Source organism: Vanellus vanellus (genome assembly GCF_965231255.1).
Source record: "Vanellus vanellus genome assembly, chromosome: 22".
In the NCBI taxonomy this organism is placed as follows: domain Eukaryota; kingdom Metazoa; phylum Chordata; class Aves; order Charadriiformes; family Charadriidae; genus Vanellus; species Vanellus vanellus.
In genome coordinates, this window is record NC_138927.1 from 7,088,611 (window position 1) to 7,215,872 (window position 127,262).

At 51.9% G+C, this 127,262-nt stretch overlaps 7 protein-coding genes and 1 long non-coding RNA gene across 12 annotated transcripts in view; 1 reads left to right on the forward strand and 7 right to left on the reverse strand.

The window, feature by feature from the left end:
* Window positions 1-5,083, reverse strand: part of DLGAP3 (DLG associated protein 3) — a gene marked incomplete at both ends in the record, with an annotated part of 6,769 nt that extends 1,686 nt beyond the window's left edge. Inside the window, 7 exons of the mRNA XM_082494008.1 lie at window positions 1-220; window positions 879-964; window positions 1,092-1,432; window positions 1,908-2,142; window positions 2,281-2,395; window positions 2,844-3,049; window positions 4,064-5,083. The exon at window positions 1-220 is cut by the window's left edge and continues 205 nt beyond it. Of these exons, the coding sequence (XP_082350134.1) occupies window positions 1-220; window positions 879-964; window positions 1,092-1,432; window positions 1,908-2,142; window positions 2,281-2,395; window positions 2,844-3,049; window positions 4,064-5,083 (2,223 nt within the window). The remainder of the gene's footprint in view (window positions 221-878; window positions 965-1,091; window positions 1,433-1,907; window positions 2,143-2,280; window positions 2,396-2,843; window positions 3,050-4,063) is intronic.
* Window positions 5,084-26,846: 21,763 nt separating this feature from the next.
* Window positions 26,847-27,851, reverse strand: LOC309680443 (platelet-activating factor receptor-like; the record flags this gene model as incomplete). The annotated part of the gene is made up of 1 exon (XM_082494059.1): window positions 26,847-27,851. The coding sequence occupies one exon, from the start codon at window positions 27,849-27,851 to the stop codon at window positions 26,847-26,849; it is 1,005 nt and encodes a 334-aa protein (XP_082350185.1).
* A 1,902-nt stretch (window positions 27,852-29,753) lies between these two features.
* Window positions 29,754-31,338, reverse strand: TMEM35B (transmembrane protein 35B). 2 transcript variants are annotated; one of them, XM_082494123.1, is made up of 3 exons: window positions 31,223-31,338; window positions 30,316-30,496; window positions 29,754-30,108 (listed from the first exon to the last, which is right to left on the reverse strand). In XM_082494123.1, the coding sequence occupies exons 1-3, from the start codon at window positions 31,328-31,330 to the stop codon at window positions 30,008-30,010; spliced, it is 390 nt and encodes a 129-aa protein (XP_082350249.1). In that variant the 5' UTR covers window positions 31,331-31,338; the 3' UTR covers window positions 29,754-30,007. The 2 variants fall into 2 exon arrangements, with proteins under 2 accessions (XP_082350249.1, XP_082350248.1); XM_082494122.1 differs by having other exon boundaries at window positions 29,754-30,224.
* A 3,382-nt stretch (window positions 31,339-34,720) lies between these two features.
* Window positions 34,721-49,844, reverse strand: SFPQ (splicing factor proline and glutamine rich). Of its 3 annotated transcripts, XR_014269941.1 has the most exons (12): window positions 49,097-49,844; window positions 48,549-48,737; window positions 48,153-48,454; window positions 47,941-48,036; window positions 46,400-46,596; window positions 46,028-46,112; window positions 45,617-45,734; window positions 45,346-45,394; window positions 45,145-45,266; window positions 36,087-36,131; window positions 35,719-35,793; window positions 34,721-34,801 (listed from the first exon to the last, which is right to left on the reverse strand). XR_014269941.1 is itself a non-coding variant. In XM_082493984.1 (11 exons), the coding sequence occupies exons 1-10, from the start codon at window positions 49,742-49,744 to the stop codon at window positions 36,111-36,113; spliced, it is 1,827 nt and encodes a 608-aa protein (XP_082350110.1). In that variant the 5' UTR covers window positions 49,745-49,844; the 3' UTR covers window positions 34,721-35,793; window positions 36,087-36,110. The 3 variants fall into 3 exon arrangements, 2 of the variants coding, with proteins under 2 accessions (XP_082350110.1, XP_082350109.1); XM_082493984.1 differs by having other exon boundaries at window positions 34,721-35,793; XM_082493983.1 differs by lacking the exons at window positions 34,721-34,801; window positions 35,719-35,793; window positions 36,087-36,131 and adding an exon at window positions 40,363-42,493.
* A 12,645-nt stretch (window positions 49,845-62,489) lies between these two features.
* On the forward strand, window positions 62,490-105,061 carry ZMYM4 (zinc finger MYM-type containing 4; the record flags this gene model as incomplete). Its single annotated transcript, XM_082494183.1, is given in 30 exon segments — window positions 62,490-62,531; window positions 74,742-74,784; window positions 75,191-75,724; window positions 77,301-77,368; window positions 77,961-78,131; window positions 80,952-81,030; window positions 81,469-81,721; window positions 83,538-83,712; window positions 83,829-84,041; window positions 85,348-85,498; window positions 86,162-86,277; window positions 86,408-86,680; window positions 87,183-87,333; window positions 87,608-87,780; window positions 88,151-88,301; window positions 89,932-90,072; window positions 90,366-90,403; window positions 91,614-91,758; window positions 92,770-92,888; window positions 93,229-93,400; window positions 94,457-94,510; window positions 94,636-94,815; window positions 95,334-95,428; window positions 96,001-96,206; window positions 96,208-96,257; window positions 97,891-98,042; window positions 99,384-99,495; window positions 100,836-101,084; window positions 101,685-101,814; window positions 103,253-105,061. Coding segments are annotated over 30 exon segments (4,644 nt in total). The 3' UTR covers window positions 103,461-105,061.
* Window positions 105,062-110,970: 5,909 nt separating this feature from the next.
* Window positions 110,971-113,869, reverse strand: LOC309680526 (uncharacterized protein; the record flags this gene model as incomplete). The annotated part of the gene is made up of 6 exons (XM_082494168.1): window positions 110,971-111,254; window positions 111,666-111,827; window positions 112,256-112,306; window positions 112,786-112,851; window positions 113,139-113,402; window positions 113,743-113,869. The coding sequence occupies 6 exons, from the start codon at window positions 113,867-113,869 to the stop codon at window positions 111,166-111,168; spliced, it is 759 nt and encodes a 252-aa protein (XP_082350294.1). The 3' UTR covers window positions 110,971-111,165.
* Window positions 113,870-114,233: 364 nt separating this feature from the next.
* On the reverse strand, window positions 114,234-117,168 carry LOC309680674 (uncharacterized protein; the record flags this gene model as incomplete). The annotated part of the gene is made up of 5 exons (XM_082494353.1): window positions 114,234-114,849; window positions 115,013-115,174; window positions 116,193-116,231; window positions 116,539-116,604; window positions 116,892-117,168. Coding segments are annotated over 5 exons (627 nt in total), but the record flags the coding sequence as incomplete, so codon positions are not given.
* A 233-nt stretch (window positions 117,169-117,401) lies between these two features.
* LOC309680675 lies at window positions 117,402-118,979 on the reverse strand. Of its 2 annotated transcripts, none has more exons than XR_014269969.1 (2): window positions 118,097-118,979; window positions 117,402-117,685 (listed from the first exon to the last, which is right to left on the reverse strand). It is a non-coding gene; the product is annotated as an uncharacterized lncRNA (long non-coding RNA). The 2 variants fall into 2 exon arrangements; XR_014269970.1 differs by having other exon boundaries at window positions 118,078-118,107.
* Window positions 118,980-127,262: the final 8,283 nt, after the last annotated feature.

Below are 127,262 nucleotides of genomic sequence, written 5' to 3' on the forward strand. Positions count from 1 at the left end.
CTGATAGTCCTCCCGGTACGCCCACTGCCCCTGCGTGTGCACCGTCTTGTACACCGCGTACTGCCGGCCGGACTCGGGCTCTGAGGAGTGCCGCTGGAAGGGGCGCCCAAACTGCAGGGCTTTGTCCTCGGTGGCCACAGCCAGGCCGGTGAAGCCCTCCAGCTCCAGGTCCGCCTGCACGCCTGCCGTCACGCTGTTGGAGCGCTTGAAGCGTGCTCGCCTGCAGAGAGGGAGAGCGCATGGGGACCGGGGACCGTGGCGGGCAGGGGCAGGGTGAGGGATGCCCGCAGGCAGGATGGGGCTGGGGATGCCGGTCTGGATTTTGGAGCATTCGGGGCCGCGGGGACAGCCCTGAGCAGCCGCAACCTGCCGGTCCCTCATTCCCTCTGCTCTTAGCCCGTTTCCATGGCTACCAGCGCTGGACCGAGGATGGAGAGGAGCGTGCACCGGGGCTGCGTGGGCACGTTGCCGGAGCTCCTCTCCTGCAGGCTGTGCAGGTCCCAGCACGCAGCGCTCCCACCCCGGTCAAAACGACATGTTTAGCTGCAGAAAAGCCCAAAGGTTTCATCTGTGCCGGGGCCGGGATCAAAGCGCAGGGCTGGGCGCTGGCGGAGGAGAGCCCAGCACAGGGCGGGAGCGGGGGAGCCCCTTCCCCGGGCAGTCCGCTTGCAGCAGCGAGGTGCGAGGGCAAAGGGAAGGCAGACCCTGCCCCAGGTGGGGGCATCTGGCCTGGGATGGGGATGGTGCTGAGCTCTGGGGGCCTCAGCCAGCGGAGAGAGGGAGAAGATGCTGCAGGGCAGCTCAGGGAGCGCCAGGGGAACCCAATCCCCCAGCGCAGCGAGCGTGACAGGTCTCAGCCCAGCCCGGCCACGCCGTACCTTTTGTCCTCCTCCACCTGCACCCCGATGGAATGGAACTCCCTCTGGCTCCGGCTCTCCGTATCCGAGTCAGAGATGGCCTCAACCTGCCGAGGGGCAGAGGGAGAGCGCTGGAGGGTGGCCCCAAGATGCAGCATGGCGGCTCAGCATCGCCCGCGCTACTGGGGCAGGCTCAGAGCCGGCTCGGAGCCCGCAGGGAGGAGCGAAGCCCACCTGGACGCCAATGGAGGGGCGCCACTTGCGCTGCCGAGCCAAGCTCCTCAGCTCCTCCCGGCCGGGGATGGCCTTGATGATGAGTGTGGAGGGCTTCGGAGCGCCGCGGGGCTGGACCGGGGGCAGGTCGAGGGTCACAGTCGTCACCTTGGAGCTCTCCAAGCTCTCGGCTGAGTTGCAACGGGCCGCGGTGTCTTTGGACCAGGCGGGGCTGCGGGCGACCTCGCCGGGCAGGTAGCTGTCATGGGTGGACTCGGTGCTGCTCTGCGCCGTGACGGAGATGAGGGGTTTGGCTTTGGTTCCTGGAGGGATGGGAGGTGGAGCTTTTCTGTAACTGAAGGCTGTTGTGGGAGAGGCGCAGGATGAAAAGGCGCGTGAAAACACAGACACTTGCTCATTTCCCGCCGCGAACGGGGGCCCCGGGGGAACAGGGGTTTGCACCTCGGCTGCCCGAGATCCAGGCTGGAGCTCAGAGGGGCTCTTTGGCCAATTCAGCCCCAGAAAGAGACTGGAAACCACCCCAGACCCACGCCGCCCACACTGCTGCAGCACCCAGCGAGGGGCAGAGATGGGGAAACAAGCAGGGGGAAAGAAATGGAGGGAGGGAGGGAACGGCGGACGGGTGCTGGGGGCACAGAGCAGCCCTCTGGCCAGGGACGAGCCACCGGCAGGATGCTCTTGTCCTGTGCCGGGGGCTGCACGGGGCCGGGGGCAGGGCAGGGGCAGCACGGCCCTTGGTGGGTGCCTGGGCAAGCAGGCAGGGAGACGCAGGGGTCCCTCGCGCGGCCAAGCTCCCCCCACCCCCCGGGGACTCACAGGTGCTGGGCTTCAGGATGCTGCTGGTGATGGGCGGCCCGGCGGGGGCCGACATGGAGAAGAGCGAGAGGCAGTCGTCGTCCTGGGAGCAGCCCGCCTGGATGGCCCGCAGGTAGCTGTGGCTCCGCATGCGGAAGCAGCCGGGCAGGTCCAGCGCCTCCACAGCCTGCGACTCCACCTCGCCGAAAACCGACTCGCAGACGGCCTCAAACTGGTGGTTGAGCTCATCGTTGATCTGGGGAGAGCGGTGGGTGAGGCTGGGGGCAGCAAGATGGAGCCGAGGACGAGCGGGGCAGGAGATGCTCAGAGGAGCATCCGCCACCCCCTACCCTGCTCCAACCTGCCCCACGGCACCCGTGACATGGGAGCCTACCTGGCCGGTGGTGAAGGAACGCCCGTAGCCCTGTCCCCGCGGGAGCATTCGCGGTGGCGTGCAGCAGCTGGGACAGTTACAGATATATGAATCAGAATAGTGCCTACTTGCAAACCTAATGAGAGACAGTGGGAATAGAAGGGATCACACCAAAAGCAACACATTCAAGCAGAGCATTCGGAAACGCAGCCGCAGCGATGCTCCCACCGGCCACTACCGCTGTCCCCACTCCTAACTGCCCCAAAACACCATCCTGGGGGTACAGACCTGTCCCCCAGTGGTGGAGGACCACTGGAGGGGTACGCAGCAGGGCCAGGGACGAGGAGCCAGCCTGTCACCCACCAGGACTGGGTCACATCACAGTCTTCTCCTTTTGTACACGCCTCTCCTCCCCAACCTTTGCTCATAGCTGCAGCAGCAGGTCCCGTCCCCCCCCAAAGCCCAGCGCAGCCACGTCCCCCCTGGTGCCCGCCAAGGGCAGCTACAGCTCCCAGGGAGCCCCAGCCCACAGCGCCGCTGCCGCCCGCGGGGCCGAGACAGGGCTGGAAGGCGACAGCCCTTACTTGGTCCTGGCCTGGTCGGCGCTGGAGGAGCGGCGGTAGCTGTCTCGCCGCGTGGCCGCCCTGGGCAACACTTTGGCGCTGGCCTCCGAGTCGGCGCTGTCCTCATCGCCCATGGCCTTGATGTAGCTGCCGCTGCGCATCCGCCGGCAGGGGATCTCCCCGTCCTTGCCCACCGCTGGGTACCCGCTCCACTCGTCCTGCGGCACCTGGGGCAGGAGGCAAGCGTGGGAGGACGCAGTGGCCGGGGTCCCGCGGCCGGGACGCGGAGCCGAGCCCTGTGGCTGCCATGTGGCACATGCCAGCCGCAGCCAGGCGTGCGCGCACGGCCCAAACCCTGGTGTGCATGCGGCGCCATGGCTCCCCTGCCCTCCCCACGGCACCCCGGGGCTGCAGGGACAGACCCTGGGGGCCCTGACCCCCCTGGGAAAGACCCTAAATCATTGAGAGCTGACTCCTAACAGCCGCAGCTCCCCGTGCCCCGTGCAGAGCCGTTCCCAAAACACGGGGCAGCGCAGCCGCTCCCACCTCGCAGCCCCCCCGGCAGGCACCGCTGGGCCAAATCCCACCCATGCCAGCGCGGCCGCCCGGCTGACGTAGCGGCTGCCAGTCCCACCACGCGCCACTGACGCCGGCACCACGGGGTCCTTACTGAGCGGTGGCGGTGGGACGGCGTCCCCCGGGCCCCATGGGGAGGGCGGCGGGGCTGTCACTCTGCCCCGATGCCCCTGCTGGTGGCAGAGTGGGGGCCCGGCCACCCCCCGCCCCCCGCCAGCACGGCATTACCGCTGCCTGTCTCCTTCCCCCGGGAAAGGGAGAGAAGAGTTAATTAGTTTTTAATTGGAAGGGGGGTGACCTAGAAGGGTCGGTGATGTGGCAGGCTATGGCACCCGGCCAGGCACCAGCGGGATAAAAGCCGTGAGGAGGGAGCAGGCGCGGGGCCACCGGCAGCCCAGAGCCAACAGAGCTGGTCTGACCCCAAATCCAGCGGGCGCCGGGGCAGGAGGCGGCAGATGGGGCTTCGCACTGCCGGCGAGGGGACAGCGGGGACCGGCGTGGGATACCGGGGACAGGGTGCAAGCATTGGGGACGTGGAGCGGAGCTGGAGCATCTCCGCGCCGCCCCGGGCTGCCGGGATGGAGGGTGTCAGCCCCGGCTCGCCCCACAGCATCGCCGGCTGCAGTCCCCGAGGTGGCAGCCCCCCGCCCTGCCTGGCCCCTCACCTGCAGGTACTGGTACGCTCGGTCTTTGGCCTTTGCCTCCTGCAGCATCAAGGTCTTCTCGGTGCCGCCGGCGCTGGGGTAGGCTTCGCGGGCCTGGCTGACGGTCATGGTGTGCCAGGCACTCCTCTTGAGCGTCTGGCCGTCCAGAGACATGGACATGCCGGCACAGGCCAGGCATTTTCCTTCCCCGCCGCCCTTTAGACTCTTCAAGGTCAAGTCTCTGAAGGCACTTTCGGGAGCGTCCACGCAGTACTGGGTGCCCTGGTCGGCGGCGTGCCGGCCGGACACCATGTAGCTGCTGTCGCTGTCCAGGTTGTCGTCGGAGCTCCACCAGCCCATCATCTTGGACCGGTGCCGGGAGTCCACCTTGCGGTCCTTGCTCTTGCTGCGCTTGCCATGGCGGGACTGGTGGTGGTGATGGTGGTGGTGGTGGTGGTGGTGGTGGTAGCCGTCCCCGCGGCCGTCCATCTTGGTGCCGTTATAGTCCCGCTTGGCCGGCGCCTCCAGGGAGTGGGACTTGGCGAAGAGCTTCTGGACGGAGTGGACGAGGTGGCGGATGCGACTGGGGCTCTCGCTGCGGGGCTCGGCGCCGCCGGCCCGCGGGTACTGCAGCGTGTGGAAGCCGTCGTGGTGCAGCGGCAGCTGCTTCTCGAACTGGTCCAGCAGCGTGGGGGGCAGGCGGTTGATCTTGCTGGCGGGGTGGGCGGTCGCCATGCATTCGTCGCAGGAGTCGTAGGGCTGCTGCGCGTGGTGCATCCTCGGGAAGGTGCTGCTGGCGCTGGCGGAGGGCGGCTCGCTCAGGGGCCCGCCCGGGCACTCACTGGCCGCACCAGGGCTCCGCACCGGGCAGTAGGGATGCTCCAAGGAACACGGCTCGCTGGGGCTGAGGAGGTACGGCGGCCGGCCCTCGGGACCGTGCTGGATGTAGTCGGCGGGATGCTCGCAGTCCTCTGGGATGCAGCGGCAGCGGTGGCCGGAGGAGGGTTGTGCCTGGCTACGCTCCCCATGGTAGCCCTTCATGGTGTCAGCACCCTCCCCGTAGCCTCGGCATCCTGCAGGGTTGTCCCTGCGGGCTCACCTGTGGGGACAGGGACAGGCATGGCGTCACGCTCCCCTCCGTGCCCTCCTGCTAGCAAAACGTTGGGGCCATCCCACAGGAACCGACAGGGTGGTGGGAAGCTCCCAGGGCAGGATTCGGCCCCAGCTGAGACCCTGCGAAGCCAGGCTGGGGTGCCAGAAACATGGTTCCCCACGGGATAAGGGGGGCACGTCACCGGGGCTGGGCACCCAGGGTCCCCCCGTCTCGGCTGCTCGGAGAGGGCAGCAGAAGGGTGGAACGGGAAGGAGAAGGCGCCGCCGGCAGCGATGCAGGCAGCGCAGGGCCTGCAGACGGCGAGGGAGGACACGCTGCCATCATCACAAACTTGTTTTCTTCTCCGACACCAAATATTATGAAGTGTTTCTCCATTAGGAAAACGGTTCTGGCTGAGTTTTTCAGCCGTTGCGATTCACAGAGCCGCTAATGAGCTGCCGCGGGGCGCGGGGGGGCCGCGCTCTGATGTCTCCATCCAGCCCATCCTCCTCACGCAGCCCCGGCCGCCGCGCCCAGCCACGGATGGAGACCCACGAGTGGCCATCCCACCCTCCCACTGCCCCCCACAGCCCCACCGGCCCCCACGGGCGGAGAGCCAGGGAGCGGAGGCGGCTGCGCTGCGTGCGGGGCAGCCCCAGGTGGATGCAGGAGGACGGACGGCATCGAGCCGGGCTGAGCCCCGCGCCGGCTGCCGGGACGCCGGAGCAGTGGGGCTGCGCACACCCGCAGAGGTTTGTCTTCCTTACGGTCCCTCAAAGGCTCTGCCTTTGGTATGACTGTAAATGAGGAAATCACTTATTCTCCAGTGTAGCTTGGCTAATTAACAGGCATCATTAATGCTCCTGTTATCATACTTAGGCAGGGTGCTGCCGGCAGCCCGTCTCCAAGACTGTCTGCAGGGAAAGGTGACCGTGGGACGGTCCCCGCGGTACACGGGGTCCGATGGACCGATGGGGATTGGAAACGAGGGATGCCGGGAGGATGCGGGGGGACGGAGGCACCGCGTGCCTGAGGAGCGCCGGGAGCGGAGTGGGGCTGGAGGCCCCCGAGGGGCGCGGGGGCGGGCGGCAAGGCGAGCGTCGGCGGCGAGCAGCAGACGGGGCCGCGGCAGCGCCCGGGGAACGCGTCTGCCCTAATAAGCTGCCGCCGCCTTCCCGGTTTCAAGGGTGGATGGCTCCGTCCTGTGCCTCTGCCCCCGCCCTCGCAATCGGGCTCCTGCTCTAACGAGGCTCCCTAATTGCCGCATCTGAACCGAAGGATGCTGCAGCCTGTTACAAAAAGAAATGCCTCTCCCCTCCCGGGAGAGCTGCTAAGAGGAGCGAGCACAGCAGTGTGGGAAGGGGCTGCCTCCGCTGCCCCGGGACCGAGCTGGCCGTCAGCAGCAGGACGGATGGACAGATGGACAGACAGGCTCCCAGCCCCAGCTCTGCCTCTACGGGCTGAGCTATCATCTCCTGCTCGGGGAGGGAAGCTCTCAGCTGATCCAAATATTGCCGCAGCGGCAGGAAGAAGGAGTCAAAATAGCTGAGCAGCCCGTCACCACCAGCCCGGCGGGCTTTTGTGCTCAGCTGGTGGAGGAATTAAACAAAGCTGGGCTCCGCCGCCGCACCGGCGAGGCAGCGCCGCAGCTCTCCCGCAGCCGCAGGCAGTGACGGGACAGTGGGATGGGACAGAGGACGGGGACACACCATGGCAGAGGATGGGGACACGCCATGGCAGAGGATGGGGACACGCCATGGTGAAGGATGCCAGGTCCCGGCCAGCACCGGCTCGCTGAAGCCACGCAGGCGCCTGCGCCCCGGCCAGGGACCAGCCAATCCCCCCCACGGGCACCCTGGGGATGCGGAAGGGGTCGGGAGAGATCCTGTAGGTCCCAGCACAGGCAGCGTGGCCGAGGGTCCCCGTCCCCATGTCCCGGCGGGGATGGCCACACGCAGAGGGCAGGAGAAGTCGCCGAGCCCACTCCTCTGCCCGGTCCGGGGTGGGCAGCGCAGGCAGGAGGCTGCCGTGCGGGGCGGGGGGAGCCGGCCGGAGCGCGGCTCAGGGGCAGACGGCTGCGGCCGAGAGCCGGAGCTGTGTCGCGCTGACGGCAGTCACACCGCGCAGCCCTCGGGAAGGAGGGGATTTGCGACACCGAACCGCAGACTCAAAAAAGGGGGGAAAAACCCAGCCCGGCTGAATTTTGTGCCATTTAACACCAGGGTAATTACCACCAGTGGGAACCTACCGCCCACACAATTATGTGCTAGGATAAACTGGAAGAGCATAATTACCATTACAAATAACACACTTCTTGCCTTTATTGCATCCGAAGCCTGGAGAAACTCCCACCAGCAATTCCCCACCCTGCCACCTTCCCTCTGACGCCTGCTCCCGCCACGTCTCTCCCCGCCGCGAGGGTCAGCACAGGGAGGAGAGGGGCCCATACCCCCCCCCAGCGCTGAGGACCACACCAAAATTCAGCCCCCTCACTTAATTTTCCTTAGGGGAGCTTGGCAGAGGTGGTTCTGTTTCCTGGCAAACCGCCCTGGCACGGGGCAAAGCTGGGCTTTCCTAAATTCCCAGGTCAAACCCCAAGAGCCAGGGTCGACGGCCCCGCGCCCAGGGGGTCCTGGCCCCCCACCCTTCCCAAGCAGCCCCCTCCACGGGCAGCACGCGCCGGTGTCCCGGCAAAGCCCGTCGGTGGCACTTACCGCCCGGCGCTCAGGGGGATGCTGTCCTCATGGCCCCGGCGGCGGCGGCTCCTCCACGCTGGGTCTCCCGGGGGCAGCAGGCTCTGGGGGAGCGACACGAGGGGGATGAAGCCCAGGGAGGAAAAGCAAGGGTGTTCCTCCCCAAAAACAGCCTGACCCCCGCTCCCCGTGTATTTTTTTAGCAGCTCAGCCTTCCCTCCTCCCCCGAGGCCACCCCGCAGGCAGCGCTGCCTGCACCGGCAGCGACGGGAACGGCTCCGCACGGCCGCAGACACGTGTTTCGCCCAGCTTAGCCCCAAAACCATCCCCAGCCCCATCCTCTTATGCAATTCCCTGCCAGCGGGCGCCGGAGCCGGCCCAGCGGCCACCTTGCCATTGACTTTGATTTGCTCTGGATCCGGCCATATGCTCCACAAAGCCTCCTCCCGCCACCCCGGCTTTCCGGCGGGAGCAAAGGGATTTTTTCCCGGCCGCCGGCCCGGCAGAGGCGCGAGCTCGGCCCGTTCCGCTTTGCAAATTAGCGCGAGGTTTTGCCAGCACGGGTCCTGCTGGGGATCTTTATGGCTGGGGATGAAAGCAGGAGAGAACAAACACGCAGCGTGAGCGCCCGGCACCGCGCGCAAGCTGGAGCCTGGGAAAAAAAAAAAAAAAAAAGTGGTCTTCCCACTTAGGAGCTGAGCAAATTTGATCTACAGTCGTCGGAAGAAAATAAATATGGAATACCGCCAGGTCGTTTTCACCGCGCTTTTAATCTATTTACTTTTTCCCAACTCATTGTAAGCGAGAAGGATTGTGGAAAGCAAACATTTTATTTTATTACTAATTGCTCTGTTATTTTATTAGGCTGTATTAGTAAAATTTACTCAGCCTGGGGAAAAAAAAAAAAAAAGAGGGGCTTAGTAAGAGATCACCTAATTTAGTACATAATTCTGCACCGAGTCATTATTTTCTTAAAAGGTGAATTAGCTGAAAGCAGCTCACTGATGGTTCATTGGCTGTGTCAGGCAGGGAAGAGAGTGTCGTTAGGGAGAGGTTTGTCACCCCGATAGGTAAGGGCTGGGAGGGGGAAGGGGAAGGGGAAGGGGAAGGGGAAGGGGAAGGGGAAGGGGAAGGGGAAGGGGAAGGGGAAGGGGAAGGGGAAGGGGAAGGGGAAGGGGAAGGGGAAGGGGAAGGGGAAGGGGAAGGGGAAGGGGAAGGGGAAGGGAAAGGGGAAGGGGAAGGGGAGCGCGCAGGATGCAAAGATCGCAGCAAACATGCTCAATGCAATCAGGAAATCAAATCTGGTAACGCAAGAAAGCCGAGCGGGCAGCGGGCGGGCGCTGGGCAGCGAGGGGCAGAACCAACCGGCCGCCACTGTAAATAAGGGATGAGGTGAGATTTTTAAAAAGTCATGAAGGACAAATACCAGCTGAAGAATTGCAAATGTGAGCGGAGTGTTTACCGAGGCCGCCGAGAGCGGCCGGCAGCATCATGCTGCCCGGCACGGCCGGCCGGCACCCTGCCGGAGCTGGGCTGGGCTGGGGGGCACTGGCACCCCGATGCCGGGGGGCGGCTCCCCTGGCTCAGCCCTGCCCCGGCACGTCCCTCCTCGCCAAACACGGGCACTTCCCGGGCACCAAACCCAGGGCTCGAGCCCAGTGCTGCCACCCCACTCCACACGGGGGGAGGCTGAGGAAAGGCCATTCGACGGGAGGGGCAGGCTATTAAGCACATGATTAATTTTGGCACCGGCCCCGGCTGCCTGACAGCTCCTTCTCCAGGGCTGTGGGGAGAGCGAGCGCGAGAGGTGCTGCCTCTGCTGATGCAGCGGTTGGTGGGATGAAAAATCCTGCAATGCAGCACTGCTTCTTAATGAGCCATTTGTCTTTGAGTCTTCTTGACTCATTACCATGCCGGGAGAGGGATGGGAGTTGCCCCAAGTCCCCATCTGAGCAATTACTCCTGGAGCAGAGCGAGGAAACACGGCCACGACGTGCCCCAGCTGCCAGGGATCCCGGCACCGCCGCCAGCACCGGGTCTCCCCGCCGCAACGCAGGTGACTACCGCCGCCGCTGCCGCAGGGGGAGCGGGACCCCCCGCCCCGCACAGCGCACACAGCTCAGCATCACCTGCCCGGACACCCTGGTCCCCGAGAGCTTATTTCCCCAGGGCAAGAGCCACGGTCCTGTGCCGGGGCGTGCGAGGGAGCCGGAGCATCCCGGAGCTGCCAGGGCAAAGCCAGCGGAGAAGGGAGCCTGGTGCTCCATCCCTGCAAAGCCCCAACCCGGATCTTGGCGGAAGAGCCACTTCTTCAAAAGCCCTCTACAAGTGGGGAGCGGCCGGGGCCGGCAGCCAGCGCCCCCCCAGAGGTTGGCTGAGGAGCAAAGAGGTGGCAGAGGGAAGGGACCGCGCCAGCAGCGGCAGCGGCAGGGCTGGCAGGGGTGAGCGGCCCCAAGGCACAGGCGCCTCCGCCCCCCTCAGCCCCACAGCGATGCCCGTCCTGCCCACGGGAGCCGGGACACGGCACACGGAGAGCCGAGTACCGCAGGTGGGACCCCATGGCCAGAGCGGCAGGAGCAGCGCCGACTGAGTGAGGAGACCACCCTGGAGGGACCCCCCAGGCCAGGCAGGGCTCCAGGGACCCCAGCCCATGCCAGCTGGTGCGGGGTTCATGGGCGCTGCGCCGCACGGATGAGCACCCATCACTGGTTATGCCCACGGACAGCTTCCCTCCCACGGACGCACTCGACATCTGCCCGCAGTGCCTGGGGCCGGCAGCAGCCGGCACGCTCCCCGGTGCCACTCCAGCGCTTGGTGGAAAGGGGGAACGTGCAGGTGACCCCGGGGAGCCCGGCGGGATGGAGAGCTGACACGAGAGCAATGCGCCCAATGTTCACCCGCAGCAAAGGGAAGGGATGAGCAGGGGCAGCCCCCCACGCCGCGCTCACCCTGGGGGCTCTGCCCACGTCCCCACCAGGCACCTTCCTCCGGCGCACAGCAGAGCCCCAGGCGGGCGGTGGGCTCCGGGGATCCCCCAAGAGTCAGACCTACCCCCATCGGAGGACCCTTTCCAGGCGTCTGGGGGCCATGGCAGCCCTTCCGGCACTGCCGGCTGTGCCAGGGCCCCCGCCTGGCAGCAGTGCCGGGTGAACCCTGTTTTCCCCCACAGCCCCATTTCACCCTCCCCACCCGCTCCGCTGGCAGGACGGGCCGTGCTGCCGGGGCTTAAAAAGCCACTTATCTCCCCGGCCACCCGGTGTAATGACTTAAGCCGGGGATCACTCCAAAGCTGCTTTGGCGAGCTCGGGGCAGCACGGCGTTAGCACTGAGCGCGGCAGCAACCGCGATCTCTGGCCATGCCCTGTCCGTCCCCACCGAGCCCCCAGAGGGGGGTGGCCCTTCCATCCCCAGCTCCGCTCCCGCCGGGCGCTTGGCCATGCCAGGGCTCTCACCTGCCATTGGCGTTCCTCCGCACCCTGCTTTCCCCGGCACACAGCACCCTCCGCTCCAACCCCAAAGAACACCCACCCCAACCAGTTGCCCTCGCAACACCGTCCCGTCCCATGGCTCTTCCCGCAGCGGCGCCGCAGGGGCCAGCGTTTCCAGCGAGCAGGACCTGGAAACGGTGAGGAAGCAGAGCCCTTGGTCCCCGCGCCAGCAGGGATGCTCCAGGGCACCGTGCCCTGTTCCTGGGCTGCATCCCGCCCCCGGGGTCCCTCGGGGCCAGGGCTGGGATAGGCACAGTGAGCCCGGGGCACGGCGCAGCCCAGCTCGCCAGTGGAGAACCCAAACTGCCGCTTTAATGGATGGGCTTAATTTGCAAAGCTGATGAAAACCTAAATATTTAAATACATAATTCTGCACAATGCTCTTAGCGAGGGCAGAGCGGGGGGGGGGGATCGGTGGCTAGTGAGCTGGGGGCAGGGAGGGGATGGGGAGCGCTCTGGTGGGACCACGTCGGTCACCCGGGCACTGGCATCCCCATGACACACAGCGTGGGGGTGGCGCACACCCTCGCCCCCGCAGCAGGCAGCGCAGGCAGGACGGGTGCCGTGGGGTGGGTGCTCTGCCGTGGGCACCAGAATCCCGCTCTGCCACCACCCTCCGAAGCATCCCATGGAGAGACGTGGGGAAAGGGGAGCACGGTCCGAGCTGGGGAGCTGCAAAGGGTGGCGGGACGGGCCCCCGCGGAGATTACAACACCGATATTCCTGCTACAAGAGCTTAGAGATAAAAGAGATTTACAGGATTTACCAGCAATACAAATTGAATATTTAATTTTAGCTGCAGGGGAGGAGCGGGGCTCGGCCCCGGGGGCACGTGGAGGTGTGCGGGCGGTGGGCCCAGGGGCCGCCCGGGGAGGCAGCTCCAGCTCTCAGGGCAAAACCGATGGCAGGGCTGTCACCGGGGGCCAGGGGTCCTGGCAGCACCATGCTGGTGCGACTGGGCACTCTCTGCCCAACCTGCCCCTAATCCCACCAGCCGCTCGCCGGCTGCCAACTGCGCGGCACAGCCTCTGCTGCCACATGGGAGCTCCCGCGGGACCATCCCTGGATGAACCACGTGCGTGGTCCCAGCGCCAGGGATGCTCCGGGGGGGGGTGGGGGGGGCCTGGTCCCCACACACTGCCCATGGGCCAGACCGGAGCCAGCGCTTGGCTGCTGCCCGCTTCACCATGCTCCCCCCCGACCAGAGGAGGGTGTCCACAACAGGGCTGTCCCTGGACGAGGCTGTTTGCCAGCCAGGGCATGGACCATGCCAGGGAACAGCGCTGGGGGCAGTGGGAAGGGACGGCAGAGCTGAGCACCCTCCGGGACGGGGTGGAGAAACCCCAAAGGGAACCCAGCCACCTCCTGCAAGGCCATAGCAGGGGTAGGGGCCAAGCAGCGAGAGCCCCCCCACCAGTGACAGGGCTGCCAGCTGGCCCCGAGCCCCAGCACGGGGGTCCCCATGGTGCCACCGAGGCGAGTGCCCATCCTGAGTCGCCGCGCAGCGCCGGCGCGGGTGCTGCTGTGGGGCGGGCTGGGGGAGGACAGCGGAAGATGAATGAGGGAGTCGGGAGGCTAATGGCATTGTCTGGAAAGTAGGTCGTGTGCTGAGCAAAAAGATATTTATATCAAAGCTCGTTCCCCTGCAGAAGCTCCCGAGCCGGGCGCAGGCAGCACCACGAGCCCATGGCCACGGCCACGGCACCCCATGTCCCCACAGGACCCCGTGCCCGGCCCCACACCCCGCTCTGCCCATCCCGGGTACCCGCATCCCGCCGGCCCCAGGGCTGCCCCGGCTGCACCGCTCGTGGGGCGGCAGTGCCGGAGGTGAACATATCCCGATGGAGCGGGAGTCGCAGCAGCTCTTTGCCTTTTGCTGACCTGGCTGCACCGGGCGATGAATGGCATCAGGTTATTTTTATTTTATTGTAACCTTTGCCAAGGTGTAATATTCCCACGGATGCTCCCCGGATGGGCACAGCCAGCCTGCACCAGGACGGTCACAGTGGGTCCTGCTCAGCCCAGCCCTGTGCCAGCCACAGCACCGTGTCCCCTGTCCCCGCATCCAGCCCTGGTGTCAGTCCCTGCCATGCTCCTCGCAGCCTGCATCACCCCTGTCCTGAGCTTCAGCCAGGCCTCAGCCTTGTTGCAAACCTCAGCCACCTCCTGTCCCGCTGGAGGAAGACCTGTGCTCCAGATCCCCTCCCATACACCTCCAACCTTCCCAGAAAAGCCAAGAAATCGTCTCGGTGAGCCCAGATGGAGGTGGTGTCTGCCAAGAGGTTTTGCCCCCACCGGCCATGCTGCCCCAAAGGCTGTGGACACAACCCAGCCCGCAGCTGCGCGGCCGTCCAGCCCCGCTCTCCTGTCCCCATCCCGCACCCGGGCAGCCTTGGACCCTGCACGGGAGCAGGTTCGTTTCCCGTAATAGCTGTGTCGGCTGAATTTACAGCCTCGCTCCGAGTTATTAATAATAATGGCCTCACTCTTAAGTAGGGCTTTTCATCTGCCTCAGAGCCCTTTCCAGAGGACGACTGCAGCATTATCACCATTTTATTCTCATTTCAGTGGGCAGGAGAGTGAGACGGGGAAGGGACGGCCGTGCCTGCGGCCGAGCCGGGGTGTGCACCGTACGGCCCCGCGGGAAACCCGGCCCCGAAAACCCCCGGGGAGGCTGGAACGCCCTGGCCAAGTGGGAGGCAGCCACCGTGCTCGTGCCAGCCGCGCTGCAGTGATTTACACCGGCGGTGAGCCCGGGCCCCACCATGCCGATAAATCCCCTTCAGGCAGCAATAAACCAGCATCACCGCATCGGTAATCCGCAGCGCTCCCACCGCGGTGAAAAATCGAGGGGCAAGGTACTACCGCCGCCGCTCACAGGCTTGTGCCGATAAATCCCAGTCCTGTGTCAGCAGAAGCGCAGGGAGGTCTCCGGAGTGGAAATCCCCCACCCCGGCGGAGCTGCAGCCGGAGGGGTGGGTGCCACCGCGCACCCATGGGAGATGCCAGCGAGAGAGACCCCGGTACAGGGCACCGGCCTGGGGACAGCCCCAGCACACAGGATGCACAGCAGCCACATGGGACCAGGGACATCCCCAAACCGCCCCCCGCGCGTCCCCCGGCAATGCCCACCCGCCCCAGGCAGCACCGACATCTCCGCGCCGCGCGCCGCAGCGGGGCTCTATCGGCAGATTTATTTCCCTGTAAAAGCACTTTGATCTGAAGTTATTTTTTGTTTACTAGCAACAAGGTATTGTAAATACATCTTTGCTGATAATTATAGAGTCTGGGCGCACACCTTAATCTCCATAAAATATCAGATGCTACAATTTGCCTGATTTAATGAGATTGGAGGCTGATAAGCCGCTGAGGTAAGCTGTAAACTTGGGGAGGGGGGGAAATGATTGCAAATGTGCTAAAACGCCTTCGTCCTCCTCCTCATCCTCCTGCCGCTGCCACGTGCCCACCCCGGGAGCCCGTCCCCAGCCCTGCAGCCCCCTGCCCCGCTCCCGGGGTGGGCCCGAGCTGCGCCGCAGCAGCTTCACGCAGGGATGGGCATTTAGGGCAAACGGAGCTTTTTATACAATTTACCTCATTAAAACTCCACGAGCTGAGAGCAGCACCGAGGCCTCACCGAGCTGCCCGCGGGGCTGCAGCCGGGGGCTCCGCCTCGGCACACTCTGCACCCCGCGGTCCCCCGTGCCGCGCTGTGCCGGGGAGGGCAGGCAGCACGGCACCGCGGCCCCGGTGCCAGGCGGGGGTGCGGGCAGGTTCCTGGGCACACGCTCCCGTGCCGGCAGCACGCGTGGCCGTGTGCCAGCGGAGGTGCGAGGACAGGGTCCCGAGGGGGTGCGGGGCACGGCTGCGCTGCCGGGGGAGGTGTGCATGCTGGCACCCCGTGCTGTGCAGGGATACACGCGTGTGCATGCATGCCCATGCGTGTCGCCCGCACGTGTGCAGCCCTGCCTGGCACCACCGGCCAAGGACAAGCTGGGGGCCGGGGGGGTCTGTGCCAGAGGGAGCTGCACAGCCATCGCCACCCGCCTGCGCGTGCACGGCCGTAGCATTGCCATGTCCCTCCCCAGACACGGGGGTCTGCATGTCCCGGGTGTCCGGGGCAGGGGTACCCCTCCCGCATCGATGGGGGGGGCCCTTCTTGGGAAGCAGGATGCTCCTCCCAGTAATGAGCACCACCGTTTCCACAGCAACCTTAAAGGCCTACAGCTGCCGCCTCGCTAACGAACCTGCGCTGATGGAGTTCCCGAGGGACACCAAGCCCCGTCCCCCTGTCCATCACCCCGGCCTCAGACCAAGGCACCCTCTCCCCCCAACCCATCTCCTCCAGGTGGTGCCTGGGCTCACCCACAGCCCCCCACCCCCTCCCCACACCGAGAAACCCCCAAAAAAGCAGAGCCCTCGCACCAAGCGGGATGGGCACCCCCGAACCATCCCTGCTTCCGCCCGGATGGGCACGAGGAGCCAGCGGTGACCTACAAACGTCAGGCTGACAGGTTAATTAATTTCTCTCTTCCTCAGGCCATTATCAGATGGAATAAGATGTCACCTGAGACTGTTAATTGGGCTAATTATTCCAGTTTCAGATTTTAAATAATTAGTTACTGTTGTCTCCAGCCTTACTTCCACAGTTTTCTAAAAAGGTCAGGTGGTTCCCAGCTCCTGAAACCTGCGAGACAGGGCAGAGGGGCTGCGGTGGGGACCCAAGTGCATGGAGCCCCCCACGCCAGCTGGGGACACTGGGGACAGCGCGGTCCCCACCAGCACCACAGTGGGAACCCACCTCATGCTCACACTGGAGCTGGCAGGAGAGGAACATCCTCTGCCTCGATGGCAACAGAAGGAAACCAGGAGAGAGGAGGGGAGATGAAAGCGGAACGTGAAGGATGGGGGGCTGGGAGGAGCCCTCCTCAGCCCCCTCCTCCCTCCCTACACCAAAACGGTGACACCAGCATCAGGCCGAGCTCCCCCTGCCAGGCCGAGCCACAGCAACCCCCCCAGCAGCACCCAGGTCCCCCCCAGGTACCTAATTCCTCCTCATTTGAGGTTAGACTCCCCAAGGGGAAAATCTCAGCCCGGCATTTTCAGCAAATGTGCCTTCCCCACGGGGTTTCCCGGCAGCTCGGCATGGAGACACGCACCGTTAGTGCAGGACACTGGGCAGGAGAGCAGGCACATGGGCAGCACCCGCCCTGCAAAGGGTCACAGTGGCCAAAGTGATATCTGGTGTCTGTGGGGTCCCTGCCGGGACCACCCGCTGCCCCATCCAGGGCATCCACAGAGCGGCGGGTGCCTGCCTGGGTGGCACACACGGGGCAGAGGGACAAAGCAGAGCGCGCTCAGCCCCCAGCCTCATCCTCTCAAGGAACACCGTGCTTTCTCACAGCCTCATCCCCCGCTATTAATAGCCTTCACTAGCCTCCTCGGGAGCCATTTGCATATTTGATTGCAACTCCAAGGCGGGGCAGGGCCCTTCAATCAGCCGCTCCTGCAGCCTCATTTGCATGGTTTGACATTTTGTGCTGGGAGCACTGACACTGGCACCGTGGTTGGGGACACAGCTCCAGGGGCAGAGGCAGGCGCAGTGTCCCCAGCCAGCAGTGCTACCCCAGGCACGCCGCATTGGCCACCCTGTGCCCACCCGGGTGCACCGAGCAGAGCCGGCAGCACCTTTCCATTCTGCCCCAAACCCGGCAGGGCGTGATGGAGACTTGGTAGCCCGTGTCCCCAGGTGGCCTGCTCTGCCCTGCCCTGCTCTCCAGCCCAACTCACGGTGCCCAGTCCCCGTCCAACCTGTGCAGCGGGGCAATCAGCAGTGCCTGGCGGCAGGCAGGCCGTGCCCAGCCCAGGAGGCAGGGTGTGTGGTGGCCACAGCCGCGGATTGGTTGCCCGTCCCGCCAGCCCTGTCTGGAGCTGCCGCACATCAAAGGCCAGGGGCAGGCCGGGATGTCCCCAGGGGAGTGGGGGGACCCCGAGCCCCAGTGCGCCCATCGCACCCCAGGGGTGACCGAGGGGTCGGGACACGCTGCCCGTTGTCCCGTTCGGCCACGTGGAGGAGGGGGATCAGCACCGCGGACAGCGCCCGCCTGCCGCCACCAGGGCCACCACGGCCACCGCCACGGCCACCACCATGGACACTATGGCCACCACTGCCACTGTGGCCACCACGGCCACCAGCGCCACCACGCCACCCAGCAGCACCCGCCGCAGACAGCCGCCCCGCAGCCCCAGACCAGGGACGCGCCAGGAGACGGCAGGAGGAGCCGGGCGGTTCCAGGGCCCCGGGCAGACACAGCCATGGGCCGTGTCCCAGGATGCCCTCGCTTCCCCCCCCGGCTCTTGGCATCACTTGGCAGGAAAAAACAACCCGAGGTGAGGCGTGGGACTGAGCCTGAGGATGGCGGGGATCAGGTGAGGGCTCTGCTACTTCCCGCCCTCCTGCCTCAGTTTCCCCTCCAAGAAAACACACTGGAGAATAGAGGTTCGCCTTGTGGAGAGGCAAGGTGGTGGGGGAAAACCATGGAGAGGTACGGAGGGACCCGACTGCCACCATGACTGTGCCAAGGAGCGAACCAAAGACAGGCAGGGCGCGAAGCACAGATGTTGGCACAGGCTGTGCCGCTCACTGGTAGCAGGGCCGTCTGGCAGTCAGGCAGAGCCGGGGCTCCCCACCTCCACCCATGGGCCAACACACCAACACTGCACAGGGGAAGGCTGGCACACACGGAGGTGCAGCCCTGCCCCACTCCCCGCGCTGCTGGGACACCCTCAGCATGGCTGCCCATGAGCCAAGAGCAACGGCGTCTCACTTCCCTCATCCCGACCCCGCGCTGGGACCACCGTGTCCCCAGGGCTGAGCGTACCGTGTCCCCAGGGGTGAGCTCAGCACAGGCACAGCCTCCAGCCCACGCTGCCCCGATGCATGCAGCCCCCGGCCCCAGCAGACGCAGCGCCCGGCCCCAGCCCAGTGCAGGGGGCTGCAGGGACAGGGAGGGGAGACCTCGGGGCTGGGAGCTCCCCATCCCGGCCGGGAGAGCTTCAAGGCTGTGCTGAAGCTTGTCTGGGCGAGGGCTGGCCGGGAGCCATACGCTGCACACCGAGACAAGGAGGTGGCTGCCAGGGAGGAGGACTCGGCCAGGAAAGGGTTAGGAGCGGCTCCGCGGGGGTGTGGGCTGCCTGGGGGGCTCCCGCTCCGCCCGGGCTTGGGGGGACTCAGCTGCCCCCTCTCAAGCGCATCCGCTGCACTGGCACCGCTGGGCACGACACGGGGCTCACCCAGGAGAGGGGGTCTGCAAGGTGTGGACCCCCCCCCACAGAGCCAGACCCACTCCCCTCCCACCCGGCAGCCCCTTCTCCGGACCCCCCCCCATCACCCCACTCACCCTCCCGCTGCCGCTAAGCCATGAAGTTGCCCGTCTGGACTCGGGATGACGGAAGCGGCGTGGCGGCTGGATTCGCTCTCTTCCTGCCAAATCCCTGCGGGCTGCCCATGCCGCGGCCAGGCCACGCGCAGCGAGCGTCCCCCGGGGGGGTCACGGCCACCCACAGCTACCCGCGGCGGTGGCGGCCACGCTCCCGCTGCCCAGGCCAACACCACCGGCACCTTCCAGTCGGTGAGAGGCGGTGGCGGAGCCGGCGCCCCCGTGCGCTTGAGACACACCCACGCGCGCTCCCCGGCGCGTTCAGCCACCCCCGCGCACAGCCACGCACCCCCGGGAAGGGGCTGCCCACGCCAGCAGCCCACGCGCTGCACCGCACGCACCGCCCCGCTGCATCGCTGTGCGCGGACAGACAGAAACGCAGCCCCGCACGGACAGACGGACAGACAGCCCCATACACCCAGACAGACACACAGCCCCACACGCCTGGATGGACACATGGCCGCTCCGCACCACTGCATCCCCGTGCACCTGGACGGCCCCGCGCACCCGGCTTCTCCCGCACCGCTGCAGTGCTGTGCACCCCACAACCCCCACTGCTCCCACCCCACGGCATCCCACCGCCCCCCCCGCCCGCCCACCCACTCCTCGGCACCCCGCAGGCACCTGTGCACAGCCCTCGCCCCCACCAGCCCCCCGCACACCCACACCCCCGACACCCACTGGCACCCACCGCAGGGTTGTCCCCATTCCACCCACCCAGAGAGGGCCCGGGGGGGCCCGGAGCAGACTCATGTCGTGACATGAAACGCTGAGACTGTCCCTTGGCTCAGCAGCACCGATGGCACAGACGGCACCAACCCAGTGTGCATCAACCGCCATGGGGTCTCCCCCCGACCCGCCGGCTGGGGACACCGACCCGGCGGAGCTGCACCACCACAACAGGGACAGCCACATCCAAGACACACAGTGCATCCCCCAGTACTGACCAGTTCACCATCCCCAAAACGAGGGGCCTGGGACCCCCAGTCCCACCACAGCACCTCCAGTCCCTTGAGGAGACGGGGGCTGCCCCGGGCTGAGGCCGCAGCGCTGGGGATGGGACACTGGCGGGTCCCCCACCGGGCACCGCGTCGGGATTCGGTACCTTCAGCTTTCGCAGTCCTCTCGCTCCGAAGCGGCACCCCCACACGCCCACGGACAGGCTGTTCTCCCGCTCTGCTCTGCCCACCAAAAACTTCAGCTAATTCCCAGCCCAAACGGCTCCCGGCCCCGCCGGGGAAGAGGGCCAGGCAGGCAGCGAGGCTCCTACCACCGCCTGCCGCCCGAAGCTGCCGGTTTAGGGCCAAACAGACCCTCAGCGAAACACCGAGCGCTGGCAACCACGCCGCAAACATCTGCTCTTCCAACGGCATCATGATTCACAGGCTATTAATTGGGGCTTGGCAGCGCTGGGAAGTGTTTGCATCCCCTGGCTTCGCTCAGAGCCACAACTCGCTGCCGACGAGGTCCGGGTGCCGGGGAAGGAGCCAAACCCAGCGATGCACCGGCCGCAGCGGAGCTGTGTCAGGATGGGCACGTGGGGCACGGTGCCCAGCTCCCGCACCAGCCACCCGGCCCCGCAGGAGCTACGCAGAATGAGCCCCAGGAAAACAGCAGCAGAGGCGCTCCGTGCGTGCCAGGAGCAGCCGGCCCTGCCGGCACAGCACCGCCGCGCCACGCGGCAGCCCCAGCTCCTGCCGGCCCTGGCTTTGGCTCCCACCCGGCAAGCGCGTGGCAGGGTCTGTGGGTGCTGGTGATGCTCGTGCAAGTGCCCAGCTCCAAACAGCGCTGTGTTTCTTGTAGGGTCTCCCGGCTGCCTCCACATGTGGCACTGAGCCACTCGCTCCCCGGGGCACCGGCATTGCCGGCCACCGCGGCATCAGCAGGAACCACAGAGCAGCACCCTGCTCGGGCAGCACCAGACAAAGGCTGCGAGAAGCCTCCTCCAACGACAGCCAAGAGAAATCTGAATTCGGGAGCTGATTAGAAACCATGTCATGGCTCCTTCCCGCTCCAGCATTTGGGGAGGAGTGAGCTGGGGAGGGGGACGTGGGAAATCTAATTAGGATTGAGGGCAGGTTGTGGAGGCGCTGGCACGGGAGCTGCAGGAGCACAGCTGCTCGAGGGAGGGGGACACCGGGTGCCCGCAGCACCCCCAGCCCCGTGGAAACGGGGGAGTACAAATTAATTCTCCTTAATCTGATGGGCACTTGCTCTGATGCCACGTGCCGCTGCCGTGGCTGGCAGAGAGCAGCCCGGCCTGCCCACAGCTCCGCTTGCGTGCCCATGGCGGCCGTGCCCCTTCTGTCCCCCCGCGGCCGGCGCGGTATGGCCCCAGGGCGCTGGGCAGAGCAGCAGGGGGAGAAGGGGCTCCATCCTGCCCGGCGGAGGGGAGGCAAGCACAGGGTGCTGCGCCGGGAATCTGGCCCCCTCCCTCATCCCGGGGTGCCCCCCCCTGTGCTGCCGCTCGCTGAGGAACCAGTTTTCACGGGGCCATCAAGATGGCCACAATCCCAAGGCCATGGAGCACTTCAGCAGCGCAGGTTTCACCCCCAGCTCTTGGGGACGGCAGAGCCCCGAGGCCACGATGAAGGGCACTACACAGGGCTGGCGGCACTGGGCACTGCCCTGCACCTCCCCGTCCCCTTGCCTTCCGCTGGCACCCGCCGTGCCCCGTGCCACCTGCACCACGGGGATGTCCTCCCCCCGGGACGAAGGCAGGCAGCCACCTCCAACCACCCCATCACCAGGATGTCCCCCAGGACACATCCAACCGCGTGCCCCCCGGCCACCAGCCCTCCCCGCGAGTCCCCCCCGGCTGCCGGCACATCTCGCCTGCTATTCTTAGCTCTCTGGCGCTGCGCTCTCCCGGCAATGGCACCGTATATTACTATTATTGCTGGCTGCCAACGTCTTGAAACAGGCAGCCAGGATCGTGGTGGGGCTTCCACACCCCTGGTGACCTGTCATTTGGTCCCTGCCGGGACCTGGTCTTCAACAGGCTATTTCGGGAAATCCAATTTGATGGGCAGAAGGAGCACAAGCCACACATCCAGCTCCTGAGCCGGATCCAGGCTCCTCATGTCACTTCTCAGATCCAGATTTTAGCTTCGCCCGTGATGGCAATAAGGGCCAAGAGTCACCTTTGGCTCCAGATCCAAATTTCTGGCTGGGTGGGATCCAGGGTTTCGGATCAGCTTGTCAGAGAGACACAAGCGTCTGCAAAACCTGGATCTGGAGCCCCGGCCCCAGCAGCAGCAGCACCGCCGGGGCACGAGACCCCAGCGCGGGGCCGGATTGTGCCCCCACGGGTGGGCAGACCCATGGAGACCTACGCACCAGTTGTGGGCACCCACTTCGTGCTCTCCTGCACAGACACTGCGTCCCACAGGTCCCAGCACGGCTCTGCCCTGAGCTCACGATGGGGAGGCTGAAGGAAGCGCCCCCCAGGGCCCCCCAGCCTGGGCTCCCCACCGCCCTCCGCTCCCTCCCCGCACCTTGCCCAGGCTGCTGGGGGCCAGGCCCGGCAGGAGGGCTGGGTGATGCTCCTCCAGCCCACGCAGCACAAGCCCTGGCACTCAGGAGGGAGATTTGGGCACCGAGGGCTCAGCACCAACTAGCCCAGGCTGGATGGGGACACCACGGTTGTGTCACCCCGCTCCCCGCAGCAGGGATGCCCGGAGCCGGTCCCGGTGCCCAGGCTCGGTGGGGTAACAGTGCCCAAGGCAGCCCCAAACACGGCTCCCACCTGCGCCATCCCCGCGCCGATGCTCTCGCCGCCCCCGCAGGCAGGAGGGGCCCCTCCAGCTCAGATGCTCCACAGTCACTTTGATGGCTATTTTTTCCCTCTCGGCCCTGCCAGCACTTGAACAAATGCTTTGAAAGGGCTGATGTGCCTCCTTCCAGCCTCCCGAGCATGGCCATGCCCATCTCCCAGTGGCCGCCTGCCCGCTCCATCTCCCAGCAGACGGGGTCCTCAAGGGCCGGGAGCCACGGATGCGTGCGGGAGGACACTGGGAGCACGGAGATGAGGAACTGAGATAGACGGGAAACGACATCCATTTCCTAAAGGAGAATCTGCACTGCTGGCTGATCCTGACTCAATTTACACCGAGGGAGGCCGCCTGCTCCCAGCCCAGACTCCTGTGGGGACAACTGGCACCCAACAACCCTTCTCTGTCCGCTCCTGCCCGCTCGGGGATTCGTGCCTGGCCCGGGGAGCTGGCTGGGACCCGCTGCGGGCAGTGCTGCCCTGCGCCCCACGAGGGAGGTGACGTGCAGGGTTGGATGTCACGGGATGGAGAGAGAGGAGCAGTCTCAGCGCCAACTTGCTCTGCAGGTTTGGCACAGGCTGGAGGGACCAGACTGGCTCCTCCACCAAAACCCAACCGTCCGGGAGAAGGAAGGCGATGAGAGGAGAGAGACACCCAGACCCAGGCCCCCGGAAAGCTCTCCTTGCCTGCCAGGCTGGGTTGTACCACGCAGCCTGGATGCGCGGTGACAGCCACCGCTCGGCTTGTGCTCTGTGCCAGCTCCCAGCACCCGCTGGCAGCCCCGGCCCCGCACCGGCCCGGCTGGGACGCAGCTCCCGCACCAACCCTCCCTGCCCCACAGCCTCGCAGGCGGGCGAGAGGAGAGACCACCGGGCTGGGGAGGGGTCCTGGGTCTGCCCAACGCTGGCCCGAGCCCTCCGCAGCAGGAGAGCGCCCCGGGTGGGTGGCATCGCCTTCCGGGGCTGCGAGCCCCCTCCCCAGCGCCTCACGCACCAGCAGATGGGGGATGCCCGCGCCCCTTCTCCCGCACCCGCCGGGGGATGCCGGCATGCCGCGCTGCCTGAGCTCAGCACCGCGCTGCCGCTGAGATGCCCCCAGCCATTTTGCCGGCTCCCCCCCAACACCCGCTCGGCGGCGATGGATGGGTGACACATCCCGTCCCCCCGGGGCCTGTCCCGCACGGCCCCGACGCCCCGTCGGGGGCATCCCCTCCCCGCACCCCACCCACCCCCCCCGGCGATCCCGCGGGACCGAGGCCTCTCCCCCCCCCCCCGCCCGGCGATGCCCCTACGGCACCGTCCCCGCCGCCCCCCGCCGCTCTTACCCCGCTCCCGCCGCCTACATCCTCCGGCCGCTGCCGGGCGGTTCCCCGACGGCGCGGCCCGGCTGCTCCCGGCCCGGTTGGTACCGGCGCGGTTCGGTTGGGTTCGGTTGATCCCGGCTCGGTCGGTGCCGGCGCGGCCCGCGCGTGGGAGCGCGGCGGGCGGCAGCATGCGAGTGGCGGCGGCCCCGCAGTGCAGCGCGGATGGGCGCGGAGCGGTGCGGTGCGGTGCGGTGCGGAGCGGAGCGGAGCGGTGCGGAGCGGAGCGGGGCGGGGCCGCCGCCGCCGCCGCCGCCGCGGTGCAGGCAAGACACGGCGGTGGATTTTCCCCGGGAGTCAGAACGGGCGGCGGCGGCGCAAGATGGCTCCGATGCGGCTCTGCCGCCGCCTCCCGGCGCCCCGGGACCCCCGGTCCCCAGCGCGGCGGGGGGGGGGCTACGGGGGGAAGCGGGGGGTGCCACGCGTGGGGCCGCGGAGCTGCCGCCGGCGGGACAGGCGGCGTGGGCTCTGCCCCGCAGTGCTGGGCGGGCACCGGGCCGGGTGGTACCCACCCGTGGGCATCCTCCGGGGGCATCCCGGGGGCACCCCGCGACGGGGCACCCCGGGGTGGTGGGGACACCCTGGGACCCGTCACCCACCCCTTCCCGTGCCCACGCTCCTACCTGGGAGGTGTCGGGGTACCGGGACAGCCCCGGGATGGATGCAGCCCCCAGATGGACGCAGCCCCCGGGGGCCCAGCCTCCCACCCCTGCGGTAGACCGGGGGCAACCAGCTGCCGCCCCCCCGCCGAGCCCCTCGCACCGGGCTGTGTAATTCACTAATAATAATAATTACGGCATTGGCGGGTTAGAAGTGCAGCGGAACAATAACCTGGTTAACGCCTCACTGCGCGCGGCGGCGGGAGCCACACCGCGGCACGTGCCGGGCCCTGGCACCCCGCCGGCCCCGAAGCCGCCCACCATGCTGCGCAGGGGCCCCTGCCCCACGCATGGGGGGACACAGCCCGGGCAGGTGCCCGGAGTGGGTTTTGAAGCAGCCACGTCCTGGCGTTTTGTGTCCCCATCCCAGCGCTGTGGTCCTTAGCCAGGCTGGCTGTCCCCAGCGGTCACCCCATCAGTCACCCAGTGGGACAGCCGGGACTGGAGGACATGAGTGTTTCCCCGAGTCGGCACAGGGCAGTGGCACAGCAGCACGCTGTGGGGCCAGCGAGGCCGGATTCAGGCCCTGCTCCCAGCGCTGCGGCTCTGCAAAGCCACCCCCATCTCGGGACGCTCTGCTCACCAGCCCCCATGGCCCCCATCACTGTCCCCCCCACCAAACAGTCCCCTCCCCCAGACACCCTGCCAGGCCAGAGCTGGGGCGGGGGTTGGGGCTGCCCCCACCCATGGCATGCAGAGACCCCCCCCCAAAAGTCCTGCTGCCCCCGGGGGAGCGATGCCCGGCCCCAGCCCTCGCCCAGCCCCGCAGCGCCCTCATTGCAACCAGCGTGGCTGCTGCTGCTGCTGCACGCGGGGAGCGGAGCTCTGCCCACCTCCCTGAGCAGTTACATAAAAGGATTAAGATTTAATATGAACTTCAAAAGGGGAACAAGTGGGTGGTCAAGGACGGCAGGGCCGGGGCCGGGTGCGGAGCAGAGACACCCTTGGCCATGCCCCGGTTGTGCCAAGATGCGGCACCGTTGGCACGCAGACACCAGCTCCGTCCAGCCCAGCCCGTGGGCACGGCTGCATGGAGCCAGAGCAAAGCACGCGGGCACCGCGGGCACCCCAGCGTCCCGTGAGCCCATGCTGCGGTAACTGTGCCGGGGTCTCCCTGAGTCACGAAGGTGCATGGAGACCCCCAGGGCCTCCCCTCGCCCCGCAGCTTCACCTGCCTGCTTTAGTGACCCATGGCCAACAGGCACAGCATCACCCACCCGCCCCGCTGCCCGGCTGCCACCCTGCCCGAGCCGTGCCGGTGGTCGCCCAGGCTGCCCCCCTCCTCCTGCCCAAAGCCTCCGGCTTCCTTCCCAGGCACCGGGTGGGTTGGAGCGTACTGGAGAGCAGCCCTGTGCTGGAGGGTGAGACCCCCTGGTTGGGGGGCAGCTGATGCACCCTGGACCCTCTGTCCCCCACCACCAGCCCACCCTGCCCCTGCGTGCCCCAGAGCTGTGCAGTGCCCACCGGTCGCATCCGTGCAGCGCCGGGAGAGGGGCTGCGGTGGCGGCAGGAACCAGCCAGGGCTGGGAAAACACCATCTTCCACCCACGCAGCCGCCCACGGCCCTGCGCCGGCTCCGCCACCCCCGCCGCGCACCGGGACTCGCCGGGAAGGTGGGCGGCAGGCGTGGGGCTGGGGGCTGCTGCGCTGCACTGCGCCCACCACGGCCACCCACCCGTGGGCAAGCGATGGGGCAGGGGGGAGCGGGGCCCAGCAGCCCCCCAGCGGTGCAGGCTCCGGGGCTGGGGGGCCGGGGGGGGGCTGCCCCATGGCGCAGGAGCGGCTGGCGCTGCTGGGTGTGCGGCACAGGCACGTGCCGGCAAAGAGACTGGGGAAGCCTTTGGCTCGTTCATTTTTAATCCTGGCCGAGAGCAGGCGGGATTCGAGCACGCTGCAAGACGGGACCGGCCACGGGACCCCAAACAGCCCCCCCCCGGGCAGCCCGGCTCGTGCCACGGATGTCTTTGATCACGTATGTCCCTGCGGGATGGAGACCCCCAGGAGGGGACAGCAACCCCTGGGCATCCCTCCCGGTCCTGTCTCACCACAGCCCACCACAGCTCAGCCCCCCCGCCAGGCGAGCCGCCCCCCCAGTGCCTGCCCACGCCGAGGGCAGGAGCCCTGCGCGAATGCAACCCACGGGCCCGTGAGCGCGTGGGGGTGCACAGAGATGGGAGGGGGGTGCACAAAGCCAGAGCCCCCCCCATGCTGCTCCCCATCACTATCCCGGCTCCAGGGACCCCATCCCACCAGGACCAGGGCAGCGGAGCAGCCGGGGGGCAGGACCCCTGTGCCCACCCCGCTATGAGGAGGCAAAGGAGGACACGCAGACGCTGGGCACAGGCCCGGCGGGGGCCGGCGGCGAGAGCAGGAGGCACCGGCCGATCTTGCGCAGGGTCTGTCCCAGGTCGGCGCGGAAGCGCCGGATGGAGAAGCAGTAGACGAGGGGGTCGAGGCAGCTGTTGAGGCTGAGCAGCGCCACGCTCAGCGTGTGCAGCACGTCCAGGGTGGCGGGGGGCCCGCAGAGCGGCATGGGGGGCCGGCTGCCCACCCAGGGGGCCAGAGTGAGGTGGTAAGGGGCCACGCAGACCATGAAGACCAGCAGCATCCCCAGCACCATGGCGCGTGCCTGCTGCCTGTGGGAGCCCGGCGAGGCGGCCGTGGGCACCGAGAGCGCCCGGGCAATGGAGGCGTAGGTGCCCAACACCACCAGGAAGGCGACGGCGAAGAAGCCCACCATGGCGTAGGCGTACGCCCGCTGCCGGCCGTGCTGCTCGAAGCAGGTGGTGGCCCCAGCACGGGCAGGGAAGGTCTGCCGGGTGGCCAGGGTGGGCACGGCGCAGCCCAGCCCCAGCAGCCAGGCCAGGGCGCAGGCCAGCGCGGCCCCCCGGCGCCCCGTCAGCGGCAGCTCCCGCCGCGCCGCCCGCACCGCGCAGTACCGGTTGAAGCTGATGAGTGCCATGAAGGTGATGGCACTGTAGGTTGCCAGGTAGTAGGCGGCCCCAGCCAGGCGGCAAGCGGCCTCCGAGAGCAGCCAGTCCCCCCCGGCCAGGTAGTAGGGGATCCAGAGGGGCAGGGTGAGGTTGAAGAGGATGTCGGCCAGCGTGAGGTTGATGAGGTAGATGCGGATGGCCTTCCTCACCTTGCCACTCTGCAGGAAGACCAGCAAGGCCACCAGGTTGCCCGGCAGCCCCACGCACAGCACCAGGCAGTAGATGGCGGGCACCAGCACGAACTGCACCGGGTCACTGGGCACGCACTCACCGGGGCGCCCCGCCGGCAGCGGCCCCGGCACCGAGCTGTTCATCCCGAGCTCCTGCAAAGATGGGTGGACAGTCAGCGGCACAGCCCCAAAGACAGCCCTCAGGGGACAGGGGAGGGACAATGACCACGACAGGACCTCTCTCCGGCTGGCACCTGCGGCAGCTGCTGGGCACTGGGGGCAGAGCCCCCCCGCGGGGATGCCATCCTCTGCCGGAGAGGCTCAGCCTTCAACGGCTCCTCGCGGGAGACGAGGGGCTGTGGGGACCCCCCCCAGCCCAAGCCCGGCCACGTCCACCCGTGGGGAAGTCACCCAGTGGCTCAGCGTGCACCGGAGTGGAAAGGCGCTGGCGCAGGGAGGGGGTACGAGCACAGGGCCAGCAGCCCCCCATGCTCCCCAGCCCTGCGCAAGGCGGGTTTGCCACCCTGCTGTGTGCCGGTCCCGGCCATGGAAACCCCCGCTGTGCCGCAGTAGCTGTATCGCAGGGCTTCAGCTATTTCACCTCCCATCACCGCCTGCCCACACCTTGCCGGTGGCACTGGCTCACCAGTGGGTGTTTTCCAGCACAGCACGGTTGTATTCGGCACGCGCAGCACCCAGCACCGCGCCGAGGCACAGAGGGCACGAGCTGCTGAGCCCGGGGGGGGGGGTTCAGGGCTCATCCCAGTGGGTTTCAGCTGTTCTGCAGAGCCAGTGCAGACCCCCAAGGAACCCCCATCTCCCTCAGTGGTCCCCCTTTCCTTCCCCACCCCTGTTTGCACAGGGGATGCTCCATCTCACCCACACCGAGCCGCTTACTTACCCCAGCGGGCCGGACCGGCTGCGTCCCCTCCGGCTGCTCCCCGCTGTCTGCTCCAGCCCCGCTGGGGAAGGCTTTAAGCGCTGGGGGGAGGCAGGGGCTGCCTGAAACCGCCCCCCGCCATCCCAAGCCCCCGCGGGGGTTAGTGCCTGCGGGACGGCAGCTGGAGCGGGGAGAGCACCTGTGTGTGTATGTAACGGGGGATTCCCGCTGGAGCCACGCTAAGACCCCCTACGCCGGCTGACGGGGCTGGGGACACGCGGGGGTGGCCGGCTGTGCTGCTGCTGGCGTGGCCGGCCCCCCTGTGTGCCCCCAGCCCCATCCAGGACCATTTCCCAGGGCCCTTTTCCCACCCACGCCGGGATGAAAGCAGTGGAGGGTCAAGTTTCCGCAGCCGGCAGCTGGGGGAAAAGGGGGATGCCCCGAAAGGGATCAAAGCTGGAATCTGCGTCGTCCTGGCTCTTAGCGGTTTTGTTCACTTCAAAGCTGGATTTAGGGGGAGCAGCACCCCGGGTGTCCCCCGTCCCCCCACCCCCAAGCTCTGTGAGCGTTCGACTCGCTGCTGTGTGTGGTCCTGCAATTTGTGGATGCTCCTTTGGGACATCAAAGGTGCCACCCCAAGGTGGTTCATGTCCCGCTGGGGGTACGGGGGTGTTGTACCCCCCCTGCTCATCCCGAGATGGCCAGTCTCCCCCCACAGCCATCCCAGCCACCTTGCTGGAGAAGCACCGGGTTCAAAATTGAGCTGGGGGTTCATCCATGGGGTTGGCCATGCCCAACTGGGGTGGCAGAGGGGTCCCTGTGGGTGCGGGACCCCACTGGAGCAAGATCCCCAAAAAGCATGTGCCTGCCCACGCACAGGGTTTGGGGGGGTCCTGCTGCCGCTGTCACCCCCTGGATGTGCAGCAAGTGGCCTGACACATTGCTGGGTGGCTCCGGGTGGCCGGGTGGCTCCCGGCCCCGTGCGCGCTCTCCCTGCCGGCTGTCTGCCTCCGCGCCAGCTGCCGCCAGCTCCCGCCTGTCCCCCGTCCTTGTCCCCAGGCGCTGCTCCAGGGGACCAGGGCCTCCAGCCCCAGGACATGCCCTCAGCCCCCACAGCTCAGCGGGGGGGAGGGCACAGAAATAAACAGGGGAGGCAAAATGTGAAAAACAAGAGGCTTTATTCCAAAATACGAGAGCCTCCAGCAGAGCAGAGCCAACCCCAGCCCGGCGTGGCCGAACGGCGGGAAGAGCCGGCCACCTTGTGCCAGTTTAACAACGAAGCTGCCGGAGTGGTGGCAGCGCCACGGTGGGGCTACGGCCACCGTCCCACAGCACCAGCCCGGGTCCCCCAGCGTGGGGACAACCAGCACCAGCGTCCACAGCAGCGGCAGGAGAGGACATACCGTGCACCAGCAGCAAGTTATCTCGCAGGATGCGGTGCCGTCCCCGAAAATATCATAGGGTGTTGCTTCCCACTGGCTGAGCCATCTGTCCTGCTGCCTCCGGTCACTCGAACTTGGGCTTGGGGGGGGACGCGTACCCGCGGATGTTGAGCAGCAGGAGGAGGCCGAGGCAGAGGGTGGCGGGGGCGCACATGGCCAGCGGCTCCCGCAGCACCAGCAGCGTGTAGATGGCGCCTGGGTGAGGAGCAGAGCGTGGGAATGGGGATCCTGGCCCCAGGGTCCCCCGAGACCCCACACAGGGTGGTGGGCGCCCGCTCGCTCTCACCGATCATGATGACACTGAGGACGAAGTTGCTGATCTTCTGCAGGAGCTGTGGCCCGAACGCCAGCAGCAGCCCGGCCACCACCTCCATCCAGCCCACCACCTCCAGGTACCAGCCCGGCTCCGGCACGAACCCAAAATCCTTCAGGGGAAAGACCTCGGCAAAGCGCACGAACTGCAACTTCTGGGAAAGGCGGGAGGGGAGCGGAGCTGCCCTGAGCCCAGAGCTGGGGGGCACAGCCCCTCCGGTGGGGTCTGCTCCGCTCAGCCCTGCGCCCCGACGGGCTCAGCCCCTTCCCCGGAGAGGCTCTGCCCTGCATCCCATGGGGCTCAGCCTGGCTCACCCCGAAGGGCTCAGCCCTGCACCCCAGCACCCCAACCCGCTCCATCCCCCTCTCTCAAGGGCTCAGCCCCGCACCCCAACCTGCTCATCCCCCCGAAGGATCAGCCCTGCACCCCAGCACCCGATGGGTTCAGCCTCTTCCCCAGAAAGGCTCTGCTCCACACCCCAATCTGTTCAACCCCCCCGAAAAGCTCAGCCCTGCACCCCAAATTACTCAGCCCATCGCCCCTGCACCCCAACCTACTCTTCCCCCCTCCAGAGGCTCAGCTCTGCACCCCAGCATCCTGACGGGTTCAGCCTTTTCCCCCAAAAGGCTCTGCCCCTCACCCCCAAGAGCTCAGCCCAGCACCCCAAATGCTAATCCCCCCCCCAAGGGCTCAGCCCCGCACCCCAAAGTACTCAGCTCAGCACCCCAACCCGCTCATCCCCCTCTCTCGAGGTCTCAGCCCCGCACCCCAACGTGCTCATCCCCCCCAGGGGCTCAGCCCCGCACCGCCGGGGCTCGGTCCTGCCCCCCCGAAGCGGCGCAGCGCCCGCCGCCCCCCCGCGCCCCGCAGCCCCGCTCACCATGTGCCGGTGCAGGTCGGCCGAGAGCTGCTCCGAGAGCTTCGCGGCGCCCGTGAGCAGGAAGAAGAGCCCGAGCAGGACGCGGAGGGCGGTGAACGCCGCCGCCATGGCGGGGACGGGCGGGGACGGGGACGGGGGCGGGAGCGGGCGGGGGGGGACGGGTCGGCTCAGCCCAGCGCGGATCGGGTCCGCTCCGGGCCCCGTAGCCCCGTCCTGGCCGGGGCAGGCAGCGGCAGGCAGCGGCAGGCAGGGGCAGGGCCCCCCCCTAGCCGTGGGGTGCTGCCGGGACAAGGGGTGCTGAGATCCGCAGCTCCCCCCCCCCCCCCAAAGGGCTGTGATCCCCCCCCCGGGCAACACCATCCTCCCACGAAACCAGAGCTGGGTGAAAAAAAAAAAAAAAAAGGTGGGAGAAACCCCAAAATGCCACAGTTGTGGGTGCCATAAGTGGGTCGAGGTCGGTGCCAGCACCCACGAAGGGCCGGTGGCTGTGGGTGGCCATGGGGCCGTAGCGACCATGGGGCTGCGGTGACCATGGGGCTGGCAGCGGCACGGGCAGTGCTGCAGCGTCAAGCAGCGCACTGGCAAACGAGGCAGCCGCAGCGAGGGCTTTCCCCCCCGAGACCAGGGAGCCCCAGCCTGGGTTGGGGTGCGGGAGGGGGCTGCCACCCTCCCCGGGGCCTGCGTCATCGCCTGCGCCAGCACCGCTCACTGCGCGGCCCGCGCCGAGGCTCCCGGGAAAGGCAGCCCTGGATTGGCGAGAGTCAGGGCCCAGGGGAGCCACAAGGCACTGACGTTTTTGTAATTCAAGTGGATTTTTTTTTATTTTTTTTTTTAATGCAAATAAATCATGAAATAGCACGAACCGTTGCTCTAGGCACCGGGGCGGGGGCCACCACGACCCCGGACCAGCACTGACCCCAGCGCAGCCGTGGCCCCGCGCTGCCGCTTTGCCAGGGCTGCGGTGGTTGCTCAGCTTTACGGGGGGGCTGGCAGCAGTGGCGGCACTATTTTTACTCCCGGCAGCGCGTCACTCCCCGGCGCTGCGCGGAGAGCCGCTGCCAGCGCAGCTCAGGAGCTGCTCGCCGTGATTTGGAGCTTCTCCCTGCTCCAGCTCATGGGATGAGAAACAGCAACAGGCCGGGGCCAGCTCCAGCGTTCCCTGTCCCAGAAAAGCTCTTGGGGGGAAAAAAGGATTAAAAAAAAATAAAACAAACCAAAACCCCCCCCAAAAAAAAACACAAACAAAAAAAAAGGGCAAACCTGTCCTGACCAGCGGATTGCAGCAGCTCAGCACCCTCACGCCTGCGGCGCGGGGTTGTGGTTTCCCTGTGCCCGCATCACCACAGGAAGCACTTGTCACCGCTGCTGCAGGCCAGGGGGACACCCACCCCCAGAAACTCTCTTCTTTTGCCTCAAAAAGCAGTGGCTCCTTCCTGCAGTAGCGGGGCTTGGCCCCCACCGCCAGGCAGAGCCTGCTCACCGCCAGGACAGAGGTTGGTTGTTTTTTTTTTTGTGCAAACATTGCAAAACCGTTTCACCCAGGTGGCCAGCACCAACCCCAGCACCACCGACAGACACCAGGTCACTGTCCTGCCCACGGGTCACACCACCCACACCATGCCAGAGTCCCAGCACAGCACCACGGCCCAAAGCCCCCCATGGCAAAAGGACACGATGGCAGATAAACATCTGCCACCTGGCTGGGACCGAGCTCTAACATCATCCATGTGGTACCTTATACCCGCTCACAGCCTCTGATTATTTTTTATTTTTTTTTTTTTTAATTACAGGAGCTACTTAGAGTAACAAAACATTTGGCAGAAGCAGGTGATCACCTTTACCATCCAGAGGACAACAAGCTGCTGGTGCTCAACCTCCATGCCACCCACCAGGAGAGAACAGCCACCAGCGACGCAGAAATGGGGGGGCTTTTTGCCATCCTCCCTTCCAACACAGGCAGCAAACCCCGGGTTGTTACAGAGGGAGTTGCAGGAGGGGCAGTTCAGCACTTTGAATGCTGGAATCGTGTTCAGGCTGGAACAGTTTCACACAGGAAGCAGCTAATGCCTCAACAGTGGAAAAGAAATTAGGACAAGTTACTGGAAAATAACTGGAAAATAAAAAAGGCCACGTGAGCCTGCAGTAACTGTGTAGACAGACACCGCAACCCAGCCCCTCGCAGTGCGGCTGCTGGGGAACCACAAAACCTCTTCTCGCTGAAGCCTTCTCAGGATCTGGACAATAACCTCAAGAATTCAAATCAGAGTGAAGTACCTCAGATTATCCTGTACCCATCACTTGATTGCAAAGACTGAAAAGCAGCACTCAGACGCTTTTAATGCGGCAGCAACTTCCTCCCCAGGCTGCCAGGGACGGGGCAGGCACAGCCCTGTCCAACCACCCCCACCACGCTGGGGACCATCGGGGCTGCTCATCTGAGCTTACTGCTATAAACAATGGTCAACACCCACCATGTGGCTACAGCGGTTCTGACCAACATCCCTCTGTTTTGTTAAGGAAGTAAACAAAGAGCATTTAAGACAAAGCTATTCCTGGCTGGGATGTAAAGCACAGGTGAGTTATGTTGCAGCCCAGCACTGACCCTGCACCACTGGATGCATCTCAAGGATTTCATACAACTTTCTACATTAAATCTAACTTATTTTCATCTTTCTAGTCAGGCAGGGCAGTTCCCAGACAATTGTTCATGACTTCACACTGCTGTAGGCAAAAACCTTGTTCCAACACAGCTGTATGAACAGAGCCTACCACTGGTGTATTTTAACACATTAAATACCCAGTAGTTTAAACAAAGGATTATATTTAATAAATGACAGCAGGAACTACATATGTGCAGCACAGTACAGCTGTCCAAAGAATCAAATAAAGCCATATGAACCACTGTCATTTGTGCTATAAGAACTAAACCCAGCACTTCTTTGGCTCCTAAAGAACTTAAAACTTTGGCATCTCAGGTTTAATTACTACAGTCATCACCAGGAAAACTACTAAAAAAAAACCCCATGCAACGTAAACATTTAGAATTCTATGATCTAAAAATACAGCAGGACACAGGACTCCAGATGGGGGAAGGAATGGGTGATGCTTCCAGAAATACTTAAGGTGCCTTAGATGCAAGTGGAATTTATAAAAAACAGCCGTAAGCCAGTCACTTCACAAACGCGCCAACGGCTGCCCACTGGTGAGGGACACAGCCTGAGAACTGCAGCTTTGGGACCTCAAGGGGAAGCCCATGGCACAGTCCCAGCAGGGAGATACACTGTATTAGGTATTTGTGAGTGTATTGGTTACGAGTGGTTTTCTTTCACATGCTGGTCCGGCACAGAGCAGGACCCAATGACCCATCTCACTGCAGCGCGGTCTGTGTCCCCTCCTACAACCCCAACATGGGCAGTGCTTCTGGAATTCATCCCTAGCACACTCCACCAAACAGATTGCTTACCCATCAAATAGACCCTGGAATAAAACAAGAAGTCATTTATAAAAAAATTAAATATTTTATTTTTCAGAACTGTACGTTCCTGGCTCCTCTTCACTGCATTCAGACTTCATCTTCTTCTGCAAGTGCAAAGCAGGCAGTTAGCAACATTATTAAAAACACCAGCAGAAATCACACAGAATGACACGGAAAGGGAACCAGCGCATCCCAACAGGCCACACACCTGTCCAATGCTCTCTGGGATGCTGAATTCTCATGTCAGACAAGATTAAATGAACAGCATTCACACTTTCACCTACTTCATAAATTTCAAGGATCTGAATGGCTTTGTGCTTTACTACCCCAGAAACAGCAGCAGAGGTCACAAATCACACGATTCAACAGGGATTCACCAACTGGATCTCACCGGCTCCACATCTTACAAGTTCAGTTGTGGCATATCTAAGCTGTTACTTACCCATCACACGTGAGTTAAGGTACTTTGCATGTTGCTCCTCACACAAGATTTTAAATATCTGAAGTTCCCCCTTGCAGTTTTAGTGGTAAATTAGAGGGAAAATGTCATTAATTCCAGCTCTGCAAGTCAGTTTATTTCCCTAAATCACTATCTGCTTGTGCTCTTGTATTTGCCAATTCATCTTCCAGGTTATTTTGAAAGTTCAATACTCATTAAAGTATTTCAGAAAAGTAGCTTCTTAACAGCTTTTAGTTAGATGAACTTTTGAGAAGCAACTGCTCTATTGTTCTCCTTTCTCCTCGCTGACAATCACCCACCCCATTCACTGGAGCCCGAATGTAGAAGTGGTTATTTCTTGTTTGACCACCTATAGCATTCAAAGGACAGAGTTTATTTGATGCCGTGGGGCTGAAAAGCCTCAAACAATGGTTATATCTTGGCTCTAGAAAAGAAAGATTCAGAAATTTTATATCAAATTGAGATGAATCAAGGGCAAGTTTCAGGCAGGAACTACACAATACATCACAGGGCAACAGGCTGCTGAGCTCTTACAGCAATATAAGGACACCAACGACTCACTTGCTCACTTGTTATCTTGGTCCCTCCACATATCACCCGGCATCGTGCTGGACGTGCTCATGCTCAGCTCCTGAACTGGAAAAAACAATATTCAGAAGTTATACTCACAATGATTTTGACATCTTTTTTACAGACCCACATCTACAAAGCTATTTATAATCACTGCTGCCAAGATATCAAGCCCAGACGGTGTCTGGGTGCTTAACCCCACTGCTTGTCAGCAGTTACTACGTTTTACCCTTTGCGCATTTCAGGTACACCGATTTCTCGATGTTCACTAAGTCAAAGGTACTCAATGACTGAACATTGAGTGTCCAGAAGCCTTTATTATTTCACCCATTCAGAACAAGACCAGAAGTCATGCTTACTTCCCATGGATGAGCACTCCGGCTTCACTCAGCTTTCATCTTCACCTAAAGGATAACAACTGAAGTTATTAGAGTAACACACAGAAAATTCTGACCATTTCAAAACTAACTTAAAAATAAGGTTTTAAGATACACGGACTGATTAGTTATGAGGGGAAATTTACAAATTATTCCAAAATATTATGTGGAAGAATAAGGGGCAGAAATAGGCTAGCCTAAATGCTTGTAAAGAGATGAAGGAATATGCAGGTAGTTGACTGAAGAACTGCACCTCGTCTGAGCACAAACCGTAAATCACCAGTCTGAGTACAATGAAGTTTGATTGCAGCCAGAGGTATACTATCCCTTATGTGAAGGCATTAACAGTTTTGTCAAGCTACTTCAACTATTTTATCCTAGTCTGTCTCCTGTAATAATGCCCTCTTTCTTCCCCTTCATGAAGCAGTGCCGTGTCCCCGGACTCCTAGCAGCCCTCAGGTTCAATAGTCCTAGAAGTGCTTCAGAAGCCAAAGGAAGACACCAGAGGTTAACATTGTCAGTCAACTGCTTTTATGCTCAGCAACAGATTCTCCCCTTCTGAAGACCCACCCTTTTACTATAGCTAAGTTGAGGGCAAACTGCGATGGTCAGCAGCTAGGGATGTACGAGGTTTCTGTGCACACCTCTAGTTGGGAGACAAATCACACCATGGTCACAATGTGATCTGACCAGGCAGGGCGAAGTTCAAGTTTAGTCTCAAACCCACCACCTGGGTTTTATCATGGCCCTCAGGAACAGAAGTATAGTATGCACGTTTTGTTTTCTATGTCATAGCAACAAACACCATGCATAAGGGATACTATATCTTTGTGCATCCATTTAACAACTCCAGATTCACTTATAGCCACACTCCTCCCAACCCTCCCCAGTTAGGTCTTCAGTACTGGTGTTCAGAAGCAACATTTATAGAGATGGGGTATTCACAGACCACTGCGGGATTGCACAGCCAAGTCCTAACGTGTCAATCATTATCTAGCAGCAATGACAGAGGTGGGAGAAGGCCAATCCTCCCTTTTTTTCCTTTTCCAGTAAGCAACTATTTAACAGCCCCACTAGCTGGTATGGAGAGAAAAAAATCTGAAGCTAATTAGCTGATTCCAAACTTACTAATAGTGGAAGAAGCCAAGTAATTACCCAGAACAGCATACTTTTTATGCATCCTTTCCAACATGCTTAGCCTTATTTAACATAATGGAACAGAACACTGGCCTTCCTGATCATGTCACTGCAGCTGGCAATGATTAACAGAGACATGCAACCCCATTACTGCTCAAGTCCTAAAACTACTCACAGGCCTCAGTGTTTAGCTATGGGGAAAACTGCAAGCAAATCAACACTTTGTATGCTTATGTTACAGTAAAGCCCCCATACACGCTATGCTGTGCTCTCTCCTGACAGCACCAGTACGTGGATCTGAGGGCCTAGCAGGTACGCATATGTATTCTGACACCACACTTCTGAGCTTCAGATAAGCTTTTGAGAAAAAGTGTATTTCACACACAGATAAAACCAAGATGAAACACAATGCAAGCACTTTAATGCCATTTCTTGTACCCACTTGTTACAGGCTGACTTAGAGCAAACATGACTATTTGCTTATCAGTTAGCTACCACACCAAGTTTCATTACTGCACAGTCAGAGCTGGTATGAGACCCATGGTTCAGTCACGAATTGCTTGCTCCAAGAGTGTCAAAAACCTGCTAGTTCAAGTATGTAGAACAAGGCAGATGTGCCGATAACCCCTCCATGGCATTCCTGCTGGTCAAGTCAAGCATCCAGAGCACACCGGAGAAACTAGTCAGATCTCAGCACTGGTTTAAAGATTAACAATTCGGTTTTGCTACATGACAGTATGCATACTGCCATCAGTTTTGCTACTAAATTCTAGTCACAGGTAAGAGTAAGCCATCACGAAAAGCCAAACTGACGGTGACAAGTGGTGTCACTGCTTGACTAGCTAGAGTTCGGTTACACTCACTGTGGTGTAACCAAAGACCTGTTATTATGATAATAAAGTGCAACTGCTACTTCAAGGTTTCAACAAGAACATGAAAAGATAGCTACAGCAGAGGGCAAGGCTGTCCAGCAGGTCCCCTGTTCACCAGCAAGAGTCTTGCCTGGAAAGTAACACAGAAGGGTTCAAATGTGACAATAATACCAGAAACAAGTATGCAAAGCAGAACTTTGCAGAACAAGCAGGAAAACACATTACAACACCTCTGAAATAAACTGAACATCAGACAAGAGCTAGATCATGTGCTTGAAACAAGGGACCTTGAAATTCAGGTTCAAGAGCCAATGCAAAAGAGCTGGAGATCAGCATGTCTGCATGTCTGGAAACGTAAGCACGTTAGTCCTGAAACACTACATTCAGTATTTCCAGTGATGAAGAGTTTAGAATTACATCCCCAAGACTGATGAAAAATGAAGTTGAGCATCACACTACCAAGATGAGTCTACGAGGCAGAAATACAGAATCTCATCACTGTCAATTAAAGGCAGAGGAATGTATTATGCTTGTCAATCAAAGGTTAAAATAAAGACAACTGAAATGTCCAATAAGCTCTGTGAAACTACTCACGGGGATACTCATTAAAGCACTCATTTGTACGTCCTCAAAAATATTCCAATTCAGTCTCAAAGCTGACTGCATTAGCAAGTGACTATCACGGAGTGCACACAAGGCTAGAGCAGCGATTACTAACGCATTTCCTACTGAGCCAAGACTCTACAAAGGGATGCGCTGCAGATGGGCCATTTGGTCCCTACAGAAAGTTTAAGCAGTAGTCCTTTTCTAGGCACTCACGGCACCTAGTTGACTAGGTTAAGTGAGTTTGAGATCGCATTCCCTCTTCCCCACAGAGCTCATCTAAGAGTATCTTCATTACATTGGAACTAAGAAAAATCCACACAAGCCGAGTCGTAAGTACAAAGGAATCGGGTCTGAAAATACTTATCTAAGAATCACAGCAAGTTGCTTATTGACTCTGAACAAGACAAAGCTTAAAACCGAAAACCACGCAGCTTTGATGCAAGCTTAACATACAGGTATGAAGAGTGCTGCACTGTAATTCCACAGTCAGAAGTGTGATGTCAGAATACCCACAGTATAAGATTACATAGAAAGTCACCAAGTTATATTATATTGCTTGTTACCTACCTGTACGCAGTCGGCAATGAGAATCTTGGAGCAAGCAGGAATACTACATCCGGGTCCTAATGTCCATTGCCATTTGTGGTACTACGTTCCTCACAGTTATGAACTGCAGAAATGCTGGCTAAGTGCAGTTATGTAGCAGGCCACTAGTTTAAGTGTAAATTGCAGTCTCAAACTCCAGCAAAAACTTGCTGCCACAGTAAATGGTTGCCAAGGAGAAGCCAAGAATTTTTCTACCACAAAAATACCACAAAATCTCAAAAGCAGTTGCAGTTTCTCATCAGCTGTATAAATGATTAGTGTAATGTGTCTACACCAGAAGATAAGATTATTCTGTATTCATTTCTGAGAAAGCGTGAAGATATATGTATAGCGATACCAGTTTCTACATCCTACAGTTTTTAGAAATCTAAGTGTCAAAATGGGCTCAATTTTGATAAAGCAAGCTAAATTGCAACAGCCAATGTCCTGCAAGTCCAGTACAAAAATGTGTTCTGTGATCCAGACCATCCAAAACCAGGTCTGACCAACAAAGCACTTTTCTAAGTGGTTTTAAAGATTCAAATATATATAAATCTGATTTTATGAAAAAAAGTCCAAAACCTCATAGGAACAGATCAAAGGAACGTAACTTTCTCACCTCCCACATTTATCAACTTTATCAGATTTTGAAGTTGACATGTTTGCCAGCTTTTAAGACACCACCTTTAAAAAGTCTTGAAAAGAAGTTGGCTAGTTAATTGTATGCCTGTTTAATACATGCAACTCAAAGCAGAACTTATTTTACAAATTCTGCTTATGCAGCTACAACAAAGCTAGATTTAACCAAAAACTTTCATGTGTTTTGAAAACTGCCAAATCTTTCAATTTATTTACTAAATCATGGTTTTGCAACTCAGCTATTTTTAATACCTAGCAACAGTAGCTTACGTACAAAACAGGGGTACCAAAAGACCACCTCTGTAAGGTACAAGGACATCAGCATCCTTCACTCTTCCAAGTTACAGAACTACAAAAGAACATACTTTAGGATATGCACCAGCATCTCTTTAATAAAGAATGACATGTCATCTGAAAAATAAACTGAAAAAATTAATTTAATGTTTACGTTCAGAATTCCCCATCTCAGACACCTTCAGCTTTTGCGGGTGTCCCATGAACACCCTCCAGAAAACATATGCATTATTTAATACTACTTCAACAAGGCAATTACATCGGTACTGCTGATTTTTAAACTAAGTGTCCAATACAAGTACTCCCACATACTTGGCCTGCAGTTTAGGAACTGCCAATTCGGAATTTCCTGAAGAGCAATTCATTGTTGTAGCATATTATCAACCCCCAAACTTTTCTGGGAAAATAAGAAGCATTCACTAAACAAGCTGAGTCGCTATTTAGTGCGCTTAATATTCAAAGTCGGTGTTACTTTGATACCTGGTATCAGCATTTCACAACATGCTATTTTTTTCATTTAAGGTGTAACAGCACTTAGACCACTTCAAGAGGGATCATCTGCACTCTAAAATACTGCAATCTGACACTAAAGTTTTAACCACAGAGAAAATTTAGCATAGAATTTAGAATTAGCCAATGCTCAGCACAACGAATGGAAAGATCTTTGGAAGATTAAAGCTCCTCACAGAATGCTCGGTGGTTGGGGAATCCTGTGAAGTACAGCCAAACTAAGCTCACCTACTTTGTGCCAAGCAGGTTGATGTATCCTGCAGTAACACCAAGGTATTTTGCACTGGGAAGTCATGTTCCCAGCTTATCTGGTACAATGTAAAAATAAGCAAAGCAACTACCTTATCAATGAGTCCAGAATGCTTTGAGATTCTTCTGGGGCTTAATAAAATGAGCAGCAAGCTAACGAATTCATCAAGTCTTCTACAAAAGAACCTTAAAGGCAGTTTATTTGTACTATGTAGTATTAACTATTAAACTCCAGATTCAGATACTACTTTTGATGCATTATCTCCAAACATCAATAATAAAAGAGCGATAACCATCATGCAAGCAAGCCAATTTCTGTATTTTACATACAGGTTTTTAGGATTTGCCCACCAGCTACACGACTGAAGAATAGTTCCTGCAGTCCCCATTATACAAATAATTGTATTCTGAACTATGCAGATCAGTCCACTCAATTAGCATGAGGACATAAACAAGTTACCCTTAATCACTCAAGTAACACTTCTGGTCTTTTTGCCAAGCAATTTCAGGTAAGTATACAATACGGAGCAAGGCCAGATCCTGTAATCTCAGACAGCTTAAGAGCATATAAATATCACATTAACAATCCTTTAGTTAGGAAGTCAGCCAATACAAGTAATTCGCTGAATTTATTTTAAAATAACCATTGCTACTCTTCTGCTTAAAGCCTTTAAAAGATTCCAAGCAGTAACCGCCAAGGTGGTAAGTGCTACCATCCCACCACCCATTATCTGTAGCTAAAATATGAAATTTGTTACATACTGCACTGCTTGCAGTGTAGCTTTAATTACTGTATTTTACAGCACTTACAAGATTTCCATTTGCTTTCTTACTGCAGCACAATTAATGCTCAAAAAAACTGCACCTACTGGAAAGTTAGGCTACTATTTGACCCAATCTTTAGCTAGAGGCATTACAGGAAGAGATTTCACTCTTCACTGCAGTTCCACACCCTGGTCTAGTTTGACCTCTACTCAAGACTCTTGGTTTACTGCAGAAGGTGTGGTATTTAGCCTCGTACGTTTAACCACGAATGGCAAGAAGAGTTACTACATTTAGTTTTCTATTTATTTGAAGCACAGTAAAAAAAAGTTGGTACACTTTGGGAATTCAGTGGCACAAGGTACACTGCCATCAAGTTAGGGACGTTATACATCAAAAAAAACAGCTAAATTTGTTTTGAAACACTGCATTACATAATTAAATTGTATTCGCCCAAACAGACCACTTACAAATATTAGGTCAGTAAGTTTCTAACATCCATAAAAACGTAGCTTTCTTACTAAAATGCAAGAATTAAAAAGTTGGTGTCTAAACAAGACAGACAAAAACAAACTGGAATGAAACTACAGGTCACATCTAAAATCGGGGCTTTTTGTTTGGGCCTTCATATTCTTCTCTCCCTCTACCATATCCTGTTGGTGTTCCAGGCCCCATTCCTCTAGGGCCCTGGCCACCCACAGGCCCCGCACCTCCCTGCCCAAAGCGTTCAGGACGCTATTGGAAGAGAATTAACAGTTCATTATATGTAGTTGATGTCCATGTGTGTTAAGTATATATTTTTAGAAGGTTCCGCAGTCAAGGTTCGTCGATACAATCACCATTGAGCCGATCCACAGGTACCGGGAACATAGAAAGGAAAAAAGGGTAATTTAAAAATTAGTTTATTGTAATACATGCCTTGAGGTATGTTCCCACTTGATGCATTCTCATACATCTGTTACAAAGAACAGATCCTCCCTGCAGTGCTAGAAATGTAAGCATTAGTGCAGATGTGAATTAACAACTTTTCCAAATGAGCTCTAGCAATTTTCAACCAAGTTAATGCAAATAGCTTGCAAACTTCTCACCTTTAGCGCAGTAAAAGCTTAGATCACATCACTGTCATTTCCAAATAAGCCTAGCCAGAGAATAAATCTTCAGTTCACTAAGTATGAGCTGACATTCCTAAAATGTCATTGTAAACAGAATGCCTACTCACCAGTTAATGGCATGTGCTGCAATAGAGACCATGTGCTTTTCAAGATGGGGTTAAGACTACGGTCTGCTGACTAAACTGCAGAGGCCTTAGGCAGTAACCAAAACTGATTGTGAGCACTACTGGATTGCAAGAAGAAAAAAAAAAATGTGAAAAAAGCTAATGACCAGTGATTTACCTAACCAACGCAATTGCTCGATCAAAAGACTTGCATTTGTTAAAATTCCCACGTATTCGAGAACTGCTGCTGTATAATATGCAAAACGTGTTCAAAGAACTACAATTAATTCAGTGTTTCCAGTTAGAACTATGCACAAAGGGTCAATATCTCCCTTCCCACCCCACCTTCACCACAAGCTCTTGGAAAATTCACAACTTCACAGCGTTGAAAGGTTTCACACCAAGATGTAAAAGCTAGATTACCCTGCAATAAAGCAGAGACTTCAGGTATTTTTACTAGTACCACTAGCTGCATGTATTTCATTCAGTTACTGTACCAGTAGGTGTGATCAGCATTCAATCTGGAGAACTGACAAATTATAAAGTCAAAGATAGTTTAAACTTTCATTTCAAGCAAGTTTTCCACTACCGAGTAACAGAACAATGGTAGGTTGTTTGTTACAAAAAGGTATCTGCAACAGAAAATTCACACTTCAAGTTCTTGACTTCTGAAAGTTAGTTTCAATCCTTCCGAGAAGGGAATTTCAGAAAGATTACCTAGGTTCTTTCCACCTAATTCATGGCAGCTTAAGCTTATCTCCAATTCTGTTTAAAAGATATAAGCCCAGTAACTGTGACAGCACTGTGTGGCAGAGATTCCTATCCTAAGAAACTCAAGACAGTTAAACCATCTTACTGTCACACCTTTTGACCATGTCACATTTTCAAGTATAACACAAGTTCAGCATGCACCTGTACCATGATTTTCAGGAGAAAAATGTAAACAGCATTCACCACAGACTGCCTAACTGCTCACAGGAAACTTAGGAACTGCTTAAGTATCAGCAGATTATATATATACATTAAGGCCAACGGCACTGTCTACTGAATCAATGATGCTCTGCAAAGTTATCACTCCAGAGATATGGTTCCCCCCCCCCCCCCCCCAAAAAAAAAACCAGAAGATACCTGACAAGCTACTATGGTAGCTCACCACATTAAGCCAGAGGCCTGAACCCACCCAAAAATCATTTACTTCAGCTTATGATACAGAGTGTACACCCCTTCAGGAGGGTGAAAGCACACTAATATTGCCACCTAAGCCAACATAGATTTCCATCCTACCCATTAAGCATTTGTTTAATCTACATCCGTATTGCTTCAGTGTGGTAACACCAAGCAGGCTCAATGCCCATTCACACATATAGTGTGCCAAAAATAGTACAGTTTGGAAACATACCTCGGAACATGAGATATGCCATAGCTTTAACAAACTCTACCTACATAGTCATGCCCAACACGGGAAAACAAGAACAGGCTGTTATTCCTATTTGAGATAGGAATCACAAAATGGCTACAGTCAAGGATCACTGGAATATGGTTAAGCTAAAAAACAGCATTTCTGCTCTTTATGGCAAACATCAGCATACAGAGTAAGTGATATGCTGTTTACCATTGATTATTTAAACTAATCTGCTGCTTGAATAGACATAAGCGCAGATTTTTGAATTAACAGCATACCCATACCAACATGCATCAATCCTAACTAGGCTTGGAAGGGCCAAAATAAATGCAACGTTCCACACTGGAAAGGAGAACAAGTCTCTCTTGTCCATAAATACAGAATGTCAAATTACCGAAAAGCTACTACACACGTATTTCCATTATGAAATTTGTCAGATTCTCTAGAATTTATAAAAAAAATCCTTCCAAGCCTAACAGTGACGCACAATTTCCCAAGTCCACTAAAGTCAGAGTTAATTGCAAATATGCTTAACAGCACATTTGAATTTACTTACAAAGAACTTCCGACTGTGTAAGCTACCATAACAGTTGAGAACTAATCTAGTACTACATACTGCCACACTAGTCTTCATGTTAAATACCTGACAAGAAAGTCAGCAATTAACAATGAAATTTACACAACCATCCGAACACTGGTAGAGAACTCAATTCCCAACCACAGCATTTCCCTCTCGTGCTAAACTAAAGCCACCACAGGATACATTACCATGTCACTTCCCATCATAGAACCACTCATGGCTGCTTGGCCAACTCCTGGATTAGCTTCATAACCTATGCCGCCACCACCTCCAAGAGGTGGAAATTTCTGGGCTGCAGAAGCATAAGGATCTAAGAAAGAGAAATATATAATCATATTCTGACAATTTCTAATTTAACTGCATAAAGTAATTATTTAAAAATTCTTTACCTCCCATGTTCATTGTGGTGGCACCACCCATTCTCATGTCTCTCTCCCGCTGCATAGAAGAAACAACTTTTAGCACAGATAATCAACTACTGAAATCCGTACCTTTCAGGAGATAAAGCACATGTACCGCCAACTACTACTATTGCACCTACACAAAGACATTGCATTATCTAACCTAAAGGAAGCAAAATGCATCAATCTCGAAAATACATCAAAAAAAAACAAGTCCTGAACATGGTAATGTATCCACAAACATTGTTATTTCACTTACGGGATCCATGTAACCCATTCTACTATAATTCTCTTCCCTCTGTCTTCTCATTTGTTCTTCCATCTCCCGCTGACGTATCATCATTTCCTCTTCCCGTCTGCGACGCTCCTCCTCCTGCCTGATCATCCCAAAGCAGACTGTTAAACCTCAGCACTAACATGTACAACACTTCTTATGAACATCACTTGCATGAACAATTTAAAAGGCACCAAATGAATACATTTAAGCAAAAAAAAAAAAACTCTATGATGCTCAAATACTACAGGAAAAACTTACACTGCAGTTCAATTTCTCATGCACAAACTGAAGCGGCAATGGTGTTTCTTGAAAAATAAAAACTTTCATATATGAGTCATTTTGAAAAAAACACCAAATATAACACTGTAAAAATCCCATGAAAACCAAACCAACCTCAGTTGAATTTCCTTGCGTTTCTGCATTTCTTGATTATGGAGTTCTTCCATACGTCTCAGTTCTTCCTGGCGCCTCATAAGGTCTGCAGAAACAAAGCCTGTCAGCAGCTATTTCACAAACTCATGCCAGGTTTAATCATGTCAGATTTGAATTAGATCAACCTTATGTGCACTATGGCAGACAGCTACCTTCTGAGGGTCACTATTCTTAACAATACTTCATTTAAATAAAAAAACTACCAGTTGCTCTTTAAGCCTGAAATTCTCAAGTTAGCAGCAGGAAGCATGAATTTATTCACTAAATCATTAAACAGCCATATATTTAAGCTAGCATTTAAAGCAAAACGATAAGGAATTCAGAGCCAATTACCTTGACGCAAGAGGTTTGCCTGATGCTCATGATAAGCATCTTCCATCTCACTTTCAAGTTTGTCCTTGGCATCTTTCATGTTTTTTGCCACTTGCTCTCTCTGCTGTTTTTCCATCTCATCTAAAGACTTCCACCTCTGGGAATATTCAAATTCAAAACTGCCAGGCTGAGCAAAACGGGGAGGAGTCTCTCTTTCCCTGCAGAAAGGAAGATGCTCATTCAGACAGGGTAAACCTGGAAACTGAAGGTCAATAAAAGATCACAAGCAGAATAGAAGAATTACCAGGGAACATCAAAGAAGCCCTGAAAATAACTACCTCACAACTATGCGATAGAAAACTTGCTGTAACAAAATGCTGATAACAGTACAGCATTTTACACACTTAAAGAGCAGCATTTAATATAAATAAATTCTATGACTACCATAGCAAATATGGAGACTCCTGTACCATCACATCCAAGCAAATCTTCCCACTTACAGTTCTACTGCACGTTTATCTTGTTCTTAACTTCTTCTTTAGACATTCCACTGGCAACTGCCAGGTGCAAAATCCTCAAACAAGACAGGCCTTTGCCCAAGTAGGTACAGCTGCTCAAAACAACAGTGTATGGAGAGATGGACTTTTTCAGTGCCAACCTATCCAAGGCAAGTAATAATCTTTCACTTTAACTTAGTTTTCAAAATGCCCGAGGGCCAACACAGTTTTTGTCATATAAAGCAACTGGAGTCTGAGTCAGTAATTAATGGAACAAAACTAGAAAAGTTCAAAAGCTTTTCATACATTAACAATGTAAAGTATTTCAACATTTTAGTAACACTATACTAATCTATGCTGTTTTCAAAGACACTGCCTCTAAAATTTATAGTTTTTGATCAAAGCAAGTAGTTTTGAACACTTTCTCACACAAACAAGACTGACTGGATCTACCCCTGTATTTCCTTTCGTGATCTGGCAAAATACAACATTTCTACAAGCAGATTTAATATACAGATCCTAACTTAAAACTGCTACTTAGGAAAAGACTCCTACAGGCTCTTATCTACCCTTTTATGCCTAGTGGTCAGCTTCATAAGGTAAATCCATAGGCAATTAGTTTTTATTAATCATGGAATGAGTTAAAGTTTTACTTAATTTTGCATTTCATACCATATCCGTTTGTAAATTTCTTATGGGATCATCAACATGAAACACACCTGAAGTGAGATGACAAGTCTCAACAACAAGATGAGCAAGCAGTTGAAGTCTGATTTTCAAGAGTTTCTACATATACCAAAAATATCCGTTATTGGGCTGCTATTTAGGCATTACTGTTTCCTTAAGATATAAATTGCTTGTGTAATGCTTAGTGAATATACTGAACAAATCAGTATGTTACATCTTCTAAAGACAAACTACTGCCAAAAAAAAACCCCAAGAACTGAATGTACTAATAAAAATTCAAAGCCTGTTTCTGAAACATTACTCCACCTCCTTCAGAGTCTGGGACAACACAACATACATCATATCAAGATACTCCTTATACCAAAAGATAGTGCCTACTTTTGATACATCGGATTCTTCTGAGCAAGCTTTTCTGGAAGACCATCTTCATCATCCAGTTGTTCCAACGGTTCCACAATAACTGGCCTAGGGGTACTGAACAAAAAAAAAAATACCCATTTTAGTCTTCCATGAGAATCTCCATTCCAAAGAACTATAAGCTGACAATTTTATTCAGCTTAAAACTAGAAATCGTAAGCAGCAAAACTTACGTTGTCAACAAAAACACTCCTTCAGTACACCGTTCAAATGCTTTTCTTGCAGCTGGCTTCGATGCAAATTCAACAATGCCTTTTCCTGTTGATCTACCTCTATCATCTACAATCACAACAGCCCTTTCCACTGGACCGAACTGGGAAAAAGCTTCCTCCAGCAACTCGTTGGACACATAGGGTGAAAGATTACGCACTGAAAGAGCAGCAGCATGTGTGGCAAACCGAACACGAAGCTGTCGACCCCTCATGGGGGTATCATCCAGTTCTGCCTTCGCAATTTCTGCAAGAGCTCTGGATTCCTGAGGAAAGTTTAAGATCCAGTTTTAGAAAACCAAGTTGTAAATTACCATTTCGTAAGAGTTAAATGGATGGATGTACAATATGAAAGCCTACCAATTTAATGAATCCAAAGCCTTTCCCCTTGTTGATAAAAACCTCTCCTGGCTCCCCATATTTGGCAAACAGTCTTTTAAAGTCTTCGTCTGTTATATCAGCAGGCAAATTCCCAACAAACAAGCGGCAACGCTGAGTATAGGTCTTCTCCCCGGGTCGCCTCAGAAGAGAGAGGTTTGCTTTAAATCCCTACAAAAAAGCAGACCAGTTCGAGCCATCGCCGCCTGCACACACACACACCACGCTTTGGCCTTCTCCCGCCAAGAAGCCCCGAGCGCCTCCAGGGCACCGCAACCGAATACAACCCCACGCTGCCACAGACCCCCTCAAAGCTGCACCCGGGAGCGGCCTAGACGCCATGGGAACACGCACATCATGCTTAGGGTGCCCGCAGCCCGCCTCCGCCGTCCCTCTCGGTTCGCCCTCGCCCCGGCCGCCCCCCCGCCCCCGCGCTCCTCCCCTCAAGATGGCGGCGCGGGCGCGCGGAGCCTCCGTGCCCGGCCGCCGCCATCTTGTGGCTCTGGGAGGGGGAGGGGGCCGTGACTCACCTCGTCCGAGAGCTTCTCACCGCCGCCGCCGGCCGAGCCCTGCTGCGAGGAGAGGCTCTGCTGTGCCTGGTGCTGCTGCCCGCGACCCCTCGGCTCTCCGCCCGGCCCGCCGCGGTGCCCCGGCCCGCCTTTGTGCGGCCCGCCGGGCCCCTGCTGGGGGCCGCCCGGTCCCTTGGGCCCGCCGCCGGGCGACTGTCCTTGTCCTTTCTTAGGGCCACCGGCCGGAGTGGGGCTGGGGCTCGGCTTGGGCTGCGGCTGCCCTCCCGGGCCGGAGGGAGCCGAAGAAGGCGCCGACACCGGGGGCGGCTGCTGCGGCGGCTGCCCCGCGGGCAGCGCGGACGGCGGAGGCGCTCCCGGGCCGGCCTGGCTGCCGGCAGGCCCCGCCGTGGTGGAGGCGGCCGAAGAGGAGGAAGAAGGCGGAGCAGAGGTTGAGGCGGGTGGCTTCGGAGGCTCGGGCTTCGGGCCTCCACCCGGCGGACCGCCCGGGCCCTGCGGGCCGCCCCCCATGGGGCCGCGATTCTGGCCCATGCCCATGCCGGGCGGCGGAGAGCGGAAATCGTGGTTGGGGCCGCCGCGGCCACCGCCGCCGCCGCGCCGGTGAAAGCCACCTCCGCCGCCGCCACGGCTACGGAACCGATCCCGCGACATGGTGGTGGTGGTGGTGGAGAGAGGAGGAGAGGTGCTCCGGCCGCGACTGCTGCTCCTCAGAGCCCGCTGCTCAAAATGGCGGCGAGCTGAAAGGCCTCGCCGCCGCCTTTGTCCGCCCCTAATATAGTTTCCCCGCCCCCGGAAGCCTCCCCCTCCTCCCCACTAGCCAACCACCGGCATCGGCGGCAGCGACCGATAGATGGAGTCACCAATAGCATGCCCCTATTCCGCTAACTCTTTGATCTCATTGGTAAGCAACCTGCCCTCCGTCGATTGGCTCGTTTGACCGCCGACTTTCGCACAGGATGATCCGTTAACCTCCTGTGTGTTGATTGGGCAGTTTGATCGGCGGGAGGCGAAGCCACGAAAGAAACGCGGCTTGCGATTGGCTGTCTGGGGAGTCAATCGGGCTGGAGCCCGCCGGCCCGGGGCAGCTCAGCTTTGCGCTAGGCCGCGGTCCGGCCCGGCGGCGCTTGCCGACCGGCGGCTTCGGGAGGCCGCTGGCCCGCGGAGGGAGCAGGGCCGCGGGGCCTTCATGGCGTTTCCTCTGTCAAATAAATATATTTTCAAGTAAATATAGTTGGCTACTTTCAGCCCGGCCTGAAAGCCTTCACTGCTACTTTGAAAGCAAATTTCATATAAAACCAATCCTATTTATTCATTTCAGGGAAGCACCAAAAGTGAACTCTGAGCTGAGAACAACAATCCACAATGCCCAAGCTCCGGGTAAGCACAGGATACAGCTGTGTGCTCCTTCTGCTTCGTTGGCCAGAAAATGGAGGTGAATTCCCCAAAATGTAAAACAGTAGAAAAATTAAGCTGCTGTAAAAATTCATAGTGGTTACAGCCACCGTATTCCACATTCTAAAACAGAAACCAAGCTGAAAGTACTTCCCGTCTATTGAAATCACTGGTTTCAGCGGCGTTGTGTGGAGACGTGCTCATGTGAGAAGGACAGCACCTCTCTCTGCCCTCCCCTCGGGAGGGTTTCCATCCATCGCGCTCCTGAGCTCCCACTGATGTTTCACATTCAGTTTCGGGTCTGAAGAACCAAACCCCACGTGAAACCCAAGCGAGAGCCACTTTTGCTTCATTTGCACGGAAACTGTAACTGTTGCGATAAAATATTATCACTCGATCTCACAAGTATCTGTGGAGCCATGGGAAAAGGCGGACTTCATTCTTAATTAAATTAATTTCCCCGTGGCTCTAGATCTTTTGAAATAAAAAATTGCTATAGATCGATCTTTTCCCCAAATCAGCACTGCGCTGGCTGTACGACCTCGACCACTTCCAAGCGCAGCAGAATGGAAGCCCCAAGTTGTTGTAAAATGGATTCTCCCAGAGACGCCAGTCCCTCTCTGCGAGCAGTAAATGTTTCCACCACGAGGTGTCTCAGAGGTTAAAGCGCTGGAAGAGGAAATTTGGGACTGGGTCTTACGGCACACAACCCACTGGCCTCACCTGGGTGTCACACCTGGGGATGGCTGTTCGGGAAACACAAAAAATAATGAGTGTAAAAGGGTTGTTTTCGCCTTTGCTGGGTCCTAAGTATAACTGAACTGTATTAATTCTTAGCATCCTTTGAAAGAAATAGAAAGTATAATTCTGCTCCCAGTCCTGCATAAATCTGAACAACTTAACTGAAGCCCAGGAAGTACTTTGGAATTTCCATGTATCTAGCGGAGGCCAGGATACAATTACACCATTTGTAACTGCAATATGAGTATTTATCCTGGGCTTGAAGTCAAAGAAACATCAATGTGGCTATGAGGACTTGAAATAAAGATGATGTCTGGTAACAACCACCTATTTTGTAAATATTCACACTAGGCAGCTGCTGTTCTCATACAAAAACAAACACCGAGGAAGAACCCTCCAGATGTTCTCCCCGTATGTCCCACTGCACACCAACGTTGTGTCTGAGGCTGGAAACGCCTCATGACAACTGCGATAACTCTTGAAGCAGCTCTTCATACTTCATATTGATCTGGTTATTGGGATGGTCAATGCCTCCATAATGTTAGTTTAGTTTAATGGGGGCTGTTGGGAGAAGCAAAAAAGGAGAGAGAACTCAAGACCCTTCCCTGCCCCTAAATACTAATACCTACTTAAAAGACAACACTGGTGTTATGACTTCTGAAGATTTTTCATACTATACAACCAAACTACAAAAGTGAATGGAGCCATGGTAAGAAGCAGTCCATGACTGGAGAGAAAAAGACCTGTAGCAGGCCTTAGAGGAGTATTTGAAAGAGGGAATCGGGCTGACACTGAGGTGTCTGAAGTTACGAATGTCTCAGCTGCCGTGGAGCGCAGGGTAATCTTCAGGTAAGAAAGGCATGGATCACACCAGGTGGTTGATTTAGATCATTTTTCCCTAAACTGTTTCCTTCTCCTATAAATATAAACAAAAGACTGACAAGAAGAAATCTGCATTATCTCTATAGCATTAATTGCAGATCGCAGGAGGAAAGAGCTGCATGTGTCCAACCTGCTAATTAAGAATAATTACCCCATGAGGTTCTGTAAGTGTCCCATGTACAAACAGTAAAATTGCTGGAGTCACAGTAATGTGTACCACTGCTAATGAAGCAATTAAACGTTCTGAGGAGCTGCTGTATCTGCATTCCCGGGGCATTCCCGGGGCATTTTTGACCTAGAGGGAAACAGTTTAATGGCTGTTTGCACAAATTCAAGTATGTCATTGAACCAGAGATGCTCAGGAATTTTAAAAATCAGGCAAGAAAAAGAGGAGTGGACAGGGAGCTGAGAGCAGCGAGGCATGCCAAAGGTGCCGGCTAGTGTCCTTACCCTGCTGCAGGCTCTGCTAGTCCGGTCTGCGGTGCCCTGGGATAAACCTGGCTGGAACAGCAGGGATTTCGGCAGAACGGCTTCATGATTCCAGGGCTCAATGAGTAACAGCGTCACCTTTTATAGAATAAAGGAGGAAGTAAAATGCCTACAGCAACATCTGGTACAAAAAGCTGAGAGGCAGGATGAAAGGAGTGGCTAATAGCTGCTGCAACGGTTATTCAGCCGCACAGCAGAGCTCTCGGCAACTTTCCTATGGCACTTGATGAGAGTTCTCCTCTCCCTCCTGCACTGTTTTCATTCCCTCCTCAAGTACTGATTAAATCTGCTCTCCAAGAAGTTTTTCCTGTATACCATGACAAATATGCCTGTAGGCCATTTTTTAACTCATATGAGTGAAAGTAATGCAGGGTCAGATAGATTACAGTCATAGTCAAATGCAGAGACTGAAAGAAAGGACGGAGCGGTTGATTGTCTTTGCACAGTAATATTATTGAATTCAGTGGATATAATCTTGATTCCTAGTGGAATAAGAGAGATCCAAATCAGGCTCAAGAGTCTACTAAAAAGGTAATATTGGATCTGCAGGGAAGTCTGCTATCTGAACACAACTGACACCAAAAGTTCACAGTTCTGCTGGAAACCGCGTTCTCTCAATCTGAGAGGGTTGAAGTTTGGGATTTTCCATTTCTAATTTCTCTGAACTAAATTAAGTTACTGAAATGTCTTGAGTAGCAGTAGTTTTGAGTCCTCTATCAAAATCCAAACTAGTATCAAAGTCACGTAAGAGCAAAACAAGGTCTTCTGTGAAAGAAAGGTTCAGCAGACCAGTTAAGGAGGTGCAACAGGAAACCTCCCCAGTCATGTCCCCTTCTCTTTTCCCTTTCCCTTTTCTCCCTACCCTTCCCATGATGGGCAACAAGGTCACAAGGGGGATCTCTAGCCTGTTCACAATTACTTTGCACTGCTTAGCAGATCCAAGAACATTGCTTTACTCCTCAGTGTCTTTTCTGACACTGCTTTGTGTTCTTGTGTTTGTGAGGGAGAGCTTGGTTGGTGAGACTGGATGAGCAAAACAAGCACTGGGCCTGAAAAAAGAATTGTTGGAATTGTTGAAACCAAGAAGGAAATGTTATACACCGCTCTTATAACCCAAGAAGTGCAACTACTTATCTTTCATACTCATGCAGTTCCCACTGCCATTGTATCTGACCATTTAATCCCCTTTAACATGTTTAACTTCATACCCTGGCTTAAAAATAGACAGCTCCAAGATCGGGAAGTCCTGTGACATGTCCAAGATCACAGAATCCATAGAGAGGTGAGAAGAGGAATCTGGTGTCTTGAGCACTGGAACAACTGGTCTTTCTTTCCCTCCCCTGGCTGCCTGTTTTCTCCTCTCTCAGCAGTAGCTGTGTTCCGCCAGTGGGCAGTGATGCTCGTACACACTGTGCGTGTCTGCTGCAGGCACAGTTGAGCATGCCAAGTCTGCCTTCCAAGAGGCTCCAAGAGCCCATCGCTTCCAATGAAGTCAATTGGAGCTAAGGATGCTTACTGGCTTGCCGAAGCGCTCAGCACAGTTGAACGACAAAGCCATCAATCTATACATTTCCTTGGGCTGCTGAGAGAAACAAGATATGCATAACTAAAACTTATCCTGCTGCCCTACAGTTAACAGCTTCCACTTCTTCTATTAAGAGAATTTAAAATTATGTCACTGGCAATAAATATGTGACAAGAATGGGAGGCAGCTGTTAAGGAGAATCCTGTTCTTCATTCTTATAGACGAGACAAGTGCTCAACAGAAAATGGATACCTCAGCTCTGCAAAAAGACCAGCAGTTCTGAACTGCATGTCTGGTTAATGTTTGGCTATGTGAAGAATGTAAGTGGGGCAGAAAAAGTGAGTAGACTCACAATGCTGAATTTCATCAGAGTGCCATGAATTTCTTAAAAATTTGAAGACCAGCAATGTCTTCTCTATGTATTATTTTTAATCCACTGTTACTTCCGAAACATAAAGCCATATTGTTATGGTTTGAGAAACCCGTAACAATTTATTGTCGTTTAGACAATCACTCTATCACATGATGACCCCTCCCAACTCGGGAAGGGGAACTGGGGAAAAAACAAGGAAATCCGGGGGTTGAAATATAAACCGATTTAATAGAATAAGATTTGATAATTAAGATTAATAGCACAAAAGAACCAGTATTGATCCTGATGCCAATACCGAATATGCAAAGATTATACTCAGCCCATTCTACCTGTAGGAAGCTGTGCACTCCCAGCAGTGGACAGCAAATGTCGGACTCTGCGAGCGCTGCAGCTTTGGGAAGAAGAGAAGGGCTCAAAGGTCTGGCACCGGGGCAAGAAGTTCTCAGGATGGCAGCCATCATAGGAGAGAGAGCACTTTGCAGCAAACTTTCCAATTTATATTGAATGTGACGTTCATGGTATGAAATAACCCTGTTGGCAGCTTGGGTCAAGTGCCCGGGGTCTTGCTCCTCCTCATCCCTGCACCTGGCGCATCCGAAAACACTGAGACCTTGAAACCCACGCACCATAGCTGGCTATAAAGTAAGTATTTTCATAAATTCAGACACTAGAATCTCCTAAAAGTGCATGTCCTGGTTTGAGGTAAAAAAGAACCAAGTTTGTTCAGTAACTTCGCTTCTTAGCGGGGCCTCTCTAACTACTGAAATTAACAGCGTACTGTGCAGTCAGTGTTCACTCTCTCAGAGAGATCAGACCAATGGTTACAGCTGATGCCCGGGCGTGGGATGCAGAGAGGCTCTGCTTATACTCATTGCTATAACCCCCACGGCCAAACAACTTTGTTATTTGCCCCGTTGGAGCGTCAGAAGCGGAAAAGCATAGTGGGGTCCCACCTGCGGGGAGGAGCGGACAGGACAGGTGACCCCAAACTGCCCAACGGGGTATTCCATCCCATCTGCCTCATGCTCAGTATAAAAGCTGAGGGATCAAAGGGTCAGCGCTCTTCCTTCAATGGCCGACGTCTGAGGAGGACTCTATTCGTTTGCCTGCGATCCCAATCCTGAATCCAGATCTGGAATCCAGTTCCTGTCCATCACTGAGTCCAGCCTGGGACTGCCCCAGTGCCAGCCGGTGTCGTGACTGTCATCTCAGGAGCTTGATAAGGTTTTGTATATATTTTTCATTATTTCTTTTTTATTTTATTATTAATGTTTCATTAAAGTAGCTTAGTTCCTTCTAAACTCATAAGTCTCTTTTTTCCTCCTCTGCCTCTCTCTTTGAAGAGGGGTAGAGGGGAGCATCTGTCGGTCCCATCTGGGGTCCCCCAGGTCCCCAGTAGCCAATCTGGCCTGAACCACGACAGTGCAGTCTTCTCAAGTATTAGAAGAGAAATTAGTTCTGTGTCACTCAAACCAGGACACACACAAAAGGGGGAACACTGGAAACATACAGGAGATAACCATAAGAAAATTAGAAAAACTTTTTTTCCGTAACATGAAAATGGTAGAAGTATTCAAATAAACAGTTTTATTCTGCATTTGGAAAAAGTGCATTTGGAAAGTCACAGCATGACATTCAGGATGATGTTATAAAGCAGGAACCAGAGTTTGTAAGTGGGCACTCCTGCAGTTCCCTTCTCCCTCTGAATTCTGTGCTTCTGCCATAGCCTTTTTCACAATAGATCACCCAGTACAAAAAATAAGCTTCAAAAGTACAGACAATTTTTAAGGCTATGGAGTAAAAAAGATTGAGAGTCACTGACACGGAGTGGTATCAGCTGTTTATAATACAGAATTAGATGTAAAAGTCTAGGTGCCACATTAGCACATGCTGGTCACTATCTGTTTAAATATTTCATGAAGGATGCAATTAAGTTCCTTCATCACTGTTGACGCTGTGTTTTTAGAAATCCAATGTACTTATCATCATCTATGTTCTGGGCTTATTTTTGCATTTCCACAGGGTTGCACAATGACAATGAATGAAAACAATTTCCTTTGTATCTATAACCAGATTCACTTTGGGGATCTGAGAACTGCCATATTTGGTGCGCAAAAACTGATGTCTGGCATGTTTGGAAACAAAAGCCTGTGTTATTTAGACTTTAAAAGAAGATGCAGAATAGATTTATAATTATTGTAATTAGAATAAAAGCATGATTGCACTGAACTTAAATCCTGGTCCAAATTTCATATACACCCACAAATCCATCCAAATAGAAATTAACTTCATAATTAATACTGGATCATTCCCACTACAAAAAGACACTATTAATTATTGATGACGCTTGTATTTCTTCCCAGCTGTTTGCATCTTTTCACCCTCCCGTTCACGGACTGCTGTGGATAATGCAGCATGCACAAACCCTCAGAGATGTGTGACTACTCCGCTCTCGTCCTGCCTGCACGCAGGAAGACCCGCTCCTGGATGTTCTTATCAAGCAAAATACAGAGGGGCATTTGTTTGCACGAGCAGAGCTAGAATATTCTCTTTAGAGTTCAGCTTCCTCCTTTCATCCCACCCACCACCAGACACTTCCTGACATTTCTCCTGCAGGCAGAGCAAGGCAACTGCCTTTTTTTTTTTTTTTTTTTTTCCATTTTGCAACGGCTGCTCCTTCAGTAATCTGTGGGTGGTGGGGGAAGGGGATATTATCTCAACAGCAAACACAGCCCAGCACGTCTGGGACGCGAGGGGGAGTTTCAGGATGAAAATAGGCCTCTGCCAGCCCTCCTGCGTTTGTGTATCTATGACTAAGCACACTGAATGCATCGCTTTTTAAAACTTGGCTTTTCTCTTTCCTTGATCTTTGTTGTTTCCAAGCCTCCTACTCCCCTTTGTCCTTGCAGCCCCGGGGGACCTCGCAGAGGCAGGCCCCTGCCATCGCCAGTGCCAGGGAAATGCAAATCCCGCCATGTGCTGGGGGGACAAAGCCAGAGCAGCTCCAGAGCTGGGAGACAAACCCACCTCGCTCCTGGCCCTGGGATTGCCTCTCCCCCAAGTCTGCTCAGGCCCTGAGAGGAGACTCCGCTAGCAATTGTTTTTCCACTGAAATATTCACTGGTTTTGCTTATGTCTTTATAGCCCTGCCTTGGAATCATCTGAAGTATGAGGCCACCTAAAACCAAGAGGTTTCAGCAGTTCTGCCCATCTCTGGACAGAAAAGGCTGCTGGATGCTCATCTCCTCCAGAGTCGTCACTATTGCTCTGCTGGGGAGGTGCCTCTAGGTTCAAGGGACCAGTAGGGAGAGTCAGAAATAAAGCTCCAGCTTGTCTCGCCTAGACGAGACTCAACCTCGTTCCCCAGCAGAGCCTCCTCTGAGCTCTAAACACAGCCTTCTCTGTGCACCCAGGCCAGATGTGCTGAGGATTGGGATTTAAGGAGGCTGTAGCTCCAACTACCATTAGCACTGCCTAGTGCATCTCTCCACACTCGATGTAGAATTGGCCTCTCATCACATCCAGTCTCAGTCCCCTACAACTTCTTTGTCCCAAGAAGTGCCCAAAGCACCACATTTCAACGCCAAGCCTTCCTTTCCTTCAACTCTCATGCTCCCTCAAATCTCCAAGTTCTGTTTTCTCAGTTTTCTCTGTCCCTGCTCTCAGGCCATCTTATCCCACAACCACACGGCGCTGTGCTGGTTCCATCCTTGGTGTCAAAGCCAAGTGAACTGGTACACTGCTCTTAACAACTCTTGTGGCTGTTGTCTAGACTAGATGCTTGTCCTCATGTCATGGTGTCCACTGGACGCCAAACACCGTCCTAGCAAAAGGTGGAATTTGCAGAGGGATCGAGGACAACTTGAAAGAATCTTTGGATTTTGCTCAGGAAACTCCGTTGGCAACAGCACATTGTTACTAGCACAAAGCATGTTTCTATAGGAGTGACCCGCCAGTATCGCTACACCGGTCTCATCTACGCTGGTTCAACCTTTCCTAATGCAGTATCTTGGAAGTCAGGAGTGGTAACACTTTGCTAACTCCAAAGTCCCGTGTTTTTATACAGTACATCCTACACTGTCCTTCTGCGGCTCTCCTTGGGCCCCAGATGTGGGTACAACATATGCCACAGCCGTGTTTCTCAGCCCACCTTGCAAAGCCTGTCCTATTTGCATGCTCACTGAGTTCGCTGGAAAGTAAACAAGATTATTCGTTGTTATTAATTTGTGTTTGGCCCGAGACATGCAGCAGTAGTGTAAGCACCTGCAACTGCAATTCTCTGAAGAGAACCTGAGCTGGAACAGAGGAAGGAGCGCCTCGATCTCTGTGTATGGCTGGCAGGCTTTCTGTGCGATCTATATTCAGCTGTGCATGCCCGTGGGTATGTGGAAAGATCATTCATCCAGTTCATTGAACTGCAGCCTGCATGTGAAAGGAGTTTCATGGTTTCTTTTTTAAATGTCACTGTTTTAAAGAGGAATAGTCTCACGCAGAATTGTGCAGCAGATTATAATATGGGCACTCCAGGGGTAAATTAAAAAGCAATTCAAAAACAATACTGTGGAACAATCTTATCTTTTCCCTGCCTTATCCAAGCATTTATCTAGGTCTGTTCTGCACTAGTCATCACTACATTATCTACATATTATACTGTGTCTTTTTTAGCCACATTAGTACATATACAGCTCATTTAGAGTCAAAAGTAAGTCAGGTCTGAACAAGCTGCTCTAGTTCAAATTCAGAGAACGGGCTGAGAGATGCCTAGAGAACATACCAGGGTTGATCTAGTTTTAAATGGTCCACACTGACAGTCACCCTCTCATCTGTCCATAGTATCAGCTTAAGCAAACCTTCCATCAGGCATTGATTTCAACAGCATATGGTTGCATTATGATCTATTTTAATGACAGGATCTATTTCTAACAAAATATTTTGTTTTGTGGTCTGAAAGCATTTTCAGTTGCACGTTGAAAGTTCAAATGTTTCCATCAACTCCCTAATTTACTTATGAGAACCATGCAATGAAATAAAGATGTTCGTTCCCGTTAGCATGCTTGAACAAGTTATGTAAAATTTTCATTTTATAAAACAACATTGAAATTTACAATGTAGCCCCAAGAAGTTGTAACAGTTTTGTCAAGTCCTGTGATGTTACTGGAAGCCTCATGGTATTTGAGGTTATTCTAAATGCCTGAGCATTTGGAGTTGTGATTACATGAAAATATAGGTTTAATTAAAGCAAACAAACAACTCCACACACACACATACACTTTCTAAGCTTACAAACATGAAGGCAGTGCACTATAATGCCTCAGAAACCAGAGGTCAAAAAGAGAAAGCAAGTTTGTTACCCTTAAGATCTAAATTCATAAACCAATCTCATCTTTTAAGGTCTTCCTCCTGACTTCTGAATACTTGGATTTCTCAACATTGTTACTAATTGTTTAGGTAATTTATAAATATTTATACTGTAAGAGGGTTATTGCCTCTTTTTGCTCTGCCTCTGTATTTTCTGCCTTCCTAGAAAATCCCATTCAGAAATATGTGCATTTTCAGTGTTCGGATGATCTGCACATGTACAGCACATCTGTGCAGTTACACACATGCTTTTGGGAAATCTGTGCGTGCACAGTGGCCTTTTATGCACAACACCCACATGTCCTGCCATCTGCTCAGGGCACTAGTGGACGTGTTCGGGGGAACCTTGACATGTGGCGGCCCTATATTTAGACTATACTAGAATTTCTAACTATTCAAAAAACAATACCAATATAAATATTAAGTCATAGAACATCTTTTATTGTTACTATATTTTGTGTCCATTAAAAATATTAAAATATTCATTCTTATAATCTGTAGCTATTTAAGGATAAAAGTACTTTTTGAATAATTATTAAATTTCACATCAAGCTCACAGTCTACATATAACATCTTTTGTCACAAAAAAATCCCAAATTCCTCAAGAAATTTCACAAAATAACTCATCAACTATAATTATTTTATTTACTTGAGGATGCGGATTAATGTGTAAATGAAAAGCATTATTCATAACTTATTAAATTGTTACATTAATTATTTCACTGTCATTGGAATGCAGTCATTTCTAAAGAGAGAATTGACAGGATTTCCTAAATGAATCCCAATATTATGTATCTAGCATTTTAGGCCAGATGAAGGACAGTGTTTATATAAGGATCACTTCATTCACCATTGAAATGCAGCTGCTGCTTAATACCACCCTTTAATTGTGCAAATCAGATAAAGTAAGGAAGCGGAGATTTCTCTTTATGACAAAGTTTTAATTAGAAGTTTGATTATTTAAGTAGTGAGAAGGGAACACATTGTTCTTATCAACTGCTTGTGGGTGCTGGTAATGTTTGACATTGTGCATAATAAAAAAGGCAACAATCTGTATCTTAGGCATAGTTTCAGATTTTTTCTTAATAGGCCTATGCCTTGCTAACGTTTTGAGTGTCTTAATTATTGGAAAGCATGAAAATGACAGGCAATATTACAAGGCTTTAAATATTTGGGTTTTAACCTTGAAAGGTTACACTGATTTTAGCAACTGAAATGCGACCTCTCAGGTATTTCAGGTTAAACAGATATGCAAATCTTCATAGGACTAAGTCCTCAGAGTCTGTAGAAACAACCCTTATATGAACTTTTGATCAACACCAGATGAGGAAAAATGTGGTCAAATATAAACCATCCATTCCAACATTAAAAACATGGCTGTTTTACAGTTGTACCAACAAATGTTAAATTAACTAAAAAATTACATAATGGTTCATTCATGACTGATCCAGCAGAGGCACAACAAACAAAAACCAGATCTGTCTATATTCTCAGGCTGATTCCAATAAAGGGAACAGACCAAGTGTCTTGCAGATACTCCATGCTGTCTTCAAAACCACTGTGCAGTAGAACCAGCACAGGAAGGAAGCACTTCTAGACTCCATGGCAGTAAAAAATTAAAAGTAAAAGTAAACAGATGTGGGCTGAAAGGTACATTAAAACCTCTCATTGTTTTTGGTTTGGAACACTAGTTTGTTAAATTATGGTTTGTACCGTGTTGAGCATCCTGTCGAATAAACAAATACATACCCTCTCCAACAGGGAGGCCGCGAGTCCAACGTGTCAACTTCTGGAGCGTTCCTTAAGGGAAGTCACAACAATCCTGGTCTACCCCGCACCACTGGATCCATCCCATGGGCTGCCCTGCCACCGGTGTTGGGTACGAGGCCGGGTGTGCCAGGGAGAGTGGTGCGAGCACGGCGCCATGGAGGGCTCACACCACCAGGTGGGTGCTGTAACCTGGCGGCGCTGAGGTGGGAGCACCATGTCACAGAGAGCCTCGGCCTGACGGAGTGTGAGGCGAGGTGCGGCCCACGGTACTGCAGCAGGTCACCACCACCGCTCACCGCCACAGGCTGGGCCTGGCAGCCATGCCATGAGGTCACAGGCCCTGTGGCCGCCATGGGGCCACTCGAGGCCTGCCAGGGCCTGATGTGCCCTGGGACGAGCCTCACACCTTCCGCCCCAAGCCCGCCTAGGGATGCCCATGCTGGGCCCCCCTCGGTCCCCCCCGATCCCCCCCGGCCCCCGGCGCCCTGGGGCAGGCACCCAGCCTGGCCCTGAGGAGGCCTCACTGCGCCTGCGCGGGGGGAAGGGGGGGGCGGGAGGCGGGGACGCGCAGGCGTGCGCAGGCGCGCGGCGCATGCGCGCTGAGGCCCCGCGCTGGGCTTGTTGCAGCTTTAAGAGGGCTCGCGGCCTGGCGGGTCCGACCTCCCCCCCCCCCCCGCCCTGAGGGAGCCGCCGGGCCTCCCACCCCCCCGCCAGCCCCCTCCTGGCCGTAGCAGGGCGCGGGGCCGGCCCGGGCGCCCCGCGGAGCCTCCCTCCGGCGCCCCCCGAAGTGTGGGGGGGGGAAGGCTGAGGGGGAGTGACCCCCGGCCCCTCGCCCCGGGCTGGGATAGCTGAGGGGGGGGCGCAACATGGCGGAGGCCAAGGAGGAGGGGCCCGGCCCCCGCGGCAGGGTGAGTGGGGGGCGCGAGGGGAGGTCAAAGGGGAGGGGTCAGGGGGCGGGGTCAGGGCGGGAGGGGGCCGGGGCCGGGGCGGCCGGGCATCGCTGAGCGCCGCCGGGATGCAGCGTGCGAGGCGCGGCGGTCCCGCCGCTGTCCAGGGCCCTGACGGGCGGGCCGGGGGGGCAACAACCGCCCCAGGCGCCGAGCGGCCGGAGCCCGGCCTGCGGATCCCCCTCCAGCCCGGGGACAGGCGACCCCGGCCCGTGCGGTGGCGGCTGCCTGCTCGCTGCAGGCCGACGAGCAGTGCTGTCCCCGCTGGCCTTTGAGCCACGCTGCCGCTCAAGGTTTCCTTAGTTTTCCCTTAGTTTTCCTTAAGGAGAGTGTCCAGGAATCATTTTCATAAGCATCTTGGCATCACTTAAATAATAAACTTGCAGCTAAGTAGGATCCATCGTCACTGTCTGTCTCCTTGTTTCAAACACGATGTTCTTGGTGCTCTTCTGAAATCTATTTCAGTTGTCCATGTCAAACCATAGTGAGTCAAGATGGCAGTTTCATCCAGTTCTTGGGTACTCAGGCTGCAGCCATTGAGTGTATACCACTAGCTGTGCCAATCCTGAGACCCCCGTCTCTAAGTACACTGGGCACACTCATCTACTTGAAGAAATACTTAATCTTTTAAACAAATGGAAGGTTCTTTGTGGCCCACAACTTGTAGCCTGTGAAGTAACTGAGGGAGAATAACTTTATAAGCAGTGCTCAGAATAATCTTGCAACGACTCCTGTCCTCTTTCCTGCATGCCTGTAACTCTTGATTAAAAGCTTTCTGATAGGAACAAATTTAAGTCACATTTGAAGTTGTGTGGAAGGGTCCATAGTCTACTACAAGACTCTGAGCTGTCCAGTTCCCTTTTCCCAAAGATGAAGAAGTTTTCCTGTTCTCCAGCCTTGAGAAAGACAAAAACACAAGCTCAAGTTTTCCATTCTTGTATATGAAAGAAGTTTAATTTGCTGAATTTATTTCAGGGAACATGAAACTTGTGATTGCGGTGAAAGTAATTCTTGATAAACAGAAAAGTTGACCTTCAGGGTCTAATTGGAGGAGTTGCACAGACGTTGTTTGTCTACTCTGCAGTTACAGAAATGAACATTGTCTTAGACCCATGTCTTTCAGACACTTGAGCTTATTTACGAGCAAACTCAAAGAATTTTGTGGAATTGCTGGCAAATATTAAATAAATCTGTAAGTGTTTGGGGGATCGAGATCTTGGCTATCTGCAAGAAATCTAAAGGGAAGTGGCTACATGTAAGACAATAACTTAAGAAATTTTAAATTAAAATTCATTCCTAGTAGTTGAACTGTTAGTGGACATAAGGAAATACTTTTACACCATGAGGATGGTCAAGCATTGCAAGGTTGCTCAGAGCGGTTGTGACCAGTCGTCTCTTCATGCTCGTTGCCTTTGTATGTTCAATTTATCTGTGAAGTTACCTGTTATTATCAACAAAAAAAAGAGACATGATTGCCTTTTTTCTTCTTAAGCGTGGCAATTACCTGCTAAGGAATAATAAAAAAGTGTTGTCAACTTAGTATCATCTTCATTTGTTTCAGGAAAAATAATTTCTCTGTTGGTTGGCTAATCATCCACTAGGTGGTAAGCCCAGAAGTCTCCATCAGTTATTGCTCCACATGTCCCTGTACATCATGGAAAGCCTCTTGTGCTCTTGGCATTGACAACATTCTCCGTTCCTGCACAAGCAGCAGAGAACTTGTTTAGTAAAATTTAAGGATGATCCAGGAAAGTGGCAGTTGCCCCAGGCGAGTTAGTAAGGAAAGAGGAAGCAACTTGCCAATCTAGCTTGAAGGAAAATGCCTTCCTGGTCCCAAGTCTGCCAGTGAGGTTAATCTTAACTGTGCCAGAAAGGCTCCTGTGAGATTTTAAAATAAATAGTAGCACCAGTGTATTGCATTGTATCAGTCTGTAATCTTTGAAGTCTTGAGAGCTGAATTTCCTCAACTCCTTTCCCCATCCCCAAACCAGTTCATGCATCAAGATGCTCTTGAGGAACGTGGGGAGAAGTAAATCCTTCCTGGCTGCTTGGATGACTGATGGAACCTGTGAAGAATGCGATTAGCATACCGTAAATATGGCACACTTGTATATCTTCCATTAAAGCCAGAATTAATGAGGTCTTGGAAAACCTGCATATTGCATTTCTCTTCCCCGTAGTGGTCCAGTTCCCGTTTGTGCTGGTTTTGGCTGGGATAGAGTTCATTTGTTTCATAGTAGCTAATATGGGGCTATGTTTTGGATTTGTGCTGAAAACAGTGTTGATAATACAGGGATGTTTTAGTTACTGCCCAGCAGCACTTACACAGAGTCAAGGCCTTTTTTGCTTCTCACCCGGCCCCGCCAGCAATGGGCTGGGGGGCACAAGGAGCCGGGAGGGGACACAGCTGGGAGGGCTGACCCCGGCTGCCCAAAGGGGTGTCCCAGACCATATGATGTCATGCCCGGCATAGGAAGCTGGGGGAAGAAGGAGGAAGGGGGGGACGTTTGGAGTTATGACGTTTGTCTTCCCAAGTCACCGTAACGCGTGCTGGAGCCCCGCTTTCCTGGGGGTGTCTGAACACCCGCCTGCGATGGGAAGTAGTGAGTGAATTCCTTGTTTGACTGATTGTGTGCGTGGCTTTTGCTCTACTTATTAAACTGTCTTTATTTCAACCCGTGAGTATTCTCACATTTACCCTTCTGATTCGGCTGCGTGGTGCTTGGTTGCTGGCTGGGGTTAAACTGTAGCAGGCTGATTTAATAATTTCTTCAAAGAGGAACTTAGCAAGTGCTGATGCATTCAGAATTGCTCTTTTCAATATTAAAATCTTTTGCAAATATTATTCCAGAAGCACATACGCTGAAACTGGCATTTTGCAAAACCCATTGATAAGCAGTTGCCATCTTTTAGCTCAGTCCGCGATAATGAGCAACAAACTAAAAAAGATTTTGCCAGTGTAAGACTGACATAGAAGTTTGTCTGATTTTGTTTTTTAATAGTATTTGGAAAGTTCCTATGGCAAAATTGTTATTTTAGAGAAGGTTAATTTCTGCCCCAAATCAAAGCCATTGTATTTTCTAAAGAAAATACATCAACATGTTTTACTTTTGCTACTTACTAAATTATATCAAGATGAACTTGAAATTGCCTGCTTGTATGTCGGTTATTTTTATCAAAATATTTGTGGCACTTCAACTTTAATTTGTCTATAATATCACTGTCTTGAACAGTTTATATTTTGAATAGAATGATCATTTATTTATGACAGTACTCTGTCATTGAACTAGACAGGACAATTTGGAGTGTACAGTGCTAACTACTGAAATTTGACACTTGGGCTCTTGGATGTGAATTTGGTGTGAGTAGGTGAACACTTGGGTGTCTGCATTAGTGAAACAGCTGTTTGCAAAAGATTTTTAATTTTGCATGGCTTTAATTAAAAATTGAAGGAGTTAATCTCACTTAGAAAGTTTTGTTACTAAACTACTTTTGAATGGTACAACAACGATGAAAACATTTCTCTGCAAAGGCTTGTGCACCTCTCAAAGGGTGCTTTGATGTCATAATCTTTGAATTCACCTTCTGAAAATAAGCATAATGGATCTCAGTCTTTTGCATTAGGACTTTTCACTTTGTATAAAATACAGAAAAATTAAGTAAGCTCTTTATAGCCAGTTCAAGGCCCGCTGCATGATTAGGATAGTGGAAATTAATTCTGAAATCACTCCAAATGTTCTCGAAGGGGTTATCTTAGCTTTTCTCTCATTTAATGACTGTTGGATCCCATCATTCCTTCCAAACGTTCCAATTAACATTGTCCTTTCCCTAAACAAGTCTTGTAGCAAGTTTTATCTACAGAATTTTCTTCAAGGTTTTCTGTTAATGACTGACTGTTCAGATGATTTCCATCATCTGTTTTATAAGTGTCATAATAGAATAAAAGCAGTGCTCTTGCACCTCGCTCCTGCTTTTGCTTGTAACACTTACGCTCTGCGATCATCTAAACTCTTCAAAATAAGGCTTCTCTGGCAGAGAATATTTCATCATGGGCATGTTAGCAGAACTGTGTGTGCTCTCCGTGTCTATCATCTTAGCCTGTGTTCTGCCGTACATTCTTCAATAGAAAAAAATGGTGTGTCCGCAGGGGCAAAACGGGGAGATGGGTAGAGTACACCTGCAAGGTTGGGTTTTTTTAATTAGCTGTCCAGTTGAAACATAACAAAGAGAGTGAGTAAGAGCCAGTCTGGGAAAATAACTTGAGGATAGAATGAATTCTGTTATTGGAAAGGTCCAGCAGAGTGTTTCATGAATGCTGTAGCTGTGAGGCTGTGATACGCTCATCCTTGCATGTTGCTGATCCCAGGAGCAGTTACTTTATTTCTAGAAGCTGGTGCCAGGCTGAAGCAAAAGCCAGCTGAGTTTGAAAGAGAGTGAAATCTGCTATCACAAGCTTTTCTTGAACTGTATCAGGAAAAGGGAGACCAATTTAAGTGTCGAGCAGGCTACAGCTTGGTGCCACCCTCATGACCTGGTGTAGGTGACCTGTGTTGCCATCCTCTCTTCCTTTAACTCTGACACTCTGGAAGTGCTACTCAGAAATTTCAAGTTAAATGAAAAGTTTAAAAGACCATAACTTTGCTTTACTGAACTGGTACTGATGCAAAAATTGCATGATATGGTCTGTCCTTTTCGTAAAGGCATATTTTGTAAAGGATGAATTGCTGCTGCAGGAATCTCTTCGTTTCCATTGGAAAGAGAGGAAACCTGAATCACTACCCTAATAAACTAATGTTTAATTGTCTAAATTTACATGAGAGGAACCTGAGACAGAATTAGCACAACTGTACAGAGTTATTCCTACAGGAGAAACTTTTGACTACTTGCTTTCTTTTATTATTTTTTAATAACTTATTTGTGTAGTTTTTTGAATCTTGATATTTGTTAAAACAGTCTAAAAAGTCAGTGGAAAGATTTAATCTTTATTAAATGGTGCTATTTGCTGAAGAAAGCTTTATGAAATTCAGTTTAGTTAATGCAGACTATTAACAGGTCTTTATTATGTTTCATATTGCCTGGTAGGAGTTGTTATAGTGCTCCTATACTATAGGAGGAAAAAAAAATACTCTTTTTTGTGGGTTTTAGCAAAATTTCTGCTATCTTGAAACTTACCAAATTGATTGGTTAAATACCTTTAAAGAAAGTTTCACTGTGGGGAGGATGCCTATATAAGGCAGGCTTTGCCACCATCACTTATTTGCAGGCAGAAGAATCACTCCGACGCGGGTCAGTGTTTTGTACTGTCTTGCTGTGATGGTTGCTCGTGTCCTTGAAGGCGTTGTGTGCAGACGGTCTTGTTTGTTCATGCAACAGGGCAGTTCTCGAGCGCTCCATGAAGCAATCACAGGAGCTTTGCTGAGAGCTCTGAGCACACAGTACTAGTGTTTTTTCTGCCTGTTTTTACAGGTGTTCAGGCATTTCGTTCTGAAGAGCCTTGGATACTTGTAATAATATCTGCAAAGAAGGTGGAACATCCAACTCAGCTGCCTATTGTAAGAACCAGTTCTTCATAGGAAAAGAAAAAGTAGAAGCCAACCAGGGCGACAGCTACAAATGGGACTGGAATTGTAGCCACCTGAAAGAGAGAAGTACCAGTTTTTATAAGAACAGGAAAAGCAGAAAATTGTAGAACTGTACAGGAACATGGATGAGAAGTGGAACGGGCAAAAAGGAAGCTTGAGTTAGGAAAGTACTTTGAAGAATAAAGTAGAACACATGCTTGCTTTTCTGTCCTTAAAGACAGAAATACTATACATACAGGCTCTCCAGTTTTCACCACCAATTGTTGTTGTTGGCACTGAACTCTTAGGAGAAGGGAAAAGACTTGCAGTACCTAATGGTAGATGAGATGATTCACCAGTGTGGGCCTATTAACATATAAACCATTCTGTGAAGGAGGGCTGATAATCCCTGCTGTGTTTATCAACAAGCAGAAGGTGCTACATTTGTAAATTTTCCTGATTTGCATGCAGAGCCATCTTGTAGGCTTCTGATTTGGGGACAAATGATAGTGAAAAGCAGACAACTTAGGTTTTATACATGTTTCGCTTTCTTTAAAGATTAATTTACAGAGGGTTGCATTTTTTTCCTCCTATTAGTAACATAACTAGTAGCAAGCAGTTACTAACGTGGTGAATTACCCTCTTGGGGGAGACATTGAGGCATCCTTCTGAGGTTATAGTGTTGGTCCTCCACCCCAGATTGGTACCCTCATCTCTGCTTAGTTGTGTTGTATGGACCGGCTTTCTCTTAAAAGACATGGTGATGGCTCTCTCTTAATGAGCTACTCAGCTTCTGAGTTACATGGAATTAAGGGGATTGTGTGCTTTGCAGAATGTAATCTTTTAAATAGCTACACTTTTGAAAGCTTTGGCCAAAAGTACACGTTTGTAATCTGGGAAATGTTGTCTTTCTTGTGGGATGCTAAAATATGTAACTGAACTGAAATATTTGGAGTGATTACTCGCAGAGTGTCACAGCAGAAACATACATTGTTATGATATGGACCCTGCTCTGATTTTGGTGATTTTTACCTCCATGTAGCTTCAGTTTAGTTTTTCTGACTTATACTGTGAAAAATAGGAATTATCTTTATTTCAGCTCACTTAAAGATTTGGTGTGACCAAAATCCCAGTGTCTACGGTCGTTTGTAGTGCCTTAACCAGCAGCAGGAAAGTTCAGTGCGTAGCCAGGGGAGAGGTTTTGAGGGGAGAAGTTATTAGTTTCTAAAAGAAACCCTTTATTGTGGATGTCTTGGTTTGTTTGCTTGATATGTGGTTTGTGTCTGTGTGTGTTTTGGAATTTGCAAAGCCCGCACAGCTAGCAGACTTCAGGTCGGCACATCAGACCCTGGTGTCTTTGCAAAATGCAGTGCGAGGTGAAGCCTTCCTGTGTGGAGCTGTGTCCTTCTCAAATCCATGTTTGTGGGTCGATGGGGATACCCCTCTGGTTTTTGTAGTTATAGAGTAAAACCACCCATCGTTCAGAAAAAGTAAGGCACACTGTAACTTTCTGTGTGTTTGACAGACTCATCTACTTTGCCCCTTATAGGTTGGTAACAGCTTGCAGCTTGTGTGTGTGTGTGTTTGGTGGATGTGGAAACCATAATGATGACAGGGGCTTTGTTTGGAATTGGCCTGTGACTATTCAGAAAATTCAGGAATGTCAGAAAAACCCAGGGATAGAAAGGGGCGATGCGCTTCCGCGCTGAACTGCTCCCCATGATTTCTGGTGAATCATTCAGAATTCTAAAAATGCACAAATGAAATGGCAGCGGCACGTGCCTAAATCTTCTTTCCTGAAACTTAAAAATCGAAGAAGCATCAGCAGGTGAGATGCAAGGTGAAACCACATTTCTTGAACAGGAAGGTGAGGAGCCACATAAATTGAAATATGCCTGTCTTTGTCTTTTTACAGATGTCTTTAATAGATGATTGTTTGGGATTTGCCTTTAAAAATAGCCATCGTAGTATCCATTTAATTACCCTTAGACTCGAGTAGTGATTAAAAAGAATCTTTTGAAGTCTGGAGCATGGCTTAGCTGCCCTCAAGGACACACACCTCGCAGCCTGGCCCGGGCTTTCCCTCTCCCCACGCTCCCAACCCGTTCTCACCGACGAACGCCAACGCACGGCTCCCTGCCAGCGAGCCCCAGGGGCTCCTGGCCTGGGCGGCCGTCCGGTGTGGTTGTCCGTCCGGCGGGTAGCCGGGGCGGCTAGGGGGCTCTGCAGGCCCGGCACCATGCGCCGAGCTCTATGGCTTGCTTGACCCCACCGGATTCTCTTCCTGCCGCAGCCGTTCCTTTCCTGTAGCAGGTACCTGCAGCAGCCTGGCTCTTTGTTACCCTCTGCTCTTCCCTCCCCAGGTGCTCCGAAGGTAGGAATCGCTGGGTCTGTCGGTGTTTGGGTGGAAAGCGGCTCTCCGGCAGAGACTCGCTGCTTAATTCCGCTGGCGCGGTGGAGTTTTGCCGTAGCGGAGGTGCGGCGGCGGCCGGCTGCCTGCCTGGCATCCCTGCCGGGGATGTCATGTGTAAAAGGTCAGGGGATGCTTCCTGAGCTCACGCACCTGGTTCAAGAATAGCAATTATAATTTAAATGACTTCTTTTTTTTTTTTTTTAAAAAAAAAAAGGTGTCTTCCTTATCAGTAATGAATTCTGAAGTGGGGGGTTATGCTGTGTGTGTAGGGACGAGGAAACTGTACAGACGAGAAACTGAGAATCATCTCTGACTATTTTTAATTGCAGTTATCTTAACATCTGCTCCCTTTCCACAGTTTGCTTATGGATGCAGTAAAACCTAGGATAAAAATTCAGAAGCTTGCTAGAAAGATATGTGCCTGTGTATGTAAAGTTGTTACATTGATTTGTTTATTTTTCAAAAGAAATTATCTATTTTGCGTCCAAAGCAAGGTTGTAGTCATAGACAGCTTTTTCTCTTTATATTGCACAAAAATAATTTGTTAATTGTTTGATTTATGAAATCTATGGCAACTTTGAACACCGTTAAACTATTGAAGAGGTTTTTATTTATTTCAAGTTAGCACATTGTATTAAAGTGTAAACAGTGTCCTTCCGTCACCTGTTCCAAGTAAGGATGGGGTAGTGCTGAGGATGTAACAGTGTTTCCCTAGAATCTGATATACAATTATAAAAAAAAAAGTTGACATACCTAGTGGAGTATTTTTTTTTTTTAATAAAAACAGTACTGTCTTTATGTAAAGTGTAGTTAATTTAAAGCAAAACACATTGCTTCCAGGAATACCTAATTGTTTTGTCACCATTTCTGCATTCTTGTTTCATTTATTTATTTATTACAACCTGAGTAGGCAGCGGATTGCTTTGTGTACGACGCTAGCTGATGAGACAGTCACTAAGAAAGAAACATCCAAACCCATGTAATTTTGCTAGTATCACACTTAAACTGTTCTGTCTTAAACTCTTAGGGAATGCTCACTACTTAAAAGCACTAAGTATCGTTACGTTATTCTGGCAAAATATTAGCCGAAGTGATTGCGTGAAGGTGTTTTAAAATATGATATTCTTGAGTTTGGTTTTGCAACAGCAAGTGCGTTTTGAGGACTGTGTTGAGGAGTTGAAGCCTAGAGTATTTTAACAGAAAACTTTCCGTTCCTGATACTTTCCGTTCTGTAGTTATCTGGGACTTAATCTGTGATATTGAGGTGCCTCTTCTGAGATCTGTCAAAAATGACCCACAGGAAATGCCGTCCAATGAATCAGTTTCATGTTTGCCTCTAGAGTACTTTTTTCTGTTTTAATCACCAGATTTTAAAAAATCTGAGCAGAAGAAATAAAGGGAATTAAGAGTGATGATGACTAATCAAAGGAGGAAGTATGTGCACTGGTGAGAGGGAATTGCCTTGCAAAACTATAATACAATAATACAGAAATAGCAAGTTGGGCATTATTACTTACATTTCTGTGTAATACAAGACCATAATCCAGTGAAAGCCAACTTATACGACTGATTAAGGTGATATATTTTTATGTAACTAGTGCTATACAGAATTTCCTTCTGAGATGGCATTAAACAAGATTGTAATAGGATTCAGGAAGGGAATAGAGGTGTATATAATTGAGAGAATACCCCACACTAATTCAGAAAAATAGTATACGAGCCCTCATTTCAGGACTGAGTCAGGTTATAGACTGTTGTGGAATGGCTGATTTATTGGGGAGAGAGAGAGATATACATTTATGTGTGTGTAGATACATATATGTCCACACATACAAGCATACAAACATTTCCTCTAGTTTCCTCTCTTTGGATTTACACCACGCGGGAGTTCTGATGCTGTTCACCATCAGAGACTAGATGGTGGCTTAGATAAGACTGCTACTATTATCAGATGCTGAAGTTCCTGTTCTATAAATGTTTCCAGTGGAAGACCATAGGGCACAGATCTTCCTTTGTATCCTAAAGGCTTTTAAAGGCAGAAAATAATCAAGATTATCTCTTTTTTTGATAGCCTCACAGAAGAAAGAGAAAAGAAACAAAGTAGAGTTTGTTTTTCCTAGGATGACCTTGGTTTTGGGAAGTGTCTTGTTTTCCTTCCAGGTAGATTGTAAATGTTTTCCAACTTGTCCAAAATATTTATGGTAGTCTCTAACGCGCTCTTGCAGGTGGCCCCTTGTGCTGACTTGCATGTTGTCATTTTGAATGAAACAGAGAGGTCCAGACTGTGAAATGTCTTTTTTACCTAATAACAGTATTTCCGATTTTATCCCCTATTATTAAAATTTTGTTATCACCAGAGGAGGAGGAATACCTAGGGTCTGGATGTATAAGGTAACCAGGAGTGTAGTAGAACCTAGAATACTTTCCCACAGATACTCTGGATCTCAAAAGAGTCAAAGAACTACTTTGATACAAAGCTGCTTTGAGGAAAGGATGATCCGATGCTTCATCTCAACTGAAAACTTCTATCGCCCTACCAGCAAATTGTCCGAGACTTTTTTGGAGAAGAAAGCGCATTACTGACAAGAAGCAAGAAGGGGATCAAGGAAGGTCAGCATAGAGAAAAGGACCTAGGCTATCAGTTTTGCCTCCCAAGGCTTCGTACTCTGATATTATTATCAAATGGCAATAAATTCATTTTTCTCTTCTTCCGTAAAAACAGCGCACCACCACTCTACTTGTCCTCAGCATCTGATATTGGCACTAAGTATATCCAGTATTTATGGGGATTAATTTTACACTAGTGTAAACCTAGTTGGCTACAAGTGGACTTCTAGATCAACATTAAACTTGCATCTCTGAAGACGCTCCTAGGATCATTATAGCAGTAACAGAACTCAGGCCTTGCAAACCTTCCTGGAATGTGTTTCCTTGCTGTTTTTTCCTCTAGATAATTGCAATGAATAGACTTGCATCAGCCTTGTGGAAGAGTGTAACTTTTTTTTTTCTTCTTGGTTATGTATTTCATTTTTCCAGCCTCAACTGTCTGCTCAGGGAACCTGGAAAGTTTTGGTGCAGTATCAAATTGTCTTGATATTCACAATGCTTGGCAGGTCCGCACTATTCCGTGTGTGTGTACTTAAGCTGCAGGAGCTGGCTTGTCTTTGTAGTGATATTGGAAAGAGACTGATGGACTCTTTGCCATCGGATGAATCCTGTGACAGTATGTTGTCATCCTTTCCCGGAGTGGGCTGCTACCAAACTGATAGTTCCCCATCACGGTCTTGTGGAATATCCGATTTATCAACTAAATTACTTGAGTTAAATGAAATTAGAGATCATCCCTTTGCTATCAAATCCCATTACTTTCCTTAAGATGGCTTAAGAATTGAAGCGTGAGCAGGATCTACCAGAAAAGAAAGTGTAGAGCTGGAGATGTAGAGAAAGGAGAGCTGACTTAAATGAATTGCTGTTATCTTTTAGGCAGAAAGGAGGATACTAATGAGTTGGACATTCTAAAAAAACCCCTTTAATTACACTGAGTGCTCATACTTCTCCAAGACAGCATTTAAGCATGCTGTCAACTTTAACGTCTGTCAGAGAATGTTTAATGTAAACAGATGTTTTGTACAGCACTCAGAGTCATCATCTGGTGCTTCTTTGGTTACGCTCATACTGGTGCTCGTTGTCTCGTTACTGTTAGGAAGTTAAGCATTTCACTGTTCCTGGAAAGGGAACATTCCCTGTTAGGGAGATGAAACCTTTGGATCTGTGCAACCTGTGTCAGCGGAAGCTGTGTGTGATTCTGTTTTTCCATTTATAACATTCAGAGGAAGCGAAGGCGTGTAGAGTGTCAAAGAAGGCAGAATCTGTGATCTTGACCTTGTAGAAGTTTCTCATGTAGAAGTGAAAATTTTGACATTCCCTTCCCCTCCCCTCTCTCCTCCACCTTCTCTGGGAAAAAACGCTAATTCTGAATTTTCATGATGTGCTTTTTCTGTGGACTTCTGAACTTGTTAGGGTAAATGTGACTTCCCAGTAACGAAACAGTCTTAGTTTGTAGAACTTTGCTTGGAGCAAGAAAGGAAGGAAGAGGAATTGCAATCTTTCTCGTTGGTTTTGGTTTTGATCGCATACTTTTTAGAAAAGTACATGGCAGCTGACCGAGATAATGATATAGTGCTTTCCTTTTTACAGTTTGAAGATAAATCTGATGCGGTATTTGATATTACAGAAAAATGTAAGTATTTTTATTTATTTATATAAGGCCATAGTTACACAAAACATTTCTTAGAAGTGTCATTGCTGCTGAAAAAGACTGTCTTGCCCTTCTCTTACCCCTTGCTACTCATTCCCTCCCTGCCTTGCCTTCTCCACAAGTGTTACAAATGAGATGAATTGAAGTTAATGGTTTTTCTTTCTTTGGTTAGTTTTGCTCAGTTCAGCTTCTTCACTGTGTGGTGAATGGGACAGAACCGTTTCTTATGGCAGCAAGGTTTTATCAGTACTGTTGGCCCAAGGAGGCTTAGAGTATTGAAGGAATTGCAGCAACAGTCATATTAGCAAATGACACTTAATGCTCATGCTTTGTTATACATAAAGTTGGTGAATTTTCTGACTGTTTATGGTGGTTTTTTTCTCCTTAGGTGGTGAAATTCTGGATGCAGAAATGTCTGAGGACACTGACCACAACTTAACGCCTGCCCTTGACAGCATCTCTTACGGAATACAGAATCGAACAGGGTCTGAAAACTCGCTGCTGGATGATGATGATGATGATGATTATTTTCTGAACTCTGGGGATCTTGCAGGCATACCTGTTGTTGGGAGTGACAATGAAGATGATCAAAATTTCACTCCAAAAGACACTCTTTCTTCAGCGATTCATGATGAAGACCATCTGGAAGAGGGCAAGAGAGTTACAGAACATGAACTGGACAGTGAAAAAGAAATTCAGATTCAGAATGCAATCCAAAAGGATCTCACTTCACCATTTGAGCAGGGCCCTGTATTTAAATCAATTCGAAAGGATTTTAGCATAACAAGAGATAATGGCAAAGAGACTTTTTCAGCAAAGGACAAGAATAGAGAAGGACATTTTCAAGAACGTGAAAAACGGTTGGAAAAAATCCCTAAAGATATGGATTCTAGATTGAAAAGCAGTTTTCTTGACAAAGCAGGTAACTGTTGACATCGTAGACCTGGCTACCCAGCAAAGAGGAAGAACGAACTAGACAGAAATTAGCAATAGGGCTAGTTATTAAAACCATCATCTTGTCGAAGAGAATATGCGTAACTGTATGTAGGAAAGCATTTTATAAAGAACCTTGAAATACAATGAACTCTGTATTAGGACTAGGATTTGCAAAAGGGCCTGGCAGCACCGGGGGGGGTCTCATCCTCCACAGCTTGTTTCGAAGCTTCAACACATCCTTTGTTGTTGGGGTTTATCAAACCAAGCTGGGTGACAATTCACTCTTCCTTTTGTTTTTTTCTCACTTTTTTAATAGACTTTGGAACTCCTTAAAAGAAAACATGATAAAGCTTAGGCTAGGTTAATGGCCAGGAAAGATTTTTTTGAGCAAAGTTCTTCATGAATGTACGCGTATTAAAAGCAGTATGCATTTGATAGTAGCATCACGGAAAAGCTTGCTATTAGTGTCTGCAGGAAGTAAGCCAGAGAGTAACTTGAGATCTGCTTTTCCTGGGAGACTGCTCTCCTTCTTCCTCAGATACTTGTGTCTTGGACTTTGTCGAGCCAACATGGAGAGTGCCAAAGATGCCTGTAATCCATTTCTCATTTGAGGGAGCCTGACAGTCACCAGTAGTCTTGCTGCCCACACACTTGCTTTTGACTTCCCAAGCTCCAAAAGTTACAGTAGAACAGTGAACGAAGGAGTTAAGAATAACCAGGCTGGAACATGCAGTTTAATTTTATTCAGAAAACTGTATGGAGAGAGAGTTGGCCCACAAGTGAGAGCCTCCTGGCTACTTGTTCAGATTCACAGCTTACAGTTCTGATCTTTAAACTTTGTGTGTTTAGTGACAGTGTTAAAATCAGTGCTTCAAGGTTGCACAAATGATAGGGAAGCATTACAGATGTTTTTTAAAATAAAGAATTGTTAAAGATGTCTCTCTACTTCTACCTTCAGGTAGAAAGCAAGTGAAGAATATTTCTGTGCAAAAAACGTATTTCAGAAAATTGTAAATACCTGCAGTTATAAGTGTGTCTGAAAGCTGTGCAGCCTCAGGTAGAGTAGTCAGCAATTGAAACAGCAATAGTAAATGCTCATAGGCAGCATCTAGTATTTAGGCAAGTCCAGAATTTTTAAAAGATACATGCTAAAAAAGCATAAGCTACTGTTTCCTAAGAAGGGGGAGGGAAAGGCAAAAGACCAGAACAGCAAAGAAAAGGACGAAAGTTGTTGCTCTGAAAAATATTTTCTGATTTAAATGTCAAAACACAGGAGAGTTCAGAACCCACTGGGGTGTAGAAAGTTCTGAATGAACAATTAGCATCAGAATTTTACAACCATTTTGTTGGAATGGGAAAATAATGACCCAATAGAATAATAACAAAAATGTCAATGCTCTTTAAAGATTGCCATCTTATTTGTAGGGAGGAGAAAGGCAGTAGTTTAATACTTCTGAGGTGCTGTCAGACGATGGGGTTGGGGATCAGAGACTCTAGATAGTTTTAAAGGAAATGCGTTGGAATCTGTATTCATTTCTATTTAATGTATATGTTTTCCTCAGTTCATAATCAAGTAGAAGAAACATTACGGACGCAGTTAGCGCCACAAACTCCAGAAACTAACTTCAGGGTAAGCTATAGATCTTTCAAACACTTTTGCAAGTGCAGCAATATACTGGAATAATTCAAAATACGTATTTTGTATTTGAGTGTAAATTTGAGTGTCAAGAAAACTGATCTTCTGACTCCTAGACGTCTTTGCTACTTAAACAGTGCATTTAATTTTGTAAAATTTTGCTGACCCTCTCTTTGGATTGAGGATTCTTTTGATAGCCACTCTCATGTTCAGCATGGTCTGACTGACTGGTGAGCCGAATCTAGACCCGGATGCGTCCATCTGACCTGCTGCCTTTTTTCCAGCTGAGACAGGGAACAGCTGTATCAACAGGAGACACTGCCCAAACAGCCGAGTGCCCCTACTGACAACCACCTTAAGAGAGCTGGGTGGCTTCTGCTTTGTCCAAGGAGTGAAAAGGATTGGGGGTGGGATGACAGAGGGTGCTGCAGGGAGACAGAGGCAGCAGCTGCTGCCCGTCATTTCTCCCACCTTCCAGTGGCAGGACCCATTTCTCTTGGTCTGCAGCAGAAGCTCCCCTCGGCAGCAGCCCAACTCCTAATGGCAGATGCAGGAGGGTGAATTCTTTTTCATATTATTGTTTCAGGAGTCTAGCTACCTATTTTCTAGTAAGGAATCTATTGGACAAGAGCTGGGGAATTCCTTTGCACCAAATATTAGAATTAAGGAGGAGCCTTTGGATGACGAATATGATAAAGCTATGGCCCCACAGCAGGGACTATTAGACAAAATTAAAGATGAACCTGATAATTCCGAGGTAAGTTTCCCATTGCATTTCTCATTTTGGTCTGACAACTGACCGCATAAGCTGGATGTAAATTCAGCAATTTATTTGGTTTGTTGACCGAAATTTAACTTGAAGAACATAGATTAGTAGAAGGATTTTTCCCTTTTATACTACCATAAAACCCAAACCCCCAGCTTTTTGATGTCATGTTACCATGTCGCTGAAAATGTTTTGCTTTTCAGTTAGAGACAAAGCAAAGTGCTGTAAAACTTCCATTATTAAATCTGTAGCAACATGGACACTTTATCTCAACTCGGTCTCACTAGGAACGAAAATGTAAATCATGTTTTACTGAATACTTTGTGAATAGTCCCAGTTAGAGACACGTAGTTGAAACAGTGCAATTCCTGCTACTTCCCTCTTAAAGGTTACCTTTGCGAGCACAGTGGTTTGTTGTTTGTTCTTGTTTTAAATTAACACTCAGAGGTCTTACTTTAGCAAAACATTCAAATACGTACACATCAGTGAAGTCAATTTAATCATGTGTTTAAGTGACTTTCTCACTTGAGACTGACATTTTTTATGACAATACAGGTAAAAGTTCAGTAATTGCAAAATGGAAAAAGTCTGCCCTATGGATTGAGTGGTGCTGGGACGAGGATTGCTGAGCTCTAACCAGTCCCTTTGCTGCTGGTTTGCCGTGTGACACCAGGGAAATGATCTGTGTTGCAATTCCTGTCTCCTCACTGTTAATATTTGGGTTACATGCCAAACTTAACATGCAGTTAAAGCGGTGCAGAGCTTCCCAAGGTGATTCATCCCACTTGCATCGACACTAGAGCGCTGGTGTTCTTGTGCAGGCCTTAGTTTTTCTAGCATCATTCTGTGTACTTCTGCTGTACCTCCTCTCCTCTCTGGGCCTGTCTTCCCAACAGTTTTTCTTCCTGTCCTGTGATACTCTTGGCTTCCTAAAATAAAGAAGTAAGCCAAGTATTTGAAACTATTCAGACATCACTGCCCTTCTGATTTGTTCAGTGTCCATGAGATTGTATGTTTTTGTTTTTCCTTAAGCATATATAATGTCAAACGATGTGTAAAATAGTTAAATGTGTCTATTTTGTCCTCCCAAGATGACGTTTGCTGTGTGGATTTGTGTGCAATGCAGTGCAAGATGTCTGTGGTTATCAAAATTCGTATTAATAAGTAAAAGTGAAGACATGAAAAATTTAAATATCAAATATATTCTTCAAAATATTAATTCCTGGAGTAAAATCCTGTAATTATCAACTCTGCCTGATACTGGACAAATATGAGAACTGATGGAGGTTCTGTTTTGCTTTAGATTGGAATTAACGTGGGGTTTTTTTTTGTTTTTTCATGCATCCTGAAAGATAAGAGCGTTTCTTGCTGTAACCAATAGTTGGGGCTGAAGGTTCTTGGCTTTTGGCGCTGTTACACTGCTGTGAAACTATGCTTGATCATGCACAGTTGATGACAGGATTTGCCTCCATTTCTCTTACGAGTATTGACTAAGGATAAAACTGCAGTTAAAATGCGTAAAAAAACCTGTATTTCTGCAAATAACTAGTCTTTAAATTGTAATATTAAAAAAAAAAAATACGGTGCTTTAAAACCCGTCATCACGACATGCCCGTGCAGAGCTGAAAAGCTGCTTTTACTGGAGATTTGAATGTTCCAGTGTGATGGTTCACATGCTGAACGAATGCCATCACCTGTTCTCCTGGGAAACCTGTTGAGAACTAGTTTGGTTGTCTTAATAGAGAAAGTTTTAATTTTCCCACAGGAGTAAGAGAAATGTTAAGTTTAAGCATGTCTTACGTGGACGTTAGTGTGTGATTTTAGGAGATGGCTTAAGTTGAGGGAGCAGTTCACTGCCGCTGAGAAGCGAGCGCTTCATTTTGCCTAGTGACTGTGAGTTGGCTTACCTTGCAGCCAGACAGCAACTGTGAATTTAGCTCAGTCATAACATGACACTGTGCCCTTGCTACTCTCAAATAAGTGTAAGTAGGTTAAATCTTATCGTCTCTGTAGTTCCAAGAGATTATGCTTTTCAGCCTATTAAGATTTACATGGAGAGTGTTACAATCTGCTTTATGGTTCAGATTTCCAGGGAGAGCATGGGCAGGAAGCATGGTGTCAAAGTATGAATAGCTGCTGTGGAGTAAGCTAATGATTTACAGTATGTCAGCTATTCCACAAGCGACTGTCTGTAGGGATTTTCTCATCCTGTAGAAAATGTGAGGTTATTCCCTTCTTGCTGAAGCCAGTCTGAGCGGGGACGGTGATGGTCTGGCTCTAGTGATGCCAGCTTTGATCTGCTGTGAAGCTTCACCTTGCGCTCCCCCAAGGTGCTTAACTCAGGGTGAAGTACAGAATGCTTCTCATCGTCCAGGTCCCAGTCTCTATTTCGTTATTATCATCTATGAATGTGAAGATAAAGCTTGTTACACAGAGTAGGGGCAAGGACTGCAAAGCACTTCTAGATGGAACATTTGCATGAGTGGAAAGCAGAGATTTCTCTTAAGCTTTGTCTGGCTGAATTCTGAGGTGTCTTGGAGCACAGCTGGAAAAGGGAACGCACCAGGCGGCTGCGCTTTTCCCTTTCTACGTGACACCCTCGGTTGTAGTTTGCTGTGAACCTCTGAGCAGGTTCCGTGTGTGGTGCTCCCGCAGCAGCATCTGTAAACCTGATCTTTGGAGCAGGCTTAGGAGAGTCACTCTGCCTTGCTGGACCTTAAGATTCAATACGGTGTTATGAAAGAATGGAAATCATGTAACCTGTTATTACATGTGTGTATTTGTTCTCCTTTTCCTTTCCCTTTGTTTTAGGAGTACGGCCAACAGGCAAAATCTCAGGAAGGGGAGCTGAAAATCAGTGCTGTATTTTCAGTCAGTGGCAGTCCTCTTGGTAAGAAATAGGCAAGACTAACTTTATTTAAACCTGTAAAATATGTCACCTTTGCAAACAGTCTTGTGGGTTATTCTGCATTTTGTTTGCTATGTCTGACCCCAGCAGGAAAAAAGAACTAGTTTGATTTAGAGACAATTAAATTCAGAGATTGGAAAATAATTGTATTTTTGAGGCATAGGAAAATTGAATGTGAAAGGGATGCTAAAAGTGCATTCTCAGTCTTAAGAGTAGTTGAAACAATCTGCTGTGCAGAAAACCAGCACAGGACATGTATTAATGGAGAGTTCATCTGCTATTTAATTCTCCCTTAGACCCTGACAACCGAAATGAAGTCATAAGCTTTGTGCTTGCCCCCTGCACACAAGTGAATTATGTGTAATACATATATGACAGTTACTCTATGTTTTCTCTGTCGTTTTGTCTTTTTTTTTTTAGCTCCACAGCTGTCATCAGGTTTCCAGCCTGCTGTGGCATCCTCTGGCATGAGTAAAATGCTTCCTTCAGTTCCAACCACAGCTGTTCGGGTTTCCTGTTCTGGCTGTAAAAAAATCCTGCAGAAGGGGCAAACTGCATACCAGAGGAAAGGCTCGACCCAGCTCTTCTGCTCCACACTGTGCCTCACTGGATACACCGTTCCAGCTCCTCGCCCACCAGCTTCTACCAAGAAAACCTGCTCAAGCTGCTCAAAGTAGGACACTGTTTTAATTTGTTTGAGTAATAATTGATATTCAAACAGATAATGAAGGCTTCAATTCTCTTTTTACACAACACGCTGTTTCTGTAATGCCCACTTCTGTCAAGCTTCCCTTCAAAAAATCGTAGCCGATACTCTTATTTGTTAGTCGGTCTGTCTGCTTTCAGTTCCAATTTGTTAATTAGATTTTACATACACATAGGTTTAAAAGCCTCTGTTGTGAAGTGTGCATCTTGTCTTTTTTTAATTTAAATGAGCTGCACTTGAAAGGGTACTACGCTTTCCAGCCATTTTAAAATGTCACTGCGCTATCAAAACCACAAACAAAAGTACATTTAAAAAATATTTTATGTATTATTTCTTCTAGATGAAAATAGGTTTACCAAATCCCCAAAATTAAATAAAAACATGGGGAAATTAATATATTTGAGGCAGGATATTTCCTTAGATTCGAAAAAAATTTTAACTCTCTTTAAGCCTAGGTTTTAGCTCTTCAAAATATGTCACTGCTGCTGTTATTTAATGATGGCAAAACTTCCGTAAGATGCAGAGAGGTTAAGTTTATTAAGACTTGAGTTTTTCAGGTAGTAGAGGTTTCAGTACCGAAATCAGTTGGTTTCTACCTAGACCTAGAGAGGAAAGGCGAGGTTTGCTTTTGTGAGCCTACTTGGGAAAATTTCTTTAGAAAGATGATATACATTTTCCACGGTCCTGTTGGAAACACAGGCCTGAACCTTCAGCTCTGAAAACATTTTAATTGTTAAAATTTTGTGTTCATTTGTATTATTATCTCGAAATCAGCAAAAGGAGACCTTGTGGCTTACGCTTTAAGATGTCATATTACTATACCATTAACTTGAGGCAAATAAATAACTTTGCAGACTGATTGTGCTACAGTCTGTTTATAGAGCAGAATTATTCATATGTATTATTTTTAGTTATGAAAGTTACTTTGCAAAAGGAATGCTGCTTTGTTCATCATTTCTTCAACAACAGATTTATTACTTTCAGTTTTACAAGGTCAGCTGAACTTAAACTTGAGACTTAAATTATTCTTTTCACTTGCTGTCTCAGTGTGAAAAGACCTTGTAATAAGCTTTGGCAGTCTTGGCTGTAATTTGTTTTTCTTCTGCTGAAAAATGGTTTGTCTCTGACAGGACAGGTGAGAAGGAGGCATCCTTCCAACCAACAAAGTCATATAAATATTTCCTCCTAGTTTTTTGACCTAGGAGCTTTGAAACTTTTCTGTGAATGACTGTTTCAAAAGAGAGGAGAGATAAGGAGAAAGTTGTTTGTTAAATCCAGCAACAAATAAACATAACTGTAGATGGGAGGTAAGAGATGGAAAGTTACAATACTAGTCAGACCATTTTGGACGTGGTGATTAGAAATGGTGACCTTTCGTTTCCCCTTATTTTTTCTCTACCCCATTATGATAGGTATTTTCATTGTTAAAGGGAATTATTCCACATATCCTGCTTTCTAATTTTTTTTTTTTTTTTAGTAAAGACTTTTCCCAGTTCCTTTTGAAAAGATTTAATGATATAGCTTCATGCTTTTATAGGCCACTCCTAAGTCCGGGTACAAAATATTTCACAAAATATCTACTTGAGAATTGTACTTAACTATTTTCCTAATAGGAAAAGAAAATTAAGTCAGGTTCTTAGATCAGCAAAAAGAAAAGCTTTAAATTAAATTAAGCCACCCTCTTCTAGAGAATGTTTAGTCTGCAGAAAAGGAAAGGACAGCAAGTTGACATGACACCAACATTAATTCTTCCTCTCTTTGTTTGTTTTTCTTTTTTCCATAGAGACATTCTAAATCCAAAGGATGTAATCACTGCCCAGTTTGACAATACAAACTCCAGTAAGGATTTCTGCAGCCAGTCTTGTCTTTCTACGTATGAACTGAAAAGGAAACCTGTTGTTACTATTCATACTAACAGCATTTCAACCAAGTGCAGCATGTGCCAGAAGAACGCAGTGGTAATTGCAAACTTCTTTTTCTTTTGAATTTCCTTTAGATCGGGACAACTTGCTATCTCAGAGATGAGCATATATATTCTTTCTATTCTTATTATATATTCTTTCTTTTCTTCCAGATTAGACACGAAGTGAATTACCAGAACGTTGTCCACAAGCTCTGCAGCGATGCCTGCTTCTCCAAGTTCCGCTCGGCTAACAACTTGACCATGAACTGCTGTGAGAATTGCGGAGGGTACTGCTATAGCGGCTCTGGCCAGTGTCACATGCTTCAAATAGAGGGACAGTCAAAAAAGTTCTGCAGTTCAACATGTGTGACAGCGTACAAGCAGGTATACTTTGACCGAATATTAAAGATATGTCCTTGATTACATTTTGGGTGTTTTAAGAAACACTCAATTTATTAGTTGATTATTTCAGTTACTGTCTTGGTCTAAGAGAACTCCTTTTGCCATTTGCTGCTTAATCTTTGCCCAGATATGTTGCTTTGTTTCCTTTACTGAATTGGCCACCAGATTATCCCAGTGTGAGGGAAGACACAGAGGGGCCACTCAGCAGCAGAAGACTGACTTTTTTCAGCCTTTGAGATGCTCTCCCTGTTTGAGTTTTCTCTACTAAATTTTAGCATTTGAATTAAGTGGAGAGGAAAAGTAATAATTAGTTGATAATTTTGATTATAATTTTTAAATGTTTAATGTTTTAATTCTGATTATAATGGAGCATCTCAAAGAGCTGAGCAGTTGAGAGAATCTTAATTTATTATAATAGCTCAATTATTTTTGACTGACTTATTTTAATGCAATTACTTTAGGAAAAATTGCCCTCCGATAAGATAGTGTAACTTCATTTTGTGGCTTGACACTGCTGCCCCATTATTCAGGCCACTTAGACCAAGAGCAGCCTAATGGATTAAAAAAATGGTAAAAGTACTTCATCCAGAAAATTACCTACAACATCAGTTGTCCTCTGAAACAAATCTGGAAATTAAATATCTGGAAAGGAGAGGGATTTCATGCTGCTTTTGCATCTCACATCAAAAGCTTATATATGTTAGTCTTCCTAAAAATACAGTATGTGCAAAGCTTGTAAGTCTTATCTATTTTTTATTGATTTTTTTTTTAAAAGCATCCAACTCAGTTGTCAGATACATTCTGATAGTTTCTGGGGTTTTGTGGGTGAGAGAGGAACCTCCTTCTCTCTGTTTCTTTTCTCATCTGTTAAATGGGCATATTGCTTGCATGTGTTAAAAATCAGAAGCAAAATGTTGCTTCTCAGCAAAAATGTCGAAGTCATCTGGTACAAGGTGCTTGGTACGTGCTAGTACAGCACGTAGTGGTGTTTGCACTTGGAGGCCATTGCCCTGACAGCCTGGGTACTGCCCACACTGGTCTGCAAAGGTAGCGCTTACCCTGAATGAGAGACAGCCCAGGTCTCAGGTGGTCAAAGTGTGAATGTAGCAAGCCTACTGGAGACCTCCAGTAAGTATATCTGCATCATAAATAATACAGCTGTAAAATACGTGCTGTTTCAAGTGCACTGGCAGTCACTTCTGTACATATTTTACATGCTAGTGATTAATTTCCGTGTTAATAAAAATATTAAGGTTCAAATGAATGACAGATTTCCATGTTTCCACAGAAGTCAGCTAAAATTACACCTTGCACACTGTGTAAATCTTTGCGATCTTCAGCCGAGATGATAGAGAGCACAAATAACTTGGGAAAAACTGAGCTGTTTTGCTCCGTTAACTGTTTGTCAGCGTATAGAGTAAAAATGGTTACTTCTGCAGGTAAGTTTATCCTTTTACTTCTTTAGAAGCATAATTTCACGTAGCTCATATCCAAACAATTTGTCTTGAAAGTTAAGGCTGATATCCTTTTTTGGGGGGATGGGAAGTGGCGTTTGTTTTTTTTAAAACAGAGGTGCTGAGATGGGAAAATAAGGACTTTCTACCATAGATAAACCTAACAGTGGCAGTACAGCCATTTCAGCTTTGTTTTATGAGAGTTTAAACATGATAATAAACCTTAATCTATTTTCTGCTCTTGCAAGTGCAGCTGGTGGGTTTCTCAGCGAGACAAAACCACTTCTGTGGATGTATGCCATACCACCGCTGTGACTCTTCTGCCCCTGCTCTCCAGGGCGATTAGCTTAGTTACCTCTGCCTAATGTTGCATTGAGTTAGGCAAACGTATTCACAGCTATTTTTCTTGTAAAATAGAAAAATGCTTACTGACATCCTAGGGATACTGGGAGATTAATTAAAGGATCTGGCAAGCAACAGGCACCGCAGCTGCAGTGTCTGCATCTGAATCTGTAGAAACTTTGTCTTGGGCTTCTGTGCGTACCTTGGCTTGTCATTCAGATTCTCTGTTTTTGTATGCACAGTGCAGAATTATCTGCAGTGCAATTTGTTGCATAAACCACTTTTTCTTCTCTGTTTCACCCTCAGGTGTTCAAGTTCAGTGCAACAGCTGCAAAACTTCAGCAAACCCTCAGTATCACTTGGCTATGTCAGACGGGAGCATACGCAATTTTTGCAGCTACAGTTGTGTAGTAGCTTTTCAGGTGTGACACCTAGGATTTCTTCTTAGCTTAATGAACAGAGTAATAAATTGATGGTGTAAATATCTGGGATGTGGGATAAAACATGTAATACTGTAAAATAAAGTCCATTCCTCAATTTGCTTTCCTGCAGAATTTGTTCAACAAGCCTGCAGGAATGAACTCCTCAGTGGTACCTCTGTCGCAAGGTCAAGTCATTGTAAGCATTCCCTCGGGGGCAACGGTATCGGCCGGTGGCACCACCTCGACTGTGTCCCCCAGCTCCATGAGCAGTTCAGCTGCAGCGGGTCTACAGAGGCTGGCTGCCCAGTCCCAGCAAGTCACTTTTGCCCGCCCTGTTGTAAAACTCAGGTGTCAGCACTGTAACAGATTGTTTGCAACCAAACCCGAACTGCTTGACTACAAGGTAATAAAGATCAGGGCTTTTTGAGCTCGTGTTTCTCAACAGAAGCCCAGGAAATTGTAGCTCATGTGTAATGGTCTGTCAGTACTGCTCTGTTGCTTACTATGACCTGCTATGGAGGAATTTAGAACTGATTTTGGTATCATTTAACCGTTATCAAAATTAATACTGATACTAGCCCTTTGATTTTAAAAACAGAAAAAAAAAAAAAAAAACAACTCCAAAAAAACCCAAACCCTGGGATTGCCTGGCTAGGTGAGCACGTTCCCGATTCTTGGTCCCAGAGATGATCCTTTTAATTCCAAGACAAAACACATTGGTGAGGGCTTTCCGCAGAAAATTGTGTTGTCTTTGTTTTAAAGCTAAATGGGGAGACTTTACTTGCTAGCGCTTTCTGTTGATGATTTCCAAGGGCAGAAATACGCTTCTGAGTTTATATTAACTATTAAAATGTATTATCTGGGATGTGAAGCATTGAAACCCAAACACTCTGGCTGTGTTGCAGGGTAAAATGTTCCAGTTTTGTGGGAAGACCTGCTGTGATGAATATAAGAAGAGGAGCAGTGTAATGGCATTGTGTGAATACTGCAGAATTGAGAAAATTATCAAGGAGACAGTGCGATTCTCAGGCATAGATAAAACATTCTGTAGTGAAGGTAAGAAAGGGCAAGACTGTGTCTCAGATGAATCAAGTCGGAAGTGTTTTGCCTTGATGTTATTAGTGACACTAAGACAAACCTAATCTTTTTAGGTTAGAAAACTGGTTTTTAGGTTTAGAAACACAGAACTTTGTTCACACGTCACAGTTTAATGGTGTGTTTCAACAAATTATTACAGATATAACTAAATATAAGAACTAGAAGTGCTGAGAAAATGTCATTTCGATACTGAAGGATGCTTTTGTTTTCTTGCTATTTTCTCTTCTTTTAGGTTGTAAACTGCTCTATAAACATGACTTGGCTAAGCGCTGGGGAAACCACTGTAAAATGTGCAGTTACTGTTTACAGACTTCCCCCAAACTGGTCCAGAATCACTTTGGGGGGAAAATGGAGGAATTTTGCTCAGAGGAGTGCATGTCTAAGTTCACAGTTTTGTTTTACCAGGTAAGCAATATTCTCCCATAGCGTTCTCTAGAATATAAACGTGTTAGCAAAAGAACCTTTGTAAATTAGGAGCTGTGTGAACTGCCTGTAGTTGACTTCTGTGTCCACGGAATATATCGTGTATATGTGAGAGATGAGCAAATCCTTCACTTTTGAGTACCAGTTTTCTATATAGAGAAAACGTAATAAGGGTCGTGGGAAGACACACACTGAATGTTCTGCTGTTTTGTGTTACACTGCAAAAATGATGCAGTCTTACAGACTGCTTTACGCTGTATTTGCTGAGCAAAGTGCAAGGAGGTTTTTATACACGTGCTCTTTGTTGCTGTCTATGAGTGTGTTTAATTTCTCCCTCACTCTGTTTTCCTAGATGGCGAAGTGTGACGGTTGTAAGAGACAAGGTAAACTCAGTGAGTCCATGAAATGGCAAGGCGAGATCAAGCATTTTTGCAACCTGCTTTGTATTCTGTTGTTCTGTAATCAGCAAAGTGTTTCTGACCCTCCGCCCCCAAACAACACAGGTAAACCAGGCTGGGAATACTATTGCCTTTTGGTGTGCGTGATCGTGATGTGAACGTTTGTTTGGAAACTCGATTCAGTGAACTTTTTGAGATCCACCCTCTCCTGGGGGGCTCCCCCGTCGCCATTGAATGGGCTGGTTTAGATCTGTCTCCTACTTCAAACAATTTCAAACTTCTGTAGGTACGAGATGAGATTGCTTCATCTATCAAATCCACATTGTGATTTTAAGGAAGATGAAACAAAAGCACTTAAATTTTCAATCACTTTCATAAAAGAAACACCCATTTTACTGGGGTAAAATGAACTGATACCTACTGAAGACATGTTAAATACTCAGCTTGTCTCCTGTACTTGATAGGACATAGCCAGATACAGTAGAATGTTAACGTCCACTTTACAAAAAAAAATCAAATGGTGAAATTAGTGGCCTTAATGGTTGTAGATACAACCTTCCATATATGAACTTAAAATAGCCAGTTCTGTGTAGTCTGGAGGTACATCGAGAGTTACCATTTCTATGTCATTGTGTTGATTCTTGAAGTATCAATGCCAAGGTTAATGTGCGCTGTAGCTCTGTCCTTGCTCATTGTTTTGGCAGATGGAGTAGGAAGGAGGGTGGGAATGAAGCCCACAGGAGCAGGAAATGTGGGATTCTGTAGGGAATGAAATGCAAAGGCAAGAAAGGAAGAAAAGCCCACAAAGACAGGAAGAGGAGGGGAAACAAAGGGCAGAAATAGCACTGATCCTAAAGAGGGGCATTATCTCCCACTGAGTGACGGTGACTGCAACAGTAAGGTACCCAACCAGCAATAAAGAATATTAACTGGAAGTTTGTGGTAGGCACCAGGCCACGTTCTGCTCTTCAACTTCATGCACATCTGCTGCTTGCATTGGTGGGAGCTGTTTTCCCTGATTAAGACTAATATGCAAGTAACTTTATACTTTCGGGCCATACCTATACCATGTGACATTCCTGGTCTTGTCAGTACATTTGGCTGTTGGTGAGGGCAGCCAGAGCCATGGTGGGCCTGCTTCTCCAGAAGCGTGCCTGCAACTTCAGCTGAGGCAAGAGTGCAGTGCCTTTACGGGACTGCCCTCCAGGCGTCTCTCTGAACTGGGGGCCGCCAGGGTAACGCAGTGCCTCGGAACAATAGGTTTTGATGAAGTGCGGTCATTCAGGGTGATGGGGTGACAAATGGTGCTTTCAAATGGAAAGAACCTAAGAATTCCTCTAACTGTGAGAGCCTCATAAAATTCGCCTCGTTCATTATTTGTCCGGATCTCGGCTGCCTCCTGTACTGCGGGTGTTCGGTACCACGCACAGCACAGCGAGGCATCGGTCCTCCTTGTCTCCTGAGTGCTGCTGCAACGCACTGCTACTGCAAAGAGAAAGCTGCTTTGATGCTATGACGAACTTTTGAAATGTTTCAGTGACTGGAAAACAGCTTAGGTTCGCTTGTGCCCCTAATTAAACTGAAACAGCTGCAGTTTGACACCTACATTCCCTTCTCATGCAGCAGCAGGCTTTTTCATTTGGAGATAAATCTGGAGGGTGGGTGTTGCTTCAGAAATGCCATTTTATAAATTATCTTATGCTTATTTTCATTTTCTTCTGTTCGCTCTGTCCAGCAAACCTTTCTATGGCACCAGCTTCCTCATCAGGCCCTCCTTCTTTGAGAAAGGACTCAACCCCTGTCATAGCAAATGTGGTGTCCCTTGCAAGCACCCCTGCTGCCCAGCCTACGGTTAACTCCAACAATGTTTTACAGGGTAAGACTGCCGAATACTGTGCCCGCATTTTTAAATCTCTATTCCTGAACATTTATATTTGTTCGGGGATCTTTTCCGCTGAGGACAACAGCCACTTCTTCATTATGCCTCACATCTGTGCGGATGGTTACAGTCTTGTCCTTACTTTACCTAGGGATAAATAATGACTTAAATTTATGTACATAGACCAGGGAATGAGGTTTAATGGGAATCCTTTTTCTTGACCTCGGCAGAGTGTGGGTTATGGTCCTTGATGATAAGTACACAGGCTATTGTATGTTTTTTCTTCACAGGTGCAGTCCCTACTGTGACAGCAAAAATAATAGGAGATGTAAGTTTTACGAGAGACTCTTTCTCACTTTCACCCAGATTGTATCAATAACAAGTAAAGTATCCAATAATTTTGCACCGTCATTTTGTAACTGCTTTTCCTAGTTGTGATGGGGATTTAAAAATCATCCAGCTTGCAGATGCTTTTCTTAAAATGGATAGAGCTTGTATGGTATAAAGTCTTTTTGTGTCCGCTGACAGATTGATTAGATGTTTTAAGGCAAAGCTTGTCAAATTGTAGCTCTTGGGATGGCTGTAGTTCTCAAGCAATTCTTGTGTGGCTTCTTGTGTGTACCTGAGGCTACCTTTTGTGCCCAGAAGTGGGATGTGATGTCAAAAGGACTAGCGTCGGAGGAAGGGGACCAACGTGGGCTGCTGTGGCTGACCTGACCGAGCTCTTGCAGCTTAGCTTTCCTTCCCCGCTCCCTAGTAGTGTGGTAACGGAGCTGTAGGGAACCATTGTCACCGCTTATCTGTGAATAACTCCTAGAGTTCCTATTCTAGAGCAATTTGAGGTATGTGGTATACACCTTGCAACTCTCTTAAAAAATGAAGCCTTTATTATGTAGCTCTTAGGTTCTGGAAGACTGATCCCCTTGCTTTTAGCTGAAGTGTCATTTATGGATTAGAGTATGAATTTTCCCTAATGAAACAGATCCTGTTCTTTGAATGCATGACTGAAAATTACAGTTAGCAGGACATGACGTTAGTACAAGCAGGAGTAGTCAGTCTGTGTGCAATCAGGAAGTGATACTGATACTGCTAGCCTTTGTGTTCATTTTTTACTTTAATTTCTTTCCAGTAGTTTCACATCAGTTTACTAAGTTTTTCGGTTATCTGTAGCAGCCAAAATTTTATTCATCAAAAGTATCTTAACATAAGTCCTCGTTAAGTCCTTGCCATCAGTAAGATTCCAACGTCAAAAGTTTACAGAGTTGATTTGACTACAGAAACCAAACATACTTGCAGATTTGTTCACTGCACTGCTAACAGAAAAAAAAAGCCTATTGTTTGATTAAAATAAATTGCGGTGAAGACCAGAAAGTGCCAAATACATTAGCAAGATATTTTTGCAGTAGTTTTTAAATTATCATTTTTGTCAGTAAGGAGTTTTAAATTGTTCAACCTGCCGTAGTAGAGAACCAATACTAATCTTATGAGATCCTTCAAACCAATACTGACTCTGCCTTCATTTGTGTTTTTCCAAACAGGCTAGTACTCAGACAGATGCCCTAAAGCTGCCTCCGTCCCAGCCACCTAGGCTTCTAAAAAACAAAGCATTGTTGTGCAAGCCAATCACACAGACTAAGGCCACCTCATGCAAACCTCACACACAAAACAAAGAATGCCAGACAGGTATGTATCTAATCTCCTACCCATTTTATAGAAGTCTGTATTGCAGTTGAGAGAGTAATGCATGATTTATATAACAGAGAATATTTTGTAATGTATTTTAAAACCTTAAATAGTTTTCAGATTGTCTTATGGTATGTTCCAAAGAGCAGTTTGCCTTACAGATGTAAACTATTTGCCATTCTTTGAAATCCTTAAAGCTTCGTGTGTGATGAATCTTGAGATCTGCTTTAACTCATCTTTATGCGATCATCTTAACTGTGGAAAATGAAGAGCAATAGTTAAGTGACATGCAGAAGGCTACAGAGGGAACTTGTTTTCCTCAGCCCAGAATTTGTGAGTCCTTAGCTCTGACAGCACAAGCCACGAGAGCACTCATTTTAGTAAAGCGCGTGATTTCTCAAAGATTGTTTCAACGCTCTCTTTCCTTTGATTATTAGATACAGATACCAAGAACCTCTGAAAATTAAGTCCCTATTCCTAAGATAATTTCATTAGATACATATTTCTCTAAGCTCCCCCTCTGGACAGGAGGAAAGAGAAACACCTTCAAAGGCTATTACGTAGTCCAGTCTGTCATCGAGGAGTGTTTTTTTCATCATTGTTACTGTAGGAGGAGAGTATCATCTAGTGTTGATGTAAACCTCTTAATGAGGAAGACGAAGTTAAGTGGGAAGATTGTAGTTAGTTTTTTAATGGTACCTTCTTACTGTCTTGTAGTTCCTTGTGAGATAATTGCAATAACACACCATTTACCTCGGTGTGTTTAATACTTAATTCCACTCTTCCCTTCCAGTATTCATGTATATGGTCTCAGTGCTGTTTATTTCCAAACTCCAGTATTAATACTTGTTACGACAATGCTAAAGTGAAGGGTGACTATGAACCAAGATGCGGTACTGTGCACAATGAGTTACAAGCAGAAGTCGAAACAATTATCATGGACGCTCTGGAGTGTACTGGATAGTCATATGGTTAAACAATTTTTGGTTTGTTCTATTTTTGGTGTAACAGAAGAAGAAGAAGTTCAACCCCAGATCATTGTGGTACCTGTTCCTGTACCAGTGTTTGTGCCAGTGCCCCTTCACCTCTACACTCAGTACACACCAGTTCCACTTGGGATGCCAGTACCTGTAAGTTATACTTCAGTTCACTACAGAAGTGGTGTACAGTCTTGGTTCTGAACAGGACACAAAGTAGTGTCATTGGGTTTTGTGACTAGTCATGCAAGTGGTATTTGCAGTCCTTGAAGCCATTTCTATGCTTATCACATCATGTTTCATTAAACGTCATCACACAAAACTACCAATTTGTGGTGTTATTGCAGAAATGGAATAAATTGTGGAGCTATTTTAAAATTAAATTTAGTAGTCCTGAAATATATGTAAGATTAAATGAGAGGAATCTCCTTTGTGTATTTGCTGTTTCCCTTCACTCCCAAACATGCTCTAGTATTTTCCACGTGTTCCATAGGTACCAGTTCCCATGCTCTTCCCAACGACCCTGGATAGTGCTGATAAGATCATTGAAACTATTCAGGATATCAAGGAAAAGATTCCCACAAATCCATTCGAAGCTGATCTCCTTCAGATGGCAGAAATGATTGCAGAAGATGAGGAGAAAGAAAAAACACACTCTCATGGTGGTATGTGATGTTTTTAAAAAGGAAACTAAATGCAGTGACTTGGGGAATTTCTCACCACGGAAAATAGGTAGAGAAATAGATGTAGGGTCTATCTTGGCTGCTTCCCCAGTATGCATGCCAAGTTAAATGGTCCTGTCGACTTACCAATGTTTATTTTCCACAATTAAAGTGTTCGTGCAGGTGAAGTGCCAACCTAGACAGGACTGTAATGCTTATGTCATGTCTCAGCAATTTTTGTGACTTATTCTTTTAAAATGAGGCGGCCTTCTGGGAATTCAGCTGAACTGTGTATTTGGAGATACTTTTGTCTCTGTGTACAACATTCTGTTCTTTGTTTTGAAAACATGTTTTCTTTTGAGATTAATTTACTCTTCCTCCCTAGTTCCCACCTCGGGTGCTGGTTATACTCGCACCTTTCTGAAGCCTTTGTAATTTCACAGAGGTTTAGCAGTCACTATTCACCAGAGCTATGCTTAGCGTAGAACCCGTGTTAGATACTGCGCACTGACAGTGGTTCTGTCTTTGCATTCCCTTTCCCCGATCCTAGGTGCTGATTTGACTTTTGTTGACAGTAGCAGATTGCTAGAGGTAGTGATCTCCAGGTCAGTACCTCATGCATTAGCAGAAGGAGTTGAAATCAAGAAGACAGAGCAGCTGTTTTACAAGAGTATTTTCCTGTCAGGCTTTCTATGGTGGATTCTTGGAGGGTGATGGAGGTTAGAATGTGTTGGATAATGATCATCCCATGTAATAAAAGTGGAACAAGCTGAAAAGAAATGAACAAAATATCTTACTTGTCTACAGATGACTCAAATAACAAACGCAGAGGGATGGAAACATTTGGAAAAGCAAACATGGGTTAGTTCTGCATTTCTTTTTCTCCCGTAACAGCGTGACCAAGGTAGAAAGCTGTTAGGAGAACTCTAGTGGAGAAGAAGAGGCATCGTGTGTTAGTATTATGACCTAATAAATAGTTTTTTGGTGTTCAAAGTATTTTGTATTAGTTATGTAAGCTGTCAGTCATTTGTAGATACAGATTTCCTTCTTTTTCTAAAGGATCTCAAACATCTGAGCATGAGCTCTTCCTGGACCCCAAGATATTTGAGAAAGGTCAGTTGGATTTATTTTATTTATTTGCAAATGGATTTTGACCCTGCTGTATTTTTTCTTGGAAGCTCCTCTTTTTGTCTGCCCTTTTCTGTGGCACATGGTGTATCTGATCACTCTCATTACAGACCAAGGTAGCACTTACAGTGGAGATCTGGAATCCGAAGCAGTGTCCACTCCACACAGCTGGGAGGATGAGTTAAATCACTATGCCTTACGATCAAATGCCCTGCCAGAACCAGACCCAGAACTGAAGCAGTTCTCCAAAGGCGATGTGGAGCAGGACCTGGAGGCAGATTTTCCATCGGGTCTGTATAATGTGAAGAAAAATGCGTTGTTGTATAAAAGTGCACACAATTTTCTGAGTAAGCGTTGTACCAGCAGTCTGCTTTTGAAGGGCATTTAAAGCTGCAGTAATATATCGGCTCTGCTATAATTAGTAGATTACTATTTAAAAAATGCTATTGCTATCTTTAAAGGCAGCATTCTACAGAGCCCCCGACAGGAGTAGCAGGTAACCTTGCTTGACTCCTTTGAATGATCACTTCTGTGTCCCTAGATATAATCCATGTGAGTGGTGCAGAAGGATGTAAGTTTGCCTGAATAAATGCACCCACTGTTTGGGGGGGGCTTTTTTCCTCTTCTGAGAATATACTTTCTTTATACAGAAGGTACATATATTGCCTGGTGATTCAAAGGTAAAGCATTATTTGAATATACAGGTGTGATTGCCAACTATAAGGTATTTCATAGTATCTAAGTGACACTTCTACCTGGGCTCTTAAATCATATAATTAAACTCTTAATGGTGTTGATTTGACTTCAGACTCATTTGACCCTCTCAGTAAAGGACTGGGTTTGCATTCACGTTCACGAGCAAGACGGAGACATAGAGATGGCTTCCCACAGCCAAAGAGACGGGTAAGGATGTACTTCTGGAACACGTATTCCTTCCATTTGAAGCAATAACATTATGTGTATGCTGATTCTGAGAAGTAAAAAAACACCGCTCCAGGCTGAAAATTAGAATTTGATTTAACTATGCTGTATATTTTTTCCCGTTCTGCTATATGAGATAAGATTTTCTTTCCTTCCCCTCTGCAACTAGGTAGAATGAATGCTCTTCTTAGTGCAGAACATTTATTAAATCTGTATCGTTTCAAAAAACTGCAAAAGAGATGTCTTGTAAGTAGTGTCATAATCTACAGGAAAGAAGCAATTTTTTCTTGTGTAGCTGGAGAGGAATATATTTCTGTGCGTATTTATCACAGTGTGAATTACTGTATTTTATTGCACCTTTTCTATAAAATGTGGTTAATATTTGTCCACATATTAAACATATATACATATATATCCATTCAGAGTCTGCCATGAGAATAGGATTTTGTTGTCATGTCAGCATAATGGCCTTTTTATGTGAGATCAAGTTAAGCATCCATAGATGAAGAGCTTATTAAATGTGTATTTGTTTTGATTTGTTTGTTTGCCCATAGGGACGGAAGAAGTCTGTAGTTTCCGTAGAGCCCCGGAATCTGATGCAGGGCTCCTACCCAGGCTGCTCTGTCTCTGGCATGACCCTAAAGTATATGTACGGGGTAAATGCCTGGAAAAACTGGGTCCAATGGAAAAATGCACAGGAGGAACAAGGGGACCTGAAGTTTTCAGGTGAATTTTTCTCTCTCAGTGGAAACAGAAGTACTTTTAGTTGAAGAGCATTTGGCACGATACGTTGTTCAAAAAAAAATTAGGAGTAGATACTACTGAGTTTTAAAATATCCATGAGTGGAGAAAGGATTTTCTGGAATACTCTCTTCTGTCTTTCATAGCTATTACATTCTTAATTGATCTGTTACCTATTAAGACAGGCTCTAAAATACCAGATTTCTTTTCAACATCAGAAATATTAGTCTGTTAGCTTCCACTTTGCATTCATTTGCATGTAGTAATTCTTCATTTGTAGAAGAGATGCTTTATGCAGCTGCAGAGATTTACTGATCCTATTATCAGGCCGTAATTCTACGTTGACAGTAGTAACTTGGCCCCATCTTTTTCATCTGTAGCTAACGCATTCACAAAGTATTTGTTTGTCAGCATAACTGTTTGCTGTAAAGAGTCATGTGCTACAACACTAAAATCTTAACACCTTATTTCTGGGCTTCACAGCTGGAAAGAAACTTTCCAAAAGTGTACCCGTTCCAATCGGCACCCTGCCTGTCATTAACTTTAAAAGACGTGAATTATTCATTATATCTCACTAGGGTGACAGATAATAATGACAAGATAAATGTCACTTTTGTTTGTTTTTCTAATTAGGGATTATTTTATTTTTTTACAAAAGCTCAGCAGTCCTGGGATTTGGCAGTGTCTAACTCCCCTTTTCCCCAGTCTCAAATCTGTCTTGCATGCTTGCACTGAGAATTTTGTGGGCAAATTTTCAGAATCAGGCAGAGCATTTAAGTTAGGAATATAATTGAGCTTTTTGGGGATGGCGGGGAAGAGAGCAAACCATATTAAATACTTTTGTAATGTTAAGAACTAAGCATGGCAGCACTTATATAAGAAAGATCCCAAAGGGAAAAATTCTAGTTAGAACGAGATCTGCTTTTTCCTCGCATTTGGAATTTTTCTTGTCATTACGTGAGAACAGCTGGGTTTTGTTTCCCAGAAGAAGAGTCATCCCATGAGTTACTGTGTTTTCTTCTCGTGGCTAAGGAAGCAAACATTACAGTCGGTTCCAGGAAACCGTGTCCCCCCCTGCCTCTCCCAGAAAGGTTCCCGGCTTAGTCCCAAGCAGGCACTTCTGTACCGTGTGGAGCAGTGAGCCTGGTAATTTCGCTGGGCATTCTTTGATCGATTGATTCTCTCCTAGCTCTGTTTCCCTTTCCAAATCCCATGCATGGCCCTTTAAATTCTTTATTCCTTCTCCCTTTAAGGAGTATGCTGCTCTCAACTCACGTCCAGAACTATTAGGAAACGCTCGAGATGTGTCTCGTGCTCAGGTTCCCCCGAGTGCAGCCGTGGAGGTGAAACCTATTTCTCAGCCCTACCCTGCCAGCCTCGAGTACACACAGCCATTCCCGTGCCACATCTTTGGGTTCAGCAAAGTACCTAACATTTAAGTGTCTCAGCTTTACGTACCTGCAGCCTTATTACTCAGTTGTGGCGTTTCTACTGGCTGGACATGCTGATGGTTTGGGTTTTATTGGCTAAATCCTCATTTAATTGTTAGCCAACTGATAGGAAATAGTTCCCAAGTTTACTCATACAGGATACTTCAGGCATGAGATAGATTTAACAGTTCTGCCGCATGAAATAACAAGGAAGGTGTGAAGATTTAATCTGTTGAATTAAGTTAGTTTTTCTAATACTTTTCTTCGCCACAGTTCGTCCTGTGAAGCTCAAGGAGGACATTCTCTCATGCACTTTTGCTGAGCTGAGTTTTGGCTTGTGCCAGTTTATTCAAGAGGTGCGGAGACCAAATGGAGAAAAGTATGATCCTGACAGCATCTTATACTTGTGCCTTGGAATTCAGCAGGTAACTCAGAGAATTAGGGTATCGCTGAGAAACTTGCTCTGGTTATTTATGCTTGATATCCATAGTATCACATAGCTGCTTGGGTTTTGTAGAGGAGGCAAGAAAGTACCTTTTTTGTGTTTTATTCTTAGTCTGTCTTAATCCCATATTTGACTAATTTGTCTGGACCTTTTTACGATTAGGGTGAATGAGCTGCTTCTGTTGGGAGGAACGTGGCCTGGAGGGCAAGGTGTTTCTGCCTGGGCAGATCTTGGCACCTTTTCTGTTCTTTTCATGCATAGAAAAGATTTGCAGAAACCTGAGTCTTCTCAGAAATGCTTTATGGTGGAATGTTTTAGATCTAAAATAGTTACACGGTGCTCTTCTAATTTACAAGGTTACATGGAAAAGGTTACCCAGCAAAGGCTGAGTTCCTTCAGTGGCCAGACAGAAACCTGTTGTGTTGGCAACACTTCCAGAAAAATACAATGGGAATAGTAGCATTGTAATTAGTGAATGCTAAGGGTAATGTAATGAGTCCTTGCTATCTGCCTGTATACAGCAGTTTGAAACAGTCGCAGTACAAATCTAGAATAACATTAAGTTCTGTTGAAAACTCAGTGTCTCAGTTCAGTATATTTCTGTTAGTGAAATTTTTTTAGAGTAGCCTGTTTGTTCCTTTCCTTAAACAGTCACGTGGAGATAAAGAATCAAAAGCTACTGCTAATATAAAACCTATAATTTGACTAGGCATGGAATTATCTTAACTTTTTTTTTTCCTGGCTATGCTTGAAAAAAATGTAGAGAGGTGAAATGCAAAGTGGCATTGATGAGGTCCAGGAGTATCAGCATTTTTTGTGTGTTCCAGTTTTGACTAATTTATTGATACACGCTCCTGGCTTGTAGAAAACTCTTTTTTTAATTGCTGCTTGACAGGAATTTGAGGGACTTTCACATTGATGCTGTAAGTCGAGCTATTTCAGCAGCCTAGTGCTGGGCCTGTGTCTGTTGTCAGGAGGCATAAGCACATGGAGTTCTTTTCAACAGAAGGGTACTCAATAACTCTTCTAGTTAGGCAGCCTTTTTTCAAGAATATTTGACACATAGAGGATGATGTTTTTTCAGAAAACGGCTCTAGAGTTTGGAATATTAAAAATAATTCTTGCCTAGATCTCTCATTTCATATTGGGCACGTCCCAGTCCCTGCAGAAAATTGATTTGATATCTTACTGAAGAATTCAGCAAAGTGTTTTGGACCATAAGACACTGGGACTTCAGAAAGGAAAAGAATCTGATGTCCTGTATCTTCTCTGCAATGTTATATAATCACAAACTGTATGTCTTCCTTTTTTTCTCTTGTAGTACCTGTTTGAGAATGGTAGAATAGATAACATTTTTACCGAGCCCTATTCCAGGTTTATGATTGAACTTACAAAACTTTTGAAAATCTGGGAACCTACAATTCTTCCAAATGGTAGGACAATTATTTTGTTTTGTGTAGCTGCATGACAAAGCCGTATCATAAATTAATATATTTCTCAGTGCCATGAAGAAGAATGTGATCTGAGGCATTCACCTTAGTCGTCTCTTTCTCCACCATGTAATTGTTTGTGGTAGACTAGCATCATGGTTTTTATGTCTGTCTCTACCAGTTACAGATAAATATACCTTTGCCTCTGATCGATCTCTCAACTCCTTTGAAAGAGAGGTTTCCCATTCCTGTAGTCAATGTGCTAGTTCGTCTCTTCCATCAAGTTTTAGCTAGTCTTTGTTGAATACAGGTAGTCAGAATTGCATACAGTATTGGAGATGCGTTACTGCAAATACTGTGTACAGTTGCACTGGTATTTCCCTATTGGTACTGGAAATACTCCTGATAAATCCAAGGGTCACATTAGCGAATCATTGGACTCTTGTCTTGAATCCTCAATTCCAAGTTCTTCTCACCTCAGTCACTTCCAATTTAAGCGTTCCCAAATTCTGGAGGTACTTTTAATTGGTCTTCAAGTAGGATCATGCCGTTTGTCAAGCTGGACACCAGCCGTATTAGTACATAAGATCTTTTTCAGAGTATCAGTGAAACTTGAATGATGTTGGCAACTCCATAGGTGGATCCACGACGGGCTTTTCATTTAGAAAATGAACTTTTTATTTAATACAGAAGTAATCCAATTACTTTTAGACTGCTGCATACAGTGATTTTTTTTTTTCCACAACAAATCTCTTATAAGCCCCATATCTCCTTTTCCTAATTGCCTTACGGTAATCACAATGGGCCGTGTCTATATAAAGACGGTACATTTTAACTCATGCTCCATGTCTTAGGAATTATACATTTTTGCAGGTGGCTGACTGTGGTTCAACACAGTCAGATTAGAATTCAGTGAGCTTCCGCTGGTGGCTGTGGTCTTCCTCTATGTCCTCTCCATTCTTCAGGTATTGGAAGATCATGCTGTTCCGCAGCTTGGTTTTCCATGCTCCCTCTTATGTTCGTGCACCCCGTGTTGTTGGTTTTATCGGAATTACAGTTGCTCATGATAGGTCTGAATTTGACCTGATATGCAGTTCATTAATGCAGAAGGTTAGTTGAAAGAGGACTTACATGCATCTCTGGAAAAATCTGCCTACTTAATGTTACTCATATCTGCCTTCCCACCCTGCTCATATACAATGCTTTCGTTGCTTTTGGAAAATTCTGAAAATCTGCTAGATTAGACACAGTCTGTAAGAGCTGTTCGTTTGTAACTGAATGCAGGGACAGCCCTAAAATTGCATAAGTAACCCTCTTCTTTTTTCTTTGCCCGTTGTCTCTAGGTTATATGTTCTCGAGAATTGAAGAGGAACACTTGTGGGAATGTAAACAGCTGGGTGCATATTCCCCTATCGTTTTATTGAACACACTTCTATTCTTCAACACCAAATACTTCCAACTGAAGAATGTCAGTGAGCACCTGAAACTGTCCTTTGCCCGTGTTATGAGACGCACCCGAACTCTGAAGTATAATACTAAGATGACATATTTACGTTTTTTCCCACCTTTTCAAAAACAAGAGGTAGAATCAGGTAAGTGAACACTTTCTGATCAGCTGAATTTTGGCAATCATATTTGTATTGTCTGCTCCTTGTTTTAAAAAGGACTGGGGAGAAAAATAAGTTATGCAGTAAGCAGAGCTATGAATACTTTAACTTCTGCTGTTATCCTGTATGTTTTCAAATTTTTTTTCATTTTGCACTTGAGTAGGGACTGCCCTCTTGACCTCAGAGGCAAAGAAATAGAGATTGTTGTTTGTGGGTATTTTTTGGTATTTGGAAAAGGGAAGTCTTTGACCCTCTTGGCTTCTTCAGTTAATAGTTCCGGTGTGTTACGTGAATTCTGCTTTATTAAGAAAAAATATGTCCTCTGTATTTTTTCTGCTAGATACTAGTTCTAGCTGATTTTCTAGAAGAGGAATGGGCTGTGAACAGCCTGTAGCACATGCAATCTTTTGCCCATCCAGCAGATCAAACCAGTTGACTTGGGAAGTGACAGATAATCAGTTCCGGTAGTGTGTTTCTGTGTGCTGCAAAGTCCCGTCAGAGTGATGCTTGGCTAAGTGACCAGGGCTTCTTCTTGAAAGCACTGCTGTTCACTGAACTTCTCTGTTGCCATTTTTGTGTATCCAGATAAATTATCTGTAGGCAAAAGGAAACGCAGTGAAGATGAGGAGATTGCAACAGCAGTGGAAATGGCTGAAAATACGGATAATCCCCTGCGATGTCCAGTCCGACTTTACGAATTTTACTTATCAAAATGGTAAGTGACAGAACTTGATTTTTGATCTGTATGTAGACTAGAGCAGGCAGTTGGGCAAGGATCCCACTCAGACCTTTTGTGCCTGTGCTGTGGGCTCCTCTCTCCAATTCCTAGTCCCCCAGTGGGAATGGAACCATGCTGACAGGACTTCCAGCATCAGTGATGCTGCCAGACTCAGGTAGTATTTCTTACTGGTATTGAGTGAAGAGTAGAGTTAGAGAGAGATGTATTCTTTAAATGTCTGTCTACACATCTAGAGGGTGTAAACATAAACGGGGGCATTACTGCAGTGACCATGGCATTCTCATCTGCTTTAGTTCCTATACAGGATCCTTCTTTTGAGAAGCTCATAACTGATACCCTGACATCATGTTCCTTGTGAAAGAGGCTAGGAAAATTGTGAATTAGGTAAACTTGCTGATAGCTTTTGCCTGCTGAAATGTGAGATTAACTTTTATTTAGGAGTTAGAAAGGACACTATATAGCAAGGACATAGATATCAATAATTTTTTTCTCCGGTTTCTATATAAACTTTAGTTAGATCATTGAGCAGGTGGAATATTATGTTCTTCTCTTTTCAAAGAAAATACACATGCAAAATAAAACAGCATCTCATTAGCATCAGCTCAGGCTCAAACACATCACCCTCCAAAATGCAGCTACTGAGCTTACTACAAATAGTCCCGTTGCTTTGGCACAGGGGTGCCTAGCATCCGTCCTGACTCTCTCTTCCTCTTCTTACCTTCCTTGCCTTCACTTACGTACTGTTAGAAGCTTTTAACTGTCCTTGGGCTGGGGAAACGTTTTCGTGCTTCTCATCATATATCAGAGCTGAGCCCCTGCAGTGGTGCAAGTAGCAGTAAAAGCTCACTTTGCTGTTTTAATGTGAATATTCCAAAGCCAGGCAGGAGGGGTCCCTGCTCTAGAGGACTTCGTGTCTTCCTGCCAGAGCCTGAAAGCTGCCTCAGGGTCAGACGTTCAGTCTTTCAAGCAAATGGGCTTACCATTCTCCACCGTGAGCAGGCAAGCTAGGATGGAGTTTTGCTAGCTCTTGAACGTTCCCTGTGCCAAAGGACACAGCAATAAACCAGTTTAATTCAGGGATTTAATGTCAAATGCATCTACAATTGTATCAAGATGATAATACCATTAATTGGATGATACTGTGAATGAAGAACCACATTTGTAAAGAAATTACTCATTTTCTTTGTTTCTTCGTAAGCAACTAATGCTAAGTGACCCGGAAACAACTGTTCCTTAAGTTGATGGGGGCAAACCAAGTCACTAACAAAAAGATTTGAATTACACTGTTTAAATTACCGTGATGTCATCTCAAAGTAACTTCCCTTTTCTTTGCCGTTTCTTCTTTACGTTTTTGTGAGTAGGACCATTAATGCTGCCTTACAATAATGTGCTCTTCCTCTCCTTACGTTGACAGTTCTGAAAGCGTGAAGCAGAGAAGTGATGTATTTTACCTTCAACCCGAGCGCTCCTGTGTACCCAATAGCCCCATGTGGTATTCCACATTGCCAATAGACCCCGGAACGTTGGACATCATGTTAACGCGTATTCTTATGGTGAGGGAGGTACACGAAGAACTTGCCAAAGTCAAATCAGAGGACTCTGATATTGAGTTATCAGACTAATTGAAGTGGGGTATTTTCCTTTGAATACACATCAGAAGCACCAAACTGTGAATATGTCCAGCCTTTGGAAAATGTGTATCAAATAAGCCAAGATAATGTCACCTACAGGCATATTTTGAACCACAGTGGATGTACAAACTGGAACTGGAAGGAAGCAAGCTGTGTAAGCTTCAAGAAACAACGTCCTGTGGCACCGATAAATCCTCTGAACAAATTCAAGACGAACTAACCTGTTTGAGTGGTGCATAAATCCTTTATCGGTTTAGGATTTTAAAAAGTTGTGAGATATTTTTAAGGAAAATGGTTGTGTAAAATCTACCATAACAATGTTGGGCATGGAGAGCTAGACTGTGGCTCACGTGGCTTCTCAGCCTGATGGCTGGCAGTCCTTGCTGCCAAAGAACGCGTGGAGATCCTAGAGCTCTTCACGAGGACAGGAGAAAAAGTGGTGGTATTTAGACAGACACCTTCCGTTATGAATACACGTACATATATGCTTTTATAATTTTTTTGAAACTGGGATCAAATGTTAGGAAGGCAGAAGCCGCTGGTGTGTCTGCCGGGGAAGCTATCTAAACGGTCTGGCTGCTGTTCAATGGTCGCACGGTGCCAGAATCTAGCTCTCGGTCCGGGCTAATACCAACTCTAGCTCTGTTCCGTCTTCGTCGTGGAAGAGGTGCTGTAGGTCAAACTTCAGAGCAATCATGTTACGGGATGAACATTTCTGGGGTATGTACAGGAGAGTGACTGTCCTGGGGTATGTGCAGAAAATCCCTTACCTAGCCCAGTAGCTCTGCAGACTGTCGATATAATCTAGCAAATACTGTGGTGCGCGGAAATTTTTTTTCCCCTTAAGGCAGCTTTCCTTTCTCCTCTTTCCCCACTCCTATGTTTTTGGTTATTTTATAAGGCAAATCTGGAGGGCCTTGTCATTTCAAGTGAAAGATCCATGCACTCTTTCTCTTTCCACCTTTGCAACGCGCGCAGTGTTGTACAAAGGATGCAGTATTACTTTTGACAACAGAACTGTGGTAGAAAATTACCATGTGTGTTTTTTTCCCATCCCACCCAAAGAGATTTAGTCATAGTGTTGGAAATCGAAAGAGATTATTTTAAGGCTTGGCTGTTACTGCGTCTTTTTGAAGAGAAAAGCTCCCACGTTGTGTTTAGAGGACAGGACATTATCAGATACTGTCTGTATCTCCGTTTTCTCAAGCTATAGATGTGTGTTTCTGATGACCGGTGGTCACAAATTCATTGGAAACCCAAACTATTTTTAAAGAAGAGAATTGTATGGTTTTTATCTAGCTCTGGTCAGTTATCCATCTTCTGTAACAGGGGTCTGATATTTGATCTTGTCACTAAAATTTCAAGAGATGAAAATCAACAGCCTTGATTTATATTTCCTTTTTTTTTGTTTGTTTGTTTTTGGTTTTTAATTATTTTTTTAGCAGTAACAAAAGTAATTTAACAAAAATAAAATCAGAAAGTAGTCTATTGACGTTGTGTACTCGGTAGTCCTGTCCCTGCCTGTAACAGATTTCACTGATGTATTTTTTAATACAGAAAACTATGTGAAAAGTAAACCTGCCCCTGATTCTGTCTGATCGAAGCCCATCTGTGTCTGTCATTTCTGATCAAAGATAACCACTTTCTCCACGTCCCGGCCTGGCGCTCCCGGGGGAGATCCTCGGGCCGTACGTACCCTGCCAGCAAGCTGCCCGGGCACCGGGAGGCTGAGGGTTGCTCCTGCGGGGCCGTCTCTTGTTCTGTCCACACTAACCTGTCCCTCCCCGTAGTTATATGAACTAGTGCAATAGCAGGTGCGGTGTTTTGCATCGGGATGGTTGATAGAACGTTTTGGGGTAAATAAAATCATTCTGGCAAAATTAGTGTAGAGGTCTGTAGGGGATAAAAGAAGCCTGAACTCTGTCTGTAGCACAGAGGTGTGCCCAGAACCTCGACGGCAGCAGGAGCCAGGAAGGATCCAGGAATTTCGGCATTTCCTGGGCGTCCCCTGCAAGAATCAGCCGCCCTCGGCCTTTGCCTTTGCCCACTCCCTCCTTCCCCGGCCGCCCCCAGGGAATAAGCGAGGCAGCAGTTAGGGCAGGCTGTTGGGAGGGCAGGCACCCCACGGGCGGGGGTTGTCCAAAAAATAATACCACGTCTGAGTTTTACCTTAATAGACATTAACAGAAATGTTCCTATGAAGTAGTATATTTGTATCTTACAAGTGACATACTAATTTTTCTTTCTCTGAAGACCCTCACTCTTTCTTGACTGCGAACACTTGCACATACGTTAATTATTTCTGGGTGTTTGGAATGAAAGATGTTTGCGCTTTGTATTCTTGCAGCAAGGAAAGTTAAATGGCTTGGGGCTGGACTGGCTGAGAGCAAAGTTGTGAAACATTGTGCTCGCTCCTTTTGCTCGGCGGCGCTGCGGTGAGAGAGGGTTCGGTGCAGTTCGCTGAGACAAGGAACAGAACACCTCGTTTCGGTTTCTCGGGTCAGACACCTTCTGCCCGGAGGCCCTTTGGCCACCCTGTGCGTGGCCTGGGGGGTGCCCGGGCGATCTTTGCCCCTCCAGTGATTCCTAGTCAGCCCAGCTGGAGCTCACGCTGACTTGCAAGGTGGATGATACTGGAGGATTACAATATATCTATAGGTCACAGTTCTGAACACTTAGACAAAGTTGCTTGTGGTGAACATACCTGAATCATTTGCTGACCACACAGCAATGTTTATTATTTTAAATATTCTTTTAAGGAGAAAAATCATGCTGTAGTCTCAGTGTGGACAGAGAAACAACAAAGATGAGTGTGAGAAAGAAAAATAGAAGATGGTGCTTCCTGCTGACGGGGTCTCTATCGCCGTGCCTCCCTGCTGCTAGACACGCGTGTAACTCCACTTCCTGCGCGAGGGATGGCGGCATCGCTGCGCAGAGCGGTTGCGGAGCGTGGAAGTGAGCGTGCGGTGTTGCTCCTTACCCAGTGTATTCACAGTGCTGGCTGCTAACGCAAGCCTTTGGGTTTTGCAGAGGTTCTTGGTTAGAATGCTTCTGGAGTCTGGCTATTACCTCTGCGAGAGGTGCTCGGTGTGAACCTGCTGCTCCCTCCTGGCTTTGGTTGAGCAAAGAAGGAAACTGGGGGCACGTTGAATGCCACAGAATTAGGTGCAAAAAGAAGTTAAAATATCTTACGAATTATTCTACCCACTACTGGTCTAAAAGAAACCCCTGGATTTCTCTGGCAGTGGTCTTCAGCCAAGTCACGGCTCCTCAGAGACTTAAATGAGACAGCAGTGAAGTCATTAATTTCATGTTTTCCCAGGGCGTGCTCCCACAAAGGCACGGCTCCACTGATGCCATTTTAGTGCCAGGGTCACAGGAGGGACTCTGAAAGTGCAATAAAGCGTTTTGGTAATGATCTCAGTAACTCTTCTCAGTCCTCTGAGCAGTAGTTTCAGTTTGCCTTAAAAAAAACAGCCCGACAGAACGAATGCCGGTGTATAAAATCCTTACAGTGCTCTTCTTAAACCACCGGCACCGTGCTCGCCATCCAGGCTGGAGCTTTGCTCCCATCCGCACAACAGGTTTCCCCCTCTTTTCCTTTCACGTGTCGTCCATTTTAACCACGCCTGACAGAGCAGAGGCAAAATTAAGATTTGCTCTCTGCTATTCCGTAGCTGCTCGTCTGCAGCGCGTCCCCTGCAGCACCATCAGCTCTCCGGGAATTAAAGAAGTAACAAGTTTTGAGCGGTTGAGCTACTGAGCAGTCCTCGTTCCTTTCTTTTGCAAGAGAAACTACCCAGTTTTGAGGATGGTGTTTTGTAACCAATTATGAGCACCAAAAATGTGTAAAAATCATAGCGGAGAAAGTCTAGAAGGAGTTTCGGGAGCGATGAAGCCGGATGGGAGCGTGCTGTGCTGCCGGCCAGAAACCCGGGCTGGCCTGGCTGAGGGTGCTGTGCGGGAGCAGGCGTGAGCCACCGTGTTCCGTCTCCTCAGCCTTGGCAGGTGAAATGGCGAGAGTGGTCCCCGCTGGATCACCTCCCCGCTTGTCTCACTGCGGTCGGCCGCTTGAGAGGAGTCTCTGTCCCAGCGCGACAGCGGCGGGCGGGTCGGACTACCTCTGCTTGTCTGTCTTCCAGGCGACCAGGAACAGAACGCGTCGTTTAGGAACAGAAAACCTCGTCTTATGTTCGACGAGGTTTAGATTGGATATTAGGAAAAAATTTTTCACCGAAAGGGTTATCAAACATTGGAATAGGCTGCCCAGGGAGGGGGGGATCCGCCGTCCCTGGAGGTGTTTAAAAAAAGGGTAGATGTGGTACTCGGGGACATGGTTTAGAAGTGGTTTTGTCAGGGGAGGGTAATGGTTGGACTTGATGAGCTTAAAGGTCCCCTCCAACCTCAGCGATTCTGTGATTCTTCCCTGGGAGGAGACGGTTGGCATGGCAACGGGGGGGAGAGTGGCTTTGCACAATATTGCTGCATTTGTTCAGAAGTTGACTCCAGCCCTTCTTTTAGAAGGTGGATTTTTTGAACTAAGAAGGGAAATTACTCCAGTCTGGCCCCTGGCATGAACAGATCCCCTCCGACTTCATCCCGTGGCTCCCTTGTCAAGCCCTAGCACCTGGCTGAGCCGTAAGATCTCGCTTTTCCATCTTCAGTTTCCTCCTCCCGCCATTTCCAAGAAGCATTTGATAACTTTTCCATTGTGTTGTGCTTTATGAGGAAGCTGGTTTGGATGTGCCAGGGAGAGCGAGCACCAACGGCGTGAGCGGTGGCAGAGGAGCCGCTGGAGGGCGTGGGAAGGGTCTGGGCGGTGGGATGCTCCTACCGCGTCTGGGCTGGCCTGGGCAGGTGGGCGATTGTACGCGGCAAGAGCCTAATACGAATATTTAAGTGTCTAGGTTTCATCATCTTGTATTCAAAGCATCTCAATTGGATGCTATTAAGAAAAACTAGTGGATGTGAGCATGGGTCATGGATGGGACAAAGCTAGAGAGAACCCGGACGCAGAAACGGTTCAGGTCCCGCGGGCTGCCTCTTCTGTTCCGAGGCAAATCGCAAAACCTGCAACAGCTTTTTTATTTTTCAGTTGTCATCAGTAGATGCGGCTGCCATGGAGGTTGTTAGCGCTCATTCGATGGTACCCGTGCTAGCTCGGGTCCAGGGAGCGCTGCAAGGTTGTAGAACGGTTTTAAGAGTTGTAAAGGCTTGAAGGAACTCAGGCGTCTTGGAGCCTTCTCGCCACACTACTTACATTTCCATTGGACATAGCACTCGCTAAGCTAATGGTTTTTCACCAGAGATACGGCTCTTATTAAGGCAACAAAACCTGAACTATCTTAGATTATCACCTGCATGAGGGGAAAGAGGGAATTTATTACCGTTAAACACTCAAGCTAAACAAAGCATCCAACACCAGAGCTCCAGATGGGTCCCAAGGGCACAAGTACCGCAAATCTGCTCCAACCTCCCGGAGTTCAGCCTCGGGGACGCAGACTGCGATAGCCCGTGGGCTGGGGCTCGGTGTGGGCTGGGGCTCGGTGTGGGCTGGGGCTCGGTGTGGGCTGGGGTTCACAGTTGCCTGTTAGATATGCCAACGAACGGCATACCTAGGGTCTCAGGTCTGCGAGCCTTGGACTTTTGAACTTATTTATAACACAAAAAGCCAGACCAATTTGAGCCAGGCTTCTTCCTTCGAGAGTAGGGTGTGGGTGACAACTCTTGACTTTCTCCCCAGTGAAGCCACTGACTCATTATACAGCCCAGGGTCCAGCACACATGTCGTGTCACTGCTGTTGTAGAGGTGAAGCCTCATGTTTCGTCCCTTGCCGATCTGTACCTCGGTTGTACCCATCCGTAAATTGGCCAGACTTTCCTACCTCGTTTGGGCATTATCAGGCTAAATTCTGTAGGATGCTTTGCAGCCCCGCGATGAAAGGTGCTATATAACTGCAAAGTGTTACTTCAAAAGATTTAAATAGGTCACCAGTGCATCATAACCTATATTAAAAAGACTTTTTCTTATATGAGAATTTATAGAGTTCAATGTATGGTATTAATAAGTGAATTACTGAGACCCCAAAAATAGTTTTTGTTTGAATCGTATCTGTATTCTGGAAAAGTGATTAAAAAACTTTAACCTTAATAAAAGAGTACATCCTCATTTCCTGTATATGTTGGAATCTAAGTTTGAAAGCAGTATCTCACGGATTTTAAGGGTCGGGAGGGGCTGGTTGTTTCTAAGGCACCATTTGAATAGCAGCTTAACATCCCCGCCGCAAGGCACGGTCTTCCCCAGGTGGCTGCTGAGCTGCTCTCAGCGAGTTTGGATGCCCTTTGAAGCCTCCGGGCATAATTTGTTGCGGGCGTTCCCCCGGATGGAAGGCAGGAGAACCGGCGGCTGCTCGAGCGGTGCCCGACGCTGTCGGCGAGCAGGAGAGTCCTCAGGACCGAACATCGCCTTCGCTCCAGCGCCCTGAAGGGCCGGAATTGCCCGAGAGCCACAGTAACGCGGAAACGCCATCGCTCAGCACAGACCCTCGTTACTCAGCGCTGAATGTGGCTTAAAGGGAAGAGTCTTCTGCGCTCCCGAGTGAGGTCCCCGCGGCTCCTCTGCGTCAGGAGCCACTGGGCTTTACTCAGCACAGGTTTGAAGGCCCCGGTGGTGCAGCTGGTTTACCCTTAGTGTGAACCGTGGGGGTGCCGCCGCAGCCGGGCGAGCGCCTGTGCAGCCAGAGCAGCCTCAGCGAGCGGAGAGGGGCTGTTGGGATGACAGAGGCAGCTGAGCAAAGCAGATACGGGAATCACGAGCAACAAAATTACACGAGTGCTGATTAAATGTTTCCGGCAGCCCGGAGAAAGAGCATCCAAAATTAAGTGCACCTTGGTGCAGCCACGATCACCGAGAGGCATCATAGGAGGGTCTGGGGGTGCAAGGGAGAGTATTTGTTTTAATGGAGGCTTAATATATCATTATTACTGTTGCGCTGCTGACACTTTCCTACCGCCGGTTGAGGGGAGCTGGGTTCGCACAGGCGTAGCGGGTGTTCGCTGCAGGAGAGAGGGAAAGCTGGAAACAGCATTAAGAACGATGGTGTGTGAACTGCAGAAGCCACAGAGAAACACTGTGTCCACTTGTTGACTAACGCCATTGCCTAATGCATTTATTTATTTAGTAATTGATTCGAGAGAGTATCACAAGTGAAAGACAGCTGACGATTGCCAGGGAGAGCCCTGGTTGCCCGTGCTTGGGACACAGTGTGGGGCACAAGCCACACATGGGTCCAGCCTGTCCTCCATCCCTCCCACGCACCATGGGAATCAAAGACAGCCCATAGCAAAGCCCTCTGCAGCCCTGCCGGGGTCTCAGCTCTCCGGGGCAGAGAGCGCAGGAGTGAAAAGCGGCCACTTTGGGTCTGTTCCTGGAGCACTGCAAATCCCGAGGCGCTTGGCGGGTACCTGGGCGCCGACCGCACACCAACCACCACGGCACCCCTCCGGCCAACCACCTTTATTGCTTTTGCGTACTCATTGCACAAGCGGATCTACAGCTTTTAAGAGGCAGCAGAGCGACTGGGGGGTCTGTGGGGAATTTGGGTGTCGCCAGGCAGAGCACTCAGGCTCAGGCTGCATCACCTTCAGGCGCATCTTCTTGGCTGCTCGCGGGTTCATCACCTGCCGCTGCCTCCTCCTAGAACAGCCTGGATATGACTGCTGCACCGAGTGGCCCCAGTACAGATGTCAGCCCAATTTTGGCAGCAAGAGACAAACCTGCAGCTCCTGCAAAGACAGCAAGAGGTGTGATTCCCCGGAGCATCGATGCTGCCTGCTGAGGGACCAAGCACCGGGCAGAGGGAGCCGAGGACCTGGGCGCGGGCGCTGCTCCCCGGGCACGGCCAGCCCCTTCCTGCTGCCCCTTTCTGGCTCCGGCCGGCGCTGCTGACCAACGCAGGCCTTGTTCTTGGCAGAAGTGCAGACGCCTCCCGGCACAGCCCCCATGACCTCGGCCTTGGTGCCCTCCCCCAGCAAGGCCTGACGCTTCCTACCGCATCGTGGATTCAGCCCTTCCCAACGCTTTGGGGGATTCAGAGCAACAGTGCCTTAAAGGGCAGTTTGGGCTCTACGGCAAGCCGAGCGAGTAGCCGTGTGCCACCCTCCCAGGTGAACCCAGCCCCTCCCCTCCCCACTCACCGAGAGACTGCAGCACGGCCACAACGCTGCCGGCAGGCACTCCTCCACCGTTGGCTATGGCAGCTGCCGACATCATCTTGGCAGCCACAGACCCAGCAGCAATGCCATCTGCAGTAAACCCCAGGGCACCGATGGCCGCTGGGACACCGACAAGTGCCACTCCTGCAGACAGGACACCACAGCGTTAGGGTGGTCTCTGCGACCCGCGTATCCCCTGCCACCAGCACACCCAGAAAGGACGGAGGCATCAGAGTGAGGAGTGAGGGCTGTGTGGTGTGGGATGGGGACACCCCATCCTCGGAGAGGGGAGGAGAGGAGAGGAGAGGAGAGGAGAGGAGAGGAGAGGAGAGGAGAGGAGAGGAGAGGAGAGGAGAGGAGAGGAGAGGAGAGGAGAGGAGAGGAGAGGAGAGGAGAGGAGAGGAGAGGAGAGGAGAGGAGAGGAGAGGTCGCCATCACATTTCCAGGCTCAGCCCAGCGCTGCCCCTCCCCCGCAGCAGCACCCCAAGTCTCCCCGGCACTCGCAGCCCCCGGCCCGGGGATGGCACCGGGCAGCGAACCCGAGTGCTGCTGCCCCAATGCCAGACCCTCACCTGCTCCCACGGCGGCTCCGACGGCGGCTCTTGCCATGATAGTTGGCATCGCTAGGAAGGAAAGTTGGAGGCAGGAGTCAGGCAGGGCGCGGGCAGCACAGCTCCTCCCGGTGCCGGGCAGGGCACAGCTCCCCCCGTCCCTCGGATCGGGGCCGGAGCTGCGGCCGTCCCGTCCCGCCCGTCCCGGCCCGGGGCCGGACCCGCTCGGCGCAGCACGGCCGGGGCGGAAGGGGGAGACTGCAACGGGGGGGCCGGGGAGGGCAGGTAGAGCGGGGGGCACGGGAGAGGTGCGGGGGTCCGGAGGGCGCTCCCCGTGCACGGCCGTGTCCCCCGACGGCAAACCCGCACCCCGGTCGCTCCGCAGCCACACGCGTCCCCCAGCCCCGAGGCGGGGGGACAGAGGCAGAGCGCTGCGAGGGGCTCCTCCACCCCCCGCCCACACCCCCGAGCCCCCCCTGCCCGCGCCCCAAAGCCGAGGGCGGGTGGCTGCGCACCCCGGCCCGGTGCCCCGTGCCCCCCACCCCGCTTACCCATGGCGGGCTGGTCTGGGGGGCAGCGCTGGAGAGAGAGGCGTGCGGGCTCCGGGCGATCTGGGCCTTCGGGGAGCAAGAGCAAGAGTTGCTGCCCAGGGCGGCGAGCGGGGCTCCCGCACGGCCACCCACAGCCACCCCCGACCACCCGTCCTGCCCCCAACGAGTCCCCGACTCCCCCACAAAAGCAGACACCCCCCGCACCCCGTGGTTCCCCCCAGCCCCGGGGCTCCCCGCCTGCTCCGCCAGCCCAGCGCGCTCAGCAGCCCCCCGCTTCTGTACCCACCCCCCCTCGGAAAAGGGCTGCTGTCCCCGAGCACCACCGTGGCACCCCAGCACCCAGTGCCACCAACCTCTCCGCCTGTCACCCACCGACAAGTCAGTGCGGCGGCAGCTGCTGCTGCTGGTGGTAGGAGGGGCCTCCGGTGACGTCAGGTCAGCAAATTTCCAAGAAACGGCTCTGGGCAGTTTCGTTTTCCCCAATTTTTGGACTGGATTCCCCTTGTTTACCCCTGGTGTGCCCGGCTCTGCCGGCGCAGGAGGCGGTGGCTGCAGCGGGGCCGTGCGTCGCCCATCGCCGGGGCTCAGCCCCCGGAGCTGCTCCCGCGGGGACTCCTCTGCCCCCCGAGCCCCTCACGGGGATGTGGGGACGGGTACCCGGGTCTGCGGTGGGGACCCCACGCTGGGCGTCCGGAGGCTCCTCAAGCCTGTGCCATCGTCTCTGGGGCTTTGAGGGCCATTTCCCAATGCGTCATGACCAGGGAAGCTCCGCGGTTTCTGATGAGGCCAACGGGCAGCGCGGGTGGTCTGGGCAGCGCAGAGGATTCCACCGGCCAACGGTGGAGCTGCGGCCGCTCCGGCTGCCTCCCCTCCACTGGGCAGCCTCAAAAAACAGCCAAAGCCCCGTTCTGCAAACCCCCTTTGCCCCGCTCCCTGCGCCCACTCCTCACCCCGAGCCCTCTTGGGGCGGGACGTAGCCCACCCACCGGCGGCAGCCCCCGCGGGCCGGGGCGGCGAGGGCGCAGCGGGGGCCGTAGCGAATGCGCCGCTGCAGCTGGTTGAAGGGGACCAAATCCAGTCGCATTCCGGCCTGAGGCGCTGCCCATACCGTCCCATAGTGCCCTGACCGTGCCAGAGCAAGGGGACACGCGTGTTTAAAGGGCGAGATGGTGCTGGGACACAGAGCCTCTGCACCCCTCGCAGGGTGCTCAGGCTGGCGACGCACCCGCCACCCGGCATTGTGTGGAGAGTGTCTGTTTAGATGGAGACTTAATGTAGCATTATTGGTGTTATTATTGCGCTGCTGTTGCTTTCCTACCGCCGGTTGAGGGGAGCTGGGTTCGCACAGGCGTAGCGGGTGTTCGCTGCAGGAGACAGGGAAAGCTGGAAACAGCATTAAGAACGATGGTGTGTGAACTGCAGAAGCCACAGAGAAACACTGTGTCCGCTTGTTGACTAACGCCATTGCCTAATGCATTTATTTATTTAGTAATTGATTCGAGAGAGTATCACAAGTGAAAGACAGCTGACGATTGCCAGGGAGAGCCCTGGTTGCCCGTGCTTGGGACACAGTGTGGGGCACAAGCCACACATGGGTTCAGCCTGTCCTCCATCCCTCCCACGCACCATGGGAATCAAAGACAGCCCATAGCAAAGCCCTCTGCAGCCCTGCCGGGGTCTCAGCTTTCCGGGGCAGAGAGCGCAGGAGTGAAAAAGCGGCCACTTTGGGTCTGTTCCTGGAGCACTGCAAATCCCGAGGCGCTTGGCATCAGTTTCAATTAGCATTAAGGTGTTTGCTTAGAATCAAGTTTCCTTTGCGTTTATCACCTGCCTAACTTAATTTTCCTATAAGCCTCCACAACAGCATGGGTGAGATGCAGGGGGTCCCAGCCAGGGTCCAGGGGGTCCCAGTGGGGGTCCGGGGTTGGGGTGTCACAGCAGAGGTCAATGAGAGTCCTGGTGGGGATCCGCGGGATCACAGCTAGTCAGAACTGATGGCAGCCCCTGTGGCAGCTCCGATGCCTGTAAGGGCAGCCTGCACGGCTGTGGGGACTCCTGCTGCCCCTGAGGAAGAGGAAGAGAAATCAGCCTCAGCCCCCCAGGCCAGCCCCAGCCCCGACAAGGGTCCCCACTGTGCCCCATTGCCTGGGGTGAAATGGCTTCGGGCTGGACTGGCTGAGAGCAAGGCTGTGAGACATCGTGATCACTCCCTCTACTCCCCACTCACCGACCGACTGCAGCACGGCCACAACGCTGCCGGCAGCCACTCCTCCACCGTTGGCTATGGCAGCTGCCGACATCATCTTGGCAGCCACAGACCCAGCGGTGATGCCGGCTGCGGTAAACCCCAGGGCACCGATGGCCACTGGGACACCAACAACTGCCACTCCTGCAGACAGGACACCACAGCGTTAGGGTGGTCTCTGCGACCCGCGTATCCCCTGCCACCAGCACACCCAGAAAGGACGGAGGCATCAGAGTGAGGAGTGAGGGCTGTGTGGTGTGGGATGGGGACACCCCATCCTCGGAGAGGAGAGGAGAGGAGAGGAGAGGAGAGGAGAGGAGAGGAGAGGAGAGGAGAGGAGAGGAGAGGAGAGGAGAGGAGAGGAGAGGAGAGGAGAGGAGAGGAGAGGAGAGGAGAGGAGAGGAGAGGTCGCCATCACATTTCCAGGCTCAGCCCAGCGCTGCCCCTCCCCCGCAGCAGCACCCCAAGTCTCCCCGGCACTCGCAGCCCCCGGCCCGGGGATGGCACCGGGCAGCGAACCCGAGTGCTGCTCATCGTCGAATGCCAGAACGGTTTGGGTTGGAAGGGACCTTAAAGCTCATCTGGGTCCACCCCCCTGCCCCGGGCAGGGACACCCCCCACCAGACCACGGTGCTCCACTGGACCGTCCCCTTGTCCCGCCCCGGGACCGGCCCCGCTCGGCGCAGCCCGACCGGAGGAGGAGGCGGAGGCTGCGTTTGGGGGGGCTTTACTGGGGGGTCAGGTACAAGGGGAGGGGGGCGGTGAGCGGGCACGGGAGAGATGCGGGGGTCCGGGGGGTCGCTCCCCATGCACAGCCGTGTCCCCAGACTGCCAAACCCTCAGCCCCGGTCTCTCCGCACACGCGTCCCCCAGCCCCGACCCGGGGCGGGGGGGGGGGGGGGGAGGCAGAGCTCCGTGTGGCCCGGGACAGCCCCGAGCAGAGCGGGGGTCCCGGGGCCAAACCTCCCCCGCCGGGGGGTCAGGGGGGTCGTGCACAGGGGCTTAACGGGAGGGGCGGAGGGGCAGCGCTCGGGGAGGGGGCGGCACTCCCGGAGAGGGCTCTGGATGTGCAGAGCAGCGGCGTGAAACTCTGCGATTTCATTCCGTGTGGCAGCAGCCCCCCCCCCCCCCCCCCCCCCCCGCGCGCCCCCCAGCGCCTTACCGAGCCCTACGGTCGCCCCGATGGCGGTGCCCAGAAAATCTGTAACAACGGAGAGATGGCGGTGAGTGGGCACCGCGAGGGGCTCCTCCATCCCCTGCCTACGCCCCCGCCCGCTGCAGCAGCCGCTGCCCCTTCCCGGGAGCATCCCCGCGCCTCACCCCGCCGGGGCAGCGCCCGCCCCCTCCCCAAAGCGGGGGGGGCAGCGAGCGCTCTCCGCACAGCCCCGCTGCCCGCACCCGGCCCCGACAGCCCCCCCGGCCCCGAGCCCCCCCTGCCCGCGCCCCAAAGCCGAGGGCGGGTGGCTGCGCACCCCGGCCCGGTGCCCCGTGCCCCCCACCCCGCTTACCCATGGCGGGCTGGTCTGGGGGGCAGCGCTGGAGAGAGAGGCGTGCGGGCTCCGGGCGATCTGGGCCTTCGGGGAGCAAGAGCAAGAGTTGCTGCCCAGGGCGGCGAGCGGGGCTCCCGCACGGCCACCCACAGCCACCCCCGACCACCCGTCCTGCCCCCAACGAGTCCCCGACTCCCCCACAAAAGCAGACACCCCCCGCACCCCGTGGTTCCCCCCAGCCCCGGGGCTCCCCGCCTGCTCCGCCAGCCCAGCGCGCTCAGCAGCCCCCCGCTTCTGTACCCACCCCCCCTCGGAAAAGGGCTGCTGTCCCCGAGCACCACCGTGGCACCCCAGCACCCAGTGCCACCAACCTCTCCGCCTGTCACCCACCGACAAGTCAGTGCGGTGGCAGCTGCTGCTGGTGGTAGGAGGGGCCTCCGGTGACGTCAGGTCAGCAAATTTCCAAGAAACGGCTCTGGGCAGTTTCGTTTTCCCCAGTTTTTGGACTGGATTCCCCTTGTTTACCCCTGGTGTGCCCGGCTCTGCCGGCGCAGGAGGCGGTGGCTGCAGCGGGGCCGTGCGTCGCCCATCGCCGGGGCTCAGCCCCCGGAGCTGCTCCCGCGGGGACTCCTCTGCCCCCCGAGCCCCTCACGGGGATGTGGGGACGGGTACCCGGGGCTGCGGTGGGAACAACACACCATGGGAATCAAAGACAGCCCATAGCAAAGCCCTCTGCAGCCCTGCCGGGGTCTCAGCTCTCCGGGGCAGAGAGCACAGGAGTGAAAAGCGGCCACTTTGGGTCTGTTCCTGGAGCACTGCAAATCCCGAGGCGCTTGGCGGGTACCTGGGCGCCGACCGCACACCAACCACCACGGCACCCCTCCGGCCAACCACCTTTATTGCTTTTGCGTACTCATTGCACAAGCGGATCTACAGCTTTTAAGAGGCAGCAGAGCGACTGGGGGGTCTGTGGGGAATTTGGGTGTCGCCAGGCAGAGCACTCAGGCTCAGGCTGCATCACCTTCAGGCGCATCTTCTTGGCTGCTCGCGGGTTCATCACCTGCCGCTGCCTCCTCCTAGAACAGCCTGGATATGACTGCTGCACCGAGTGGCCCCAGTACAGATGTCAGCCCAATTTTGGCAGCAAGAGACAAACCTGCAGCTCCTGCAAAGACAGCAAGAGGTGTGATGCCCCGGAGCATCGATGCTGCCTGCTGAGGGACCGAGCACCGGGCAGAGGGAGCCGAGGACCTGGGCGCGGGCGCTGCTCCCCGGGCACGGCCAGCCCCTTCCTGCTGCCCCTTTCTGGCTCCGGCCGGCGCTGCCGACCAACGCAGCCACCCCCGACCACCTGTCCTGCCCCCAACGAGTCCCCGACTCCCCCACAAAAGCAGACACCCCCCAGACCCCGTGGTTCCCCCCAGCCCCGGGGCTCCCCGCCTGCTCCGCCAGCCCAGCGCGCTCAGCAGCCCCCCGCTTCTGTACCCACCCCCCCTCGGAAAAGGGCTGCTGTCCCCAAGCACCCACTGTGGCACCCCAGCACCCAGTGCCACCAACCTCTCCGCCTGTCACCCACCGACAAGTCAGTGCGGCGGCAGCTGCTGCTGCTGGTGGTAGGAGGGGCCTCTGGTGACATCAGGTCAGCAAATTTCCAAGAAACAGCTCTGGGCAGTTTCATTTTCTCACATTTTTCAACTGGATTCCCCTTGTTTACCCCTGGTGTGCCCAGCTCTGCTGGCGCAGGAGGCGGTTGTGGCAGCGGGGCCGTGGCTCACCCGTCCCCGGGGCTCAGATCGGCGAGGGCGCATCGGGTGCCGTAGTGAATGTGCCGCTGCAGCTGGTTGAAGGGGACCAAATCCAGTTGCAAGTTGATCTGGTTCCTTTTTACCAGCCCCAGGGACGCACCATCTCTCCGGAGGCGCCCCCTGGGCCAGTGGTGGTCGGGGGTGGGGATTCCCGGTGTGGGGGTCCCAGCCCAAAAATACATACTTCTTAACATTCCATAACGCCGGCCGACTCCATATGGGCATATGAAGAAGTATGTAGGGTTGGGAGGGAGAGGTGGGCGGCGTGGGGCTGGTTACGCGGGGCATGGGGCCACCCACCGCTCCAGCAGTGCCCGCTGGCTCCGGGCGGTGGGACGCTGGAAGGAGCCGGCGGCTGTGTGATGCCCAAGGCTGGGCAGGGGGTGTGGGCAGCATCTCTCACCCACTCCCGGATCCAGCCGCTGCCTGTGCCCGGCCACAGGTACATCCCCGTCTTGGCACTGCCTGTACGGTCCCGCAGTGCCTGTGACCGCGCCAGAGCAAGGGGACATGTGTTTAAAGGACGAGATGGTGCTGTGATCAGCGTTGTGCCTGGGACACAGAGCCTCTGCCCGGCCGCAGGGTGCTCGGGCTGGCCATGCCCCCGCCACCTGGTATTTTGGCCGATGGCTGCCCTTCATGGGTGGTGGGACACCCCAGGACATGGTGAGGCTCAGCAGTTTGGGCCATGGGGCACCGGGGGGATGCTGCACCTCCGAGGAGACGGGGCCACGGCCAAGTACTGTATCCCGTGAGCCCCCGTGGGGCAGCATGGACGGCGGAGGTGTATGCTTGCACTTGGAGCCGCTTACATATGAGGGGGACCCCCATCGAATCAGGATGCACCCGCTGCACCCTCCTGGCACCCCGCACTGCCCCAGCACCCTGCAGCACCCCGGCACCCTCCCGGGACCCCCTGCACCCCACACTGCCCCATCCCCCTGCCTGCTGCAGCCCCTGTGCCAGAGCAGCAGTTGCAGTCCTGGGGGGCACCAACCTCCTGTCCCCCCGCCCCCCCGCCCCCCCTGCCCGGCCCGTGGGCAAGGTGCGGAGAAGGACCCGGGGGTCTGGGCTCTCCCCACCCCCTCCCCACCCCCCAGCTCTGGGCAGGGGGGGGGCAGAGATGCCTTTGCCCAGGGGAGGGGGGTTCAGCTGAGATCTCAAGGGCTGGAGACCATAAAGGGGGTGAGGGGGGACTCCACAGCCCCGGCACAGCGTGGCCAGGGCACGGCAACAGAGGGGGTGAGTGTCACCACAGCTCAGCCATGCCTTGACCCCAGTGACCTTCCTAACCCTAAATCTACGAGTGCAGAGGTGCAATGGTGGGTGCAGGGACCTGTCCTGGTGGTCCCGGCCCTGCCCCCTCCCAGGATGAGGGAGCGAGGGCGGGGGGGGGGAGGGGGGTCTGGATGTGGGTAGGAGGGACGGGGGCTGGCCAGGTCTGGTATGGCCGTGACTCAGCGCCGGGAGCCGTGGCCACACGCGCCGCAGCTCTCTGCAAGGAGCCGGTGGGTGCCAAGTACAGGCTCACCGCACTGGCCCCGCTCGCGGCACCCACTGGCAGCGGAGATGCTGCTTGGTGAACCCCGGAGCCACCAGTCGTCACCACGGGGCTCAGGGCTGCTGCCAGCACTGCCACGGTCCCCCCGGGAGGTTCCACCAGCACCCCGGGGCCTCCTGCATGGCCGGTCCCCAGGGACCCAGCGCTGGAGACCCCAGAGACACAGCTCCCAGGACCCAAGTGCCCATTCTGGCAGCAGCAGTGGGGCAGAGCGTGTTTGGCTGGACCAGCACCCCTGTCCTCCCCCAAAAAAGCGGATTCAGCAGCTGTCCCAAGGCCGGGGGCTGCAGAGATGCGCCTGCTTAACCCTTTGGGCTCCTCTGGCCCCGCAGCGCAGCGGGACGCTGCCACACAGTTTTGCTGTAGGGGTGCAGGGGATGCCAGGGGCCGGTGGGACTGTTGGGGCACAGCGGGAGCCAAGAGCCAGCGGCCGTGCCCACCCCGACCCCTCGGAGCCAGGGAGCAGGGTCAGGGCGCTCGCATCCCGGCTCTAGCCACCTCGGCTGACCTTGGGCAGCCTCCAGGGACTGCGGTGCTACAGCTACCCCAGCCCGGGGGGCCCACGCAGCCCCATCCCACGGCACGGTCCCCGCAGCGCTCGGCCGGGCTCTCCCCTTGACCTTGGCGGGGCTGCACGCAGCCATGCGGGATGCTCACCGCATCCGGGGCACCTCGTCTCGCCTGATCCCAGCCCGGGCAACCCCTGCACACTCCCAACACCCTTCCTCGCCGCTGCCCTGCCCCACAGCCCACCTCTGCCCCCACGGCCCTCCCTGTGCCCAAATGTCACCAGTGCAAGCCCCTCCGCAGCCCTGGAGGTGCCCCCACCGCCGCAGGCAGCCCCAAGACCTCTTCAGCCCCAGTGCTGCCCTTCACGGCTGCAGATGCATCCCCAAGCCGGACCCCCCTGGGAGCTCTGCCCCTCTCCCACGGCTCTTCCGTGCCCCCACGCGGGCTCGGACCCCCCAACCAGGGCAGCCCCCGGGTCCCACATCTGCCCTGAGAGCAGCTCCCTGCCCCGGGCAGGGCGGCTTGTGGGCACCGGGGGCAAATGGCTTTGCAGGGGGGAGGCAGAGGAGCCAGGGGGGGCTGCCGGGTGGGCCGTGGTGGCACCCACACGCTTGCACAGCACCCAACGGCCCCAGCCTGTCTATAAAAGGAAGCATCTTTTTTCCCCGCTCCCCCCAGCGCCGCGTGCCCGGCCGTGCTCTGCAGCCGCTGCCTCGCAGGGGCCTTTCCAAGTTTTACTATCCAGCTCTGCTTCCCCCCTCCCTTCTCCCCCCCCCCTCCCCCAGCTCATCCATCCCCAGCAAAACCACTGCAGCAGCCACGCCGGCCGCTGAGCGCCTTAAGAAAAATACCAAGAGGGAGGTGGGTGCAAGGGGAGCGCTGGCGGGGGGTGCCTGGGGCAGCACCCCAGTCCCCTTCGCCTGCGGGCACTGCCCGTTTTGGGTGCGTGGCCCATGCAGCCCTGGTGCACCCGGTGGCGGTGGCCAGCGCTTTCCCCTGTGCATGTCCAAAATACGATGCCGAGGTGCCCCGGAGTTGAGCATCCCTTCCCACCCCATCCCACCGGCACAGGGGGGTCCCCGCTTTGCGTGGCTGAGGGGACCCCGTCTCCCTGGGGAAGGGGCGCCCAGCCCCGCTGAAGAGGAGCACCCCCGGGCCCGCTGCGCTGCGCGCCGAGCCGAGCACCCCCCACCCCCTGCACCTGCCCGGAGTGCCCCCCACTGCCCCCCTCAACCCCACAGAGACTTTGCTGCTGTCCCCTCTCCTCCGCCCTGGCTAGCGCGAGCGGTGGGGGGCCACCGTGACCCCCAGCCCCGTTGCTGCCCCATCCCTGCCCATGCCAGGAGCCGAGCGCGGGGCTGCGAGCGGCGGCAGCAGCATCCCCAGCCCCAGCGGGGCTCGGCACCGGCCGGGCTCGCTGAAGGTTAAACGCCGGCGGCGGGGAAAGCCCCGCTGCCTCCCGCAGACCCCGCACCTCCCGCCCCGCACGGCCACTTACGGTCCTGGAGGTGACACCGGCTGGCTGCGGGCTCGGCTGGCGGCAGTGGGCTGCGGTGACACCCGGCTCAAGCACACCGCTTCCCCGCTCGCCTTGACTTTGCCACAGGACTCCTCCGGCTCGTCCGCAGGAGCTTGCAGCATCCTCCAGTTCAGCGGGAGAAGTTGCTCGGCAGGGAGGGAGGGAGGGAGGGATTTAAGGCAGACCCTGCCTGGGATGCAGATGCCTCCGGGTGCAGGTGAAGACCCTCCACTCGCTGGGCACCCCGCAGCCCCCTCCTCGCGTGCCCCAGCTCCGGCTCGGTGCCCCGGCACGTGGCTCGTGGCGTGCCCAGGCTCCGGGGACAATGCCTGGGTGATCTCTGCTGAGAAACCCTCTCCCTCCTGGATGAGGCAGCCAGGGCGGCCAGCGGCACACAGCCAGGCACCTCTGCCCCCTGCCCTGTGTCCCCCGGGTGGGGGTCCCGGAGCAATGCCATGGGGAGAGCTGGAAAGCATTACCGGGCCCAGCAGCAGCCCGGGGCAGCTCGGAGGGCGAAGTGGAGCCTGTGGGGCACTCAGGAGGGCAAAACTTGTCACCACTGTAGCCACAGGGGCTCCCCTGGGCTGCGGGGGACCCCACAGTGATGGGGATCTCCAGGCTGCCCCAGGTCACCTGCTCTGGGTGTCCCCAACACCCTCGGGGTGGCTGTTCCCGCTCCCTGAGCGGCACAGCCCGGGGGTACAGGGCTGCTCTGCCCACCCCGGGACCCGCCGCCCCCGGACTCGCATCAGTCCTACCTCTGCCTGCGGAGGGCTGGCGGGGCGAGGGGGACCCCCAGCTCGGGGCTGCGGCGGGGGCAGGATGCCGGGAGACACCTTACCGTGGTTCCCAGAGGGAAAAGCCAGAAAAAGCAGCGCGGTGTCCCTCCCGCGGCGGTCCCGGCGGCTCCCTGCCTGCCACGACGCCCTCCCCACCCCGGGTGCGCTCTGTTTGCCTGCTATTTTTGGCAGCGTCCTAAGAGCTCCTCTCAGGCTATTAATAATGAGAGTGCGAAATTCGTTTGGCCTCTCCTATATAAGGAAAGGTAGAGGCTTAGAGGCAGCTAAATATACTGGCGCGTGCGGGAGCAAGCGGGGAGGCTTTGGCACCGAGTGTGGAAAAGAGATTGTTTGAACAATGGAAAGACGGACTCACTTGGCGCACGGGGCCCCGCACGGACGGACAGACGGATGGAGGGATGGATGGAGGGTGATGGTGCCCGTGGGCCTTCGTGGCAGCACCCGCAGCGCACCCCGATGCCCCTCGGGGCTCTGCTTCAGCAGGAGGAGCAGCGGGAGCGGAAGAGGCGCCTGCAGCAGGGATGCCGTGCGAAGCCCCCAGCCCGAGCCAGCCACGCTCTCTCCCCAAAATGCCTGTGACTCACCCACTGGGCCAGCAGTGACCCAGGGACAAACGCTGGGGCTGTGCCTGGCCAGGAGGGACGTGCGGGTTGCTGGTGGTGGCGACTGGACACCCCTGCAGCGGGGTGACCAGTTCCCACTGGGACACAGCCAGCACAGGGTCCCTCCTCCAGCTGAGCCCCCTGCAAAGCTCGGCCTCTCCCGGGGCAGCGACCAAACGCCCCCATCCCCGCTTTGCCACCCTGACACAGCCCTGGGGACAGACCCTGCGGTCAGGGGTGCCAGCGGTGCCACCGTGTCCCCAGCTCCCCAGGAGCCACCAGCATCCCCGCAGTGCCCTTCGCAGGGGCTGCCCAAGCCCACCATCACAGCCATGCTGCCTCAGAGCTTAACGAGCAGGTCGTTACCGTACCGTGTCACCCCGGTGGCTGCGGGGACCTCGGGCGAGGGGTGGGAGCTCCTGCCAGCGCGGCCGCCGGGGCTGGGGAGAGCCCGGCTGGAAGAGGTGAAGCAGCAGCGATTCGGGGAATCCTAACGACAGGAAGGCGCTGGGGAGCAGCGCCAAATCCACGCGGCCGGAGCAAGGACAGCGCGAGCAGAGGGCTGAGAATGTGCATGGAGAGAGAAGAACCGTGCTTTCCCCCCATGCTCCAGCAAGACGTTTTTTTTCTTTTTTAACTCCTCCTCGCCCCGGGCGCTGCTTAGGGAGGGACACGCGGAGCTCGGGGTTGCATTTGCAGCTACACTGAGCTCCCCGGCTCGGTCGCAGTGTGACAGTCACCCTGGTCTTGGCCTCAGCCGCCTGCGGCATTGCAGTGCCAGTGGCCGCATCCACACTCCCCCTTTCCCCGGGGGGCTCCGGGGCTTCCCCAGGCTGCTCTGCCACCGAAACGCCGGGACAGCTGTGGCAGCAGTGCGCAAGTCCTTGAGCTGCTGCTTTGGCCGCACTCACCGCTGCCTCAGTTTCTTGAGCTGTGAAAGCCCTGCAACAAAACCTATTTCTCTTGAGACTTCTCTCAAATAATGAGCCCGGGGTTGCTCGGAGGCTCCAGACCCGATCCAGATCCCCCCCGGGGAGGGGATGCAGCCGCAGGCAGGAGCAGCTCTTCGCCCTGGGGGCAGGGAGGAATCCTGTCTCGCTCCCCACGTTGCCCCGGGGCTGGTGCAAGCTTCTCCCCCCCAGAAGCCGATCCCCGAGAGCCCACAACTGGGGGACGTGGGGCTCCCTCGCCCGCGGCCACCAACCCCCGTCCCCTCGCCCTGAGCGAGCACTTGCTGGGTTTCCTCCCGCACCTCTGCAAGGAGGCAGCAAACGTGAAGCGATGCTGAGCAGGCAGCAAAGGGAGCCGGCGGGGCGCAGCCGGGAAAGGGCAGCCCTTCGGAGAGCTTCCCGCAGGGACAGGGAGCGAGCAGGAGAAGGAATAAAATAGCAGGGCTGGATGACAGAAAGCAGACAGCACAAACGCAAGGGGAAGGGACCAGCTGAGCAGCGGTGGCGGAGGGGGGGACAGGCAGGAGCCTTCTGCTGCCTCCGATCTCCGGAGAGGGGCTGCTCCCAGGCAGGTCCCCGCTGGGGGACAGTGGGGCTACCCCTGCCCTGAGGCCAGGCAGAGGCGTGCGGCAGCACGGGGGGCTGTCTGATGCCCGGGGAAGGTAAGGGGCTCTGTTTTGGAGGCAGTGGGCTGGGGAGCCCAGCAGATTTGGCTTCTCATGTCCTTAGGTGACATTGAGCAGCGTGAACTCGAAGGGCTCCAGCACAACCCCTGGACCACGTGAGATGCACACGGACGCAGAAGGGCAGCTCTGAAGGTGAGTCTCCTCTGCTCTCTGACAAATCCATGTCCCGTGGTGCCGTCAGGTCCCTTCTGGCGGCTGTGGTGCTAAAGTGTGTTCCCTACAGCAGCCAGCCACAGTGACAGCTGGGCAGCCGCCTTAATCTCCTTCAAGGACTCCACTAATTAATAAATGTTCCTCTGCTCCATTAGGAGGAACGGTTATCCCAGGTGGGGATGCAGCTTGAGCCCCGGTGCTGCTGCTATTTTGCTTTCCAGCAAAATTCACAGTCGGCCCCTGCCTCGGCTGTCAGGGAACAGCCCTGGGCAGGACAGGGGACTCCGTACCTGGTCAGCAGGTGACCAGGGGCAAGAGCTTTGCGGGCTTAGGCTGAAAGTTGACTTCAAGTAGCAGAAGTTAACGATGGCTGCGCTAAAGCAGGGGCAGATAAACAAACCAGGGGTCAACACACAACACAGGGCGCGGAGCATGAGGCTCGGCATCTCCTGCTCCCTACGCAAAGCACAGCGATCAATACACAGAAGTTGCTGCACTGGTCGCTGGACAAGGAGCGGACTTGGCCATCTGTCACGTGAGCTCCTGGCAGCCCCGTTAGCTGCGCTGGCAATGGAGCCCCACCGCGCACCACAGCCGCTGGAGCAAAGGCAGCCCCTCGGCCAGCAGCGCCTGCCGAGCGCCCTGAGACCGGGTGAGAGGACAAGGGAGGACTTCCAATTCTTGCACACGGAGTACAGTGGTGTCATTAGAAACCATCCCGCAGCTGAAACTGGAGAAAGAAGCAAGCTGAGCAGCAGCAAAACATCTTCCCTGTTTATTTGCAAGAAACTTTTTTTTTTTTAAAAATTACTTTTAGTCTTGAACCAAGTAACACTGCAATCAACAAACATTGTTAAACCAAAGTTCAGACAGGTTGGGCATCCCCTGCTACACAGAAGAATGAAGAAAAGATTTAAGAGCAAACTGTTTTAAAACTAGAACGCAACATTTGCGTGAAACGTCTTAACCAGCGTTTGAATATCTTAAAGAAGAAAACAAAATCAAGTGAAGCTGATGGTCCATCTAACAGATGTCTCAGCTTTTAACTTCCACAGGCGGGTAACTTGTAGCCAGTGCCTCTAATTGTGAAATCATAATGCATAGCAATGCAGAAACCTTCCCGAGCAAGGTCAGCCCTGCTCGTGGTGCGCGGGTACCAAACCAGCAGCGGTGCTAGTGACGCCACAGGGGAGGAGGAGAGGGTGCCAGGGGATTTCAGACTTAACACGTTTGCTGTACATGCACACACCCGGGGAGAGGTCTGCATTAATGGTGCGCTAAGGCAGACAGTCCGCCCTGTCCCTGGGGTCAGGGGGTCCTACGCTGGGCCAAAAGTTACCACTTTCAGCCCAAGGGAGTCTCCTCGCCTCCGTCAGCTTCCCGGGCCCTCGTGCGCCCGTGAGGCCGCGCTGCGGTTGCTGCGTGTCCCCGTTCCGTGCAGCCCTGCTAAGGCGAGGGCTCAGCGGCACCGAGGGTTAACACGTGGAGCGAGGAAGAGGGCTGCACGCCCAGGAATACTAATGGGAGCCAGAAGTCTAACGGGAGCTTGCGCTATGCTCTGTCACAAACTGGCACTCAGCGGTGACAAATGACTAACGAGCGAGGAAGCTGTCCTAAGTGAGCCGCTCGGCACGGAGGGAACGCCACAGCCCACTGCAAAATCCAGCTTTCGCAGGCGGTGCTGCCAGCCGACTAAAGCACCCCAACCCAAGCGTTGGGTGCCCCACCATGAAACGTAAGGACAAAGAAAATAACCCCAGCTAAACAAAGGTGACGGCGGCAACAGCTGCACAGATTTCAATTCTTCCCTCTTCTGTAAGAAGCCAGGCTCGCTTGAAAGCGCACTCTGCCTCTCGCGTGAGGAGTACAGATCTCTGCGGGAAGGAACGCCCCATGGCGGAACCACCGCACCCAGCCCCGACCTACCGCAGGGGGACTGCCCCACGCTGGGCTGGAGCAAGAGGCTCAGAAAGCACATGCCCCAGGGACCAGAATCACGAGAGTCCCACGGCTCCCCCCAACAGCACAACCCACTCTCAGGCACAGTCCCAGGACCGCATCTGACCCACCCCTGCAGCTTCGGAACCTCATTCTCTTGTAGTCTGTTCATCTTAAATCCAAATGAAGGGCAACGCACCGGAGGGTAGTGCCACCCA

Bases quoted from the DNA above. Each gene is read 5' to 3' on its own strand.
- TMEM35B (XM_082494122.1), bottom strand. From the start codon at position 31,330: ATGGCGGCGGCGTTCACCGCCCTCCGCGTCCTGCTCGGGCTCTTCTTC. The intron at 30,497-31,222 runs GTGAGCGGGGCT...CGCCTTTCCCAG, and splicing joins CCGACCTGCACCGGCACATG to AAGTTGCAGTTCGTGCGCTT. The intron at 30,225-30,315 runs GTGAGAGCGAGC...CTCCTCACCCAG, and splicing joins CCTCAGTGTCATCATGATCG to GCGCCATCTACACGCTGCTG.
- SFPQ (XM_082493983.1), bottom strand. From the start codon at position 49,744: ATGTCGCGGGATCGGTTCCGTAGCCGTGGCGGCGGCGGAGGTGGCTTT. The intron at 48,738-49,096 runs GTGAGTCACGGC...GCTTTTTTGTAG, and splicing joins GTGAGAAGCTCTCGGACGAG to GGATTTAAAGCAAACCTCTC. The intron at 48,037-48,152 runs GTAAGTTTTGCT...TTTTTTGTTCAG, and splicing joins GGAGTGTTTTTGTTGACAAC to TACCCCTAGGCCAGTTATTG.